Consider the following 144,179-nt stretch of genomic DNA (forward strand, 5'->3'; position numbering starts at 1 on the left):
AAATACAGAATGAAAAGGAACCAGGTATCACACATGCAGGACAGCATAGCATTTTAACCAGAAGCATAAATGGCTTAAGCTTCCTTAGTCGGAAACCACTGCTCATCCCAAGGTCAGTAGTATTTTGTAGAAAACAGAAGAAAACACACAAAGAAAAATCAGTAACTATATTGGTATTTCAGTGTAAATACAGAAAGCCTATGATTAAATTTATTTGTAAGAACAGTGGTACAGATTAGCTCTGTAATTCCCAGGTGGTGGGCCCATTACTAGACCACACACAGTTGGAGGTGGTGGTGCTTATTCCAGCAGAACCAGGAAGTGAGTTCAGAAGATGGCAAAAGATGTTCTGCATGGTGCATAGCCTGGTAACGTACAGGCTACATTGGTAGGTATTTGGTCATCATTTCCCTGCACACTTCCCTAACAACAGAGGGATAATCTTTTCCCCACAGTGAACTGTTTGTTCTTCCTTGTACTTGCTTTTATCTAGGTATCTAAAAATTGTTTCTAACCATGGGAAAAACAACAACAACTAACCCAGTTGTATGTCTTCTACTAGTGAATGTTGAAGTCAAAGCTTTAAGGAAAGATATATTCCATTTCTGGATCTGGGACAGGGGACAGAAGAGGCATTAATAAAATGTCACCAATTGGTCACATTAACAACGTAATGCAATAGCATCTTAATAAACTAAGAGAGCCCATCTATTCTGATTGGAACAGTTTGGCGGTTTGAAAAAAACTATGTCCATTGGTACTGCCACCAATGGAATTTCAATAATAGTAGAAAAATCACAGTTAACAACTATTGCTTACAATTCTATTTCCCTCAAGGAATAGATTCCACAACATATCCTGGGAGAGATTAATGAATTCCAGAGATAGCATCACCAGCAGAGCCATAGGACCAAAAAACCCCACAATTACGTAAAAATAAATACATTTACAGATGTGCCTTTAAAATGGTGTGTTTAGATTAGGAAGGAATTTTATACCGTGATATTTGTGGTTTTCCTCTTCTGCACTCCCAATCCTACAGCTGCTATGGGAGACATTATGCTGGACATGACAATCATATGCTTAAAGGCTATGGGTTAAAGTAGATTAGATATTGTGCCTAAAACTACTGTTGTTAATATAATAAATGCTATAACTTCTAGGGAAAAGGACCATGGTTTCCCAGCCCCCTGTACTTGTCTGTTCCTGCCCACTTTCAAATGAGGCAAATAACACTCTTTCTTGTGAGGAGGCTTGGATGGCAGGAAAACTCACCATGCTTAGGGTTTGGGAATATGCTCCTTTAAACCAGATGCAATTCTTTATATGGGGCCACTGCCTCCCCACTGTATGGCGCGCTCTTCACTTGAACAAGACAAGCTGTTTCATTCAATTTATTTCTTGCCCCAGAGGCATTTTGTCTGCTCAATTGTACCAGACTCTACTGAGTATGTGGATCATCTGCCTCCCCACTGTGCTCTTCTCCAGAGTTCAGAGTCTATGTGAAATCAGAATTGAGGATGCCCAGAGCAAGACCTTCTCTACAGTTGCACTACAGAATTTGCTCCCCAAGGAGGCCCACCAGGTACAACTCTTATATACATTCATAAGCTTGTCAACACCATTTTTAACGGCTGGGCTTTTGGTAAACTGCAAGGCCTGTACCTTTTTATTTTACTGCCAAGATATGGTTTGCATTCGGTTACTAAGTTTCAAACTTTGAAGTTATTGAAGTATTTTATTGCTTTTTAACAGTTATCTTTCTTGTTCATTTTGAACCACACTGGGCATAGTACAGTACTGTGAAATAGCAGCAAAGAGGCTTAAGAGGGTAATCTTTCAGTATTTAGACATGAGCAGATTCTATCATAATGCAAGAGGTTGGACCTTCAAAACCTTTTCAGCACTTAACGTTTTAGGGCTGATTTTAAAGCAGATTAAAGGCATCCATCTAGACGTGCAGACACTGAAATAAGCTGATGCTGACAGGCACATCAATTATCATTTAAAAATTCTGCAGTCTTAATACTAATAATTATCAGGAATTTTTGAAGAGATGCAGCTTCTGGAAATATATTTTTCATGCTGATTAGGATGTCAAAGATCTTGCCTGAATCGCTTCAGTATGAAGAGTCAAAGAGTAAAGCTTTTCTCTAATGCCATCTAATTAAACCTTGCAAAAAAAAAACCTAAATTAACAACCAGAGAATCAAGGAAATACCCCAATTTGATCCAGCTGGATGGAACACCTCATCAGGACATTGGCTCCAATATTACAAGGAAAGATAGTGTTTACAATGGGTAAAATTATTTTTAGTGCTTTTAGGCAGAGTTAAGTTGCTTTCAGAAGTAGAAAGTAAGAAATCCCAAACCACTTGTCTGATGTATAGTTGGAGAGATGGGCATCTGTTATGCACATGTGAATAGGCAACAATACAGGCAGAGAGAATGCTTCTATAAAGCAGAAATCTAGGCAACAAGAACAGGATATAATAGGTGTACTTTATATTCAAGTTGATGTGTAGACACATGTACAAAAACATAGGAAAGAGGAAGGTGTATTAAGGAACATGCAAGGTAACCAGCATGGTTTATGAGTGCTGAAAGCCTAGATAAAGAAAGCTGGAGGTGAATATGCCAATGTTGCAGTCAGGACTTGCAGAAGTTGTGCAGGCTGTTGGGAGATGCAACACAGAGCTCCAGAAGTGGGTGGAATGAAGAACTGAAAGCTCTGTGCATGGGAACAGAATTAAAGATAGGCAAGGCAAGGGCACCGAGGACAGACAGATCTGGAAGTAAGACACCATGTGGATAAATATATATATATATATATATATATATATAATGTGGGTGAACAGGAATGACAAGATTTCTTACCAGGTTCCCACGGAAGGATGCAGTGTATGATACTAACTGGGCATGCAATTACATTCTGGCAGCACACAAAGGGCAGGAAATTGGTTGACATACTGAGCAGGGGATGCAGGTTTGGGTGTTAAGAGGTAGGCAAGTCTCCCTGCAGGATCTAGAGAGCGCTACCTGCAGGCAGGGAGGGGGTGAAGCTGAACCAGTCAGGATGTGTGGGATTGGTCTGAGGGATGGTAGGGTTTTGGGGTTTTTTGCCAGGGCAGGTAGGTTTTGACACCTTAAGCGAGGGGCAGAAGGGCCCATCTGGAGGAATAAGGCAGAAGGAAAGGGTGCTGGAAAAGGATCCTCAAGGATGGTAGAGAGCTCCCTGCAGAGCAGTTAAGAGGAGGAGGAGGAGAACTGCTGGGCAACAGGCAAAGAGGGCTAGGTGGGAGCAAGGCAGAGGAAACAGGGAAACGCAGAGGAGGCAGGAAAACGGGGATTTGGGTGAGGTTTTTTGGGGGGGGAGAAGCGAGGGGTCTCTCCTAGCCAAGGCGGGGTCTCCCCCACCCCCCCACCGCCCCCATCCTCACCTCTTGACGCGGATGATCTGGTCTCGCATGGGGCGGATGTCCTGGAAGCTCTGCTGGTTGACGAGGCTGTAGACCAGGATGAAGCCCTGCCCGTTCTTGATGTACAGGTCCCGCATGGAGGCGAACTGCTCGGTGCCGGCCGTGTCCAGGATCTCCAGCACGGAGGGCGAGGCGTCCACCTCGATCTCCTTGCGGTAGAAGTCCTCGATGGTGGGGTCGTACTTCTCGATGAAGGTGCCGGTGACGAACTGCACGGTCAGCGCCGACTTCCCCACCCCGCCCGAGCCCAGAACCACCACCTTGTACTCGCGCATCCTCTTCCCGGGCCGAACCGCCTCGCCCACCGGACGCCTCAGACGCCGCCGCCTCTTCCTCGGGCGCTCACCCGCCCGCCGCCGCCACCGCCGCCGCCACCTCCGGCGCCGCCATGGCTGTGAGGGAGCGCGAAGGGAGGAGGCGGGTGGGCCGCTCCCGCAGCCGCCCCTGAGCGGCGCTACCGGTCGCCGCGGCCGCCGCCTTCACGGGCCGCTGCTAATGCGGCGGCGGCGCTCCCGTTGCTGCTGTCGGCTGCCAGCCGCGGCGGACGCCCCGCCCCCTCATTCCTCGTAACCAGGGGAACCACCAACCGGGCAGCGCCGGGGCGCCGCGTCACGTGCACGGCAGCCGCCCGTCTCCGCCAATCGCCGCTTGCAGGGGAAGTTGAATGACACACACGCAGAGAGAGAGACACCGACACTCTCTCACACACCCTCCCCACCTCGTCCTCCGCCCTCTCCCCACGTGACCAGCTCTCTTCGCCTTCCCGCTGTAGCCTAGGAAACAGGAGGCCCGCCTTGCCCTCGTCGGGTTTGGGAGGGCACGTGGCTCCGGACCAACCGGAGCGCGAGCCCCCAAAGTCGCGCGCGCGCCGCGGCGGCTGCCCAATCAGCAGCCGGGGTTTTGTCGCTGCTGGGAGACGCGGTGGGAAAGAGGACTCTGAGTGGCTGGCTGGCGGGCTCCTTCCCCTCCCCCGCCCAACGGTCACTTTTCCCTCAGGCGGCCTCTGGGCCTGGCAGGATCTCGTCGGCCGGCGGAAGGAGAGGGGTTTTCCCTCACGGGGGCTCTCAACCCTTCCCTACTGCCCTGTTTTCAAAAGCCCAGTCCTCTGTGCTGCGCCGGCAAAAAAGAGAGGCTTTTTTGTTCGTTTATTTATTACGTAGTTCCTTATAACTTTAGTTGGTTAGCCCTGGTAACACCCGAGGTTCAATCCCCGTGCATACGCCTGCTTTCACGGGGTTAGGCTGGATGACCCCTGTGGGTCCCTTCAAACATGATTCTGGGCCAGCTTATTTTAGCATAGGTCTCCAGGAAGGCAGCTCACGATATGAGAATAATAAAGCGCAGTGAGGTAAAATAAACAGAATTAGCAATGGCGGCAGCTGCCCCTTCAGCTGCGCCCTTAACCTGGACAGGGATAACCCAGCTACTGTCTATGATCTGGTAACCTCAAGGTTTTCTATTCGATAGATTTATTGCGGCCATTGGCCCATATCGAAAACAATACATCAAAATTTATCCATAAACAATACAATTTAAACAGTTCCAAGTTAAAACACCCATATAAAACCAATTTTACTTCAGTTAAGTAAACACTATACACAAGAAGCTCCCTCTATGTAAACCGCAATTCAAATCCATCAGATTTTGGGGGGTATGCGTCTTAGTTCTGGCACTTATTGATGGTTCTTAAGTTTAGCTAAGCTGTCAGAATCATACGGTGATCCATTTAACCTCAAGGTTAGATTACTACGCATAGTGCTGCCTCTGAAGATGGTTCAGAATTCAGTGGCCGGGCTGCTCACCAGAGCAAGACAGTTTGAGCATATTACACTGATCCTGGACCGACTGCACAGGCTACAAATTAATTCCTTGGCCCAATTCAAAGTGCTGATTTTAACCTATTAAGCCTTAAATGGCACAGGACCGCAATACCTCAAGGACCGCCACGTTCCATATGAACGTACCCAGACCCTGAGATCATCCTCTGAGACCCTTATTTGTGTTCCTCCTTGAGAGGTCCGGAGGGTGGCAACACGAGAACGGGGCCTTCTCTGCAGAGGCTCCCCGTCTGTGGAATGCTCTCCCCAGGGAAGTTCACCTGGCACCTTCATTGATTGACACCCAATGGCGTTTTAAAATGTGTTGGGGAGGGAGGGGAATTATTTTTTATTTTATTTTAGTGTATTTTGTGTTTTTATATATTGGTTTAACTTGGAACTGCCCTAAGACCTGCGAGTATAGGGCAGTATACAAATTTAATAAATAGTAATTATTATACAGGGTGATGTACAGACTGACACGTGTGTGTGTGTGTGTTTGTATGCAACAGGCTAAGCAACCTGTTTTACTTTTGGAGCTAGAATATAGCACATAAGAAGTATTTGCTGCATTATTTTTTTGCTTTTCTGCAGGTTTGGTACCTGCTAGAAGACAGAGAATGGAGCACAGGATCTAGAGATATCTCCAAGTTTTGGAATTGACCTCTGTTCAACTCCTTAAGCACTGACATAATACAGTATTGCTCTCATTATTGAGAACCGTTTCAGTCTGGCTTCAGGCCTAGTTTGGGCAGTGAAATGACACTCTGAATGATGTCTTTTATTGGGAAAGGGACAGTGGAAGTGTGACCTTGTTAATTTTCCTGGGATCTTTCAGCAACATTTGATACAGCTGACCATGGTATCCTCCTGAATTGGCTCTGTGGTGTGGGAGCGAAAGGTAGAGTGTTTAGGTGGTTCTGCTTCTGCTTATAAGAGTACTTTCAGAGAGTAGTAGTGGAGGACTTCCTGGCCTCATGGTAAGTATGCTGTGGAGGCCCTCAGGGTTTATTCTGCCCCTATACTCTTTATCATGCATATGAAGCTGCTGGAAGCAGTTTGCAGAGATTAGAAGAATGAGGTGCCATCAGTATGTTGATGACATTCAGCTGCATTTCTCCATATAATTTGAGTCAGGTGAAGCTCTGCAGGTTCTTGTTCAGTTCCTGGGGGTAATACTGGTAGGATGAAAGCCAAAAAGCTGAAGCTGAATCCCAACAAGATAGAGATTCTGTGGATTGGTGGATCCTAGGTCCAGAAAATAGGAATATGGCCTTTTCTGAAGATACTCCCCCTGAAGGTTAAGGTATGTAGTCTGGGAATACTTCTCAATTCCACTTTGTTGCTGGAGGCTCAAGTGACCTTGGCATGCAGTGTCCATTTCTAATTATGGTTATCTTGCCGGTTCCGGCATTCTTGCAGGAGGACAGCCTGACCAATGTAAGCCAGTAACATAGTAACCTTCCATTTAAACTATTGTAATGAATTCTGTGTGGGGCTGCCCTTGAAAATGCCGGTAGTTCATAGATTGCAGCTAGTGTGAATGCAGCTGCTACAGAGTCCTGATGGGTCTCATGTATTTGAAAGAACCATGTGATATACTTGTAAGTTCTGTACTGACTACTTGTTTTTCTGCCGGGCCCAATTCAAGACAATAGTTTTGAATTATAAAGCCTTGAGCAATTTAGGACTCTGTTACCTGAAGGAGTTCCTCTTCCTATTCTCTCCTGCCCAGTCTTTGAGATTGCCTGGATTACTAAGAACTCTTAGTAATACTATCAGGTGTGGAGGTCTATGGGTCAGGGACCCAATGGAGAGCTTTCTCAGCATTAGCACCCCGGTTATGAACCCCCCCCAAGCTTTGGCTGGCTTTGGCTACCCTATCTGTGTTTCAGTACCAGATAAAAATATTCTATTTCAGAACAGTACTGTAGGAGTGGCATATGTAGTGCAGCTTTTCCTGCAGTGGATTCTGTTTTATCTTTGATTGCTTTGTGTTTTGTATGTATTATAGTGTTGTAATCTGCTCTGGACTCTGATGAAAGGTGATATTTATTTATTATTTATTATAAGTTTATTTATATAATTATTATACTTGTTGTGACCGACTCAAATCATAGGGCACCTTTAAAACTAATTTATCATGGTATGAGCTTTTAAGTTAGGGACTGTCAGGGTTCCAAAGAGAGTGTGGTAGAGGCAAGGAACCAGAGATTTATGGTGTGTGATGCCACCCACAAGGCAGGAGCCAGGGGAGAAAGGGGAGTCAGGGTAGTCCGAGGCAGAGGAAAGTACAAAGGATGTGGTGAAAGAAGGGGCGGTTCACGTGAGGGACCCCACCTTCCCCCACCCTACTGTCTCATAGAACCAGGAATAGCTTGAAAAGGGAAGCCCAGTGAAGGCTCAGGTAAAGGCACGCAACCCGTCAGAGGACGGTCATGACATTTTATAGGCAAGAGCCTATTTGATGCATGAAGTGGACACAATTGGTATATACATGTTACATAGATTTCACGCTGTAATATGTTGCACATTATCTACTTATCAAAGATGGAGGCAAGCAAGTAGTCAAGCCAGTGACTTGGTAGAAGTTAGGCAGTGTTACTAGTGGTTTCTGGGCAGCTTTGACTACGCTAGCTTGATCTTTCTCAAAATGAGGAGCCTGGCCAGAGTTTGCACTTATGTAATAAAAGGCCAGATGGGATTCTACTGGTTCCTCACGTTACCAGTTCTAGGTTAGGCTATTTTGTGCCACAGAGCTATAGCTGGCAAACTAGCCAAGCCCTCTGTAGGCTTCCTAGTGGCATGGAGCTCTGTGACCGGTCCTCAGTTTGGCATTCCCACACAACTTCTCAAAGTATGAGAAAATTCCAGGGTACCAGTTATCAGGGACAGTTTCTGTTGTGGCAAGAGCACAGTGGGGAGAATTCCTTCTGTAATAAAGTGTGTATATACAAATGTACAGGTTGAGAAGATTGCAGGCATGTAGTACTAGCCCTTTAGTAAAAGGTAAAGGTACCCCTGCCCATATGGGCCAGTCTTGACATACTCTAGGGTTGTGCGCTCATCTCACTCTAGAGGCCAGGAGCCAGCGCTGTCCGCAGACACTTCTGGGTCACGTGGCCAGCGTGACGAAGCTGCTCCGGCGAACCGGCACCAGAACACAGAGCAGCACACGGAACGCCGTTTACCTTCACGCTAGAAAGCGGTACCTATTTATCTACTTGCACTTAATTGTGCTTTCGAACTGCTAGGTGGGCAGGAGCTGGGACCGAACGACGGGAGCTCACCCCGCTGCGGGGATTCGAACCGCCGACCATGCGATCGGCAAGTCCTAGGCGCTGAGGTTTTACCCACAGCGCTACCCGCGTCCCAGCCCTATAGTATCTGTCCCTAAAACCATACCACACCATTGCAGTTCCCTAAGTATTGAAAAATGTGAATAAAATAAAATAAAATAAAATTCCTGGTTGCCTACAAAGTGCTGTTGCCCCTCGAACAGATATTCTCAGGCAGTTGCTTACCTAGATAGTATATATGCTGTCCTTTATTTATTTAACAGAATTTATATACTGTTTAATCACCAAAATATTAAAGAGGCTTACATCCATATTCATAGAATCATAGAGTTGGAAGGGACCCAAGGGTCATCTAGTCCAACCCCCTGCAGTGCAGGAATATGACAATATGTCATTTTTGATACAGTCATACCTCGCGTTGCGTTTGCTTCATGATACAGTTTTTCAGGTTGCGTCCCACGGCAACCCAGAAGTACCGGAAAGGGTTACTTCCGGGTTGCGCCACATGCACAAACACAAAATGACATAATGCACATGCGCAGACGTTCTGCTCATGTTGCGAACGGGGCTCCGGAACGGATCCCATTTGCAACCAGAGGTACCACTGTATATGGTTTCTAGGCCTTTTAAGCAAGGCACATTTTACTTTGGTCAACCAGCCTCACTTTTTCTACAACTTTGAACAATTAACTGTATGTATCATTCTCTTTTGTCACATCTCTTTTATACAGTAACACAGGCCCTCTGAGCAATGATCATGTCATGCTTGTGTTTTGTGCAGTGCTAATTGCTGGTTGTAAATCAGCCGTAGATGGTAGTAAAGGGAGGAATCCAAACCCAATAACTGAAATAGGCAAATATCTGGCTGCTGAAGTCTCAGCTCATCCAGAGATACAGTGCCATAAGTTCTCCATTCTGGCTCAGCTGCGGCTCAACCGAAGCCAGAGAGTTTCCTGAAAAAGGGATGAGGCAAGGGGAGACTTACCTCTATTCAAACTCGATTTAGCTGGTTTGCATGACCTAGCAACCCAGTGGAAGCTACACTGGCAGAAAGGATAGTGGAAGTTGAAGTTTATTTTAGAGGCTTGTTTTCCCGCTGCCAAGCCCGAGCTGGTCCAGCCAGCAGTAGCCCTGCTTCTGAATGGAGTTTGGAATAGGGGTAAATTACAGAGCATAGTTTATCCTAGCCGCTTAAAATGGGCATCTTTGAGACTTCCCTCTAGTTTGAATGCATACATAATACAAGTAAAGCAGTAGGAAAGTTTGCAGTGCCAGTGGGGAATTTTAGTTGTTTCAGACAACCTGTCAGAACAAGTTCTTTTTTAAAATAGGGTTGGAAGCCTCTGCTATCTTCAGATAATTTGCTAATAGCTTTCTGCTCCCTTAAGCAAAATGACACATGTATAGAGAAACTTTGAGTCAGTTTGACTCTACTCATGGTAGTCAGTGAGTCGTCTCATTTATATCGTAATTAAGGAACTGGTTCGTGTCTATCTGAGCATACTTTATATTGCACAACTATTCTGAAATTACTTTGGTGGAGATTTGTATTTATTAGAATTCCATCTGAAAATATATGTGGTTTTAATTAGCTGAGGCTGAAGCCACACCCAAAGCATCTGTTTCTTGGCATCTCCTCCAACACCACCCTTATCTGGTCCCTTTGGTATGTGAAGAATTAGATGGCTTGCCCAAATTATGTAACAAATGACAATACCAGAGCTAGAAAAATACTCAGAAGGAAAAAGGTTTCCCGTGCAAAATGTTAAAGGCAGTAAGAAGATATATTGTATAGCAGATGGGATGAAATAAGATGGCATGTTACCATACTCAGTTGAAACAACTACATACATGCACATTTGATTTCTCTAAAATAACATTTCAAAATAGTTTATGGGAAAGTATGGATCCAATATATTCCCTTTATCAGATTATTCTCACCTAAGTATCATACTAAACTTTAGCTGAGAGTGGAAAGAGGAAAAGCTAAATTCCACTGAAAACAAATTTGTTTATAACTGAAAGTGTCTAATTTCAAAAGTTTATTACAATACTAGGGGCTGCACCCTTGCTTGCTTTTATTAGCCCAATGCCTCTAGCCACCCTCCAGAACCTCCCCGCCACACTAACCTCTTAGACCAGGTAACCTTTTTGGCCACCCTGCAGGTCAACTTTGACGGTTGGGTGGGACAACCCACCTGTCAGTCATATGATTTACTTATAATTACATTGATATCCCATATTTTCTCCAAAGAGCTCAAGGTGGCCTGCATGGTTCTTCCTCTCCCCATTTTATCTTCACAACAGCCCTGTGAGGTAGCTTAGACCAAGACACAGTAACTGCCCAAGGTCCCCTAGTCAGCATCATGGGGGAGGGGGGATTTGAACCCTGGTCTCCCAGCTCAAAGGCCAACATCCTAACTCAGTGGTCGCCAACCAATTGGACCTGTGGGCACCACAACCCATTATGTTGACGCTGATGGAATGCCTGTTTCAAGCCTAATTTCAGCAGGGAACCCTGTGAGCACCGGAGAAGGTCTGCGTGGGCACATGTGCACCTGAAGCTGCCATATTGGTGATCCATGTTTTAACTACTGCAGTGAAAGTGCCAGGCCTCTGCATCAAAAGCAGGGGGAGGAAGGTGGTGGCGGCACCTTTTCTCTAGGCTTCATCTTTATGCTTTTAATTTGTTCTCTGGTCCCTTCAATGGCAACTTAATAGATGAGTCGAGAGGCCTTCGCCATGAGACAAGGGGGAAAAAAGAAGTAAAGAGAAATGATTATTCCTTAACAGTATGCCATTGCTCACCCCAGAGGTCTTCTTGAACCAGAACATGCCACCTCCTTACTTAAATAGCTAAATTCTCTCTGGCCTCACAACCATTCCCGATCATTTCCTCACCTCATCAGAGCCAATCTTATCCATATCCAGGGCATTGGGCCAGTAAAAAAAAAAGGATGCTCATTCTTCCAGTCCAGGGTATCCTCTTTACCCTTTCAACAGCACCGCCAAAAATTAAAATGGGTTGAAGGGTCTTCATCACTGCACTAAACGTGGGGCACCTGGGTCCTCCAGGTTTGACAAAAATCTGCCATGAGCAACTTGCGGAGAGTGCAGGAAGGAATTAGACCCACTGAGAATGTGGCTGTGAAAGGTGTTCGTGCTTGACTCAGAAAGAACAGGAGGCAAATAAAAGATTTTGAGGAGTATCACTGAATTGTATGGCTTATGAGAGAAGCAGTGTTAGAAAGTCAGATATATCAGCTAGGTGCCAAATGGCTCCTTAAACCAGGCTTACAGTCGCCAAAACGGCATGCCTAGTTGCCATTTTGGGGCCAGAAGGCTCAGAAGTCATATTTTTCAATACAACTCTTTGGTTCCTGAAATTCATTCTGATTGTACAGATAAAATTTAACAGAAAGTATTGTACAGGATGTGCTGCTAGTTTGTGAAAACAGTCGAGATCCAAGGATCCTCAGGCATGCAACACCAGAAGATGGAGATACCAGGCACCATCTAGGTACCAGGGCATCCTCACTTGGTTGATTTGATTGACATCCTTTGCCCCTTTAAAATGTTTTGGGAGGGTATTGGGTTTTTTTAATTTATTTTGGCTTTGTACTTTGTGGTTTTATATTCTGATTTTATCCTGAGACTTGCAGGTTTAGGGTAGTATATAAATTCAGTTAATAATAAGAATAATTCACTTGGTCGCAAGTCATCCAGCGGGATTGTGTCACAATGGGGCACATGCCACTGTTACTTAGCAACCTTGCAGAACAATGTGCATTGTTCCTCTTAATATTAGGGTTTTGTTTTTTACAAAATAGCTTTCAGTGAATTAAGCTTTTCTTTATTCATATTTATTTGTTAGAATTCTGAACCACCCTTTACCCAGTGGATCCCATTGTAGTGTTCAATCATTTTCTTTTTTAAAAAAGTGCAATGTAATAATATCCTTAAAACAAAAATAAGACTGAGAGGCAACAAAAATATAAAACTATTGAAGCAGAAGAGACTACACAAAATCCCTGGGCAAAAAAGCATTTTGTACTCTTATACACAGGTTGTTTATCCACCAGAACTGTTAGGTATTTGTAATGGTTATAGGGGTTGCTCATGCGTAAGTTGCCGCCGCTCCTGGCTAGGTTACCTGGTTAAACCCTTTCTGTCTGGACAGCCCTTCACTTCGTGGCTGTCTCAGTCGCTGGCAGAATCCGTCAGTGGGCGTTTCTTGAACCTCTTCCAGCAAAGAAGTTCTTTGACACCAAGTCTCCGCCTACTCTCCCTGCGCGGAAGTCTTCTGTGCAGGGTGGGTGTGGGCAGCGGAGGACCCGTGCTCTCCCCACTGGTCTCCGGCGAGGAGTCCTGGAGCCCCCTCGCCGATTCCCCCATCTGCCCCCCCTTTACCCCTGGTGTTATGCTGATTTCCTTCCCCAGCCGATGAGCTGCCTCTCTCCCTGCTGGGCCCCTCTCCAGCATCGCTTTGGAGCCTTGCCTCCGCCTCTAGCTCCGATGGCAGTTCCCTGACAGTATTCCATATTTGTTTTACTAAATACATGTGTTTCTCCTCCCTGAAGAATTCTGGGAGTTATATTTGTCAGAGTGCTGAGGACACAGCTGCATGTTTCCGTTTTCCCTTCACAGAATTGTATTTCCTAGGATGCTCTGATTTGAGGAAATCACTCTTAAATCAGTTAAAATCTGCAGTGATGAGCCCAGGGATCGAAATCTCTGCTCAGATGTCCTAATAAAAAAGGTGAGAGTACCCCAAATAATTACTTCTTCCCATTCAACATACACATTGTCATTTGGCGCTCCAACTTTCCATGTTTATTTTATTTTTTCAAAAGTAGGTTGGCTTTTTACTTTACCAAAAGTAAGGTGTCGTGGCTAATATTAGTCATACTCTGAGTGGACTCATTGAAATCAGTGTGGGTCTACTCTGAATACGACTACCACTAGGTATCATCTTGTTTTCATTTGCTTAGGGCAAAGCTCCCAGTTTGGTGCTTCTCCTGAGGTATTGCACACTGTTGTAAAAAGGAAGTCTATCACCTTGCCTCATTTACTGATTAATGTGAAATATAAAGCAAGCAAGCAACTATTTTTCCTGTATAAGCTAACTCTCCATTTCCACTGCCCTTTCCTAAAATTCCTTTTACTGTGAGAAATGACCGCTAGCTTCGTGTGTTTTTAGTACAGACAATTTTCTGTTACAGACATTACAAACTAGCAATGCAACCATGTGGGTGACGCATATTTTGATCCTACCCTCACTGCTCTCCTGCTGCTGAATGGAATTCTATGTTTTGTCAGTGACAGAATCTATATAAATTCTATAGGCATTCAGATCAGCATGAGGCAGACTTTTAAGTGGATTTTTCAGGGTCAGAATCAAAGTCTCAGTGCTGCTATCACAGCAGCAGAATATGCTCAAATTGACCACATGATGTTCTTTCTTCTTAAGTACTGTAGATTTAAGCATTGCTGCTTACTGTATACTTTCAGTATATTGAGTGTTTAGTAGTAGCTCCTTAGGATGTCGTGAGTCAACTCCCCTGCTCTTCTTTGGAAACACACATAGAGATTTTGCTGCTTGACAACAGCATAATTTAAAACATTTGGACTGAGAGAAAATCTACTTTTTTAAAAAAAAGCTCTTTAGAAGCATTGCATAACCATTTTTTGAAAACATTTTAGCTTATAAGAGCTTCTAGCTCAGTTGTTGCTTTTTAAAATAGTTTAATGCAAAGACATCGCTTCGTAACAGACCCTCAACCATAACTACATCTGGTGGGGAATCCATTTTCAATCTTCCACACAAAGACAATGCTGTGCATTTTTTTTAAAACATGCACTGTCACTCATTTCCCATTATCCATCAGTAGATTGACTGTAACTGAAAAGCTCTGCTTTTTCAGTGTCTCTATGAAAATGGGTTTAGTTCATTTGGGAGTTGGGGAATCAATTGATTATGGCCTCAGTTGTTTTTTTGTCTTGTATTGGAATGTCTGGCAGTGGCACACCGAAATGGATCAAATTACAGTGGTGCCTCGCAAGACGAAATTAATCCGTTCCGTGAGGCTGTTCATATAGCGGTTCTTTCATCTTGCGAAGCAAGCCCATTGACAGCTTAGCGGATTAGCGCTATTAGCGGTTTAGCGGCTTTTAGCGATCAGCTGTTAAGCGGCTAATCAGCGGATCAGCTGATAAGCGGCTTAGCGGCTTAGGAAAGGTGGGGGGAAGGAAAAAAAACCCGCAGGAACTCGCAAGACATTTACGTCTTGCGAAGCAAGCCCATAAAGAAATTCGTTTTGTGAAGCGCCTCCAAAACGGAAAACCCTTTCGTCTAGCGGGTTTTCCGTCTTGCGAGGCGTTCATCTTGCGGGGCACCACTGTATATAGAAATCTTTGGAATCTTTTTACTGCTGCTATTATGAATGTATTGGACTAAGGCCACCACTGTTTCCTTTGCTTACCAACTCTGCTTACCCTCCCCTTGCGAACGACTACAGTCTCTTTACACCTCACCAGCCCCTTCCCTTTACACCCCATCATCACCCCCTTCAAGGAGAATGGTTGCAGTTTCAGACCCTCCAAGCGTCCTTATTTTCCAAGGACTTTCCTGATTTAGAGAAGCCATCCCAGTTTCTGATTTGATCCTGGAATGTCCCACTTTTCCTTAGGATATCCCTATTTTCAATGGAGAAATGTTGGAGGGTATGGAGTTATCTGACCCCAAGCCATCTGAAGGCAGTCATGTATAGGGAAGGTTGTTTTAATGTTAAATGTTTTATTATCTTTTTATATACCGTATTTTTCGCCCCATAGGACGCACCGGCCCATAGGACGCACCACTTTTTTGGGGGGGAAATAAAGAAGAAAATTTTTATTCCCCCCCAGGCGCTTGCGGGGCTGGCAGCGGGGAGAAGCGCTCTTCTCCCCGCCGCCCGCCTGCAGACCAGGTCCGGGGACAGCGGGAAGACGCGCTGCGCCTCCCTGCTGTCCCCGGAGCTTGCGGGGCTGGCGGCGGGGAGAAGCACGCGTCTCCCCGCCGTCAGCCTCCAAACCACATCGGGAGACAGTGGGATGGCGGCGTTCCGCCTCCCGCTGTCCCCGACCTTGTGGGGCTGGTGCTGTGGCTCTCCTGAAGCCTGGAGAGTGAGAGGGGTCGGTGCGCATCGACCCCTCTTGCTCTCCAAGCTTCAGCGAAAGCCTGCATTCGCCCCATAGGACGCACATACATTTCCCCTTCATTTTTGGAGGGGAAAAAGTGTGTCCTACAGGGCGAAAAATACGGTACATTGGAAGCTGCCTGGAGTGGCTGGAGCAATCCAGTAAGATGTGTGGGGTATAAATAGTAAAATTATTATTATGGAGTAGGATGCCCCTATTTTCATCAGAGAAAAGTTGGAAGGTATGCAGTTTGAGGGATCTGTAAGGGGGGCATGGGCTTCTAAGAGGGTTTGGCAAGGTTAACGGAAGTCTGGGTTTAGCAGCAGGCTCACCTGGGCCATCCACTATCCGCGCTACTCGGCTGTGCTGCCTGCTCACCAGTCCATCTTGACTGCTTGCCTGGACTGCCTGCATGCCTGCCTGTTTACCTGGGCAACCTGCTTGCCCCTTTCTACATCCCCCCACTCCTCACCATCCAGTGTTGCTTTTCTGTTATGCTGTAGTTTGTAGCACCATCTGTTGGCAGCCCCGCAAACTGCAGCCTGACAACATCCCTACAGTTTCATTAAATATTGCTTTCTATTTGATATGGATTAGACTGGTTTTTTAGACTGGAAGCGAAAGGAAAGTCCAATGCTGTAAAGAAAAATATTGCATAGGAACCTGGAATGTAAGAACCATGAACCTGGGTAAGTTGGAGGTGGTCAAAAATGAGATGGCAAGAATAAATATTGACATCCTGGGCATCAGTGAACTAAAATGGACGGGAATGGGTGAATTCAGTTCGGATGACCATCATATCTACTACTGTGGGCAAGAAACCCGTAAAAGAAATGGAGTGGCCCTCATAGTCAACAAAAGAGTGGCGAAAGCTGTACTGGGATGCAATCTCAAAAATGATAGAATGATCTCGATACGAATCCAAGGCAGACCTTTTAACATCACAGTAATCCAAGTTTATGCACCAACTACTTGTGCTGAAGAAACTGAAATTGACCAATTCTATGAAGACTTACAAGACCTTATAGAAGTGACACCAAAGAAGGATGTTCTTCTCATTATAGGGGATTGGAATGCTAAAGTAGGGAGTCAAGAGATAAAAGGAACAACTGGCAAGTTTGGCCTTGGAGATCAAAACGAAGCAGGGCAAAGGCTAATAGAGTTCTGTCAAGAAAACAAGCTGGTCATCACAAACACGCTTTTCCAACAACACAAGAGACGACTCTACACATGGACATCACCAGATGGGCAGCATCAAAATCAGATTGATTATATTCTCTGCAGCCAAAGATGGAGAAGCTCTATACAGTCAGCAAAAACAAGACCTGGAGCTGACTGTGGCTCAGATCATCAGCTTCTTATAGCAAAATTCAAGCTTAAACTGAAGAAAGTAGGAAAAACCACTGGGCCGGTAAGATACAATCTAAGTCAAATCCCTTATGAATACACAGTGGAAGTGAGGAACAGGTTTAAGGATTTAGATTTGGTGGACAGAATGCCTGAAGAACTATGGATGGAGGCTCGTAACATTATACAGGAGGCAGCAACGAAAACCATCCCAATGAAAAGGAAATGCAAGAAAGCAAAGTGGCTGTCCAATGAGGCCTTACAAATAGCGGGGGAGAGAAGGCAAGCAAAATGCGAGGGAGATGGTGAAAGATACAGGAAATTGAATGCAGATTTCCAAAGAATAGCAAGGAGAGACAAGAAGACCTTCTTAAACGAGCAATGCAAAGAAATAGAGGAAAGCAATAGAATGGGAAGAACCAGAGATCTGTTCAAGAAAATTGGAGATACGAAAGGAACTTTTCGTACAAAGATTTCCATAATAAAGGACAAAAGTGGAAAGGACCTAACAGAAGCAGAAGACATCAAGAAGAGGTGGCAAGAATACACAGAGGAATTATACCAGAAAGAAATGGATGTCTCGTATACCCCAGGTCGTGTGGTTGCTGACCTTGAGCCAGACATCCTGGAAAGTGAAGTCAAATGGGCCTTAGAAAGCACTGCAAATAACAAGGCCAGTGGAAGTGATGGTATTCCAGCTGAACTATTTAAAATTTTAAAAGATGATGCTGTTAAGGTGCTACACTCAATATGCCAGCAAGTTTGGAAAACTCAGCAGTGGCCAGAAGATTGGAGAAGATCAGTCTACATCCCAATCCCAAAGAAGGGCAGTGCCAAGGAATGCTCCAACTACCGCACAATTGCACTCATTTCACACGCTAGCAAGGTTATGCTTAAAATTCTACAAGGAAGGCTCAAGCAGTATGTGGACCGAGAACTCCCAGAAGTGCAAGCTGGATTTAGAAGAGGCAGAGGAACCAGAGACCAAATTGCAAACATGCGCTGGATTATGGAGAAAGCTAGAGAGTTCCAGAAAGACATCTACTTCTGCTTCATTGACTATGCAAAAGCCTTTGACTGTGTCGACCACGGCAAACTATGGCAAGTTCTTAAAGAAATGGGAGTGCCTGATCACCTCATCTGTCTCCTGAGAAATCTCTATGTGGGACAAGAAGCTACAGTTAGAACTGGATATGGAACAACTGATTGGTTCAAAATTGGGAAAGGAGTACGACAAGGCTGTATTTTGTCTCCCTGCTTATTTAACTTATATGCAGAATTCATCATGCGAAAGGCTGGGCTGGATGAATCCCTAGCTGGAATTAAGATTGCCGGAAGAAATATCAACAACCTCAGATATGCAGATGACACAACCTTGATGGCAGAAAGTGAGGAGGAATTAAAGAACCTTTTAATGAGGGTGAAAGAGGAGAGCGCAAAATATGGTCTGAAGCTCAACATCAAAAAAACGAAGATCATGGCCACTGGTCCCATCACCTCCTGGCAAATAGAAGGGGAAGAAATGGAGGTAGTGAGAGATTTTACTTTCTTGGGCTCAATGATCACTGCAGATGGTGACAGCAGCCACGAAATTAAAAGACGCCTGCTTCTTGGGAGAAGGGCAATGACAGGCCTAGACAGCATCTTGAGAAGTAGAGACATCACCTTGCCAACAAAGGTTCGTATAGTTAAAGCTATGGTTTTCCCAGTAGTAATGTATGGAAGTGAGAGCTGGACCATAAAGAAGGCTGATCGCCGAAGAATTGATGCTTTTGAATTATGGTGCTGGAGGAGACTCTTGAGAGTCCCATGGACTGCAAGAAGATCAAACCTCTCCATACTGAAGGAAATCAACCCTGAGTGCTCACTGGAAGGGCAGATTGTGAAGCTGAGGCTCCAGTACTTTGGCCACCTCATGAGAAGAGAAGACTCCCTGGAGAAGACCCTGATGTTGGGAAAGATGGAGGGCACAAGGAGAAGGGGACGGCAGAGGACAAGATGGTTGGATAGTGTTCTCGAAGCTACCAGCATGAGTTTGACCAAACTGCGGGAGGCAGTGGAGGACAGAGGTGCCTGGCGTTCTCTGGTCCATGGGGTCACGAAGAGTCGGACACGACTAAACGACTAAACAACAACAACAGACTGGTTTTGAATGCTGTAAGACACTGTGGGAAGATAATTGTGCTGCGAATAGTTGTTCATACATTTATTAAATAAATAAATAAATAAAACCATCCATTGTAGCTTTCATTTGATGCATTAAAAGTGGGTGGGGTTTTATTAAAATTTACAGCCTGCCTTCTCACAAGCTCTCAGTAATAAGTTTGTTTTACTTGAAAGGGTTGAGGGAGCAAAATATGTTAAATGAGAATTCTTGGAAGCATAGATCATTGGTCCATCTAGATTAGTATTTTCGACACTGACTGCCATCAGCTCTCCAGGGTTTCAGGCATGGGTCCTTTTCACAGTTTGAACCAGGGACTGTTTGCATGTAAAACATGTACTGAACTCAAGCATAGAGCTGCTAAAAACAGCAGCAGGGAAGTGCTGTTGAGATATTAAGCTTGAATAGGAAATATCCAGCTGTGTAAGAGGCATGGTGCTTCCTGCACTGATGCTATCCCCAACACCCCCTTTTGTTTCAGCCCTACATTCTCTGTTCTTAGAATCATAGAATTGTAGAGTTGGAAGGGACCCCAAAAGTCATCCAGTCCAAGCCCCTGCAATACAGGAAATTCAGCTAAAGCATCCATGATAGATGGCCATCCAACCTCTGCTGAGAAATCTACAAGGAAGGAGAGTCCACAACCTCCCAAGGGAGATTGTTCCACTGTTGAGCAGCTCTTACTTTCAGAAAGTTCTTCCTCATGTTGAGTCGGAATATCCTTTCTTGGAGCTTGAAGCCATTGGTTCGAGCCCTAACTAGCAGAGCAGGAGAAAACAAGCTTGCTCCATCTTTCATGTGACAGCCCTTGAGATAGTTGAAGATGGCTATCCTATCTCTTCTCAGTCTCTTCGAGGCTAAACATACCCAGCTCCTTCAACCGTTCCTCATAAGGCCTTCTTGACCTTCCCATGTTGAACAGGACCCACTGTGCAATTGGAAACCCTGATAAAGTAGCATCTCTAGTTGTGCAGAGGTGTTCAAATGAAAATGGACAGAACCCCCCCCCCCCTTCAGACCTCCTTTGATCAGCAAGGCTAAAGACATGTGTGGGGAGGTATTAGTAGATCTCTGTCCACACACATTCTAATACTGGTCTTGCCCCATATTGACTGCAAACAATGCCTTCTGCAATATCTAAGTGAAATTTCAATGGCTTGGCTAAAGGATGAGGGAGTACAGATTGGCTTCTCATCTTAGAAGCTTTGCAATGTATGTCTCCATCTGTTTTGATAAAAAAAAGGTAGTAAAATAAGTTCCATCTTGATGCTTTCAGATCTCTCAATTGTGCATAAAGTAATTGATTTTAGAACTTTGGCTCCCTTATGTTTGGTACAAAAAATGAGGCCAATTTTCTAAGACGTCTAGGAGGTGTATGGTATTTAGAAGTAACAGATGAATAGCTCTGCCAGGCTCCTTTATTTAAAGAGCTATAATTATATAGGAGCAGAAATTTTGATTTGAAAGCAGCTCAAAATGATGATTAACCTCAAAAAACATAGCACAGTTGCTACCTTGGCCAAACCCTGGAGGCTGGTCAAAATGTTATTACTGTTTTCTTCTGTTATTTGGTCTTCTTCCCAGAACTACGTAGGACAGTTTTTATGTTGGCACGTTCTGTTTCCGTGTTGTTCCATCATACTTTCCCCCCTATATTTTCTGTGAATTAGTAACTAAATACTATTGATGGTGGGTTGTTTGGAGGTTGGTTTTTTTTGCTCCTGGTGAGTTTGCAAATTATTTTGTGTTCCTTAATCAGTTTTAATCTCCAGTTAATCAGTAATGGAGAGTATTGATCATGCTAGCATACCTCAGGAAATCTAACCCATTTTGAAACATAAAGTTAACCACGTCAGCTTTACCATTGGCATCAGAGTGCCGCAGGAAAGAGCTGGGAACCTGGGCTGCATTGCCAACTGCCAGGGATCAAAAGAGACTGGCGCAAATACCAACATAGCCCTCATTTTATGTTGTACATTTGTGTGTAGATTAATTGTAAGCTGCATATTGGAAGCCAACGTCAGCTGAAGTGTGGGGGTGGCATAAATATAAGCCACAACATTTTGAGGGGAACAGGATACAGGGAGGCAGGAAAAACAGGCAAGCTGAAGGCAACCTTGTCCATGCTGATTAACCCATCTGATGGGAAAAGGGGTGCAATCAGGGTGGCTCTCTGTGGAGCTCCTCTGCTCATGCTGGGTGCCTTCTGGATCAAGATGAGGAGCTGTGGCGATGGCTGCTCCCAATCTGCTCCATGGTTTGGCAATGCCACTGCAAGCTCCTCTTCTCAAGCTGCATGCTTCCCAGCTAAAAAAAGGGATAGCCGAGGCAATGATAGTTTCCTCGTAGCCACCTCTAAAGAATCTCTTATGGGCCCCTCCAGACTCTGTTCTGCAACGTGACATTGTTCCAATAATAGTTCCTTAGTGGTGGATTTACATTGCTTTATTCTATTTTATTATTATTACAGTATTGCATCCTTTTATCCAAGGAGCTCATTTAATTCCCTCTTCCTCATTTAATTCCCACAAAAGCCCTGTGGGGTAGTTTCGGATGAAAGGCAGTGGGTGGCCCAAAGTCACCCAGTTGCTTTGCAGTGCTTACTCAATGTCACCACGTTATTAGCATGGGATATATCTTAACTCTAACTAACGCATGAAGAAGGGGTTAAGACCATAGAGTATGCTGTCCTGCCTGGCTTAGCTAGATCATACCCCCTGAACCTTGGGTGGAAGAGCTAGCAAACCCTTTGTTCTCCCACTTTCCACTATTCTTTTTTACCATGTGACACCCACCAGTAAGGATAACGAAGCTGGATGCTCTAAGCCACCTTTCTGTTTCTATACATATAATTTAGAAGCATTTACCATTTTGAAACTAAGTTGTACTGCCTGTCTTTTCTTTCTGCTGTATGGAAAAGCACATGAATCTACTCTTTGCAGAGTTTGTAAGTAAAACATTTTTAACTTGTCAAATGTGGTCTCTTTCTATGCTAAGGGAAGTGGGGAGCTTTGGAGGCAACATAGAAGGGAATATTTTAAAGGTCTAACAGCCTATGTTTCTACGCTTTATTTTGCTATTTTAAATATCTGCTGGGGCTCTCTAACCAAAAAAAAATAGCGAATTTTTCGCTCTATAGGACGCACTTTTCCCCCTCCCAAAATGAAGGGGAAATGTATGTGCGTCCTATGGAGCGAATGCAGGCTTTCGCTGAAGCCTGGAGAGCGAGAGGGGTCGATGCGCACCAACCCCTCTCGCTCTCAGGCTTCAGGAAGCTATCCGCAAGCCTTTGGAGCGCAGCGGGAGTGCCCACGGGCTCCCAAGGCTTGCAGACAGCAGCCTGCAGCCCGAAACCCAGGGAGTGCAGGGGAGCGCACCCCGGGCTTTGGGCAGATGTCTGCAAGCCTTCGGAGCGCAGCGGGAGTTCCCGCCGGGCTCCCAAGGCTTGCAGATGGCAGCCTGCGGCTTTTCAGGGAGGTGGGGGAATTTCCCCACCACCTAGAAAAGCCAATAGAAGCCGCGCAGCCCCTTTAAAGAGCGCACGGTTTTTGCGGGCTTTTCAGGGAGGTGGAGGAATTCCCCCATCTCCTAGAAAAGCCAGTAGAAGCCGTGCAGCCCCTTTAAAGAGCGTGCGGCTTCTGCGGGAGGTGGAGAATACTCCCAGAGCTTGTCGGGGCTGGTGGGGGAAGCCCGGGCTTCCGCCGCCAGCCTCGATAAAGCTCCTGAGCAGTTCTGGGGTAGCCCGTGAAGCCTCCGCAGGGCAGCAGCGAGCCTTCATTCCGCTGCCCTGCGGAGGCGCTCTTGGGGGCTTTTACCCTAGGAGGGAGAAGGGCAGCTCATCACTGACTGGCTGCCCTTCTCCCTCTTCGGAGGAAAAGCCCCCAAGAGCCACACACACGCTCCACTCATCTCATGAGAGGGAGAGCTGAGCAGAGCCTGGGATGCATACAGGCTCTGCTCAGCGCTCCCTTTAAATAATATTTTTTTCTTGAATTCCCCCCCCCTAAAAATTAGGTGCACCCTATAGTCCAGTGCGCCCTATGGAGTGAAAAATACGGTACTTGCCTCAAATTTGGATCTAGGCACCCAGGACATTCTCCTTTTATTGTATCAAATTTTTCCTTTTAACCAAAATATTAAAAACCAAAAATTGCCATCTGGAGGGGGGGCACTCTTGTGCTATAGTGCAACAAGCGTGAGACAAAAACAAACTCTTAACACTTGCAAAATACGGGATTTCAGCAGGAAGTTACAGGACACAAAACTCATTGGAAACGAAGCAGTATATCCACCATGAAACTTGCAGGAGCAAAGAGTGTTGAAAGTGGGATTACGTATAACTGCATATAACTGCCCCAATACCATCATGAGCACAAATCATCATGAATACACAATAAACAGAATGTCTGGAGGGGCCCAGAGTGTTGATAGGAGCAAAGAGAAAGGGTAAACAAAGGGGGGTCCTCTTTAGTTTGACTTCTTTCTGTGCCACCACAATCCTCCCCCCGTAAGACCTCAGTACTATTCAAAACGTAAGCACATTTCTTCAGGAAAGAACAGCTGCTGTGATCAGGATACTGCAAACTTCTGCACTGTTCTGAGACCTTGTGAAAACATTTTAGAAGTGTTTCTCTCCTGCCAGCGGCAAAACACGTTTACTGCCTTACATAACCCTTTGACAAAATAGTTTTTTTTTACTTGTGTGAACCGGACCATCAAATTTGTGATGATGAAGTTCAGAAAGCTAATGAGAAACGAGGCTTAATTGCGATGTGGTGGGTTTGTCGTCATCTTATGGCTAAGGGAGTGGGGGTGGAATCTCTTAATTCCTCCTATCATGTTCTGCATATAGGCTGACTATTTTAGAGGGGAATACAGAAATTCCAGAGACCTGCAGCAAGAGTTGGCTGATTAGTTTAAATTAATGTATGAAAGCCAACCCACCTTCACTGCTGCTTCTCAATTCTTGACCTCTTAAGCGTTGCCAGGTAACAGAGCTGCAGTGACTGGAAGCCAGAGTTAGCAGGCAAGTACGGCAGCCATGCCAGGGTCTGGGCAAATTCTGTATCGAGCCATCCTGGTTTCATGGTTCATACTGCGCCCCTCCTGATGCTTCATTTATAGCACTATAGTACTGTATGTTCCAGGGTGGTCACACTTTTTCTGTCCACACCAGTGACAGGATGCATTCAGATTGCATTGTCTCCTTCCACCAACCAGTAAACGATCATGTTATGAGCATCATCATCATCAACCTTTTATGCGACCGTCAGTCAGAAAAAAGTACATTTGTCAATACACAGTTAAAAACATCCAGGAAGATTTTAAAACTTAGCCAGCACTAAAATGGGCTAAACAGATAGCCCCATATCAATACAGTCAATTATAGTCTTGCGACGCTTAAAAGCTAAAAAAAGAAATTTGGCCACCAAGGAAGGTATAGCTCTAGTGACATTATTCAGCAAGTATAAAACCCGGTTTTCTCCAGGTAGGAAGCTAAATTGACATAGGAGTGGGTCTATAAAATTTTGTCTAAGCTCTGCATAAGAAGGGCAAGTCAAGAGAATGTGTTCGGTGGACTCAACCACACCCATGGCACAATGACAGGTTCTCTGGGCGTATGGTACTCCCCTGTGCCTTCCCCACAATATCGCAGAGTCAAGGACATTTAATCTAGCCGCTGTAAGAAGTCTGCGGTATTCCACATAGTGGATTTCTGCAAGGTAGGGGGCTGGTATGGTCCGATAAATCTGGTCCCCTAGGAACATCCCTGGTTTTACCTGGGCTATGTCCTCTTGTCTGGCAATGTCAGTCAGTCTCCGGGAGATCACAGCTCTAGCTTGATTGTACGTCATAGACTCAAAGTAAAGGTGAGACAATCCGCGGGATTGAACCTTGTTAATGACCTCCCTTTCCCACGATGATTGGAAATCGTCCCTCGATATCAAGGGGGCAATACCCACTGGTTTAAAACAAAGCTTGAGCCATAGCCAGAGCTTCGCCTTCAAGGCCACATACCATAGAGCTTGCCAGCCGACCTCTAATCTCATAACCGCACCCGCTACTAAGGGGGGAATCCTAAGGATGGCTCTAAGGAATCGCGTTTGAATAGAATCCAGTTTCAAAAAATCCCTACGGGAGCCTAAAGAGATGCCCACCAAAAGAAGGGGGAGGACTTTCATTTGAAAGAGTCTCAAAGCTATCTTCACTGATTGAGCCTGATTCTTAGCATACAGAGCATGCACACAGATCACCAATTACCCTTGTGTGTGTTTGGTATATAACTCCTGGTATTCCAAAATTAGGTGGCAGGAACTACTTGAGTTCACTGTGTCGGTGAGCCGTCCTCACATTTTAGAGACTGCAGTGACAGGCTTCTGTCAAGAGATGCATAGAAATGCCATGAAACCGAAGTCACTTAACATTCCCTGCCCCCACCACACACAAAAAGTGGGAAAGTGTGCAAAACTTTGCACACCATGAAAATATTGCGGAACCGTATTTCAGAAATGTTGGGATTTGTGTGATAGAAGAAAAAGTGATTTGAAGGCATTATTGCAGAATAGCAATGGAATGATAATAGCTTGTATTGCTGGAAGATGCAGATGATTGACAGTGGATTCTCCTACAATAGTACTGGTATACAGTATATCATCTGAGGCATCTAGATATTACAGGTAATACAGGGCCAGACAGGTCACTTGCCTCATACAGAACAATAGTGCAATGTTCTTAAAACTAAATAGAAGACAAAGAGATTTAGCAACACAACCCATTTCACAGTGTTTTTCTGACACTGCAGTAATTTTTAAATAAGTAGCCCTCACCGTAATTAAAACGCCTCTTGCTTCATTTTAATGGATTTTTCTACATGAGCTGTTAGTTCTGGAGGGCGAAATATTTATTCATTGAGCACCATCCACAGGCAGAGATACACACACACACACACACACACACACACACAGAAGACAGGGAAGTGTGCAGTATTTTCCATTGCGTATACTTAACCTTACACCATCCTATAATCAAAAGTTAATTCCTATGGAGTTAAATGGGGCTTACTATTTAGTAAGTGGCAGCCTTAGACTAGGGCATTGGGGCTGGGATTGTGCTAGCAGAATATGGGGAAATATATTTTGAGGAGCTATCTGAAATGAGAGAGGCAACTTTACTTAGAGGTATTCTGCAAGACAGCAGCGGTATATGATATTAGGAGAGAAAGGATGGAATTAGAATCATAGAGTTGGAAGAGACCACAAGGGCCATCGAGTCCAACCCCCTGCCAAGCAGGAAACACCATCAGAGCACTCCTGACATGGTTGTCAAGCCTCTGCTTAAAGACCTCCAAAGAAGGAGACTCCACCACACTCCTTGGCAGCAAATTCCACTGTCAGGAAGTTCTTCCTAGTGTTTAGGTGGAATCTTCTTTCTTGTAGACTTCTGCACCCTCAATTGTTTGAGGGTGCAGAAGTCTTTGGATGGCTGAGTGGAACTGGAAGGTCACAGGCAAGCATATGCTGGGATAGAAGATCAGGGCCCATCTGGTCCAGTATAACCTGCTGTCAGTGCCCAATCAGATTCTTACTGGAAGCACACAAGCAGACATGAGCACTATAGTGCTGCTTCTGTTAATGGAGGAAATATTACTGGTGCACTTCCCTGTATTTGTTAAGGAACTCCCATAGAACATTTGGTTGTTCTCCACTTTGGCCACATTTAAGCACAAAAGGTAGAAACCTTCCTATCTGCCCAGGCCTTTGGGATGCAAGCAACATTTTTTTTTTTTACGAGTCTATAATTTTTACTCTCCACTACTGTTGCCTTGTTCTGTTTTCATATTCAGATACATTTTACTGTGCAGTGCTGCTTACCTGCCATATTGTATTATTATTATTAATAATAATAATTAAAAAAAATATTTATACCCCACTCTCCCTGACCAGAGCTGGGCTCAGGGTGGCCTACACCAGTAAAATTACAGTAAAAAAACATAATAGGGGAAAAAAGCCCAATTTAAAATACAGGTTAAAGTGCAGCCTCATTTTAATAGTGGCCCATAGAGCAAAACCATGGGGGGGGGGGAACGACATAAGGGTCAGACTGAGTCCAAATCAAAGGCCAGGCAGAACAGCTCTGTCTTGCAGGCCCTGCGGAAAGATGTCAAGTCCCGCAGGGCCCTAGTCTCTTGTGATAGAGTGTTCCACCAAGTCGGGGCCAGTCCTGAAAAGGCCCTGGCCCTAGTTGAGACCAATCTAAGCGACCTTGCGACTTGGGACCTCCAAAATGTTGTCATTTGTGGACCTTAATGTCCTTCGCGGGGCATACCAGGAGAGGCGGTCCTGTAGGTAGCAGCTCCACACCCATTCTGAGGAAGAATGGGGTAAAACTGCAAGGAAAGAAATACTTCCTAGAAGACCACACGGGTTTACCACCTTTAGTCTGAAGTTGTTAGGAATGGCTTTAGATCTGCAGCCTAGTAAAACAGCACAGAGACCTTGTATGTGTTTGTTTTTAAGGTGTGAGAGAGGGTCTCAAGGTGGTCTAATATCAAATTAAAAATTAAATATAGGATCCCAGCTGTGCTGAAAATATATAATTCCATGAATCATAGAATTGTAGAGTATTACAGAACTGTAGAAGGAGCAATCGCTGTGCAGGGATCGGCGTCTCTGCTTTCTGTTTCAAGCCTAGTTCTCAGCTAGGCTGTTCTCATGGCACAGCAAGTAGATGCTGTAGGTACGTTTGCTGGGTTCTAGAACTCAGCTTTACCAACTGACTACAACAGCAGTCATTTTTTGTCTGATCATCATTGAGAGGCCTCGGCACTTCCATGAAGTCAATCTAAGGGGAACTCTGGCTTCCCTTATTTCAGGCTCCCTGGTACAGAGAAAATCACCTGTAGTGTGTTCTGAGAGAGCTCTTTGTGTCAAACGGAAAAGGGAAGGAAGTTCTGGATTTGTGAAAGAATGATTGTGCCAGCAGTGCAGATCTACCAGTCTGCTCTGACTAAAAAGCATTGCATGTGGAATGAGAATGCCAGGGGTGCCTGGCATTAACTCCTGTCTGATACAAGCACCCTAAATTCCAGCATTTCTTCATATATTTATTGCCTATAGCTTTTCTAAACGCAAGGCTCATTGATCCACTTTGCTGGAATCGTTTTCTCAGTATGTCACAACAATGAAATAACACTGAGGTACCAGAATCATTTTAAAATGCTTCTTTTTATTTCCATGGTTGCACATTGGGTAATTAAATAATATTTCAACCAACTCATAAATGAGTATTTAAATCAGGCTCCTAAGTAATTACAGTACATGGAATAAGAGAAGGGGTTTATTTAACTGTTAGCAAAGGATGCAGTGTAAATGTCACCATTGATCATTTTGTATGGGCAAATTAAGGTATTTTGGTGAAGTGCTCTTATAGAAAATACAGAGATGTCCCAAGACACTTGAAATTATGTCTTGGCTTCAGTACTTGCTGACTATATTGGCCCATTTCATGGTTGCTTCAAATGAGTATTAAAAACAACAACAAACCAATGTAAGGTCGATTTACCATCGTTAGACATTCTTTTCCAAAATATAAATGAAGTTTTGGCAAATAATATTTATACAGAAAAATAGGTTTAGATCTTTCCAGATTCAATGTATTCTACAAAACTACTCTAAAATAAATAAAAAATTATGTTCTTATATACGGTACTTTTTTTTTTAAAACGCTAGTTCTTTCTTTACTATGAGTACAGATTAAAAGCAGGAGGCACCGAGACTAAACAAAGTGCAGTTGAGAATGGGCAGAAGGAAACCAGGCTTGGGTATCATGTCACATTACATCTCAGCTTAAAACAAGCTGTGGTTTAATGTGCGATAGTGGGCGCTCCTCTTCCACTCCTACCACATTGTGGATCAAACAATGAGTCGGCCTTGTTGTGTTGTCTGAACCTGGGCTCATTGTCATTGCTCTCCAAACCAGCCAAGATCTGTTTTTAGCTTAACACTAGTGGTGTGTTGGGGGAGAAATGAACCACAAACCTGGGTTTGAATGACAAGACAAGGCAGATTCTGGCCTATTTTGTCCACAGGGTGGCAGCAGTGGAAAAGCAGCACTGAAAACCTTCTTAGCAGCATGTGCTTGCAAACACACCATAATTTGCTTTAAACTATGGTTTAATGCATGGGTAGGCAAACTAAGGCCTGGGGGCCAGATCCGGCCCAATCGCCTTCTAAATCCAGCTCGTAGATGGTTCAGGAATCGGCGTGTTTTTACATGAGTAGAATGTGTTCTTTTATTTAAAATGCATCTCTGGGTTATTTGTGGGCATAGGAATTCATTCACATACACACCCCAATATAGTCTGGCCCCCCACAAGGTCTGAGGGACAGTGGACCAGCCTCCTGCTGAAAAAGTTTGCTGACTCCTGGTTTAATGTGATGTACTGACTGGACCAGTGATTTTGCTGTCCTAGAGACAGGTATATCTGAATGAATTTGCGTGACTTCTGCTCTCCTAGGTAGCCCTTGCTGAAAAGGACAGGGTTAGACCTCATTTGCAGGTGAAAATGAGAAGTTCTTGTTGCTAGTTCTGCTGATGGGACGCATTCTGGTAGAAATGGGAAACAGGATTAGGCTTGTGTTGAGGGCTGAAGGTGGAAGCCAAAACAGTAAAATGAGGCAAGTAACAAACAGTGGGACAAAGTCCTTTGCTTAGATGCCAAATGGCTGAAAGCAAGCATTAAAATGCATATCGCTTTAAGGGTTAGAACATCAGGATGAGGCTGGAATGAACACTATATGAAGACCAGCTGGGTGGCTGGAGCAGAGATAAAGGAGGAATCGGTTCTGGAGTGCAGGGCCGGCCCAAGACTTTTTGGCAGCTGAGGCCAGCCACAAAACGGCGCCCTGCCCGCCCATCAGGGAAGAAGGGCTGTGTGAAGTTCTACATTGGGAGCAAGGAGAGGAATAGCTCGGGAGAGCATGAGACTCTTAATCACGGTTGTGTGTTTGAGCCCCACGATGGGCAAAAGATTCCTGAATTGCTCGGGGTTGGACTAGATGACCCTTGTGGTCCTTCCAACTCTACAATTCTACATCGGGAGTAAGGGGTGAGGGAGTGAATATCTATATTGGGAATGGGGGGCGGGGAAGGGGCATGCGTGGAATCACATGGGGTTGGTTCAGAGCCCAAAACACCCCCTGCCATTTCATCCCTAGGGATGGGAGACTAGCAGAGCCTTCTACTCGATGAGATGACTTCTACAGTGGCACTGGAGGCGGGAGCTGCTCAGGAGGGGTAGATCCTGCCTCCAAAGCATATGTAGCAGCAGAGGCTGGCAACAAATTCCGTGGAGGCTGGATCTTGCCTCGCCTCGCCTCGGGGCTGGGACAGCCCTGGCTGGCACAATATGTAAGGAGCAGGATTTTTAAAAGTTGCAAGCGAGAACGTGCCAGGGGCGAATGGATTAATATATGTTGTTAATAATAAAATTGTAAATTACTTCAGAGCCAGAGGCTGTTGAAGCAGTGTAGACCAAAGCAAAATGGGGTGATGCAACAGACTCGGGGAAACAATGCAGGTTGGGAGCTTAGTCAGGGCTCCTGGAGGGCATTGGGAGAATGGTTTGTGTGGGTCTCCTCCTAGCTGCCGCTGGTTTCTCTGCCTGTGCAACCTCTGTGACTCATGCTCTTAAAACTGTGATTCTCAAACCACTTAGTCCAGCCTAGCCCCATTGAGACAACACAGCTATTTTGGAGCCAGTGGATTGTGGTTTGACATAAATATTTTTCGAAATGTAGAAACAGAACAAACTTATATGTCAATACAGTGGAACTCTCTTTTTAAAAAAATAGGATCTCTCTTTTTCTCTTGGTTCAGGAGGAAATAAAGATAATGACGTTTGATCATTAATGAATAGAACATAACATTGCAGTGATTCTAAGAAAATAATTGTTTAAACATAATGTCCGATAAAACATTCTTTCTACAGTTTAAATATTTAAACAACATACATAAATTGCCATTTAGTATTGTCCAATAAACTATCAAATGTTTAAATGCAACTTTTTTAAAAAAAAGAACCCAAACTACAGATGTAGGTAAACGGCCATATTCTCAACCTAGGTTAAACATCTGAGAAAATTTACAAGTAAAGATAAAAGAAATACATATTCCTCACAAATTAAAACTAATGCAAGATTACAAACACTATGTTTACCATCAGATTTTGGGTTCTTTGTCTCCCCCCCCCCCTTCTTTTAGGTGATCGAAGCTATTGTTTGAATATAAACAGATATTAGACATTTGAAAAGCAAGATTAACACTGAAAAATAATTTCATTAACAAAAAAATCAATTAGTGCTTCTGGTCTTTCTGAGTAGGCAGTGCCGCCAGAGCTAAGTAGCTTGGAATCAATCTGAAAAGTCTAAGTTAAAATACTGCAATCATTTATAATGTTCACATGGAAAAAAACAGATGTTTCAAACAATTATATATATTTCCATAGAACAGCTCCTTTTTTGTTTTATAAACAATAATTTAAAAACTATGTACTTGTCTGATATATGTGCAACATATAAAATGTGAAATGTGACATATTTGGTACAACAGTGTAGGAAACAAATCTTAAAAACAAACCTCCTACATTAATCAAATGTATATAATTACCTTGTAAATCAACACAGTTTTTAAAAAAGTAAACATTAAAATCTGTTTTGTCCATATATATGTATGTGTATATATAATATGTATATAGCTGTATTAAAGATATCTTCATAGTTCTGTGACATAAAATAAGCTTTTAAAGAAAAAAAGGTTAAAAGAACTAGTTTCTTTCTCTGTGCTGTAATCCGGTTACAACTTCTTAAACCTGATTTTAAAAATACGGCAACAGTAACAATGGATTAAACTGAAGCACTCTCTACATTTTGTTCAGTATTCTCCTAGTCATCTAGATTAAAGTCACTTATTAGTTTTTTCAATGACTCAGTTTCAATTATTCTGTTTTGAGTTAAATTAGAATATCTTGCTATCTTTTCACCTATAGACCCATTTCTTTAATTGGGAAGAAGTTATTTCATAACAAGTTCTTATTTTTGGTAACCTGATTGCAAATCTGAAAGCTTAATCACTTGGTGTAAATTCAATTATAGACATCAGTGTCACATAGTTTCAAGTCTGATGTGGCAAAATTTAGGCACTTTTGCAAAGGCTTTATTTTAAAAAATATCCTCTCTCTTTGTAAAATAACATAGTCAAGACTTTGTTTGGGGTATGGAAACCATACTGTGCAAAGGTTTAATTTAGTTCTAGAATGCCACGATTCCAGTACAGCTTCTCCGCACCTGCCCAAAATCAGCTCGTGTGCATCTCCGCAATTTGTGCTTTGCCTTGGAGCTTTTAACGGGTGATGTTCAGGGATGCAGGGTTCTGCTTTTAACATCACCTCCTTTGCCTTGGCATCAACTGCCCTAGTAGAGAAGTGAGCTTTTTAAGAGAGTACAAAGTGGTCAAAGGGTTAAAAGTTAAGTCTGCAGTTGGTGAAGATTGGCCAAGATCCAAAGGGTGACTGGGGTGGGCACCCGAGGGCTTGCACGTGCTTTGATCCCCACCGCTTCCTTTGAGCAGGAGAACTCCCTTTGCCGTCTCACCTACCTACAGCTTTGGGAACTCTCCACAATTTCCGAAGCAGTTTGCCCTGCGAAGTGACCGGGGCCCACGTGGAGCTAGTTAGGTGGTTCTCTGGACCTTGGGCTTAGTGGCCAATGTAAATCATTTATTGCTAACATTGAAAGATTCATAAAGTTGTGAACCCTACAATAATATATGAATAGGACTACTTACATTAGCTATAATCATGGCGGTAAGACGATATTTCTAAGAAGTAAACGGTGCTGTATAAAACCTTGAAAAGTAAAATGTTACCCTTTTTTTTTTAAGTCTTGAACCATCACAGCTGGCATCAGATAGTTAACTAGATTAGTTTGGAATATACTAAGCATACCATATTTAATATTCATTTTATGATATAGCAGCACTAGCTCTTTAGTGTTTTTTTGTGATTTGTCCAGACGAACAACTCTTTACTCAGCATGCAGTTTGTGGCAATTCTATTGAAGAGACAGGGTAGTATGTACAGTAACAATGCTTTGCTGTCCTCATCGAGGCCTCTTGACATTCCATCCCATTCCTGTTGGCTATTTCAGGATTATCTGTTAGAAGAAAAGAAAAAACAGCAACAACATTGTTGGGTGTGCTATTCAAATCTGATGAAGCGACTATTCTCCCCCCACTTTTGCTTTTATGTTGAATGAAAGCACACAGACGATGCGCCTAATGTTCTTATGGACTAAACTTGCATAGTATGCGAGCCTTTTAAGAATAACGGTGCTCATTTGTTACAATGGTGTGTGCTCCCAATTATTTCCTGGACATGAAATACAGTTGTACCTTGGATCCCGAATGCCTTGCGAGTCAAATGTTTTGGCTCCCGAACACTGCTAATCCGGAAATGAGTGTTCCGGTTTGTGAACGTTCTTTGGAACCTGAACATCTGACGCAACTTCCGGTTGGCTGCAGGAGCTTCCTGAAGCGAATCGGAAGCCGTGCTTTGGTTTCCGAACGTTTTGGAAGTCGAACGGACTTCCAGAATGGATTCCGTTTGACTTCCGAGGTACCACTGTATTAGGAAACTCACCACTGTGCCCCCAGCTGTGCCCTGTGCCTTTGCCCTCTGTCTTGACAGATGTTGCTGAGAGCTGGGAACACTCCGGCTGCCATCTCTGAATGGCGCCACCCCAGCACCACGCTCAGCTGGGGGTCTCCTGTGCCACACCATTATTTCTTCCACAGGCACCTTCCCCTATGCTGTTGCCTTTAGAACCAGAGACTAACCAGGAAAGGGAGATGTATCCAGGAATATTTGCCCAAGATGTCACCTAGGACGCAGCTATACAGCTGCAAATAAAACGTTGTAAGAGTGTTTTAAGTGCAATATACAATGTGACACTAGATGGTGATGGTGAGCCTTATGGAAAATTCAATGTACAGTGGAACCTCGGTTGTCGAATGCAATCTGTTCCAGAAGACCGTTCGGCTTCCGAAATGTTTGACAACTGAGGCGCAATGGGTGATTATCAAAGTGAATGGAGAAAGTTGAGAAATGCACCTTGGAAGCCGTTCGACTTCCAAGGCGCGTTCAAAAACGGAAGCATTTGCTTCTGGGTTGACGGCGTTCGGGTTCTGAAACATTCAGCTTCCGAGATGCTCAAAAACCAGGGTTCCACTGTATTTTTTTTTAAAAGCTAACCCCCCCCCCAACCATTTTCAGAACTTTTTTTAAATGTGTGTGTGGATTCTACCCTAGCCTGCTTAGTAGTAGTAAGAAACGAGAAAACCACAAATACTGAAAAGTAGTCTCTAATTAGGGAATGTACTTCATGCTTGTGAACAGACGCTCTCAGGCTGAATAAAAGGGAAAACGCCTCCAGGTAATTGGGCAAGGAAGAATTGGTGGCTTTTTTCTTTCAGGGTCACAAATTATTAATTTAAGCACCGTAAGGCTAATGAAATGGGCTAGTAATTTTTGTGGACTTATTTACAAGGCTGATTTATTATTAAAACTCAACTGCTTGAAGCCGGAGCTGCTTGCCTGGTGGGGTGGAGCTGCAGCAATAGCCTTCAGGCAACAGTGTTGCTACCATTCAGCAATCCCTAATGGGCATCTCAGCAGGAACGCTGCATTGGCTCTGCCAGTGCACCCACGCAGCTGCCCTTCTTGGAAATTAGAAAAGATGCCGCTGCCAGGAGACTCTTGCCGCAGCTCTGACCTACCAAGTGAGCTACTTGAAAATAAATTTCTCTTGGTAGATCCTTGAGGCCTCAACTCCCAAATTCTAGCACAGCCTCCCACTGGTGCAGAAGTTACATTCGGGGCCTCCGCATGTGTCAGTGAAATGCACGTTGAGTGGGGAACACCCTGAAGAGTCCTAGCGGCTTGCAAGGAGACACTACCTGGAACCTGAAGAGGATATCCTCTTTGAGCTCCGGGGAGGGCCTCCTTGCAGGCCCGAGGGGGAGCGGGGCTTTGTTGAGGCTGCTCAGCCACCCTGCCTAGCAGCTGACATGTGGGGTAGCGCAGCAGCCGCTTCCCCGCACATCAGATGAGCACAGTGGCGTAGCGTGGGTTGTCAGCACCCGGGGCAAGGCAAGTAATTTGCGCCCCCTAACCCATGGATTTGCGCCCCCTAACCCTAACCCCCAGATGTTGTGCCCGGTGCGGCCGGCCCCCCCTGCACCCCCCATGCTATGCCACTGGATGAGCATCTCAACAAAGTCCCACTGACCCTCCAGCTCACGAGCAGACCCTCCCAGGGGACCAAAGAGGACGTCTTCTCTCTGGGGAGGGTTTTCATGTGAACCAAGAGGATTCTCCAGGGTGCTCCCCACGTCCCGGCACCAGATGTGTGCATGGTCATGTGCAAGTGGGGAGTTGGCCGTACAGAGTTTTCCAGTTAAAGTAGAAGATGTAAAATTTATATGCATGTGCACACCATAATTTAGCATGAGATGAACAAGTTGCAGTGAGCTTCGCTTCTGCTTCCGCTTTTGATTAACCACAGCTTGCCGTGTAGTTTGGACCTAAAATTATAGTAAGCATTAACTATGGTTTGTTTGAACAAGCCAGCGTCAGTTGACTATGGTTTGAAGGTAAATATTATCATAGTTAATATTAAACCACTTTGTCAGTCAGAATGACACAATTAGGATTAAGGAAAAGTGACAACTGCCAAATTACTTCTCCCTGATTCAACAGCATCTGGGGACCCAATGTTGAAGAAAACTGCTATGGGAAATTAAACCACTATGAAGATCTAACTGGGGACACTTTAGGATGTTCCTGGTTGATTTTTAAAGTTCAATGTACAGTCGTAGCTTGGAAGTCGAACGGAATCCGTTCCGGATGTCCATTCGACTGCCAAAACGTCCGAAAACCAAAGTGTGGCTTCTGATTGGCTGCAGGAAGCTCCTGCAGCCAATCGGAAGCCCCATCGGACGTTCAGCTTCCAAAAGAACGTTCGAAAACCGGAACACTTGCTTCCAGGGTTTGATCGTTCAGGAGCCAAAACGTTTAGAGTACTAGGCTGTTAAAAAACCAAGGTATGACTGTATAAGGTTTGAATCCTATATCATCACCTGAGGACCATGAACACCAGCATGGAGCCTACAGTTCCAAAATATGCAGCTGCTACATTTTTCTACATAACTTTCAGAACATATTTCTGATAAAAGGTGGCATATTTATCAGAATAGTGGGTGTACTTCATGTTCTCAGGGCAAATGGATATATTCTGTATGATATACATGAACTATTAACTACAGTGAAATATTACCTCTGCCCTACAGTCTAAAACTAAAATGCTAAAATACATTACTAAAAACTAGTACAAAAAGCTAAAATACTTTAGCCATTAGGAGGCTTATTTCAGCCACATAAAGAATCAACTCCTTTATCAATAAATAGTTGCTGGAGCCAGATATGAGAATATAAAAGACTAGTGAGAGACCAAGCTTAAACCACAGGATGGACGATTCATAAAATAAGCTAATAATAATTTCAAGTTATTTTATCCAGCTTCCTGCAGATAGCTCTACAGAGTTTCATTTATTTATGGGAAACATATTTTTCAATCACAACACTATTCTAATAATATTAGAGTGAGAGTACAAGAATCTGAGGCCTTACACTAATCCACAGATGTTCCCTGCCATAGTTTCCTCCTTGCTGTAGCTGCTTCTATCATTTATTTATTCAAATATTATTTATTTTTAATTCTGTTTTTAAGACCAAGAAACCGGCTTCCAGAGCAGCTCACAAATCACTAAAAATTGACAGTCCCTGTCAGCAGCCTTACAATCTAAACAGACATGACGCAAAGGGGAAATGGATTGGGGGGAGGAAAAAATGAACTTGAGTTCAAGTTCATGGTTAAAAGTTGCTCTAATGACTAGCTGGGAATGGAGCAGGGCAGGAAATGGGGCAACCCCCCCCCACAACTCTTCCTTTCCTCTGCTGCAACTAGGGGGGCAATTTAATCACAGGAAAAGCTGCTATGAAGCCAGATCCAAACCCCATTCAGCAGTGGGGCTGCTGCTGGAAGAGGGAAAACAGGCCTTAAAAATAATCTTCTCTGCTGAGTTGCCCAGTCCTGTGGCCAAGAGGAACAGGCCAAGTGCCATGCCCCTGGAACACCCATTTTGGGGAATTTGTAGCAGCCTTGGCTCAGCCCTGAAAGAGCCAGGATGACCACATTACACTGGCTGAGCTGGGCTTGGGGACTTAGCTCTGACTGCGTGGGGCGTCAACCAGCCAAGCCAGAGATCCACTGCATCCTAAGCTGCTCACCCCAGCAGATCTTGCCATGGGATTGCATCCTTCCACTGCTGTTATGTTATTTATGCCCCATACCTTTATTTATAACAAATACCTTTGGGGTTTGGCCGTGGTACAAGAAGGGTGAGGTGCCGCTGTACTCTTCTGAATACTGCAGCACAAGCAGCTCACAACTGAATGCAAGAAAAATGACGACCTGCTAATCTCATTTAAATCAATATTGTGAGATAATGTGGCATTAGTGACAAAGCTGAAAGGAATGTGCAAAGATGTTTTATGAGTAACAAGTAAAGAAACACAGTTAAATTAATCAAATGATGGGGGATTAGAAGATAAGCGGACAGCAGTGGGAATGGTTAATTTAAAAGAAATTAAGAAATATTAAAAGTAGTCAAAATGGAGGAAGAATTTGCTGAAACTAAACTGGAAATTTGAATACAGAAAAGGGAGATGTGAGGAAGTCAGGAAAGTAAGCTATGTGAAATTAAGAGTTGAACTTATATATTTTTGTTTGGTTTTTGTGTTTTTTATCGTTTATTGTTTGTTGTTGTGTTGTTTTGTCTTGTTTGTTATTATAAAATCTGTTGAAACCTTAATATTTTTTTTTAAATAAATAAATAAATCAAAGGGCCAAAATAAAAAAAAATTGGTGCATTCGGGGTCATTCCAGGACAGAGATACTCTTTCCAAAGCTGTATCTGCCCCAGTGAGATCTATTTTGGGACTGCACACCATATTCTCTAATTCTTGGTCTACTTGAACGAACGAGACTCTCCAAATACATATATTTGCGTATTTTTTAAATATGATCAATGAAAAACTGGCATGTCCTTTGGGAATGACAATCTAGGCACCTCTTTCACAATCAACAGTTCACCTCGACCTGAGGTTACCTGCCCAAGGATCAAAGTGCATTACCTTAAGGGTTCATTTGCAAGAGATTTTGAAATTTCAAACAGTGTCACAACCTACTTTTCAGTGCCAGAGAATTTTTGCCTCTGGGAGAAGTACCTGAATGCTATACCACAGTACAGGCATGCAAAACCCTTTTGGCTGCACAGGCCAGATCCTTAACAGGCCAAATTTGAAAGGGTTGAAATCCTGCTCGGGAAGGGGTTTGCATCGGAACCGCAGCTAAAAGGAAGGGGAAAACCCAAATTTATAGCAAGGGGTTTCGTCCGGCTTAGCACTGGGTTTGGCCTCCCAGCCTGCAAGCACAGGCAGGCATCGAAACAAGTCGGTCAGATCACTCAGGCTGTGCTTCTATTTTACTAGAACCTCAAGTCCCGCCAGTCAGAATTAGGTGCAACACAGCGACTTGTCCCTGTGCATGTGAAACACACAGGGTGGCAGTCAATGCTAGTCCCACTCACAGCTGACTCACTGAATTTAAGGGGCATGGCTAGCATAGCTTTATTAATTGCAGTGGGTTTACTCTCAGTTGGACTTTGTTGAATACAACCCATACACGTTCCCTTGAGGCAAAGGGTGTCCCTGAACATGTGTTTAGCCAAGAAATTTGTTTTCAGGACTGGAACTGGGCTCATAGTCATAGTTCTCGTGGTTCCCCCTACATTTTATTCATTTCAGCAGCGTACCTAAGGAAAGAAATAAAGTGCACGTCTGTTGCTATAGTTAAACAAGCAGAACACTTTCTTGATCTACTGCAAATCTTGCAAAGATCTACCACTAGAGATCCTGATCTATAAAGAATGTGTCTGTTCCCCCTGCTGCTACAGTGTGTGGGTTTCCATGATTAAAAAAACACACAACTGAAATATGGTGGCTGGCCGCGACTGGCGCAGTGGTCGCCTCAATCAGCTGAATACAATGAACAAGGCAGCTGGCTCTACTAATTTAAATCGACCGGAGGAACAAGATGGTATAACTTAAATCAACTTAAGAAAAGGTATAGTTTGAAATGGTAGCAAATTCTGGTTTGGAAGCATATGCTGATTTATTCATCTGGCTATTATTTTTGATTGAATAAATAGAAAATAGAAGTGACATCTCCCCATTATCATACCGCATAGCCAACTTCAATTTCTGTTTGCAAATGTCGATCTCACGATAAGGAAGCTGGCAGGTCCATTGCTCTGGCTCTCCCAATGCGCTTTAGATTCCACCTCTCGTCCAACTGTTTCCATCCCAAAAAGTTCTTATAAGAACTCTGAGACTTTAAGAGTAGGTTCCTGAGTATGCTTGGGTCCCCTTTCCCCCTCAGTTTCTTCTTCCATTGGTGCCATGCCTCTTAGATTAAGGCACAGACTGTCCTCCTTTTATTATTAACCTGTAAGCTGCTCTGGGAACATTTTTGGCAGAATAGCAGGGCAAAATAGGTAAAGTTAAAGGGACACCTGACCATTAGGTCCAGTTGTGACTGACTCTGGGGTTGCAGCGCTCATCTTGCTTTGTTGGCCGAGGGAGCCGGCGTACAGCTTCCAGGTCATGTGGCCAGCATGACTAAGCTGCTTCTGGCGAACCAGAGCAGCACACGGAAACACTGTTTACCTTCCTGCCGGAGCAGTACCTATTTATCTACTTGCACTATGATGTGCTTTTGAACTGCTAGGTTAGCAGGAGCAGGGACTGAGCAACGGAGCTCACCCCATCGCGGGGATTCGAACTGCCGGCCTTCTGATCGGCAAGTCCTAAGCTCTGTGCTTTAACCCACAGCGCCACCTGCCATCCCTAGAAGGGCAAAATACATTGCATTAAAAAGTAATAAATATGTATTTATGTATTTACTGGAGTTCTCAAGCCTGGCAACCCAATTTCCTTCTCACTTTCATAATTAGCACAAAAGGAGTGGGAATAGAGAACATAACTCATAACAGTACTCTCATTCCTTATCCCAAGCAACTGATATTCAGAGCCAATACTGAAGGTAGGGCGTAGTCATAATGACTAGAAGCCATTGATAGCCTTATCTTCTATGAATCTGTCCAATTCCCTTTTAAGGTGGACAAAGTTGGTGTCCCTCACTGCCTCTTGTTAGAACAAATCCCATAGTTCCAGCTATGCGCTGTATGCCTTTTATCTGTCCCGAATCCTCCGACATTCAGCTTCAGCGACTGACCCCAGTTCAAGTCCTATGAAAGAGAAAGTCCATCCACTTTCTCCACCCCACGAATAATTTCATATGCCTCTATGACGTTTCCACTCACATGCCTTTCCCCTAAACCGAAAAGCCCCAAATGCTATAAGCTTTCCTTATAGGGCAGCTGCTCCAGCCCATTGACCCCATTGCTTGCCCCTTTCTGAACTTTCCCCAGCTGAACAGAGTCTTCGAAGTACAAAATATATCTGTATATTGGCAGTTTTACATGCCGAAGGTCCCAGGTTCCATCCTTAGCAGAGTCTTTGCCCATGGAGGATGCTGTGCTGGCAAAGGAGAGCTGCTGGTGGTCACAACGGACAGGCCTGAGCTAAATGAGCCAGTGGGCTGAATAAGGCAGGATCATCTGCTGCTATTTCTCCCTCCACCAATGTAAGTGTTTTTAAGAAGTCTTGTGATGACAGTCCTGGTCCAGCTCAGAAATCCCTCTATAAATCAGTTTCATTTCCACCATCAGTTTCATTTTCAACATTAACCAGGAGAAAACGTCCAGGTTTTTAAAGCAACACATTGCTCCTCAAACATTTTCTGGAATGTAAAATATGATTTTTATTAAAGGTACTAAAACAGCTCGATCTGTTGAATTGAGAGGATACTGCATTCCAAAAAGTTAACGGTTTGAGGAAAGAATTATTTTGACTTCCTGATATACCCATCCGTCCCCATGTCCAACCAGAGTAATTCCTTCCCACCCTACATTTTGGAGCCATCAACATTCGGCTTCCTTCTGGTATAGTGCAATAAGTGAGCAAGTATCACCTGCGCAGAAGTGGTGTGAATGGAAGGAACAAAGTAGCACAAGGTACAGTGGTTGGCAAGAAGCTGCTCAGCTCATTGTTGCTACAGGTGGAATTGCCAAGTAGCTGACATGCTCAGATTTCAGGACTTGAAGACAGCATAGGATACGAAGAGCACGACTGTGTGTGTGGTTAGCTCTTCTACCTTCCACTTCAGATGATTCATGGCACTGACTACCAGCCTTACATTGCATCAAGACTATTGGTCCATCGGGTCAGTAGGGTCATTGGCAGCAGCTCTCCACTTGAGGGTTTTGGGCAGGAGTCTTCCAGCAGAAGCTGGGGATGCCAGGGACTGAACTTGGGACCTTCTGCTAAACATGTGCTACATTGTGGAGTTATTTCTGTTTCCCTAATATTTAACATTTGGCATAGCAACCAAAGAGTTCAGAGCCTTCACCTGCATTAACGCACTGTGATCCTTACGACAACCCTGTAAGGTAGGTCAGCAGTATTATCCCCCAAACTGCTGATAGGGGATTGATGGTCCTGATGAAAGTGCATGGTATTTATTGAGAGGTACCAATTGTTGCATGATCTTGCATCGACAAATAACAGAAATAAGAACGAATTTTGACCACGTGTGAAAGGTTTTTGATTAGTCCTGAGATTTACAACTCACTTTTTACTAATTTTCTAGACATTTATCATAATAGTGTGTGTGTGTGTGTGTGTGTGTGTGTGTTACTGTTATGGACTGCTAAAAGGACAGTCTTTGGGTAACAATGTGTTTTAAGGAGGATTTTTAGTCTCTAGTTTTAATGTACAGCAATTCACATACTTGCCCAGAGTGGCATACACTGTGAGCCTATACAGACAACAATTTTGCCACACATACTAGCACATTGGCTGCTGATGCAGTGGCGTAGCGTGGGGGGTGCAGGGGGGGCCGGCCGCACCGGGCACATCTGGGGGTTAGGGTTAGGGGGCGCAAATCCACAGGTTAGGGGCGCAAATTACTTGCCTTGCCCCGGGTGCTGACAACCCATGCTACGCCACTGTGCTGATGTGTGGCAGTGTTGATACAGATTGAAAGATACCATGGGCTACTCTACATAGACCCAGTGATGTTTAGATGCACGCATCCTGCTTTGCAGAGGGTGGCACTAGATTACCCTCAGGGTCCCTTCCAACTCTACAATTCTATATATAATTGTGATCTATTAAGTCTCGAGTTTTGGGATTTATTTATTTTTAATTACTTTTTTCTTAAGAGACTATATGAAGATGTCTTTTCAGAGTTCATATATTAAATGCTGAATAGGTCGCAGTCTACAAGTTGCAGAAAACCAAAATGGAAATTACGTTTAGTGGCTGAAAGGGCTGTGAATAGGATGCTAAACACTGATATTTGCAGGCAACAGAGCTTCCTTTTAATGAAATGGCTTTTTAAAGCAATCCTTTGCACGTGAGTGGCATAGCAGGTCAAATATGATTATAAAGTACATTCTAGAATCTAGATATCTTACAGAAACTCACAAGATTGCACTTACTGGAAACAATTTTTTCCTACAAGTTACATAAAAAATTTGAACTGAACAATTCTTATGTGTATGTGGTGCATTCTGGACAGTTTGCTCATCAAAGCCATCACTGTGTTCTTCAGAAGGCATTTGCATGCTCTAAGTTATAACGTTAACCCTTAACTCTCCACTACTGCTTGCTGAATTTATTTTTACATTTGGAAACTAAAAAAACTATCCAAAGCAAGTTCAGGGAGTGAGACACTCCATCCCAAATTAGTGGAATTAAAAATCAGCCATACTAGCACTCCCTTATTAGGATAGTTACACAAATTTTCCTATAACTTAAAACATGACCTGTACCTGAGAAAACTTTAATCAAAATACTGCTTCACTAACTTATTCCCAAACCTGAAACTGAAGAATACAAATGAAGTCTCTGGCATTTCACGAAAGTTCACTTTCAGATAGGCAGTGGTATTTCACACTTCCTAAAGTAGTGCTATCACATATTGGAAGGCAAATGTTAACTTTGAATTTGTGGCTGTAGCTGATGCAAAGCACCTTTACCGAAAAACAACCTGCTTTGCAAAGTTCTGTTTTGAGACAAGTTTTAAGTGCTGGAAAGCAATGTGACATGTGGAAAATTAAGAATAAAAAGGGCATGTGAAACACGTATTAATGAGTTTACTGACTATGTGCTGCAAAACCATTGGACAGCCATGTAAAATGGTATCTTTAACAAGAAGGAAATAAAGAAGTCCTAAATCGTTCTAGTAATGATGTATGGAAGTGAGAGCTGGACCATAAAGAAGGCTGATCGCCGAAGAATTGATGCTTTTGAATTATGGTGCTGGAGGAGACTCTTGAGAGTCCCATGGACTGCAAGAAGATCAAACCAATCCATTCTGAAGGAAATCAGCCCTGAGTGCTCACAGGAAGGACAGATCCTGAAGCTGAGGCTCCAATACTTTGGCCACCTCATGAGAAGAGAAGACTCCCTGGAAAAGACCCTGATGCTGGGAAAGATGGAGGGCACAAGGATAGTGTTCTCGAAGCTACCAGCATGAGTTTGACTAAACTGTGGGAGGCAGTGGAAGACAGAAGTGCCTGGCGTGCTCTGGTCCATGGGATCACGAAGAGTCGGACACAACTAAATGACTAAACAGCAACAACAACAATCGTTCTAGGCAGCCTAGTAGGTGGATGCTTTTTCTATTGCTGACAAAATCAACTTCCTCCAGAGAACAAAGCTTTTTACCTTTGGCAGTAGGCTATGTATTGTGGAAGATCTGTAGGGTGGGTTCTTCAAACACGGGTTTATGTTGCATCTGATCAGGAGGTGGGGGCACAGAGCTAGGACATGGTGTCTGGTTTAGTCTGGCCTGCCTGTTGTGCTGCCTGCTTTCTGGCTCTGAATGCTAGAGTCCTCACCTCTGCCTCCAAAAACACTTCACAGCAGAGCACATTAGAGTGGCACAGTCTTCTGTAGCTTGGACTTGATTTGCGGCGCACTGACCACAGTGCATGGCTACTGTTGCTCTGTACGAGATTGTTTTGATTTTAATAATGGTCTGCCAGCTTTTGCGACATGCACCGGTCGGCTGCCGTAGTGCTAAGTGCTTTCCCGTTAAGACATTTGTGGCTATGAATGTACTATTTATTTTAAACTGTGTTTTAAAACCATTTTAAATGGTTGAATCCTGGCCTGAGACCTTATGGTGAAGGGCTGGTAATAATAATAATATTGGTAGCACGTTTCCAAGCAGTGTGCTCATAATGTGTCATACTATAACCTCCATGCCATTACGTTCCCAAGTATAGCCTAGGTCATCAAGGCTTGTGGCAGATATATGAACCAACCCCAGGCCCCAGGTATGCAGAAGCAGGCATAAGCTTGCTCAAGATAGGAAAGTGTGTCAGAGGCAGCTTAGATTTCAGGGCCAGGGCTTAAAGAAAGAGATAAATAGCTGTGACTTTGAGATTGGTGCTAGTGGACTGGAGTAGCCTCTGAGTAAAAGGGCTAGTAAATAATACTGTGTGTATGTGTATTATCTATCAGCATTTTAGATTGCTTTTACTCGTTTTTATATTTGGTTTACTGTTCGTTTTGTAAGTCACTTCGAGTCACTTTTTTTAAAAACAAAGCAACTAATGCAATCCAAATCAGGGTGTTCACTGCAGAAAGGTGCCTTAAAAAACAAAGAGCTCCAGGTGATATGAACAAATAAATTAAGCTCCAAGGAAAAGATGAGAGAGATCCCTTTGAAAGTACCACTATCTGACCTAGGGGGTGTATTTCTTAATTCTCTCAAATATGGTGATCAATCAGATTCTGAGTGTAAGCAAAAAAGGCTGATTCATAATCCATATCCATGCATTCATGCATGTGTGAAACGGCTATCACAAATCAAACACTGCAATATAACTTTCCTGTCAACGCACACGGATTTCATGGGGAGAAATATGCTTTTAAAAGAGAAGCACTGTTCATAGTTGGTCAAGTCAGCTGTGCATGTCTTTGCTTTGCTAAACAAACAAACAAACAAACAAACAAACAAACAAACAAACAAACCATGATTGCTTGTTTAGCTATAGAGGGTGGTGAAGTCTACTTTTTCCACTAAATGAAGTGTACAGGCCCATTTTTACCCCTCCACACTCCAAACACAAAAGAGAGAGAAGCACTAAATACAAAAGAGCAAAAAAGAGAGGCCAGCTCTGGATAGTACAGAAAAATAGTGGGACGTTTAATAAAAGAGTAAGTTGCCCAAGATAGATTGGGAGACTCTTGTGTGCCTAAGGAATTTTTGTTCCTGTTTTGAAAACATTTAGGGAAGGCAGTCAGTCTTAAACTGTTGCTTTCATCTATTCTCCTACTGCTTCCGCTTTCCCCCTCTGCTCTATACACTAGGCAGATTTGAAGGACTGTGTACGAAGATAGCAATAATATGGGGCACACAGTACACAGCTTTCCAAACTCTGTCGTGACACAGAGGTGTGTCGCTCCTTCTGGGGGCTGGAAAACTGGTTTGCTAGTAAAACTGAATTACTGTATCGCAAAAGGATGCGTGTCTAAAAGGTGTGCCAACAACATGAGAAGTTTGGAAAGCTCTGGCATAGTGCCTGAAGGCTTGAGCAGACTTGCTCATTTAAGATCTTGGTTGAAATCTGGCCATTTTACCAAAAGCAAAAAAATAAAAATATTATGAGGCTTCCTAACATCTGCCACATCTGTTTTGGCTTAGACAAATTGTGCTTAGACAGTTCTGAAGTTCACTATTAGCACCTAACTGATGCACACATTTTGCCCGTGAATGTGAATATACAAGCATGCATACGGATAAATTAGAGAAGCACGATTAGAACAGTAGAATGGTACCTCGGTTTAAGAACAGCCCTGTTTACGAACGATTCGGTTTACGAACTCTGCAAAACTGGAAGTAGTGTCCCAGTTTGCGAACTTTACCTCAGTCTAAGAACGGAATCTGAACAGTGGAAGGGCACCGGCGGTGGGAGGCCTCATTAGGGAAAGAACACCTCGGTTTAAGAACGGTTTCAGTTTAAGAACGGACTTCTGGAATGGATTAAGTTCATAAACCGAGGTACCACTGTAGATGTAAAATTCCTGGGGGGAAAGCGAGGCAGCACTCCCTGAGTAAGGTGGCAAGCCAGCTGCAGGTGTGCATGCAGGAAGCAGATTATATTGTCCTATTTTGGTCAGCCTTCACGCCTGGTCTTAGCACTGAAACAACCTTAGTTGCCCTGACCGATGAGAGAGACTGCAGTGTGACCCTGTTGGCTCTCTTTGCGGCATTCGACACCACTAACCATGCTGTCCTTCTGGAATGACTCAAGAGTGGAAGTGGAGAGCACTGCCCTTCTGCTTGCAAAACTGCAACCAGAAAGCAGCACTATGTGACTGTGGCTTCTGAGCTGGGGGGGGGTCTATTCTGTCTCCTTTGCTATCTGACATGCAGCTGTTGAAAGCTGTCATCAGGATTCGGAGCACAGTGTCACCAATATCATGATGATACAAAGCACTCCCTCTCCCCATTCCATTCAAATCAGAAAGTTCTATGTTGAACCAGTGCCCAGAAGCAGTGATGTGCTGGATTAAGGGCCAATAACCTGAGGCAGAAACCTGATAAGATGGAAGTGCAGTGCGTGGCTAGGTGTTGCTCTAGAAGGAGCTGCTCGACCCTTGAAGGAGCAGGTTCTTAGCCTGGGGGTACTCCTGGATTCCTGTCAATGGAGCCCCCAGTTGCTAGGAGAGCTTATGCCCAGTTTAGGCTTGTTTGGCAGCTGTGGCTGTTCTTGGACTTGGGATAGCCTGGCCCCAGCAGCCATCTCCAGCTTGGACCACTGCAAAGTACTTTACGGCAGGTTGCCCTTGAAGGAGGCGTGGGAGCTTCAACTAGTGCAGAAAGTGGCTTTCAGGTTGGTGGAAGTACTGCACCGACTCTCTGTGAATTACTGGGGCCAATTCAAGGTGATGTACTGATGCACACAGCTCTAAATGGCTTGGGATCCAAGGGTCTACATGATATCCCCCACAACACACACAAATCAACCATCTTGGGCTTTATGGTGGACAAGGGAGGCCCTGTTACTGGTGCTGCTACTGTTGTCCGGCTGCTGCTGACTTGACACAGGGCCTTCTTGGTAGTTGTTCTCTGATGATAGAATACCATTTCAGACATATGTCCCCTCCCTTAACATTTAGGCAGAACTTAAAAACATTTCTCTATACCCAGCAATTGATGGATACTTGATTCTATTTTTAAAAAATGAATTCCTTTTTCTGTTTTGTTGTTTGGTACCCAGGTGACTTTAGGAGGAAGGGCAGGAAAATAAATATAGATAGACGATAGATAAATCCTCCAGCTGTTATTGCAGCTGACTTTGTCCTTTTGGAGTTTGTTTCAGCCTTAAGAAAAAGACTAGTTATTTATACTTGCTGTGTGGAGAAAAGGTAGTTAGCATTTGAAAAATGATTTAACACATTACCCCCCCCCCGCCCCACAATTCCAAAAGTTAATTGGATCATTCCAGTAGATCACTGCTAAAATGAATGTATATGAGTTGGGTTAATTACACAGTGTTAGAAACAAAAAACAAACAGTGCAACATTAGACATAGCTATACCATTATTTGCAATAAATGTTAACTCTAAATAAGTGCAACCTGTCCACAAATACTTGCTAAAGGACTACTTCAAAATAAAGTTTGATGGGTAAAAACATGAAGAAAAAAATTCTCCAGGAGAATTTTTTTTTTAATAAGTACCAGCACTCATTTAGAGTTTGGGATTTGTGAAAGAAAGCTTTAAAAGGAGCAAACCTGATTGGCTGTGGCTGTTGCGGCGAAGGGGACACTTGTTGCAGGAGTTGTTGCTGCAGAGACAGTGGCGGACGTAGCGCTGTGCATCATGGGTACTTTCAGGAGGGGAGCCATGGAAGCAATGAACAGGAGTGTGTAGCATTATGGCAATGGCAGTGGAATTTTGGCATGGTGAATATCAGAGCAGCAGCAGCAAGCCATCATGGGTTAAACCAGCAGATGGCATGCAATCACAATGCAAAGCAAGAGAGCGTGGCAGAGAAATAAAACAAAAGGGAAAATAGCTTATTACAGGTACAATTTAAAGGAAGAATGTCACAGTTATCAACGATTCCCAGAAAAGAATTATTAATTCGTTGTTTTGGTATTTTTTTTAATTTAATAATGCTTTCATGAAAATGGCCAGTTCGTTTATGGAAAAGCTGGAGTGGTTTTCCCCTAAAATAACAAAGGTATCCTAGTAGGGGTTCTCTGTCAAAGTTTAAAAGCCAAGGATGATATCCAGTGACGTCAGCTCCCAGACGTCCCCCTCCTACCCTCTTCTCTTCAGTGCCTGCCCCCCCAGTGCTCCCCAAATCTGCTCTGGAAGGTTATGAACCCTCATGAGCAGATAGAGGGTACAGGGGGGTGGCAGGGAGTGGGGTCCCATCACACTCATTAGGCATCACCCCAAATATGACAGAACTACTGGTATTTGGAATTCATTTATTTTTTAAAAAAACAAACAAACCTAGTTTTCTAAAAATCCCAATTGTCTGGCTCTGAAGGTGCTCCTGAGCAGGCAGCAGACACCTCTATCTGCAGAATGAAGGTTATTCCCCGGTTCCTGCCTAAGGCTGTGCCAGAAGAGTCCCTAACCCTCCAGTGGGACTTTTCTGGAGGAGTTCAGGAGGGATGCATTAAGAACGAAGGTGCGGAAAAGCTCCATTTCCTCAAATTTCTCAAACCCTCTGCCTAGCAAACTTTCCTGTCACTGTCCTAGAAATTACAATCCTAGAAACTTAATTTTGGGCCGATCTGCTCTCACCTTCTGCCTGCCTGCACGCATGTGACAATGTTCTGACACCTGCTTCTTGTCATCTTTACCAAAACCTGCTCTTATATTTGAGCAGCTGGTACTAAAATCCTTAGGCAAGCCTGTGATCATATGACTCTTAAACTACTAGATTCACCTTCGTGTCCATTTCTGTCACCTCTTCCCACTTCCCATACACACTTGAGAGGAAGCCCCAAAGAATATAGTGGAACATATTGCTCCTAACTGCATATAGGATGGTGGTCCCTGAAGTAACCCTCCGTCATTTTCTGTTGCCACCTCTGTCCCCCAATATCTGGTTCAGGAGCAATACTGGTCATGTGGGTCTTGCTCAACTTCTGTTCGCATCAGTTTTGTCCTGCAGCCTTTTCTGCTTTATTGGCCAAGGGAGCTGGCGTACAGCTTCCGGGTCATGTGGCCAGCATGACTAAGCCACTTCTGGCGAACCAGAGCAGCACACGGAAACACCGTTTACCTTCCTGCCGGAGCGGTATCTATTTATCTACTTGCACTTTGATGTACTTTTGAACTGCTAGGTTGGCAGGAGCAGGGACCGAGCAATGCGAGCTCACCCCGTCACGGGGATTCAAACCGCCGACCTTCTGATCGGCAAGTCCTAGGCTCAGTGGTTTAACCCACAGTGCCACCCGTGTCCCAATATTTCTTTAGGGTACTGCAAAAATGCACACACAATGTGCAAAGTCTTACTTTCCGGGGCTTCCTAACACACTTCCTCGCCTATTTCTACTTCAGGTCCTGGCAGGGTCCTCTAGCTGTCAACGTTTCCCTTTTTCGAAGGGAAATTCCCTTATTCTGAATAGGATTCCTCGCAAGAAAAGGGGAAAGTTGACAGCTATGCCTCTAGCTGCCTTATTCTCTCATTCCTCAAACATTCTTCACCTCCCCTCTTTTAAGTCCCTCAAAACACCTTCCTTGCACTTAACTACATCCTTCCATCCATCTATATAAAGTCAGGGTTTGGATGATTTAATCTTATTATAGAGACACGCAATTTAGCTACATGAAAGATGCAGCCCTGCAACCCACTAGCAGCATATGCATGGACAGCTGCTTATGCAGAAAACTGGCAATCACTGGCCATAGATTGAGACTAATATAAAACTTGAGGTTTAGCAAACGGAATGAGTTTATACTATCACGCCGAAATAGGAGAGCAACGTGCTTTATTTCCTTCTGAAATGGGAAAGGTTCAATTATGAAAATGAAATAAACTTAATTCTGGTTTCTTATGTTCTTATATCAAGCTTACATGTTTTGTCTTTTGAAAAGACAAGTGATACTCATTCACTCCTTTAGATGTATCCTATTGCTTTTTATGACTCTCGGACGAAATCTGATTTATTTCACTGTCTGTAACCATTTTCTGAGGGAGCTATCCTACATGAGAAGCTGGCATAAAGGACGTTGGTGCGAGTTAAGCTGTTCAGCAGCTAAGCCAACCTTAACAGGGCAAAGGGGAAACAGGCCTTTAAAATGGGGTTTCAGATACACCACCTTTTTTGTTAGCTTAATTTATGCTGGGTTGTCCAGTCCCACGACTGAGCTGGACAGGGCTTAGGATTTAGTCTAACTGCCCCCTCCCTGGTCCTGCCTCCAGAACTCCTCTTGTTCAAAGCTTTCACCAGCTTCAGATCCAGCTGAGACCTGGCTGAGTCAAGGATGAGGGAATTAGGCTGGCACAGTTCAGCTGGAGATCCACTGGATCCCAACCCGCTCATCCTGGCAGATCTTGCTATAAGATTTAGCTAGTATATTATTTGATCCTGAGGAGGAAAGCAGTTATTCTGGTAATTTATTTTGGTTTAGTTTTATAGATAAATTGATCTCTTATCATAGCATATAGCAGAAGTTTGATTTCAAATGAGTGGTTCAAAGGCAAGGGTCGTAATGAATATTCAGTATTAACTTGGGGAAAGTCTGCTGGGCAAACTCTAATTTTATTTTTTTAAACCAGAAAGTGAAAACTTTTCAAATGTTTCAACTCTTGTCAGATATATTTTCAAAAACGGAAAATATTCTTTAGGTCTAAATATTTTTCTCTACTTTTTACTGCAAGTATTAAAATTTGGATTTCTGGGAAACACTGATAAAACTTTCTCACAACACAGCAAAAAGAAGAAACAGGCACACCACTATGAAACTTTAGAACACTAATGAAATTAGACTGCTGTTTCAATATCTTATGGTTTAATAATGCTAGCAATATTAAATATAGAAAAAGTTTTTTTCTTTCTTTTGAAAACAGAAAAGCAGCTTGAAATTCATGGTGTTTGTGCTTTTTGCAGTGGGATTGTTATAGCAAGTGATGTTGCATCTAAGCAGCAGGGTTTTTTGTTTCATTTTTAAAAAACAATTAAGTTGAAAAATTTAACTGTTCAAGCAGAAGTCCAAATGGATCATCAGATTGAGTCAATTGTCTAAGTTATGTTTCAGTTCCTCAAAACAAAGGAAACTACAGAATACGATTAAAAAAAAGAGATCAATAAAGAAGTTTGAAACCTACCAATACTGGTAGCGGGTGTCATGCACAAAACTGACCCTGGGTGTCATGCAATGATAGGTGGAAAAAGTGAATAAAGGGAAGAAACAGGTTAGCTGTTTAGAGTTAACATTCAAAGTGAGATCCAAGCATCCCCAAGATAAGCCAAAGTTAGTTAAATACAATTTCAAAGAGATCATTCATAGCTTCTTTGCTGTTTTAAAACAGTTCTTCTTATAGTCACTCAACACATTGTGCACATTAATCAAAATCCATATGGCAAAGCCTTTCTTTAGCATTTCCTTTCAGCAACGGGAACTAGCTCTTTAAAAAGCAATCACTTTGAATAGTCTAGGTTATCCCGCAATGGTCTGTATCACAATCTACAACTCGCAGCTGTTTTAAGCCCCCAAAATGTGCTACTACCAAGATAAACAAGATTACTTCAGAGCCAATATAGTTAATACTGCAGCCATGACAGACAGGAAATCTGTGCAGACAACACTTGGGAGTAAGTCCCATTGGACTCAGTGGGACTTCCTTCCAAATTTGTACAGCACTGAGCTGCCCTCCATCATTTAAACAATTTGCTTTATGCACAGGTAAGATAAATCAGGGTGTTTTTTTTCTGCGTTTCACATTCAAAGATAGTTTTTAGCTTGCAATGCCATGCCAACCATGCCTACTCAGAAGGAAGCCCTATTAAATTTAATGGGACTTACTCCCAGGTAAGTGGGGTTAGGACTGCAGCCTAACAGTGCAATTGTATAAATGTCTTCTCAAAACAAGATTGCACTGAGTTCAGCGGGACCTACTCCCAGCTATAGGATTGCAACCTTAAAGTATTAATACTCTACATTAACAAGGCTATTAAGTCTGCTTCACATTATACTCCTAAATACACTTACTAGAGAGTAAGTCCCACTGAACACAACGGAATACACTTCCGAGTAAACATGCACAGGACTGTACTGTTAGTATGGGTGGGTTTCATTTCTGACCTGATGCAGTGCCTGGCGTACCATTATATATTTTGTATATTCTTTTGCATCTTTGCAATAACTCAGTGTTCCCTGGGGCCCTCATAGTTAGGAGAAAACAGGCAGATTGGGGGGGAGGAGGATCTGTATATGTAAAATGTTTTGAAATCCCAGCACGTCCTGCAGTTCTATATACATTACCTACAGCTAGCTAGCTAGCTATGAATGACCTTGCCTTGAAGGAACAACCTCCAGTGAATAATTCAATATTTCTATTATCATGCTCAATTAAAACCCCCCAAAGAAACTAGTATTTGAGGAAAAATCCTGCTGTTCCTTTGCAGATCATAAAGCAAACCAGGCACCGAATTACCAGATGACTATGCTAAAGGCATAATAACTTTACCTATAGCCCACAATCTATTTACTTTAATTCTTCTTACTGTGGAAGAATCAATGAGATGACTCTAGCATTTGTGGGCAGTGAATGGCAGCAGTAGTGGATCGTGCTATATGCAATATTGAAAAATGGAGACTGGAGCTACTCCGTATTTTTCACATGGCTTGGTTTAAAAAACAACAACCACAACCTCATATGTATTTTCCCACATTCCCCCCCCCCAAAAAAAGAGGTTTTAGGAGTAAAAATTCCCGTTTTCACATGGGACTGATATACAAATGTTAACTGGTGTTGTGTTTCTCTAGGTGTCCCTAGAGGCAAGCTCCTTCACATTATTTAGATCAGGGCAGCCCATTGTGCAGCCTAAGGGCTTGAGGCCTTTTTTGGTGGCCCTCAGCAATATTTCATGCCGTCCTGCTGTCTTCCCAAAGTGGGGCGCTGGGCTCCAGGAAGGAGGCATGAGGGCTCTGGTGGGACCCTGGAGTCCTCCTGTCTCCTTCCCAAATCCTAGTTAGTGTTTTCCCAGCTTTGGGAAGGAGCTGGAAGGCTTCAGGGCCTGACCAGAGCCTCACACCTCCTTGCCAAAGCCTGATGCCTTGCTCAGCCAGCCTTGAGAAAGCTGGGGATGGTCAAATTTGGGCCTCACCTCCCCTGCAACAAGGCAGGTTCATTGTTGAAGTACCCCACTTGGTATGAAATGTTGGACCACCCTGATTTGGATCACTGTAAAGGAGGCATTCTGCTCAATAAATGAGAGGTATGGAAAGGTAAGCCATAGCATTTAAGGAAACCCCTGTCAGATTCAACAGAAAAGTGGCTATTGGAAGAGTATTGTTGAGGTGTGTGAGCCCCAATCACAGCTCGATGGGCGTGTAGTAGGTCAAGCTGAAGCTGTTCACTGCCTCTTCAGAGAAGAAAACCTCAGGCATTGCTCCTCTCCCCTCTTGGCATCAGTGCTCACCTGCTGCCTACAACCCGCTCCTTGCAGGAGCAGCCATGTTCTACTGATTGCAGTCTTCCCCAGGGATGAACAACACATGCACAGATAATGCCAGGATTGCATAAAGCTAAAATCCACTTAGTGGGAAGATGTGAATGAGCACCGAAGAAAGCTGACCATGGTTTCTGTGTCTTCTTAAATTTGAAGAAGTGTGCATGCACACGAAAGCTCATACCAAGAACTGACTTAGTTGGTCTTTAAGGTGCTACTGGAAGGAATTTTTTTTGTTCTTAAATTTTGTTTGCAAATGCAGAAAGCGACTTCTCTGTACTCCCCTCACTGAAAGGCTGCTGAAATGAGTCTGTGCAAGGGATGCATCTCTTTTAATACACTCCTGTTTTCCTTGTGTTAGCAGCAGCAGACTTGCAGCCTTCTTACACCATGTGAGTATCAACTCTCTCATGGCATCTAACCCCTAATGGAAGCTTTGGGAGAGGAGAAATGCCTGTACTGCCCCTTTTCCCTCTCTTTGGCACATCACAAGACTGGCTCCAGGTTGTACCAGACACAAGCACTTCTCTCAATTGACACTTACACTGACAGGCAATGACTGGTGATTCCCCTTAGCTGGGAACGAAGTACAGGCCACATCTACATCTGAATTTCCAAGTCACTACATACTGGAATGCCAAAAGGGGTAAGTTCTGCAGAGACATATTAAAAGATCTTCCAGTCCAATTGTCTTTATGGACATCTACACTAGTGTTTCAGGTTGATAGTTTTTTGTTAGGTGTCACTACATTTTCCTACCTCTTTTCATAACGGAAACAAATGGCAAAATAATTTGTTATTGATCTTTTGTGGAAAGCTGCAGAAAATGGGTGTTTTCAAAGTTCATATAGTTTACTGGGCAAGATACCTCTGCACTGCAAACAAACTCAAATACAAAAATGTGCTGTAATGAAGGATGCTATTCATGCAACTACTCTTTAGATCTGCGCCATTTTGTAAATGCAGCTGCTGGAAACACCAGGCAAAGGAGAACATCTTTAGCTCCTTCACAGGTGTAATTCTTATTCCTGACTGCCCTCTAAGTAAAATAACATAAGGCAACAAAATATTTTCAAAATGTAGAAAGCAACCTTTTCCAACAAAGAAGAATGAATAATCCTGAAAATGTTTTAGCAATAAATTGGTACTGTAGCTGCCTGGGCACTATGAAATTTTCTTTTTCAGGTGTAATACTGAACCACAGTTTAGTGCTAGATTCACCAGCAGCAGCAGCAGCAAGCCTCGGGCTCTACACTCTCCCCTTCTCTAGTGAACCGTGAGGAGAAGACTGGAAGCTTTGCCTTCTCTTTGCAGTCAAAACTGGGAGGGAACGCTGATTGGTTTAACCTGTAGTTTGTTCCAACAAGCCAGGATCAAACTGTGGTTCGTGCTCCTATCTTGCTTGAACAAACCATAGTTTGATCTAACCAAAGTCCCCAAAGTCCGGATGCAATCAAAAGCTCTGGTTTAAAACAGAAAGCAAAAGCTTCTAATCTACTCCCCTCTTTGTGCTTGCAGGAAGAACAAAGGGAAGGCAGGACTCCTCTAACCCAAGCTGTTCACCCACACAGTCATACTGTTTGGGACTCTGACGGGCCACAGGTTCCTCATGCCTAGTTTAGCATTATGTCTGAACTAGGCCAAAGTTGGAGATCCCATAAGCATTGTTTTCTTTATAACAGCTTCTTCTAAAGTTAAAAAGTATGTTTCGGAGGCATGCACATGCAAATCATAGCAGTAACAAAATTCATGATATTCAAAAGACTGATAAGCATACCCACCTGTAATTCAGGCACAGGTATGTTAAGCTGCAGCTGGGATGCTCAGCCTAATTTACAGTTTTTGTTATGAGAGTGAAATGCAACAATAATGTAGCTTTAAGCACCATAAAAATTAACAGAGCTTGTATGTGCACGACAGCATCACACCCAAGCTGACATAAGATTTTTCACTCTTTGTTTTTAATTATAGTTTGTAAAGTATTGGCCCATTTCAGACTTAACACCAAACACTAAACCATAGTTTAGCGTGATGTGAGCCTCACACTCACAAGCTCCTCCTCCCTTCTTTTGTGAGGAAATGATTGGAAGTTTGTGAGTCCCATTGTAAACTAACTGGAGTTTATCATTACATCTAAACTGGGGTTGTCCAAATTCTATATCGTTAATAAGGCAGGACCATAAACCTTACTTTTCTATAGTCAAAGCTTGCATTTCTTTTGAACTCTTTAATGTATGTGCATTTATTTAACTGCACAGTGAAAACCTTCCAAAATTATACTAGGGGTTACATGTGGGTGGTCATTTTAAATTACTTCAAAACAATCACTCATCCATGTCTATCAATTAAATAGTGATACTGATGTTTGCCCAGGCACTGTAAACACTACAAACTTCAGAATCAAGCGTTGATTCTGTCCCTGAGAAACTATCATATCTAGTTGTGCAGTGATCCTTCTTTCCGAGAAAGAAAATATATCCCTGCACTATTATCTGAAATTATAGATGGTGCTTGCCAGGGCTAATGCAACATGCTGAAAGATCTTCCATTTCATTTTCCGTGACTAAGTTATCTATAGCTAAGCACACTGAAGATCTCAGCAGCTACTTTGGTGACTAGGGGTTTTTCGAGTCGCGGAGGTAGCCGCTGCAATCTTTTACACATCTCTGCATCCGGTGTCATACTGCTCATGCGAGTAGACCACTCATGTGAGCAGTTAATTACAGTAATCTACCAGCTGCAATAACATGTGCATTGGCTTCAGCGTTCAAAGTGGCAAGGAAACTCTTATCTTACTAGGATTCCATTACCGATTAGAATAGCCCTCTTCAAGATTTCACACCGCACCACTAACTCTTGTTTAAGGGGGCAGAGCAGAGCCACACTCATGGGTCCTGCCTTGCCACGAGCCCCCGTTGTCCATGTACTGAGGAGGGAACACCTTGGGAAGGCAGCCTGATTGCAGAGGGAGCCCAGGAACATACAGCAGGTTGCCCTCTCCAGCAGATGTCCACCAAAGCATGGACAGCAGGGAAAGTAGAAAATTCTCAGGAAGCCCTGTTCTCTGCCACTGCCTGATCCCACCTGTTGCCTTTGGGTAACTGTACACAGAACACATGCTCTCCTTGCCCATGCGAATTAGCTGCAGAAAGGTATCGTCACTTTGGTTTTTTATAGCAGTAGCGGAAGGAGTCTGAATATTAGCAAGCAGGTTGATGTTAAGTAGGAATTTCATTCTGCTTGAGAAATGTACAGGTAAGCCATGCAAGATATACTTGAAGGACAGAGGAAGTTAATTGCAAGTACTTAACAGACTCCTAGTGAAACTGAATGCCTACTTTGTCCCTCAAGGCTCTTCTCATCAGTTCCCAAAACACCCTGTGCAAAGAGGTGTATTGCAGAACGTGCTTCAAGCTGACAGAAAACAATGGAGATGAGAACAGACTGTGTTCCATCCCAATGGGTTGTTGTGACACATATGAAGAAAGACCAAAAATAAGCAGTCCTGTAGATTGTTCATATTCAGTGTATTGGGTCCAGGCCTAGTCACCCTTAGATCAGACCCACTAAAATCTCCATGGGGCTCGTGGATTTCAATGGGTCTGTTCTAAGAATGAGGGGTCTGGATCCAACCCAAAGCCTTTTGACCACACTGACATGTTTCTGAAATCCTAATGCTCTTCAGAAGTAAAATATAACCCCACGTAATATTTTTTGGGTCACAAAAGAGGTTAGAAAGTGATGGATTTGTCCAAGGGAAAGCACAATGAATGTGATCACAAAGAAAGTGATCTCTGCTGCGGAGATTTAAAGAAACAAAACTAAACTCTCAAAATGACCTACCTGTTGGAATAAACGCTGCATGTTGCTGCAACTGTGCACTAGCAAGAGCCTGTTGGTAGTGCAAGAAACTGGGATTAAAAACAGCACTGGCCCCATTGCTTTTCTCAAGGGCTTGCCTCTTTGGTAAAGTGTGAAGAACACCAGGAGGAAAGGCCTGCAAATGGAATAATAAGAGTAGCAGTAGTAAGGTTGACAGAAGCTGTAATAGGTTGTTCTGCTCTTAAAATATTACATTTGGTTGAAGATGCCTTGCCATGCACATTAGTTCAAAACAGGAACAATGTCAAATGGATGGCATTTTTTTTGTTATTGATAGTAAATGCATGGCACAATTAAACTAAAATTATAGCACCACAACAATTAAACTGAAACAAAAACAGAAAAAAAGCTTCTCAAGACTGAAGGGGTTTTTAAAGAAATCCAAAGATCTTTCTTTAAATATGGCTAAAAATAGAAGAAGGAAAACAGCACTTGTCTTTCATAACATTTTTAAAAAGTTAAATATCTTTGCACCGTTAACTATATTAATTAGCATAGAAGAAGCATCTTCAATTACAAAAGCAGGATTTAAAAAAAGCTTTTAAGGGAATATAGTTGAAGATGAAACTGTGTTAGGAAAGGCGGAAAGTTGCTTTGCAATCACTACATGTGGAAATGAAATGGCTAAAATACTGAAATTATTTTTGTAAAATTAATAATACAAGAAAATTCAGTTAACATTAAAAATTATTTTGCATCTCGGAAAAGCTACATGCAAAGCAAAAGGTGAAAGGTCAAAGTACCAGGTCTACAGTTGCTTCGAGAGGTCGCTTCATTGCTTTGGCAGTCGACTGAGTCTTTTAATAACAGGCAGCGAGCACATGATGGCAGTGGGCCAATGGGATTCAAGCGAATTAACATACAGGTAAACAGCAAGCAGAGGTGCATCATGGGAACGGCATTGCATTGTGGATAGGTGAGAAGGAAAAAAATATTCTGAATGCAATATACAACATACAAAACACTAGGCATGCACAACAACAAAAATGTTTTGTTTTCTAAAGAAATGAATATTACATCTCGAATTAGTACTGAAGCAAAAAATGCATCTACTGTACCTTAGTTAAAAGCATATAAGAGAGTAAAATATAGATGTTTGAAATTTAGGAAAGTTGATTAAAACAGCAGCTTGCAGACACCCTTAAGCATTTATAAGCACCAGTAAGCTTGAATGCTACATAGGAAAGCATTATTTTAGGGGGGGAGGTGTTCCTAAAAGAATTTTTGATAAGTTAGTTATGCCATGTTAAAAAGCACAAGTTAATCTCCAAATGCTAACATTCAAATCTAAACAACTGAAAATGTTTTTTTAAAACGATTTAATGGAATGAGCACATAAGAGGTTTACCATGTTATTAGGAACAGATCTTCTATTAGCGAAGTGTAAAATTTTAAATCTGTTTTAATTTTAAAATCTATTTCCTTTTTTTTGGTGTATTTAGTAAATGTTATTTAGGATAATTAACTTATCAGCAAATTCAGCACGGGCCTTGTTCTTTTTCTATGCTGGGAACAACAGCTTAAAGTTTTTTTCCAGTGAACTTACCGCACAAAGCAGAGAAAAACTGCACATTATTTTGAATTAGTACTTTCTATGTTGTTGTTTTCCACCTTTAGTCAAATAATCTATATACCAATACCAAGTTTTATTAAAACATAGTAATGGAAAACACTGCTCATTGCGAGTCAGAAGTTTTATTTTATGATCAAAGCAGAAATGGCAACGCTGCATTGTATAATATTTTAAAGACATTACGTCCTGTGTAAGAACAAAAAGCATATGAAACTGCCTTCCACAAAGCTGTATCATTTATCCATCTACTTGTGTAGCAGTGGCTTTCCAGAGTCTCCTTTACCAGCCTTACTAATGCTGAACTGGAGGTTCTTGGGACCTCTTACGTACAAGTTTGGACCATCAATATTTCTAAGTAACAAATAGGGGTGGGCTTGACTACACTTCCAATAAATGTCTGTGAAGTTTTTCTTCTAAGCTAAAATTCTGAACTCTCATTTACACTCTCAGCACAATAGGTTTCTCCTCTGGAGACAACGGTATTTGGGGGTCATATTTTCTTGTTGTGGCGCCACACTTGGAACATGAAGAAAGCCTGATCTTTGCAGCATTGCCAGCACATAACCCTCCAAAGAGAATGGAGTCACTCAAAGATCATACTTATATACAAACAAAAAAAGGAAGAGGCTCTGTAGGTACCACGTTTGAGTCTCTGGGTGCTTGGAAAGGGTTGTTGATGCATTTGTACGACTGTATGTGTTTATTATTCTTAGTACTTAAGAACGTTTTGAATGACATTTTAAGCGGCAATCAAAAAAAGTTGTGTGTGAATGTTTAGGAAACCCTCCAACCTTGCTTCTTAAGACAGCTGTCCCAGCAAGGGAGATCTATGAACAGAAACAGGCTAAGATGTAATTAGTCAATGGACATGTTGATGCACATCCGAATTTGTATTCTTGTGCTCATCTGAGTCCACTGAAATGAATGTGTCTCTTCACAGAGGTGGAAATGCATAGCCATACCACTAGCTGTTGCGTACGATTGGTTGCACATGACAAGGTGTTGATCAAGGGCAATGATGGCCACAGAAGCTAAGAAACAAGTAAGGTAGCTTCTGGGCTCCTAACCAAAGATCTAATTATGTTCTTGACCCTAAGAAGTAAAGGATATAACTGCTAGGCCAATGATTCTGCATTCCTATAAGTCATCAATGGAACACACCATCCTTTTCAAATGTTCAGTTTGAACACTGGCTTATGTAAATTTAAAAGGAGGTGCAGTCAGAGGCATTTTCGCTTCAGAGGCATTTTCGCTCTGAGCTTTTTAAGTTAAACAAACTGCTTTTTAAGTTAAACAAACATTAGAATAACTCTGATGCTTTAAGATTATTCTGATGTGCTGCGAACATACACTGAAGTGGGAGACATCCTCCTTTCTCCCTCTAAAACATGCCTATTGCATATCAAGTCTTTGCAGAAGGTTGGCTTTCATTAAGTAAATTCTGTAGTGTGCTGTATTTCTCATACTGCATACAGTAGAAGTCTTAAATATTTGCCCAGTGCCAGGAATGAAGACAATGCCTCTTTGACCTGTGTGTGGAGTCAGCTTATCTTCCAGATAGGAAAATTCTGCTTCGACTGATACTAATTTGCTACCAATATAAAAGGTTTCAGGATGGTAGGTGCCCACATTCCAGAAGTAGTGAGAAAAATGTGAGGGCAAAACCAGCTCTTTTAGCACTTCTTTTGAACTAAAAGAAGCCACTTCTGGAAAGATACTTTCTCTAGCCATCAGCATGACATTCCTGGCAGTCTTAAAAACAGCAGCAGAGTGTGTCATGTGGTTAGCTCTGTATGCACCTGAGCACTTTCAGTGTACAGCGGGCACTTTCAGCATTCCTTTTTTTAAACTCAGCACAGTGCAATGAGCTTTATCAGAAGCCTGAGTGTACCTGCACAAACCCTTCTATGCACTTAAATGTTGTTCTTGGAACTGTGCAAAAATGCTGTGGCAAGTATTAAGCTATCCATCAACATTCTGAGATAACAGCGTGTTCTTTTAAATTTTTACTTTAAAGAAAAATGAGGCGTCAGTTCAAACAATCATGGTGGTAAGTGATGGCATGCCGAGGACATTGAAGTCTGCCACGTCCCAGTGCAATCCCCATTTGGAAATTTTCTGTAGGAGATCTCAACCCGTAGCAATTCACAAGATGCCACACTGGTTTGTGCATGTTCACCATGTTACCTCCGGGAAGCAGCGTGTTTTTACATGAATAGAATGTGTCCTTTTATTTAAAATGCATCTCTGGGTTATTTGTGGGGCCTGCCTGGTGTTTTTACATGAGTAGAATGTGTGCTTTTATTTAAATTGCATTTCTGGGTTATTTGTGGGGCATAGGAATTCATTCATATATTTTTTTCAAAATATAGTCTGGCCCACCACATGGTCTGAGGGACAGTGGACCGGCCCACGGCTGAAAAAGGTTGCTGACCCCTGCCCTAGATGCACATAGATTTAGGATTCTATTCTCTCCAGTCCTCAATACCCGCATATATAAAGCATTTATACTGCTTAATCAAAAAGCAACGCTTCCAGTCACTAAGAAAACAGCAAACAACTTATCAGAGACTCCTATACAGCTACATCAAGACTATGGGTCCCAGAAACCACTATGCAAATGTTAACTGCATGTTGCTGTTAGATGAGCCTATCCAAATTTCTGAACATCCAAATAGACTCCTCACCCAGCCATTCCTAAAAAACCCCGTCCTAAATGATGGCAAATAGGGCATGAAGTACGCTGTTCTCCAAAAAGATGCCTATTGTGCTAAAGGTACAAAGTGAAAAAGGACCTTGGATCACTGGATTATTTCATTAGATCAGCATTCATAAATTAATAGAAGACCATATTCTGGTAAAGGCTTTAAGCTAAATTAGACTCTTAAAAGCAATGCTGGCTTCACAAAAGCGGTAATTACGGATCCTGCATTCTTGCACTTACCATCACTGTAGCAGCTGCAGCGGCTGCCTGAGCTGCCACTGCAGCCTGGTTGGCTTGGTGCTGAGCAGCTTTGATTTTGGCCTGCAAGTGAGCAGGAGGGTGAAAATATTTGCATTTCTCCCTCATGCAGCGCCCCTTTATGTAATCCATACAAACAGTTACGGTGTTGTCATTTGTATCAATCATTGTGCTGTCTGCAGGATGTGCAAAGCGGCAGTCAGTTTCGCCCCGTGCACAGTTTCCTCGCTGGAACTCCCTGCAAACCTGGTGCGCAAAACAATACTCATTATGCATACTAGATCAGGAGGGGCGGGGTGGGGTAGTTGCATATACGGAACAAGAGAAGACATTCAAAAATGGAACTCCCAAAGGCTCGAGACCAAACGGCCTCCGGTGCTTTTCAAACCAAACTTCCAACTTCAACCTACAACCGCTCTGCAACTTATGTATCTTCAGGCACACAGGTCTGGATCATAAGATAACTTAAGGCAATGAAGTTCATTGAAGGAATGCTTCCTGTCTCCTCCTTCCCCCTTCAGCCACCTGCTTCCCCTGAAAAGCCTTCCTTCTCTAGAAGCCAGTTTAAATAATGTGGCCTGGTGGCCCCTGGGGAAGAGGGGAATTGGCTAAAACGGGACTTGAATGCTAGGGTAAGTTATCAGAAGGAAGTTCACAGAAGGAAAATGTCTCATTCCTTCTTTTCACCCAGCCCGCAGCCGCTATCTTACATTGTTCAGGAGGACCTTTCAGAGTAGAAGCCCAGGGGGCTGCAAGAGAGACAGGTGACTTTCCTTCCCTGAACATTTTAAGTTAACTTATCTCAGGATCCACGCCATGCCCTCTCGCTTCAGATTAGCCCTTTCCCCATTTCCATCTCTGTTACATTGCCCTTTCCTCTTTCGCTGCAGGATACTTTTCCTGCCATTGGCTCACCCCAACTTAGCGAAACTCACAACCCGCAAGATGAAGACCAGCAGCCTACATTTTCCTTGTACCTGCCTGCAATCACCTTTGAGGCATTAGGAGAATAAGGTATTTTAACCCTTAAAGCTTTCTCACAAATCTATAAAGTCGCCTAAGTGTGGTTAGAGATGTACGTGCACCTTCAAAAACACAAGCAAATCTTGCTCTTCTGCCCCTTGTTTATAGTGTCAGCAGAGCTGGTTAGTGGTAGGGGTCATACAGCAGCCGTATTGTCTGCCATCAGGAAGAGAGCAAAATGATGGAACCCTCATTTCCAACTTAGCATAGAGCACTCCTGCTATCCCTCTGGGCCATTTTGTGCTAGTTTTCATATGTTACAAGGTTGGGATAGTAGCTCAGCTTTCCCAAAACACATTGTTTTCTTTTCATTCAAACTGGTAGGTAACTTAGGACAAGCAAACAATTGTGCATGTTTAGTTGGTAACAGACCTATAAATAGCTGGTGCGCAGAGTCTCTCCCTGGGTTTATGTTCTGGATTTATTAGGTCCTTTCCGTGTAAAACTGCTAACAGCCTCAAACCCACGCCATATAAAAACACAGTAGCGGTAATATAATGATGTAATTACTCCTGTTACTCTGAGCTGATCTCTCCTGTAGTATCTGTAATGCCTCTGCTCAGCGGTAACTAAGGTTAGGGAACTGCTTCACTGCGCTGACACCCCCCCCATTTTCCCAGAATCCTAACATACGAAGTACACATCAGCATAATGGTGCTCACCATACCTCTAGCTTATCGGTCCTGAGGAGTTTCTGGGTCGTGGTTGAACCAGGGACTGAGACAGGGGGGCTTCCAGGAACAATGACAGGCTGCGTGGGGACAATTTCAGTAGGAACTAATCCAACCCCAGGAGTGACGGGTGTTAAATATGGTGCAAAGCTAAGTGCTGTGTTGGATCCTATTGTTGGCCCTACAGGAAATGAGTGCTGAGGAAAGGGAGGGAGGGAGAGAGAGAGAGAGAGAGAGAGAGAGAGAGAGAGAGAGAGAGAGAGAGAGAGAGAGAAAACAAACATGTAAATCCTATGGTCAAACATGGTTCAATAAAGGTCAAAATGGCAATTTCCAGCCAGATGCGCCACTTTTTAGGAGAACCACAACTACACTGACTGCCCAGCCTCCAGAATGCTGCTCCGGACGTTGCCGGGAACTTTGAAAAAAAGAATTTCTCTTGTTAAGATATAAACCGAGTCGACGTTCATGTGTCCAGAGCCTACAGTGATGGATAACTCACATTCCAGACAAACGCTGCCGCAATAAACAGGTTCATATCAGGGAAGCAGCTTGCCTGCAGAGAATTATGACAAAGGTCAATATGATTCTACCCTGCATGGATTGTTTGCGGTCTCCTCAGCATCCGAGTCTGGAGTTAGGCAATTTGCCAGGGGTGTGTGAGTGCAGGTGGGTGGATTTTAATTATTTCATTAAAAAGAAATAGTAAAATACAACCAAGCAGGTCCTAAAAGTCAGTGTTCACTACAGAGTCAAACGACTGCCAGGGTGGAAAGACTGTGCTGTTGAATTTGGTCAAAAACAGGATGGGAGAACAGGGAAGCTTCCAGACATCTGAGCAGTTTCTTGAAGCGGGGGAATGATTTAACCATGTGAGACTGAAATATGTGGTTGTAGTTTGAAATTATGGACCTGAGGCTACTCAAAGAAAACACGGGATAGTATGTGTAATGTATGAGGGCTCACAATGCAAATAGATGGGTGTTTCCAAACACATATCATTTCATTGTTTTTAAGTGACTCACCAGTCTGAAAAGCATTTGTGATTGTGTCTAGAATATATTATGTGCTGCTGAGGTAGCTTTCGCTACAGGCCTCAGCCTCAAAGGAAGAACATGGCTTAGCCTCCATAAATTAGACCAAAAGGAATAACCAAAACAGACATTAAGAAGCAGAAACATTGAAGTTCACATTTTATAACTGGCTCAATATGAGGAGTTCTTAAGTCATTTTTGTGTGGGAGGATATATGAGTACTGCACATAAACGCATAAGATAAAGATGGAAAAAGGCAGAACAATCAACCAGTAAATGGCTGGGTGATTTTACATCAGTAAAATTAACTAAACTATAAACCTGCAAATGCAGTTGAAGGCATATATATTGGGCATGATCCTTCTGGAAAATAGTGAGGGGTACACAATACTGTTTCAGGAAAAGGAAAAGGAAAGCTTGTCCAGATAATGTTAAACTCAAAATCCAAAAAATTTCAGCCAGCATGACTTGCTCCCAAATGTGACTGCAGAGTAAAACCATCTGCATAACCCTTCTGAAGTCCAAAAAACAAATATGAACCACAGTTTGTTATACATTATGGTATGGCCTACTTCTAGTCGGACTAAAGAAGGGTAAGTAGAAACTGTCAGTTACAGATTAGGAAATTCATAGATACAGTGGTGCCCCGCAAGACGAATGCCTCGCAAGACGAAAAACCCGCAAGACGAAAGGGTTTTTCGGTTTTTGCGACGCTTCGCTAGACGATTTTCCCTATGGGCTTGCATCGCAAGACGAAAGCCCATAGGGAAATCTCGGGGACCTCTTTTAAATGCTGGCGGTGGGGAGCAAAGCCTTTTCCCCCCCTTCGGACTTCAGAAGAGGTCCAGGAAGGCCGGCGGGGGCGAAAGGCTTTGCTCCCCACCGCCAGCATTTTAAAAGCGGTCCGGGATAGCAGGGAAGCGCTTCCCGCTATCCCGGACGGCTTTTGAAGGCAGGCGGGGGGGGGGAGCAAAGACTTTTGCCCCCCGCCAGCCTTCAGAAGAGGTCCAGGACCTCTTCTGAAGGCTGGCGGGGGGCAAAAGTCTTTGCTCCCCCCTGCCTGCCTTTCCGGGAAAGCGGAAAAGGCAGCGCTGCCTTCCCGCTCTCCCGGAAAGGCAGGCAGGGGGGAGCAAAGACTTTTGTCCCCCGCCCGCCTTCGGAAGAAGTCCAGGACCTCTTCCGAAGGCTGGCGGGGGGCAAAAGTCTTTGCCCCCCTGCCTGCCTAACCGGGGGCTTTTAAATCGCCCCGGGACTGTCCGGGGCGATTTAAAAGCGCCCGGACGGCTTTGGGGGGGAGCAACGACTTTTGCCCCCCGCCAGCCTTCAGAAGAGGTCCAGGACCTCTTTCGAAGGCGGGGGGGGGGGCAAAAGTCTTTGTCCCCCTGCCTGCCTTCCCGGGGGCTTTTAAATCGCCCCGGGACAGCGGAGAATTCCTCCGCTGTCCCTGGGCGATTTTAAAATGCTGGCGGGCGGCAGCAAAGGCTTCGCTGCCGCCCGCCAGCATTTTAAGATCGCCCCGGGACAGCAGAAAAGTCTCCGCTGTCCCGGGAAGGCAGGCGGGGGGGGGGGAGCAAAGACTTTCGCCCCCCGCCAGCCTTCAGAAGAGGTTGGAGGACAGACTGTCCCCAGACCTGGTCTGAAGGCGGTTTCCATAGGAACGCATTAATTGATTTTTAATCCATTCCTATGGGAAACCGTGCTTCGCAAGACGAAAAACTCGCAAGACGAAAAGACTTGCGGAACGAATTAATTTCGTCTTGCGAGGCACCACTGTATTATCTGAACCTATAAAGGAATAGCATGCACCTGAAACTGTGATGACAAAAATGCTAAAGGACAATCAACAAAAAGCTGCAAGTTCATAATATGATTTCCACATTATAGATTAAGCTTTCAGAATAAAGCCATTCTAGAATAAGAACACCCCCAATAGCCCTGCCTTTAATGAAGAATGCATACAAATTATGGTATATAAAAATAATTTTATAAACTATCCAAATATAGCTCTACAGCTCAGACTTTCACTTATTGGCCTAATAATCAATAAGCTGCCTAGTCCTGAAACTGAAACGTTTCAAAACAGCTGCACAAATCTATTTATGTGTGTATCGATATAGATATATATGAATTTAATTTACAAAACCGATCTAGGCATTTTATTTCAGAACTTCACAACAGCAATATTGTAACAACTACATAAGTTAAGGTGGGAATGTTAAAGTGCTTGAAATGCATTTGTCAGTTTATCTGGAAATGACTTGTAAAGGTAATACAGACAACTCTTTTGTTAAAGGTACTTACCATTGGCTGAAGAGGCGTTCCTGGAAACATAAATTGCATCTGCTGTGCAAGCATTGCTGCTGCAGTTTTCTGTTGGATCAGGTTGTTCCTTCCATTAATTTCTAGCTGCGTTTTCAAATGTGTTGGTGGGTGAAGATATTTGCAGTTCTCCCTTGTGCAACGGCTCTGAAAAATGTGAAAATATTACTCAGTTCTGGAAATTTAACTGTAGTCTGGTGTTATCACAAAAGCATCTGCAATGGTTGGCCTTTCTCCAAGGCATGACACCCCTATCCTAATAATATTGAGCATTCCATTGAAATCAACGGGAAGTATTTGTATGTAGCATATTTAGTATTGTGGTCCGATTATTAACAGCCTTGCAAAATAATACTTTGGCAGTTAGGTGGAGCCTTGGTGCTGCCCTCTATGGATGGAATGAAGGGAGAAGTTGAAGGTTTAGGAGATCGTATCCAACGCAAAAAGGCACAGAGGCATGCCCTGCTCTATTTCCAAACACACCCCATGACATACGCCACGAGACTGGACGTAGTGCTCACAGAACTGCATTTCTCAGCCACACTGCAAGAGCTTCAATGGGGGAGACTCTAGAGCAGCAGTTCTCAACCTGTGGGTCCCCAGATGTTGTTGGACTACAACTCCCATCATCCCTGAGCTCTGGCCTTGCTAGCTAGGGGTGATGGGAGTTGTAGTCCAACAACATCTGGGGATGCACAGGTTGAGAAAGGCTGCTCTAGAGTCTAGCTCCAGGCTCAATCCCACCCCAGGACACATCTCAGGCTGGGCTAATTACATTGCCAAGAGAGAGAGAAAAGGCCAATATAGAAAATAGGGACCACTTTTTATATGAGGCAGTAACTTGGCCATACAGAAGTGAGAAGGATGGGTTGTTAAGGCCTCTTAAAGAACCTCGAGTGCCCTGCAATGGAGAAGGGTCAAGAGGCATTCTCCCAGAACCAACCTTTCTTGACACCATGCTCCTCCTTCCAGCAGATGTGATGAGAACTACCATGATTACAGTCTTCCATTCACCCACCCGTTTGGATATTCAATAAAGCTACCGCCTACTTCATGAGATAAACCATAAATGTCCATACTATCTTAATTGACAGATATTCACAGTTCAAAAAGTAACAACGTACACATGACATAATAGTTTGGATCCAAAGGTCGAAAGCAGAACTCTCCACTCTTCCAGAAACCATTGTGATGTTGTGGTTAGAGAAACAGAGGTTCAAATTCTCACTCAACCCAGAAGCTCCTTAGGTGATCTCAGACAAGTCATTCTCTCTGTCTGTCTATATTATTTTATAGGGTTGTTGTGAGGACTAAATGGAGGGGGGGTGAGGAGAACCAGATCTACTGCCCTGAGCTTACTGGAAGAAAGGTAGGATAGCAATGTAGTAAATAAATGAGTAGTAAAAATCTGCAGAGACTGCTGCTAAATTACAGCCCCCTCTGAAAACTTTAGAGCTGCTTCAGTTTACAGAAAGGCCACCTGGGATGTAACTCATTATGCCACATTTGAAATGTTTGATCTCAAAAGGAGAATGTTTTTGACAGCCCTTTGTTTTGATTTGTTCAACAGTAAGAAACAGGCTTCATTTTAATGGCTGTGTGTAGAGAATCCTATCTCAGCTTAATAAGCTTTATATAAATGAGATATAAATGAGCTTTTTGTCTTTGCATGCAGACCCTTCACAGCTTGGGGAATCAAACCAGGAAGTCTTTAATGAACCATGTTTTCTGTTTTGTGCAAACAGGGAAGCTATGGTTACCAGACCTGGGCCAAGACAGGATATTAAGCCAAATTCAAACAGTGGATTAACATCCTGGCTGGTTCTGAAGTCAGGTTTCCCAGTTTGGGCAAAATGAGAAACAATGGTTAATTAGAGACTTAATGGTTTGAATGTCTGCACTGCAAAGAGAAGAGTGAAGGGGCTGTGTGCACAACTAAAAAGGCCAAGATACAGTTGTTTGAACTGAGCCATTCTATTTGATCAGAGAGTAAGGGATTCAATTTTTTGTATGTAGACTTCCATTTGTTTTGTTACATTAGTCTCAGATTTCAATTTAACACTGTTATTTTACATTTGATCAAGTTAAAAAATAAAAAAACAGCATCCCTTCTTACATCCAGACAGAAAACCTGTTTGTTTTGAAAATAGGGAGATTTTCTACTACTGACAAACGGGGTGACATTTCCCCTAGAGATCACATACAGAGTGTCTTGAGTATCCTTCCTTTGATTCCGCCCCCCCCTTGTCTCTAGAACTACCCAGTGCAGTTCTAACCTTACAAAATATCTGCTATTTTTTCTTAAATCCGTATATAATCATTACCTCCTACAAGCCTAAGCATAACACATTATTGACACTAAATAAATGTTTAGAAGCTGGACCCCAATGTACTTTGCAAACTGCGAAGAAATCCTGTTTGTTTCAACTGTCTTTTAATAGGTACAGTCAAACCTCGGTTGTTGAATGTAATCCATTCCGGAAGCCCGTTCAGCTTCCAAAACGTTCGACAACTGAGGCGCAGCTTACGATTGGTTGCAAGAACTTCTTGCACTCAAGTGGACGATGCGTCGGACATTCAGATTCTGAAAAATGTTCAAATACTGGAACACTTCCGGATTTGGGGCGTTCGGGAGCTGAAACGTACAGTAACGGAGGCATTCGGGAACCGAGGTTTCACTGTTTTGTGTAACTTAACGTGTTTTTCTGTGCTGTAATGCCTGCTGCATGATTATTTTTTTTAAAAAAATAAATATTAAAGATTTTCTTGGTTTACAAAAGCACATGCATTGTCTCTTTTTCAGGTTGTTTTTTTACAGATCAGTTACATTTGTTGTGAGACTTTAGTGTATGTGTCTCTTCTCCCCTCCTTTCTTCCCAAGTTATTCAACACTAAAGTAGAAGAATATAAGCTTTACCACCCCACCCAACCCTTGTATAATGTTTGTGATGGAAGAAGTCTTCTATCTGGTCAGGTGAAAGTCAGTTTATAACAGACACTGGGGAATCCTGACAGCTGGGGAGGGGCTGGAGAAGGAACTCTCAGTATGCAAAAGGAGAGAAGGTATGCAAATTCTGGTTGGTGGGTAGCAGATTTAGAATTCTTAGTAGGACAGTGTGATTGGCTGGAGCTGGATGTGGGGTGGAGTTGGAAGAAATGCATATATGGCTAGGTGCTAGTCAGGATAAATCAATGTAGGTTGGTCCTTGGTCCTTGTGGTGGATAGCCAGAAGAAGATGAAAAACAGATCCTATGCTTGAAAACGTGACCAAACAAGGGCTTTTGCCAAAGTCCTCAGTTACACTGTTAGTAAGGCTTAACTGGAGTGGAGTCAAATACCAAGGCAACTGAGCAGAAGATTTTTAATACTGTAACAGATTACATCCTCCAAGTTGTCTTGGTTAGTATTTCAAGTTCCAGTAACAAGTTAGAAAAGCGTATAAGAATTTAAGGAGATAGAACTATATTAAAGTAATCACATAAGCCTGTGTACTACATAATCTTGTAAGAAATAAACATTAATATCATAGTTAAGTATAGCAACTATACCAGATTGGCTTTCAAGCACGTCTATATCCCACTGGGCTATTAAGGACAGAGGTGGAATTAAATGGTGGCAGAAGTATGGGTTTAAGAAAACCATTGGAATAGAAGTTGGGTTTTGTTAATAAAGTAAGGAAACCCCCGCCCTTTCCTCCACACAACACTATAATAAAGCCATCTGCATACTATAGTGAACATAAATTATAATTAATAAATTATCTGTTTCTGTTACATATGTTAATCCCATGCTTTTGCACTAATTACATAAATGGAAACTCAATTACTAAAGGGGCAAGTACAGCAGAGGAAATTAAAAGGACCTAAATTCTATTATTCTGACCATCTAACCATCCATAAAACCTGCCTACTTGAGACCATGGCCTCTCCTTTGCTGGAGAACAGGTCGAATTCTTCAGATCTGGGAACTAACTAGACGACACTGCTAATTGGAGAAATGGAAATACAGTAGGAGGTTATTAAGCAACTGGCCTGCAGAACAAGATGTGTTAAGAATGTATCAAGAAGGTCACCCAGGGCAGGATCCAGCCAAAGTTAAGTATTATTTTAAGCACTGATGATTTCAATAGGAATTAAATATGCTAAACTCTGGCTGGAGAGTCAATACCAATGGCTTATTCTCTCTGAGGCAAGGTCTACACTTTTACTAAATATGCCCCAAGTGCCTGGCACAATGCGAGTCTGATATCACCAACTGTCTCTAAGCTTTACTGTGTTATGAACAATATACAGAGGCTTTATTTTATTAGTAGGCTTCATCCTTCATTGTCCAACCAGAAAAGTGGTTTTCCTAGAAAAGGGCAAAAAGCAACAATCTTGCAAAGCAGTCAAGTAGAGGGATGAAAATTCCACCACTATACAAAGGCACATTCTCTTATCTCTGTGTGAGGCTGGGCTGGCTGGGTTTCATTGCTTAATGATACTGTGCCATTAACAATGCATGTGTTTAGGGGGGGGGCAGGATTTCCCAACGAGAGGGCAGCATGATAAAACATTTCCAGTTGCTTGGGAAGGTGACAAAAAATTATGGGGAGCAGATTAAAAATAAACGAAGAACTTCATTTGCCAAGTCATTCATTAATCTTGATAAAGCAGAGCTTGAGGGGATTAAAGAAAATAAAAGACAGCCCAGGTTCCATTCACATTTATAGCTGAAATGAAAACCTCACACGCCAAGGCCGAGTTTGCACGCATCCTGTATTATTCCTGCAAAAAATGCATTAAAGCAGGGTCTGCCGGTGTAAACATGGCTTATTGGGAATGACCTTAGAGGCTGTGGGGAGGGGAAATTTGTCTTCTTCTACCAGGGTTCTCCTTCTCCTCCTTGGAGACTGCAAGTAACTCGCCCTGCCATGGGGTAAACAAGCACAATACTTTCATTATCCACCTCTCTCACCTTTACAAGATCTAACCTGCAGTCTAGCATAACAGATCCGTCTGTTGGGTGGACCGGGTGTTGCTGCTCCTCCCAGCCTCAGTCAACCTTCCTTCCAACCTCTCCGGGTGATGGTGCTGCCTGTCACCCTCATCCTTCTCAGTCTCATTGCTGCTGTTATACAAATCATTGCTGAGAAGGGTGGGGTGGGGGGAACTGGAATGAGCTGGCTCTGACTCTCATCAAGTACAATGGTACCTCTGGATGCGAACGGGATCCGTTCCAGAGCCCCGTTCACATCCTGAGCAGAACACAACCCGTGCCTGCGCGTGCCGCGATTCGACGCTTCTGCGCATGCGTGGGACGTCATTTTGAGCATCTGCGCATGCGGCAAAACCTGGAAGTAACCCGTTCCGTTACTTCCGGGTCGCCGCAGAGCGCAACCTGAAAACGCTCAACCTGAAGCGACTTTAACCCGAGGTATGACTGTAATCTTCTTGGTTACTTGAGTTCTACAACTTTTGTGGATCCTCCCTTTAGGAGAGCCTGCAGAACTATAGCCTCATCATAAGGTGAGTCACCCAGAGTGGATGGGGAAACCCTGCCAGATGAGCGGGGTATTAATTATTATTATTATTATTAGGTGCTATGCAGAAAAAACACACCAAGAGTGGTAAGGGAATCAGGAAAGCTAGTCAAAATATGATTAACAAAATTAATCTGTCTCTGGCAATATCTGCAAAGCCGCCTAGCAGAAAAGTCAGAGTACGATGAAGGACATAGGTGGCAATTATTCTGAATAGACAACCCAAAGCAAATACTAGCTTAGTTCAGAAATCTGATTTCACTTGATCGAATTCTGGCATTCAAGAGGGATATTTTTACATTCAGGATGACCACAGCATTGTAATACACAGCAAATGCATATTTCTAATTATCTCCATGCCACAGTCCCAACCACTTCTAACAAAGATGACTGAGTTACTTGTTTCAAGCTTTTTTTTCTGACATGTACCTCATGCCATGATTAAAATCACCATGGCACTTCAGATCTGAGTTGATCTGAAAGATATTTAGGTTAAAAATATAACAGAGCTTAAACTGTGCTCTATCATTAGTCCTTTTCAAGTTTAAGATTTTTCCGTAATGCTTTTCAAATGACATGTATTCTAAAAATAACTGATTTACTTGAGTGAAGTCTTTTTTCTTTTTATGTCTTATATCAGTGTGTGACAGTAAAATTATGACGGATAAGTAGCATTTTGTCTGAAGAAAATTCACACAGCCAGATCACTAGGCAACATCTGAGCTGGAGGGCAGAAACAACCCTACTTTGGTTAGGATTTCAAGTTTACTTTATTAAAAGAAATTAATAATTGTATGCGGCTGTTTGTTGAGGAAAGGAGATGAACAGCTCTCATCAACATGTCACTGCAAATGATTGCTACAGATTATTCCTATCAACAGAGATGTCTGAAATTAATTTTATACATACAGAGATCTACAAATTAGAACTGGACTTGCAAATCTGGTAGCTAGCTGTGATGTCAAATCCTGTCAGAATTTTAGTGATCCTCACTTCTAAGCCAGGATGTTAAGGATCATATCTTAAATAGCAGCTAGTTTATTTAGGACTTTATTAAGTAATTGCTGCTTTCAAAATTTAGGTTGCAATCATACCTCCCTATGTTGACAACAAGAAGGTAGTAACAATGCAGCGGTCATCTCTCCACCTGCAGAGGTGAGAACTGATACAAAGGTCTCTCCTGCCAACAGTAGTCAGTGGAAGCCACAAAACGGGATGTTTGGGCGCAAGGTCATGGAGACTTTAGACCAGCGACAGCAATAAAAAGGAGGGAAAACCTCTCATCACTTCCCAGGGCTTCAGTTGGGGTGGTATATCCATCATTCTGCACCGCCCCACCCCTTCAGTATTGATTTGCCCTGGTGCAATCCTATACATGAGGGGCTGCCATCCCAGAACCCATGAAAGCTTTCAGGGTGCTCCTAAAAAGACGCCCCAGTTTCATGTATTAAAAAAGTATTTTTCAAAGTGTGTGTGTGTGTATACTGCACCTCAGAAGCTAATTCCAGACCCAGCTCTAGCCCTCTTGCCCCTAGAAAGTGACTCTCACCATGTGAGACTAGTAACAACATCCCACTGGAAATCTCAAGAGATGAGGTATAACAATATATGGATTATATAGTTCTCAGAACATCTGACTTACCACCATTAAGTTATTCAAGGGGGGACTGACCTTCATTTGTTTGATAAAGAATGGTATCCCTTTTTAAGTGTCTTAATGAAGGGGGGAGGTTTAGACAGCCTTCAGCAATTCTTGACAGGAGAATTTGAAAATTCAGCAACATTGCTTGGGCTCTTAGGTGTACAGTGGTACCTTGGGTTAAGTACTTAATTTGTTCCGGAGGTCCGTACTTAACCTGAAACTGTTCTTAACCTGAAGCACCACTTTAGCTAATGGGCTAACGCCGCTGGAGCCCAATTTCTGTTCTTATCCTGAAGCAAAGTTCTTAACCTGAAGCAATATTTCTGGGTTAGTGGAGTCTGTAACCTGAAGCATATGTAACCCAAGGTACCACTGTATTTGTACAAGAGACTTTACATCTTATGTAATTGTGTTGTATTCCATTGCACCAAAGTTGTTCTTGATTTTTTTGTTTTGTTACTGATAAACAGATTCATAATAAAGGTAAAGGTAAAGGTACCCCTGCCCATACGGGCCAGTCGTGTCCGACTCTAGGGTTGCACGCCCATCTCACTTAAGAGGCCGGGGGCCAGCGCTGTCCGAAGACACTTCCGGGTCACGTGGCCAGTGTGACAAGCTGCATCTGGCGAGCCAGCGCAGCACACGGAAATGCCGTTTACCTTCCTGCTAGTAAGCGGTCCCTATTTATCTACTTGCACCCGGGGGTGCTTTCGAACTGCTAGGTTGGCAGGCGCTGGGACCGAGCAACGGGAGCGCACCCCGCCACGGGGATTCGAACCGACCTGACAATCGGCAAGTCCTAGGCACTGAGGTTTTACCCACAGCGCCACCCGCGTCCCAGCGAGTCCCATATCTAAAATAATAATAATAAAGTTTTTAGCCCACTAGGAAAGCAAGCTATAGGGCAAAATGTGCACATACCTTCTGATTTCTGCAAAACGAGAGCAGTGTGGCTACCTCGTATATTTTTCCTGGTACTGATGAATGCTCTCTGTTGTTAATAGACAGCACCAGCATTAATGTTTGTATGTGTGATCTCCATTATCAGGACCAGCAGGACACAGCAGACTTCCCACAAGAAGCATAAAGAAGGGGACGGTTGCCCCTCTCTAATTTTGTATTATGCCCCCCCACCACGACACAACAGCCATTTTGTGACTGGCACCCCATCACTTGCTCAAAATTTGAAATTTCCACAACTCCTACTATAAAGGTTTATTCAAAATCAGTGGCGTAGCGTGGGGGGTGCAGGGGGGGCCGGCCGCACCGGGCGCAACATCTGGGGGTTAGGGGGCGCAAATCCACGGGTTAGGGGGCGCAAATTACTTGCCTTGCCCCGGATGCTGACAACCCACGCTACGCCACTGCTCAAAATACACACTTTCAATGGAGTTTACTGTAAAGGAGGATTCATGGGGTGGTTTTTAAATATGTCACTGCAATGATATGCACTGTCAGTCAAAAACCTTATAATTTTACTCCTGGGTGTCTTCCCTTTGTAATCATAAATAGATCAGTACAGTGGTACCTCTGGATACAAATGGGATCCGTTCCGGAGACCCGTTCGCATCCTGAAGTAAACACAGCTTGCATCTGCACGTTCACAGGTCGCAATTCGCCACTTCCACGCGTAATGTCATTTTGACCGTCTGCGCATGCGCAAGCGGCAAAACCCGGAAGTAATGTGTTCTGTACTTCTGGGTTGCCGTGGAGCACAACCTGAAAGCCCTCAACCTGAAGCAACTTCAACCCGAGGTATGACTGTAGTTCTAAATTAGAAATTCCTGGCTCATAATATTTCTAGCATTCCCAGACAAATCAACAAGTCTCATATCTAATTGTTTGTATTATAATAATAATAAAAAATAATAAAAATAAATTTTATTTATACCCCGTCCTTCCCAGCCAAGATTGGGCTCAGGGCGGCTAACAACCAATAAAAAACAAGTTGATTGAAATGCAACTTAAAAAACAAGATTAAAATACAACATTAAAACATTAAAATGCAGCCTCATCACAGGAGGAGAAAGGAAAAAGAAAGAGGGGGAGGGAATCAAATTGACTCCAAGCCAAAGGCCAGGCAGAACAACTCTGTCTTACAGGCCCTGTGGAAAGAAATCAGATCCTCCAGGGCCCTGGTCTCATGAGACAGAGCGTTCCACCAGGCTGGAGCCAGTGTTGAAAAGGCCCTGGCTCTGGTTGAGGCTAATCTAACTTCCTTAGGGCCCGGGACCAGAGCCAGGGCCTTTTCAACACTGGCTCCAGCCTGGTGGAATGCTCTGTCTCATGAGACCAGGACACGGAGGGTGTTGCTATTTATAGATATTAAGGTCCTCCGTGGGGCATACCAGGAGAGGACATCACAATTTTTTTCCTGGCATTTTTATTCCCCATGTCTACTCTCTCTGTTTCCCACTAGTTCAAAGTGAGTGGCACTAAATCTTAATTCTTCAAAGCTATAATCCTTAACACACTTACTAGAGGGGAAAATCCCCAATAAACATAGTGGTGCTTACTTCCAAGTAAGCATGAGCAGGATTGTACTGTAAATCAATTACTGTCTAATAATTAGGAAACTGCGCTGAATGGATTATATAATTTCTCTTAATGAACATTCAGCTTTTAAAAATGTACAATCCCAAAGTTAAAAAGGAGAAGCAAACAAACATATTGTATTTTGTGGTTCTCTCTAAACAACCAAATATATTACAAGTTGTACACTTAATTGCTCATTTCAATGTAAGATGACAGACTCTTCTGTTAGCGGAAGGCTACAATTTGAAACAAATCTATAATTACTAAGACAAGCTATTACAAGCCTGTGAATGTGTCTTTATATCTTGATGTTTCTACTTCAAGGAGATGCTACAGCTGCAAAAACAAAAAAACCCCGAAAACCTGAAAAACAAAACCCAGTCCTACTAAATATGTTGGTAAATATCATTGGTTGACCTATTCTTCCAATTATAAGGATGAGTGTGGGTTTTTTGGGGGGGAGGGGGAGGCGGATTTAAAAGGAGGTCTGAACACAATACAAACATGCTACATTCAAACATCTTAAAGCAAAGTCATTTACAACTGACTCCATGACCCTCATTCAAACATAATGAGAAGATCTCTCTATCTATATACAGAAGTAGTGCATTATTATGGTAACTAGAGAAGGAACAGGGACTAGAAAATCATCAAAAGTATTGTGATCCAGCCACTAGGTCCAAGAAGCCAATCTCTATTCATTCAGAATAACCCATGAACAGAATCCAGTTTTATACCCTGCAGCTACCTCAGCAGTCAGATGAGCTCTTAAAAAATTATTTTAAAAAATACATTATTCTCTGAAAAGAATGTGAACTCTTCTTCTGGGATTGGCATGTGTCTAAAGAACAACAAGCAGAAGCCCTTACTTTCAAATCAAATCACAGTGCAATCCTATAGAGGCATACTCAAAAGTAGTGTCATTAAGTTCAGTGAGGCTTGCTCTCAGAGCATGTAAGTATAGAGAACTCTGTAAGTTTGTGGAGGCAGTTAGAGGATGGATGGTGGCTAACAGCTGTCCATGGAGGCACAGGTCAAATCTGTGTCCAGAGCCGCTGTTTACCAGCTCCATCTGGTACGTAGGCTGAGACCCTATCTGCCTGTGGACTGTCTCACCAGAGTGGTGCATGCTCTGGTTATCTCCCGCTTGGACTACTGCAATGCGCTCTACGTGGGGCTACCTTTGAAGGTGACTCGGAAACGACAACTAATCCAGAATGTGACAGCTAGACTGGTGACTGGGAGCGGCCGCCGAGACCATATAACACCGGTCTTGAAAGACCTACATTGGCTCCCAATATGTTTCCGAGCACAATTCAAAGTGTTGGTGCTGACCTTTAAAGCCCTAAACAGCCTTGGTCCAGTATATCTGACCCCCATCGTTCTACCCGGACACTGAGGTCCAGCACCGAGGGCCTTCTGGCGGTTCCCTCACTGCGAGAAGCCAAGTTGCAGGGAACCAGGCAGAGGGCTTTCTCGGTAGTGGCGCCCACCTTGTGGAATGCCCTCCCACCAGATGTCAAAGAGAACAACAACTAGCAGACTTTTAGAAGACATCTGAAGGCGGCCCTGTTTAGGGAGGCTTTTAATGTTTGATGTAGTACAGTATTTTAATATTTTTTTGGAAGCTGCCCACAGTGGCTGGGGAAGCCCAGCCAGATGGGCGGGGTATAAATAATAAATAATAATAATAATAATAATTACAGATTTATTGAGACTGAATCTCGACAAGACAGAAGTACCGGGGACAGCAAGTGGGCAGGTGTGGAGGACTCCGTGGAACTATGCCCCTAGGACCAGGTACGCAGCCTGGGATCATTTTGGACTCACAGCTGTCCATGGAGGGGCAGGCCAATTATGTGTCCAGGGCGGTTGTCTAGCAGCTCCATCCGGTTCGCCAGCTGAGACCCTACTTGTCTGCGTCCTGTCTCAACAGAGTGGTATATGCTTTAGTTATCTCCTGCTTGGAGTACTGCAATGCACTCTAAGTAGAGCTATCTTTGAAGGTGACCTGGAAACTACAATTAATCCAGAATGCAGCAGCTAGACGGGTGACTGGGGGCGGCCACTGAGACCATTATAACACTGGTCCTCAAAGACCTGCATTGGCTCCCAGTACGTTTCCGAGCACAATTCAAAGTGTTGGTGCTGACCTTGAAAGCCCTAAACGGCATCGGTCCTGTATACCTGAAGGAGCATGTCTATCGCCCCCCATTGTTCAACCCAGCTGGAAAGAGAGGTCCAGTTTTCAGAGCCTTCTGGTGGTTTCTTCATTGTAAGAAGTGAAATTACAGGGAACCAGGCAGAGGGCCTTCTTTGTAGTGGCGCCTGCTCTCTGGAATGCCCTCCCTTCAGATGTCAAAGAGAGACACAATTATGCAACTTTCCATAGTCATCAGGATTTTTTTAATGCCTGATGTTTCATTATGTTCTATTAGATTTTGTTGGAAACTGCCTAGAGTGGCTTGGGCAACTCAGACAGATGCGTGTGGTACAACTAATAAATAATAATAATAATAATAATAATAATAATAATAATAATAATAATAATGTTGTTTTGTTGTTGTACTGATGTACAACCAACTTTAGAAAATATCTGACTAGTAAAAATGAAGTTTGATTTAAATCATTTTAAAGCAGGATTTTTCTTATTTATTTAGTATGAAAGCCTTAAAAACAGGGGGTTATTAGATTATAAGAATCTAAGGGAAGCTGCACTTACTCAAATCATTTTTACGTGATTATTAAATTCAAAAAATTCTAACAGCATATATACATTAATGGGGTCTGAACTGGTGATGACTGGCCAGGAAAGAGATACTGGGGTTGTGGTCACTGTGTGTCAGCTCCATCTTAGGGAGTATTAGGAAAGGAGTTGGAAAAAAAATGCTAATATGGTAATGCCATTATACAAATATATGGTGCAATTGCAGTTGGAGTGCTGGTTCAAATCTCACCCCTGCCATGAATCTACTATGTGTCCTTAGGCATGACATTCTCTTTCAGCAACAGTCCATTCATCTGAAATATGGGAATAATAATGCTTGCACACCTTGCAGAGTCAGAAGGATTACAACCACAGAAAGCACGTGAAGCACTGGGAACAAGTGAAAACGCTTTACAACAATTAAGTATTGTCATACTACAGCCTGATTTAAATGGTAACTTTTAAAATTACAACCAAGGTTTTTGCCATCTCCCTTAGTAAAAATGAATACTGGGGAGGAGGGTTGTTTGATGCTACTGTTCATCATTTACTTAAAGGTATTTGGATAGCCAGGGGGACGCGGGTGGCGCTGTGGGTAAAAGCCTCAGTGCCTAGGGCTTGCCGATCGAAAGGTCGGCGGTTCGAATCCCCGCGGCGGGGTGAGCTCCCGTCTTTCGGTCCCAGGTCCTGCCCACCTAGCAGTTCGAAAGCATCCTTAAGTGCAAGTAGATAAATAGGTACCGCTTTATAGCAGGAAGGTAAACGGCGTTTCCGTGTGCTGCGCTGGTGCCGGCTCACCAGATGCAGCTTTGTCATGCTGGCCACGTGACCCGGAAGTGTCTCCGGAAAGCTGGCCCCCGGCCCCTACCTTTACCTTTACCTTATTTGGATAGCCTGCACTGAATCTGTTTCAGCAGCAAAGAGATAATATCAGATCCAGAGGCCATGCACATCAGATATGCTCTGTTATAGGGCTGGCAACATGGTGGTGTTCCCTATTGGAACTGAGATATAAATCTGCTAAGTTTAGTATTAGTACCTTGCTCTCAGGCAGAGAACACTCCGGCACAGGGTTAGCTATTGTGCTTCTAGGCATCAATTCTTAAGGAACATAATGCATTGAAGTTCCAAACAATTTAAGTCTCAAACATTTTGGGCCAAGTTTATGTGTATGGAATGGAAAAATTAGCATGCATGTTTTCTTCAAATATTTATCTCATTATAATCCATGTGATCACTTCAGTATTGATCTGGATTAAATGGCTGAAGAGTGGAGGGCCACAATTTTAGATCTGGGATTAGTTACTGCTGAACTCCTGCCACCCCTAGGTAAGATATAAACATTATGTATGTATTCATATTCTGGTACAGAAAACAGATGTCTTTAAAACAGACAAGGTGCCTATTTCAGGGATCGGATGCATTCAGATCCTCACAGTTCCCATGCCCCAGGAGCATCAGTCTATAAAATAGGTTGATGGCATCCAGCTCTAGTTCTCCTTTTTGCATCTCAGACAAGTGAGGTGGTCAGACTGTTGAATCACTGTCTGGGATAGACAATGGGATGAATGAAGGCTATTAAACAGAAACTCAATCCTGACAAGACGGAAGTTCTATTATTTTATTTAAGGCATTCATGCCCCACTTTTCACCATATGTCCAAAAGTGGCTATGGGCAAGGGGTACATCTGGTCAGGCAGGTGGTGTTCAGCCTGCTCTGAATTGATTTGCACTCCCCCTAAAATGATCAGGTTCCTAGGTATGGCCCAAGTGACCTCTGTTCATGAAGCACCTTTTCATCAGCTTCAGCTCATACCAGGCACTGTTATCCAATGAAGCTGTCTTTCAAAACTGCACAGAAACTTGGTTCAAAATACAGCCTCTAGGCTTATAAAGGTCAGTTATTGGGCAGAAATATTTCAAAATATTGCATTTTTTAAAATTATTATGCAACTGCTCCTACAAACATGATTGATTATAATGTTAAAGGAAAACAAAAACACCTGGTATCTTGCCAGTCAATACAGCTAACAAATATTAATGTGAAATATGGGTAGTAATGTTAAGCTGTCTTTTGCTTTGGCCCTGGTTATCCAATAATTTGGATCACCTCATGGTGATTTTTCCATTCCTATTCTCCCTTTGTGGAGCTTTCTTGTTGATGGGTCTTCATGCGTTCAGACTTTTAATGAACTGTACCCAAACAAACACTAGCCCTTAGACAGTGGCTAAATCCAAAAAAATATTGATGCATATTTGCAATAATGCTTCCCCCCTGGAAAATCACAGAGATGATGATATACTATGTCTTTGGCTTCACTGCAAGCCTTCCTTTTAAGAAGACTTTTGGATTAGTGTTTAATTCTGCTGAAAACTGTCTGAGGCTATTGCCCGTGTGTATGTGTTAATTCTCTTCTGAAAGTTTGCAAATATAGTATTATATCAGAAATGTTAACTTGGTATACCTGGAATATATAGGAGAAAGGCGTAAAGGTGGAGGAAGGTGGCAGAAAAGTTGGCATGATGAAAAACACCACTGGCTCCGCTGGTGCATCTACACTGTGCCAACTTCCTGGAAGTAATAGTGACCCACCTAACAGGACGTCAGTGTAGCATCTCTGCTACACCAAGCAGGTCATTTCTGCTAGTAACCACTGAGAATCTGAAGCAAATTTGGCCAAGTGATTAGTATCACAGTTAAGGGTTTCATGAACATGGAATAAAAGTTGTAAAAATATATGGCCAACAAAATGCTTTCAATTATGAATTTCTTTTTCTCTAGAACCCTGATACTTTCATACACATGCTCTGCTGCAACCCCTCTGGGGTTATGTCTCTTGTAAAGATGAACTAGAAGTAGAGCAGATTCTGGGCAGCAGGCAAGAAGTTTTCATCCCCTAATCATTTTACAGTTCTCCACCTTGTTCATTCATTCAGCTTGGAGGGAGGTGCCTAATCTTTTATTGAGACTGAGAACAGAGACTGAGATATTGTGACTTGCCCCAAATCACCAAGTGAGTTAATGACAGAGTGGTTTGGGGCAGCTGTGCTTGCTGTTCCCATATCTGTCCAATCAGACAAAAAGCAACGGATAGGTGGGTCAAATTTTTAAGAAAAAAAGAAGGGTGCTGGCGGGAGATGAACTTTCCACACCATCATTGTGAGAAGTGACAGGTGTCCCCCCTCTTTCTTTCTTTCTTTCTTTCTTTCTAAACCTTCAATGCTCACACTACCTGTGAATAAGGGCAGATCCATGAAGAAACAAATGTCTTTGCTTCCATCATGCTGAGTTTGTCCCTGTGCTGTGACTTGCGAACAAGCCTCCCAGCCCCCGGGGTCATCATGCAAACTTGCTTACATAAAAATTTAAGCAAAGATAACTCTGCTTGTATGAAAAAGAATGGCAATGGTGACCCTCACACATGTTCAATCACTTGGACTCCTGTTCCTGCTGCTAAATATTTAATTGCACATAGCACCATGTCTTCCTTGGTATTATACAAATTCACAAAAGTGGCAAACAGTTGACAACGGACACGCAATACAGCGATGGAGGAGAGGTCAGGAACTGACAGTGAATAATGGGGATGAGCAAGTCTGATGTTAGGAGTTAACCCAGGAGTGGGTTACGGTAGCGAGGCAAGTTGCGTTGGACATAAAATGGTTTATATGCAGCTCATATAGACTAAGAGAGCAAAGGATGTGCATGTAGCAATAAAACATGCATGCTTCCACTGTCCTAAATGAGCTAGAACATCTCTTAAGAAGCTATTAAAACACAATATGATAATCCATGGATTAAGGTCATTAATAGTGCACAAAGACAATTGTTTGTGTGAAGGACTTTCATGATATAAAGCCAACAGATTTTCCTGAAGGAGCCTTTCTTTTTTCTACTGTTACTTCTCTCTCTCTCCGCCCTCCTTTAACATACATCTCTCTCCAGACCAGACACACACCAGAAATATCTTAAAGGAAGGTTATCGTGTGAACCTGTTTACCGCCAAGATGTACATTTGCAGACTAACCTGCATCTTGGTGGTGATGCAAACACTTCCCCTTCTTAAAGGGTATGCATACATCCAAATGTCGTAGGTTTAAGACGTGCAAAGTTGAAAAACATTTTATGGAAGGGGGCTCTAAGCCAAAGAGAGAATGGGCAGGACAGACATTGAAATGAACTGAAGGGGTTCTAGCAACAAGGGAAAAAATAAGATTGGATTGATAATAGATAAATTAATTGGATATGAATTTGCTGAATTAATTTTTAAAAGGGATACAAAAAAGGGAGGCGTGAGGAAGTCAGGAAAATAAGTGAATCAAAGATGAAAAATTAAAAAGAGGGATTTTTGTTTTTTGTGTGTGTGTTTTTTGTTTTTGTTTTTTTCTTATGATAAATGTTTGTATTTTTTGTATTTTGTAATTTTTGTATTTTTGTGTCTTTATATTTTTCTTGTGTTTTTTCTTTTTTCTGTTTGTTGTTATTCTTAAAATTTAATAAATATTATTAAAAAAAAAGAGAGAGAGAATGGGCATGACAGACAAGTACTTACCATTCTGAGAAAGAGAGCATAAAAGTCTACACACTGGCCAAGCACCACCACTAAGCCAAAAATAGCCTTAATCATTTAACCACATCAACGTTTTAAAATCAAACAGGTCTTTTGATTGTCAGAACTAAGCATTTGACTCTTAATAAGCCTGTATAAACAACCAAACCAATTACAATAAAAAATGCACGATAAAACTTTTGTTGCTCTTATGCTTTATACAAACAAAAAGTTTCAAGAAGCCGGAGAGACTTTCTCAGGCTGATCCCACAACTTGACTGTGAGGAGAGGGCGGAAAAGCCAATGGGCTCCCAGAAACCCCGCTGCCCTTAGCTTAGGAAGGTGGTGGCTGAAGAAAGAAGATATGTGCTCTCTGTAGCATGAACTGACTATCAAACAGCTTTGGTGAAGCTCTACAGCTTCTGGGGTGCTGGGTATGCTAAATGGAAATGTTGGGGTTTATAGGAGAGTGGGTTTAGGGATGCAGGCAAGAGATACTGGGCTCTGACTCTCATACACCAGGCCAGTTGACTTGGGTAGGATAGAATAAGCAAGGGAAGATGAAGTACATCATCTAAAGGTGTCATTTACAGGAATCTGTGGCTAAAGGAGCTTGGGATGCTTTCAGAATACGACAATATTAAACACTTTTGAATCTCTTGATTTTTCTAAATCGCAGCATCAGTTTTAATTCTAGAGGGGACTGAGTAAAGTTGAGTGTGCATCCAGCCCATCTAGTTTGTACATTCACGTTAGAAGTTTTCAAAACATAGCCATTTAAGATTCATTTGAGAAAGTGGCCTTATAGACAAGTTGTTCACAATGTATTAGCCTGTGTGTAAGAATTACCTCCACATTGTGGAGGCTGACAGGAGGGGAGGTAAGGCCAGAGCAATTAAAGCTGCAGGAACAGTGGGCAGTCTCCTCTTTTGATAGTACTTTGGGAACACAGGAGCTTATAATTATGTGAATCAATTTATTACTCATGGCATAGTAGGTGACACCACAGACTTTTGAGATTCACAGCTACAAGGAAAATATGCAGTCTCCCCCCCCCCCCCTTCTTCTTCAAATAAGATACAACACAGGCTGAATTCAGACAACACCTCAAATAAAAGGAATGACGATCTAGTTTGGATGTAATGGAAAACCCATGTTTGGCTTTCGTTAATAGTTTCAGGCTCATGTGTTCCCCTTCACCTGCCTCCATTCTCCTATTCCCTCCTTGACTTCCTAGTTCAGGCATAGGCAAACTCGGCCCTCCAGATGTCTTGCGACTACAACTTCCATCATCCCTGGCTAACAGGACCAGTGGTCAGGGATGATGGGATGGGAAAACGTCTGGAGGGTCGAGTTTGCCTATGCCTGTCCTAGTCTGTGGAACACCATAGTCTGCTGTTCTATCCAGACCAGACTTTTGAAACACAGACAGCAGTGACTTTAATTAAGCTGGGTATAGAGAGAGGTTGGGAAACAAAAAGAGGCAAGTTCTAATCCATGGTTTGCCTGCTGTACGTTTGGAAGCTCACATCGTAGTCTGGATTCTAAGCTGCTGTTAATACAAACCATACTTTGTATTTAATTTACACTGCAACTATTAACAGCAGCAGTATCTTTAAAATTCTTAATAAACCATTACTTCTTGCCATAAACAAGACACATAATGTTTAGTTCTTACCTTTAGGGAATCGAAGCAGGCAATAACTCTTCCATTTTCAACCTGGCAGCTTTTGGGTGGATGTGCAAATTTACATTCCTCATCAGAGCGTGAACAAGTTCCTCTCTGAAACTGCCTGCACACTTCTAATGTCAGCCATTTTGTATCTCTTACAGGAGCAACATTCAAAGCCATGATGTACAATTGATTTAGATTTTGAGAGTTGCTGTTAATGAAATCACCTCGAGTTATGAATTCCAACAACTCAGGGAAACCCTTTCAATGTAAATAGCTCCTTGCAGCAATGATGTAATAAATGCTTCAGAGAGTCCAATGCGCACGAAGCTGAATGAGACAACTATTTATCAGCAAGCATGTCAATCATCAATCAATATGTGCCACTTGTAGACTTTTGGCTGCACAATATTCATGCTCGGTAGCATTTCTGGCTGTAGAAAATGTGAGTCCCTCGATGGTTTTGTTGACACCGTTTTGTTAAGCAAGTTTTATTTTCATGCAATGGCATTCCTCAACAACATTTTAGCCCACTGTGTCCTCTTTGTTGGCATTGATTACACGGAAAGAGCTACACATTCAGCAGTTTTCATGCCCAAACTAATATTTTCCTCAGGCTCTGTAAATGCAGGAGTCAGTTTTGCATCAAGAGGCTGGCAAACTGCTGCAGATGACACATAAGGTAAGAGCTGGCAGAGAAATTGTTCTGGAAAAAAGCAGACGAATTGTTTCTTGTACGAGTGACTTCAGAAAGGCACTTAACAATGCATGGACCTGTGAAAATAAAGCAGAAATCTTATTCAAACAACTTTCAAATTACCTGTGGTTTTTCGCCCTATCTAAGTAGCTTTATGGCATTAGTTGCTTCTTACAATGTGCCACAGATTTTTTAAGCCAAGGATATGTAAAGGAAATATAGCACAAACTGCACAATCAGCTAATCTCTTCATCCTTAAATGACAAACACAAGTTTTGCAGGAAACACTTGTTCTTTTTTATTATTATTATTAACTAGTCACTTTCACTATAGGTATCAGTTGTAAGGTTTTTTTCCACCTCAGACCTGCTAACACAAATGAGCATTTTCCACTGTTACTTGTTATTTATCTGTCTGGACTGACTTTGGGAGGGAAGGATTAAGCTGGGAGAAGACAAAGTTCTTAATGTTTTAACGCATTTGACACTCAGTCTTGGGGCTAGCTACATATTTTAAAATTAAAAATATAAAACAAATTACTGATCATTCTAGTCCTAGCATAATGCAGATGAACATGCTTACTATTCAGAAGGCTCTATAACAGTTTCCAGTTCATCGTTTTACTCCTCACAAGGCAATCCTATGCATGCTCAGTGTTTAGGGCTGCAGTCCTAGTTTGCATTATTTAGCAGCTATCTCCAAGCAGTCTGTCCTCATTTCCTCAGGAGGTAAAGGCCTTCTCTGAATGTGCCTTCTTCCAGGAAAAAAATAGCGTTCCTCATCTCTTAGCAGAGACAAAGTCTGTAACCCTAAATAGATTTCATTGCAAAACATTGTGACTGGCACCACAGAATGTAGCAAAAAGTGTACTAGGAATCAAATGGATGGAATTATTTTGCAAGGCTGATCAAGCTTTGTTTATTTGTTTTCTTATTTATAATGTTCACCTACAAGTAACAATTTCATTAAAATGAACCACAGCTTCCTTGCCAGGATTACTTAACCTGATCCACTGATCCACTAGCCACTATAAGGTAGGTTGGGTTTTTTTTAATGTGCCTCATGCTATTTACAGGATAGCAATGAGCTTATTAAGAAAATCTATTGGGTTTACTTCAAAGCTGGCTTTATATTATAATAGCACAGGTGGCGTTTAGGCCATGTGGGAAAGCAGGAGGAAAAATCTACCATCAGCTGCAAAGGAAGCAGGGCCCATGTTGCTACAACGGCAAAAACTCTCTAGAAAAGAATTCCTTTATGCAAGGCTGGATAATTGTGTATTGGGTCAGCTTAGTTAATGCATTTTGAAATCTGTTGTGACAAGAGAAGGCACCCCTTGTGCCCCGAGAATGGCAGTGAGGATTCATCACAGGTTGTTGTTCTGCCAACATCATCTCCCTTCCCATCATGGTTAAATCCTTGAACTGGTCCTTAAGCAACAGGACAGGGCAGCTGTACCTCTCCCTACAGCGCTGGAGCCTTCCTGGGTGTGGTGGGTTATCGTGCTCCTCTGTATGGTGCTGCAGACCAGGGTCTGAAGGATTCAGGACTCCGCGGACCCTCACATCAGCTGCAATGTTCTACCAGGTGAGCTGAGAAGAGCAAGTCTAAGGGTCTTTGGACTTTGGGGAGTGGCCATGGCTTAGCAACAGAGCACATCCAAAGGGCCCCAGGTAGGGCTGGAAAAGAGCATGATCTGAAAACCTAGAAAGTTACTTCCAGGCAGAAAAAACAATACTGAACTAGATGGACCATTAGTCTGACCAGCTTCCTAAAGTCACTTCCGTGGCAGCTCTACCCTCTCCGGCAGGCAGTACAGCACCAAAGTGGTTCTTCTCCCTACTTGGGACAGTCATTTGCAAAACGGTTGTGCTGGGGGATGGTTGCTCTCCTCTGCAGCAATTAGGCCATGGGGATCCTAAAGGCTCCATTTTATCCCCCATGCTTTTCAATATCCACACAAAACTGCTTGCAGTTCCCTGTGGGAGTCCAGCAGCACCTTTTTCTTCTTACACAATTCTTAGATCATTACTCTCTTTTTGTTATGATTTTCTCTGCTTCATTCAGAAATGAGCTAAAACTGGTCAACCCCATCAAATGCACATAAAATAAACTTCTGTACGCAGCACTTGTTGGGGATAGACTAGCACTACACCAGTGTCTTGACTAACACACATTAAGTATGAAGGGCATATGCACACCAACAGCTGTCTGCACATACTAACAGCTCTAGCTGGCTGAAGGTCCCCTTCTGGTGTGCATTCAGCATTGCAAGTCCACAAATTACACCTGCTTGAGAAACTGAGCAGCAAACGCAGGTATTGCATGACGTGTGAGGCTGTTCTAAACAACTCATCAGAAACAAATCTCAAAGAATCTGCAGTGTATCTAATGTTAAGAACAGAAGACACGATCATAGAATGAAAGAGTTGGGAGGGACCGTGAGGGTCATGTAGTCTAACCCTCTGCAATGAAGGAATCTTTTGCCCAATGTAGGGCTTGACCCACAACCCTGAGATGAATGGTCTCATGCTCTACCAACTGAGGTATCCCTAGCTGAGATTCCTGTATTGGACGAGATGACCTTTGCAGTCCCCTTCAATTCTATGATTCTTCCCCTCCAATTCTATGATTCTAAGATAACTCGCCTAGGAATAGGCCGAAATAAGAATACACACATATTAAGGTAAAAGTTAAAGAACTTCAAAGTCACTACAAAGTGTATAGGGGCTTGCTTGTACACTGAATTCACTGCAGAGAGACACCCATTCGTTGTCGGGATGAGCTTTGAAAAGCCAACAGGCCAATTACGTTTAGCTTACCATACCGGTTCACATGTCATGCTCACCTAATCAACAAATGATTGGGAATGTTCCACAAGTTTGAGCAGTCCTTGTTCTGCCCCATCCCCCTCACGCGCAGCAGCTTCACCCCTCCCTTCTGTGGTTTGCAAGAACCAAAGCTTGCCAATGCCAGGCAACTTAAGGCCAGCCCTAACCAGGACCGCTTCCAAACCTACGTCAAACTAGGATTTCAATTTCAAACAAGGATTTGGAAGCAGTTTGTGAAATCTTTAATAAAATCTGCTGCCTTAGGTCTACTCTGCCTGTGGGTTTGTCGGTCAAGCCCAGGCAAGATGTAATGGATAACAACTCTTGCAAGTGGAAAGTGATCAGGCCAGTCAGGTTAGTTTCAAAGCCATTAGTAACTCGCTGCAAAAAGGCACATTGCTTAAATGAGGGTGTCTTTTCTGATGCCACAAAAGCAAGTTAAAAGTGTAAGTAGGCGTATGCTATGTTAGCAAATGCAAACTTGCAACAGCTCTGAAAGTGGAAGATTCTATAGGACACCTTTACGCTGAGGTCTGATTTAAAGGTTACCTTTGCTGGGCGGGAGCTGCCTCTCTGGCTGTGTACACACCACATGTTTAATGCACATTGAAAGCACATGACTTTCCCCGAAGTAGTCTAGGAACTAAATGCTGGAAATTGTAGCTCTGCAATGGTTAAACTACCAGTTCCAGGATTCTTTGAGGTAAGTCATGTGCTTTAAATATACAGTGTGTGTGTGCTGTCTCCAGATCTCAACTCCCTTGAGCCGTTTCTTCATCCCAATCACGTGGGAGAGTTCAAACTGCTTAGCTACTATCTATTAAGTCCCCACAGAATCTGGTTTCTGCTGTTAATATCAGCAGTACTTCATAATTCTCATAGGATTTGGACATACGGAGGTTTTTTGGTGGTGTGAAATCCCATTGTGATGAACTGGCTCAACCATCAAGAAGGTAATATTTCAACTAAGCTGGGAGATAAATAAAAAACAAAGACTTCAGTATAAACACACTTCCTAGGAAGTAAGACCTGCCAAAATTATTGGAAATTATTTTCCGTGTAATCACAGTTAGGATTAGGATCAGAGTGTAAAGTATCCACAAATTCTCCAAGCCAATAAACCCAATTGAAATAAATGGGATTTGATATATTGGGGTTTTAATATGCGTGGTTATTAAATTACAAAATGTATATAATGGTCTGCATCCCTTGTCAACTACTGAAACATGTTTTGAATTAACATATGTAATGTTAATTTGTGCTTCACTCCAGGTAGTAGGAAGGAGTGAAGGGAACACAGGAAAGAATTTACTATCAGAAGCTAAAATTAAATTAGCAAAAGAATGGCAATTAAGATCAATACACTCAAGGGAGCAACAGCAGAGCACAGTATATCAAAGAGATGATATGCGGATATTAATTAATTCATGCAGGAACTCAAATTGTAGATATGCTGTTATTTACCAATTACCAGATGGATGTTTGCGGAATTCGAGGACATAAGGCAAATTTCAAATCTTATTTTTGCACGAGACTGTCCTCTCTGCTTAATAGTAGTTTTATTATATCAATGTCATTCTTAAGTATCCATATATTGTATTCTAAATTCAAATACCACATCAGCAAATATCACCTAACAACAACAACCACTACAACAACAACTCCAACTAGTATCTTTATATTAAATGTATTTTTGTGTTTTTATACTGTAAACCGCCCAATGATCCTTGGGCTGAAGGGCTGTTAATTAATTAATTAACTGATTAGATTGATTGATTGATTGAATGTAGGTGCACATAAGCCCCATTAAATTCAATAGGGAATATACACAAGTTATGTTTATCAAGCATTACCTCTTCTTTGTTTTCTAAAAAGCTAATGCACTAATGAGATATAAATCAAAAGGCCAAAGTCTTGCCAGACCAAAGATTTTAAGCATCTATTGATTTCAGTGCAAGTTATTTAAACACATGGTTAATATTCCCATTAAAATCAGTGGAACCGGATCATGCCCCAAGATAACATGCAATAGCAACCATACCAATTTCCACCATCACTCCCTCTAATATCAGTGCATAAATGAAACCTTCATGGTTGCTAACGAATTCTTCTTATACCTGCAGGTGAATACGGCACCTGGCATTTGGAGTACCCTTCCTCCCTATTCTAAACATAATGTATTCTGCTAGCAGCCTCAGGCAACATCCATCACGAGGAAAAGCAAAGAGTGCTAAATACTTCTGGAACAGTTTTTTCAGGCTAGCATGCCTTACCTCAGTGTCCACATAAGTATTTAGAGATGTATATACTTCACATTTCCTCACACTACTTGAAGTTAAAAATATACTGCCAAGTTCTCTTGAGCTGTGCTTTCTACAATGAGAGCATTCAGTGCCCACCCAATGAAGGGCACACACCTTGGTAATCACAGAATTTTTGCCACAAGGCTTCTAGCACAATTTCCTGCCTAACAGCAGGAATATCCATTCACAAGTCTTGGCAGTCCAGAGCACAATGTGCCACAAGCAGAGAGAGCTGACGCACTGCACAAAACAACTTAGACAGCAAATAGTTGTTGATGTCTCAAGCAAAAGGACGGAGGCGCATGCGACGCCTGCTCAGTGGTGTCCAGCCTATATGTACAGACAATTCTTTTCCAAACTAGTCAGATCCCCAGAGGATCGTGCAAAAAGGAAATTATGCATGACGCAACTCCATCGCATCCCAAGTACTGTGGCATAGGGCCAATTCACAGAGCACCATCATCCTAATAAAGGTTGTCTCGGCCCAAAACTGTCACTAGAAGAATGAAAAAAGCTTGGGTTTTAGGTAGCTAGTAGAGCAAACGTATGATTCAGGTGCACTATATCTTGCCTTGCCCAGTGTCCTTCAAAAGGGGAGTGCCCCAGCTACTATTGTTACAGCGCATTCCCACACTTCATGCTCAATTTTCTTCCCATTTGCTATCACAGTGACTGCTTTCCATTATTACTGTTGTTGTTGTTTTTGCTGCTGCTGACGCTGCTATTGGCATCCGTCTCAAGAGACAATGGAGTGCACCTCCACGGGTGAACATTAGCAGCACCAGTGACCTACCTGGGATGCAAACCTGCGCATTGTGTATGGAGGTCCTGGGCTGCCCAGACAACAAGATCTCTCTGATGTGGGCCAAAGGAAAGCAGAGCAACATGTTTGACAACAGCTTGGCTGCAGAATTTTCCAGAAGGAGGCATGTAAGTACCCATCCAACTGTCTTAGGGACACCACTCTGAATTTGTGTAGGGTTTACTCCTTGGCCTTTTCTTCTCCCGAAGATATCATGTAAGGCTGTGGAGGTTTAGGACCAGAATTCTCCTTCTCTTGTATGGCTTGCCTTCTCAGGTTGATGAGCCCAATCTGCCCCTCACTTCCCTCTATGGCATGTGCCAAAACTGCCTTCTTGACCATTGGACCCGCTATTGCTTTTCCCCACTCCATCTGCTGGAGCCTATCTTTGCATGTAGGGGAAATCCCGAACTCACTGAGGGTTTGAGACCCATCAGCTACCCACATCTGGTTTAGCCAGCCAGTTGAAGCCTTTCCTGGTGTGTGGCTGCTGTCACATACTGACAGCTTCTAGGAGCCACAGGTGAGAGCTGAGTGCATAGTGGGGATCAGAGGTGCTACTCCTCCCCTAACACCCCATAAAGGTAAAGGTAAAGGGACCCCTGACCATTAGGTCCAGTCGTGTCCGACTCTGGGGTTGTAGCGCTCATCTCGCTTTACTGGCCGAGGAAGCCGGCGTACAGCTTCCGGGTCATGTGGCCAGCATGACAAAGACGTTTCTGGCGAACCAGAACAGCACACAGAAACACTGTTTACCTTCCCGCTGGAGTGGTACCTATTTATCTACTTGCACTTTAATGTGCTTTTGAATTGCTAGGTTGGCAGGAGCAGGTACCGAGCAATGGGAGCTCACCCTGTTGCAGGATTTGAACTGCCGACCTTCTGATAGGCAAGTCCGAGACTCTGTGGTTTAACCCACAGTGCCACCCATGTCCCTTAACACCCCATACGTCATTATTAATTATCATTATTATTGTCGTCGTCATCATCCTCCTATCCTTCCCCCAAGGTCCCTGAGCAGGTTACAACATTTTAAAAAACAGTATTAAAAACATTTTAAAACAACTTACAACACCCAAAACAAGGTGGGTCCTAAAAATATACACCCCGAGTGTCAAAAGCCAGTTAATGCAGTACGTCTTCAGAATTTTCCGCAAGCTGTATAATGAGCATTCCAGACCTAACTCTGTAAGTAGGGAGTTCCACAACACAGTGACTGTCACAGAGAATGCCCTCTCTTCCAGTCACTACTACACCAAACCTCTGCAGGCAGAGGAACTACCCTCTGTTGATCTTAGTCCCCAAGAGGGTCTGTAGAGAAGGAAGTGTTCTTTCATATATTTGGGGCCTAAGTTGTTTCTGGTTTAAAACACTAACATGAGAACCATGAATTGGGCCTGAAAACGAGCTGGCAGTCTAGCCCCAAAGTACTAGTGCTATGTGCTTGCTCTTATATCTGCTGAAAGCGGTATTTGCCATGATGCTGTGTAAGATGCTGAAACACTCCAAACTAGCCTTCCACAACCTTTAGACATTTTGAACTGCAGTTTCCATCATCCGTGATTACTGGCCACACTGGCAGAGGTTGGTGGAGGCTGTAGAATCCAAAACATCTCGAGGTCACCAGATTTTGGCTAAGGAAAGTTATTTAAATTATATATTAGATATATGTGACAGATATCTTACTTTTAGATAATACTAACAGAATTCAAATAAAAACTTAGGTCTTGTTTATTGTTAGGGTGGCACCTTATCTTCATCTTGGACTCGTAGATTTGGTGTTTCAATTTATCTATCAGAGCTTACATATAACATCAGCTAGCGAGTTACATAGTAGTGTCCTCCCGTTACATACTTTACAAGCAATCTGAAGTTGGGAGAATTAAAAAACAATGCCATACAAGGAGCTACAATTACAGGGGAAATGATAAAATGATCCACTGGGATGAGTGGGTTAGGATCCAGCAGATCTCTGGCTGAGCAGGGAGATTCTTGGCACAGCTGGGCTACGCTGTCTTAACTCCCTCAATCTCGGCTCAGCCAGAGATATGCCAGCGTATCTCCTCCATCCCAGCTTACCTGAGATCCAGTGAATCTTAAACTGGAGAAAGCCCTGAAAATAGGGTGTTCTGGGGTGTGGTGGGACTTTGTCTGGATTCTAAGCCCTTTCAGCTGAGTCATATGAACTGGCAACCCGGAATAAATCAAGCCAGGAAAAAGGGAAATGTAACTAAAACACTAATTAAAGGCTTGTTTTTGCTCTACCAGGCTTAGGCCTGGTAGCAACAACCCCACTCCTTAACAGAGTTTGGATCTGGTATAACTTTAAAACTGGCTTACTTTATGGCAAGCTTGCTTTATACTGGTGTAGAATTACTCCTTAAGTATTCCTAAAGGCAATTCTTTCCCCCCGGTTTTTTTAGTAATTTCAAAAAGGCACTGTTCTAAAATAGAAAAGCAGCCTATATCAATATCAACCTTCCAGAAGGCTCTCTGAACAAATGAAGGCAATCACAGAACAATCCTACACATATCTACCCAAAAGTCTCATTGGGTTCAATAAAGTTTAATCCCAGAAAACTGGATATATAATTGCAGCTATATTGCACCAGCTATATTCTGATCAACACTCTGCTATATCAGGAAGTAAATGATAGGACAAATGAGAAGTTAAGCGACTCCTCACTTAACAGATACTGTACAAGAAAAATCCCTTGCGCATTTGGATTAACTAAAAATTATGTGCAACTTTGTAAAGATAGGCGCAACATTTTTCAGTGAAACAAAATTGGAACATTTCTTAAAATTACAGAGATGTTGCACTGCATAGAAGCAACTAGATAAATCTTTAAGTACATGCCCTAAAAACCAGACAGTTACTATTATGCTTTTGCAATACCAGTTTGTTTGGTAGCAGCTCAATACGATATTATAGTTCAACTCTGAAAGCATGCTCAGTCTGAACTCTTTTAATTGAGAAATGTTTTGAAAAATGAACTGTATGCTTAAATATCCATGACAGATCATGAATTAGTATTTTTCATGCTTCAGTTTTAAAAAACCTTCATCATAAAATCATGTGTGTGTAAAAAACAATAGTCAAGAATGAAAAAAATGAGAGAAATGAATAACTAACAACCTATTTCTGCAAATTAATTTCTTCTTGAACACAGTGGGTATAGAAGACAGTGAAATTGACAGTAAACTCTGCCTTTCCAAACCCAACTTTCTATTCAGAAGAATCAGAGTCTTCCATCCCAACTGCAGCTTTCCCCAATCTCGTAAGTGAGAGTATTCAGCATAAATCTTCTCTGTTGCTGCTTGTAGCTAGTTCTTATCAAGTAAACTGACATGTCTCAGCTTTAAAAGCCAGACCTCCTCATTAAATTATTCTGCTGGCTGTGTGTTCTCATTAAAAATGTATATAGATAAGATATCTGCAGTAACTATTACTAGCCTGGCCTGGCCATTTCTGTTTTATATAAGGGTTCTACAGTACTGACAACTTTGGAAATAACATGACAAGTTTGAATATAACACTCCAAATCAATCACTGCTATCAAATCACGGAGACGTACATTGCAATGGGCGACGATTTCCACTGTTTTTTTTGGTGAAGAAACAGATTCCTTTTAGAAATCATGGCCATTGCCAAATTTTGGCGGGTAGATTAACTAAAACAATCACAGGCTTACCTGGGAGTAAGCCCCATTGAACACAGCGGGGCTTATTTCTGACGAAACTGGCACAGGGTTGTGCTGTTAGTTTAAGCTGACATCCACCCCCTCCAAGACAGAATGTTTTATTCCACGAACTCCTTTCGAATCTGTCTGTTGCAAAGTTCATTAATCCCCTTCCCAGATACACAGTTCTTGGGATTCATTTAGACAAGCAGTACTTTTTAGAAACATTGACTGCTTGTTTCCCCACAAAAAATGTGTTATTTTTCAATAGATCTGTCCCATCACCCTATAGAGAGACAGGATCACTTGAATTGCTTTACACTGAATTCTCTTAATAAAACACAAACATCCTACAGAGACTCTTTGTACATGGGGGGGGTGTCTCTTTTTCTGCCCCTCTAAGCAACACATATGGTATGCAGCATACTGCAGCAAACTCTTTAAACATTCAGTAAAAGAAAACCAGCCTCCTACGTACCTTGTGTTGCTCTGTCTATCTGACACTTAAATCACGCAAACAAAATACTCTAATGCAACAGCGGTCCTATCTTTTCGATTGCATCATGACGATGAATAAGTCTCCGGTGAAATAATTACCGCTGCTTATTTTCTCCCGCCTCTCTGGAAGCCATACGCTTTATGTGGGGATTTTCCTTTCGATGATGAAGCAAAGGCAGCCTGAACTCTGTTGGTGAACAACTGCAGCCCTTCCTTCCAGCAAAATCCCTCCCAGTCCACTGTAGCCAATCACACAGAAGTTCAGCAGCTCTGTTGGTCTTAAACTGGTTGGAATGCATTGACTGACAAGGCAGCGCAGCTTGCCTAATGTGCAAAAACAATGCGTCCACGCCAATGAAAAAGGAATCTCCCTGGAAAATGGTGTTTCTTGAGAAGGTAAAATGACACCTCTACAAGAAAACAGAAATGCAAGAAGCGGCTAGGGGAGAAACACCACCAGATGCTCCTGTACCGATTCAATTGCAGGCTGATTTGAGAATGCTTTGAAAGAAAACACATGAGAACATGCACACAAATACTGAAGGAAATAATTTACATTTTAAAATCAGACGAAAGAGTCAACACCAGCAGCATTTTTTCTCAGAAGCAGTTTAGTGCTGGCGTGTACAAGGTTATGGGTAACAGGCTGCCATCTGTTGGAACTGAGATTTGTTCGTGCATATTAATCCAAGTAATGTAACCTTCACTTTAAAAAAAAAAGGTTGCCAAAATAAAAGCTGATGAATTTAGACAAGCGGTTTATAATCTCCACATTCAATGTGGAAATTGCATTTTTTCTTAGAAAGAGGTTTGCCACAAACAACGTACTATAGCATTACCTCATTTATTCAGCTTCTAAATTTGAAAAAGAGTCCGATGTTATGTTTTTTAAGTTACGTTCGGCACACATGAGGTAGGAAAAGACCTGAGAGACTGTATCCATCCCTACAGAATTATTATTTTGGGGGCGGAGAGGGGGGTGTTAAGATCAGCAGAGGGTTCCCTCTTTGGTGGTTCTCCCACCTTCAGAAGTTCAGGATGTGGCAGCCCAGCCACAGAGAGGGCACACCTGTGGAACTAGATCCCCACAGAAGCACAGCTGGCATTTTTGTTGCATAGTTTCCTTTGCAATTCTGAGGACGCATCACCTGATGTTTGATAGTTGAGATTCAGAGCCGTAGCCAACTAAATTTTACTCAGAGTAGGCCCACTGAAATTAATGGATCTAAGTTAGTCATGCTCATTAATTTCTATTGATGCACTCTGAATTAAAACTAACATTGGATACAACCCGTATAATTTAGGACTCGCTCAGTTTTTCTGTTGTAAATTGTTTTAACCTATTTTATATTGTTGCAGCTTGCCCTGAGACCTACTGTCAAAGTATAAATGGGTTACTTATAAAACATATCTTCCAATAATTTGGATGCTAAGGTACAGATTGAGATATAATTCCTGTGGCACAATAGAGATGTGTTTTTTTAATTAGCCCCCACGATTTCTTGGCATGGCTTGGTTGGTTGTAAGTCACTTCAGATGACCTTGGACAAGATAAAGAGACTAACAAATTTAATAAATAATATTATTATTTCCTGAGTGTTTCGCATCATGGAAAAACTAACACTTGAAGAATAAACAGTTCCTTTAGGTTCCTTCCTACACTACAATGCTCTATAATGGCTAATGCATACATTCAACAAGATAATGGTCTGTTTCCCAACCTTGTGCCTCCAGCTGTTTTTGAACTACAACTCCCATCATCCCTGACTAGCAAGACCAGTGGCAAGGGATGATGGGAATTGTAGTCCAAAAACAGCTGGAGGCACAAGGTTGGGAAACACTGGGAGAAGTGGTTCCCAAACATTCCCCACCCCCATGGACCACTTGAAAAATGCTGAGTGTCTTAGAAGACAACTTGTCTGCCTGTTGCAGCAATTGTAACACACTGTGCTAGAAGCTGTACAATTTTACTTCTCATACGCTGTATTTTACTGCATGCCGTAGATTTTGAATTGCGATACAATAAATCATAAGAAATAAAAGAAACAAGAAAATGCAATTAAAAATCACAAGGAATACTTATTCCAATGGATGTGCCATCACTCATCTTCATCCACAAATCTACAGACATCACCATTATTACTATTAATTAAATTTGTATACCGCCTTACAACAGGAGGTCTCAGGGAGGTTCACAGGATACACTGCTGACCACCTGAATGATGCCTGTGGACACTTTTGTTCCATAGACCAGCTTGTTAACACATGGTCTAGACTAGAGCATCCCTACATTCAGTCACCAAAGTGTAAGCATTGGGCATTTAATAGCACTCTGAAGAACAAATGTGATTTATTCTAACGGGAACAAAAGGGAAGCCTAACTGAACACACGCAAAGGAGCCATAACTGATGAGGCAAGCTCATCTCTTCACTGGGTTCTGTCAAGTGGGACTCCACAGGAGTTGATACTATTACACATTGCTCAACACACACACACTCAAAGCCATGGGGCAAGATAGTCTGGAGCTGTGCAGTTGGGTATCATCATCATGTTGATGAAACCCAGTTCTATACTTCATTAACTAAACAGCTAGGTGCTAAAGCAAGTGTTTGGAATTGATGATGAAGTGGATGAGGTTGATTAGGCTGAGACTGAATGCAGACATCGTCTGTCTGATGCTGATGCTCAAGGGACATTTTGCTCTATCCCATCAAAGTAGACTTACAGGCCAATGTTGCTCCTGGACCCAATACTGCACCTTACAGGAATGCCTTCTGTCACTTACACCCACAGCATAGGTTACACACCGTCTTGCAAAAAAGGTTTGCTGTCCTCAGACAAGATTCTGCCAACCTACTGAGAACTTAGAGGGTAGCCCTGCTCCACATCCTGTTCAGCTGGTGAATACATGGAAGACGGCCTTCATGGATGAAGTATCCAAACTCAAACTCTCTCCTTCAAGAAGCATATCTAGTGCATTCTCTCTTAACATTTAGAAAAATTGTGAAAAGCATCCCATTTCTACGTGTTTTTAGTACTACCAGATGATGCATTTCCCCAAAGCTAAGTATGATTTGTTCTGATTTTGACTTGTGTGTTTTGTTTCTAAATTTCAAGTGCAACGCTTTGAGGGTGTTTTGACAAAAAAAGAGCAGCTTATATATTTAAAAAATAAATAAAAAGAGGCGCAGAACCCAATCCATCCTTGTAATTTATGGTGGCTGGGAGAGTATGAAAGCCGCTCAGTCCAAAAAAGGCTTTTAAAGGTTAAAACCAGCACTTTGAATTCAGTCCGGAAGCGAACCAACAGCAAGTGAAACGGTTGCAGAATGGACTGGATATGCTCCCAGCCCCAGTGTTTTGCTCTAGGTTGGGGGTTCCCAAACTGTGGCCTGAAAACTTCATTCATTTGGTCCGTGGCATATCTGTGGATGCATGGTGGAAAATTGAAGGCAACAATCCATCAGTTTAAATATAGTGGTACCTCGGGTTAAGAACTTAATTCGTTCCAGAGGTCTGTTCTTAACCTGAAACTGTTCTTAACCTGAAGCACCACTTTAGCTAATGGGGCCTCCCACTGCCGCCGCACAATTTCTGTTCTCATCCTGAAGCAAAAATCTTAACCCGAGGTACAATTTCTGGGTTAGCATAGTCTGTAACCTGAAGCGTCTGTAACCTGAAGTGTCTGTAACCCGAGGTACCACTGTATTAATATTGCATTTTTATTCATTTGGTCCATGGCAATATCTGTGGATGCATGGTGGAAGATGGAAGGCAACAATCCATCAGTTTAAATATTAATATTGCATTTTATTGCTTTCCTTTCTTATATTTGATTGCATTACAATCTGAAACCTATAGAATACAATATATAAGTAACAAAATAATAAGTAAAAAGACAACATAATCATACAGCATCTAGCCCAACGCATTACAACTCCTGTGCTCCTGCCAGTGTGTTTGCACTGCGCCAACCTCACAGCTGGCTTACCACTGTCTTTCCCGTTATGCAGCAGCAACTCAGCCAGAGGCACCCCTGCCATGTTGTCTGCTACAGTCAATATGAATTCCCCAAACACTTATGACTTATAGGTCAAGGCCAGGACATAGAATTGGGGAGTCCATTCAGATTACGAAGCACAAACATGCAGGGTCATCATCAGGTTTAAATCAGTCTTTTCATGCTACTAATGGGCCCCATCTGGTTCTAACACCTGAGTGTTAGATACGGCACATCTCCTTTGTACACTCACTTTGGCCTCCTTATCTCCACAGACATGTCACCTGGCAGAAGGCAGTTATTGCTTAGTGTGTGATTGGAGCCAACAGGAGACAACCACCAGGTTACATTCCCCAAGAACATCAGGCATTGCCTATGCCACGATGGCCACCTGCTGCATAACAGAGCCATGTATCAGCTAAGCTCCCGTAATAAGTACTGCTTCTAGATAAGCATCACGAAAAGAAAGAGGCCACAAAGGCAAGGGAAGCGACTGAAGAATGTACCAGCAGTGGTGGCAGCAGTGTCATGCCACAGCTCTGGTGGTGGAAGGGATTCCAATGGCAGTGGAATTGGCAACAAGCCCATCTGAGCTCCCGGTGCTTAAGTAGGTGCCCAACAATGTTGACATTTGACCCACGTCATGTGCTGTGCCAGTGATGACCTAATCCAGCAAGCAGATTGACTCCTGCTGTACTCTGTGCCAGCTGAAGCCTCGAAACCAACTTCAAGAGCAATCTTGCATTGTGTGCTTTAGTGATACAGCCTTAAGAATTTGACACAAAAGCATTCCAGCCTATCCTGAAGTGCCAAGTACAAGAGTAGTTTCTGCAAGTCCTCAAGGTTTTAGACCTGAGTGACAAGAGGAGACTGATCCCTATCTGTTATGGGTGTCCCTATCATTCCCACTGAAGACACAATATCTGTCAATCTTCATTAATTCAATTTAATCTGGACACGGCTTTGGTAAGCAGATATACATGGAGTCCTTCACTGTGGTCAGCTACACAGTAAGCACTTCACACCACAAGATCTGAAGACTGTTTTACCCTTTACTGGTTTCAAGGTAAGCCGAAAATGTTTTCTGTGTACAGCCAATAACATCTGGGGGGCCACAGCTTCCCTCATCCCTGGCTGTAATTTTTTTCTATAATTTTACCTGGTAGATGCCTATGATGGAGAAGGTGGATGCAGCTCTTCTAAGGACAACTCCCAGGGCATAATGAGCAGCCATACAGCATCACCGTTTGGCAGGTACTGGCAAATGCCCAGGCCAGAACACTAGGAAGGAAAACTGTCCTCCCACCTACAAAAAAAGAGAGATCCCAAACAGATCCATTTTTTATATAACTCTTAAAAGAATGGGAGGATAAGGAGACAGCTGCCTCCTCTCACAAGATGCACTTTCTCACCATTTAATAGGCAAAATGCACAGAAACAGCAAACTCTATGAAAAGAATGTGGTAAACAGGTATATTTGTATGAGAATTAACTACTCTGGAGAGGGTTTTTCCCTGAGGCTAGGCTGATAAGAGAACATCAAGAGGATTCCTTTCAGGCATGCTTAACTATAAATTGCTTTTATTTTACTGCTATTTTACTTTTGCTTTTTCTTCATTGCCCCATCATCTGCTTTGCGCAATCGTTGCCTGATAAAGAGAAAGTCTGCCACTATTTTGTGACATTTTGGTTGGTCCTAATTAGAGGGGTTTTGTCATTATTAGCCACAGAAATTCCATGGCTTATAATGATTGCACCTTGACATGGGGTTTGGGGGCCACAAGGGAGTCTAAATTTGGGCTCTTCCAAAAATAAGATGATCCACTTATTTTTAAGTACCCTAACTTATTTCTTACTCAACCCAATGTGAGCTGGGGTGGGGTGGGCAGTCAACAATATCTAAGTGGCCATTTGATAAAATTTGATACCTTGCCATTGATAAAATTTCAAAAATGGACAAGCATTTTCCATCAGAGACTGTACTCAACCCACACCCCAAAAATAAAAGTGACCTCTCTCCTTAATGCAGTACTATTTTTGTAGAAGAGCTAGCCTCCGTTCATTTACACTCATGCATGTAGAGCTAGACCATGGTTCTGCAATATGTACAAGTGCAGCCATTGTAAACAGGCAGTAGCCCATTTTCTTTGAACATCTGGCATTCCATGCGATTCACTGATAGCCTATTGAGATACCAGCTTTAAGGATCAGGTTTAGACATGTGGAAAGAAGTAAGAGATGCTGCCTGGCAATGGTTGCATCTTCCTTTGGGGAGGGTGTGTTTGCAGAGTGAAACATTAAATGAGAAAACTATGAGTGTGCAACAAGTTGCAGCTTGGATGAGAATAGGAGAACAAAAGAAAGGAGTTGATGACACATCAGTTCTTCTACAACTTGAAGAATCGCTCTCTTATTTTTCCACATGCCTCTATTAAGATATTTAATTAAACACTGTATTCATTATATCTGAGTTGGGCCCTTTCCCCCATGACATACAGCAGCTACAACCCCACTACTTTTATGACATATTAAATTAGGAGGCAACCAGGCAGTATAATTATCAGATGCTACAGTGATACTAAATTAACTTATTTCATCTGGAGCAAAGTTAAATTACAATCCACATACAGTATTGTTTTCTCTCCCAATGAATTCAATGGGACTTAACCCAAGAATATGCAAAGCAAGTCATTTTGGTATGACTGTTCAGTATTCTCACTAGTCAGGGAAAAAACAACAACCCCACATTTCTATAAGAAATGAACAAATGTGCAACAGAATCCTTTTCCATGTTTACTTTGAAGTAAGTTCTATTGTGTCTACTTCCTAGTTACTAACTCCCTATGCAGGGGCAATATAGCCTTAGGTTTATAGATTTAAGAACCACTGCAATTCAGAGTTCATTTACTGGATGTATGATCTACCCAAGTTGATGGAACAGTTAGGTGCCCACCAACATTTCACTACCATATGTTGGTTTCATACATCCTAAAAGTGGCTCCAAGGCACCCATCTAGTGCTAATTTTATCCTTTAATATAACATTGCATTTAACTGTTTATAAAATTATTATAATTAGTTCAGAACTACAAAGGCAAGCTGCAAGTCTAAATGCCACAGCTCAGCAGCTTGCAACACATAATATTTTTGATGGGAATCACAATTCAGTTCAGGTTTTTTAATATAAAGTTCCAAAGTTTTCATATATTTAAAATGTTCTCAAGCTGCCTGTTAAGACAAACGAAATACATTGAGACAACTGAATCAAATAAACAATGCTAAGGCAGCAACTTAAAAGCAACAAGACAGCGCTAGCCAGATACAAAACAAACAAATGTCAGCTATGCTGCCAACTTTTCCCACATGTTGACAATTGTGCAGAACCTCTAATGCCATTTTTAAAGCATGTTATGATCATTTTAATTTGCAAACTCTCTCTAGGCAACAATCTCCCCTCACTAAATGGGAAGTTTTAATATGAGTTCAGTAGGGGTCAGGCTACACCTTTTTGTTCCAACCCACCAAGAGAGATACACGCAGGAAGCAGAGTCCACCATCACCAACGGTGGACTGGGAGACTGGATATGGGTGTGCATATTAATAAATGTATATGGCCCCCTTCTACCATGCATGGTTTGAATGGAGTGTGCCACCTTCCCATACATCTTATAATACACATGAGAATGGCATCCACTGTTTCACACCAGTGGTATGAAGCCTTTGGTGCACAATTGTGTCAGGAGTGGGAGCTGTTCCACTGAAACCAAGGTGGCTCTCTTCACCGAGTCCAGTGGAGGAGAAGGAGAGTGCACTCACAGCACAAATTTAAGCACGTATATTCAGAAGTAAATCTCAAGTGATTTCAGTGGGATGTAGTCTGAAATTCCATGCAAGCTTCACTGGGAGGAAGACTGAAATCCTAAACATAGTTGCTTAGGGAGCAAGCACCACTAGTGAACTTACTTCTGAGTAAAAACACACAAGATTGCGCTTTAAGTATCAGTGAGCACATGGGACTTCCTTCTGAGTAGGCATAGGGTTGCAGCATTTTCACAAATGTAATGTTTTCTTGCATTCAAACAATATCATACTGCATAAAATGGGATTTTATGAATTGCAAGCCTGCAGATAAAAGATACCATCCCAATGAAGCCTCAGTGTCTGAAGCCTTGTTTTTATGTAAAATTCCTCTGTCTCTAGTGTTGCATTTTCTTTCATCTTTCCCTCTTACAGAGTAATCCTGGCCACAGATCCTTAACAGCCCAGAGAACAGCGTATTTTACTGTCTCTGAACTCTGTTTCTGGCACCAGATCACTTCTGTAAATGCAATGTCCCTACGAATGTTACTTCTTGCACCAATCTCACTAACAGCTGCAACTACAGAACCAGGAAGCAAAACATTTAGAAAACACCACCATACAAAGCACCTTGCAGTCAGGCTCTCTTCCTTGCTTGAAACAACTCAGCCAAACGTAAACATGAGCTGCTCGCTGCTGCTGCTACCACCAAAAGCACCAGGGGTTGCCAAACGCTGAGTTAACAAAACTGTGAATCTGCACTGAACCAAAAGTAATGGGGAGTGCGTGGCTTTCTTTCCACACGTTCTCAGCAGCCTGACAGTGTTGTACCCTGGACAGACAGGCACGTAACTTTATTCTTCTTTCCGCAAGGGCAGACGCAGATGCGTCAGATCTTTTAAAAAACTGTTGAAAACCAACGCATTTGTGCCTCATTCAAGCGGATCCCAAGTTACATATGCTACTCATTACTCGGGGAGAGGAGGGGAGGGGAAAGATTTGAAAAAGGCCTGAGTCAGCTGCAGGAGACCTTGGCGTTGGTGTCATTATGATTATTACTACTACTGTTGCTATTATTAGGGGGGAGGGGATTGAAGGAGTAGTAGACCAAGTTGGCATACCTAAGGGAAAGGGATCTGGCTCCCATCACGGCTTTTAATCTGATCTAAGTCAGAACTACTCCTCCCTCCTCCCTGAGCAAAGGGAGGGAGAGGCGTTCTGCTCCTTCACACGCGCGTCCCTTGCAAAGAACGCCTCTCCCGACGCTCCGCCAGCCACGGTGCCTCCTCGGCGCGGGCAAGGGAAGCCGAATAGCCGGGGGTTAAACCCGGCGGCAGCACCTCAGGCGCCAACTGCTCGTGTGAATGCGCGAGCGTCGGGAAGAGCACGCCAAAGGCGTAAACCCGGGTCTGGAGGGTAAACAGGGCGCCTGGCGACGCCGCGGCTCTTCTTGCGCAGCCAACCTGCGCTCATCTCCATTGCGCGCGGGCGGGCGGAGAGGTGACGCCGCCGCCCCACCGCCTCGCCGCCACCCACCGCCCAGCCCGCGTTCCCTACGTGCGTCCCCGCCGCCCCCGGGAGAGAGGCCGGCGTCCTCCCCTCAGCCCGCCGCCCGCACCTGCCCACCCGCCGCGCCTCGCCAAGGTCCCCTCGCCCTCGCCTCTCCCCTTACCTGCCGCGGAGAGACGGAGCCGCGTCCGCTGGGCTGGGCGCGAAAGGCAGGAACTTGCCAGCTCTGCCGGCGCGGCGGGGGCGGCCGCTGGGGACGGGCTGGCCCGGGCCCACCCCGAAGGGCCGGGCCAAAGCCGCCGCGGCGCCGCCTCTTCTCCTCCTCCTCCTCCTCACAGAGCCGCCGCAGCCCCCGCCGGCAGGCAGCGCGCCAGGAGACGCCGGGCGGCGGCGGGAGACGCGGGCGGCTTCCCTGAGCCCGCTGCTCCCCCGGAGCCTCTGCGGCCCATGCCCGGGGGTCGCCGCGCGTCCCTCGGAGGCGCACCCGCCTCGGAGCTTTAGGCACCGGCGTGGGGCGGCCTCGCCTTTCAGCTCGCCGGCCCTCTCCTCCGTGCAGCCAGGCGCGGGCGAAGCGTGACGTGACGGAAATCGGCAGTCCCTCTCGCGGCGCTTCAGGCCTCGCCGCCGCCGCCGCCTCAGTCCTGCGGCTCCGCCAAGGTGAACGCGGAGGGGCCGGGCTGGCTGACGGGGAAGCCGAGGCCCCTCTTCGCCTTGCCTTGGGGGGGCCTCGGCCCTCACGAGTTGTGAAAAACTGACAAATCATAACCATCATATTTCTTAGTTGTTGTTTTTTTTCCTTCCCCACCCTATTGATAAAGCAAGATAAACGGGCATTATTTGCCCTTGAAATGGGCTTGCTTTCAAAACATGCACACCATGATAGGAACCAGGCGTCATAGAACATGAGAATCAACAGCCGTATAAGCCTGGCTTTTTCCAACTTGCACCATTTGAGTGAAAGGCACAAAACAAATCTCTGAATTGAGCGCTTAGCTCGGCTGTCACTAGTCTTGCTTCTCTCCCCAGTCCATTAGGTGGGATATCATTTGAGGGGTTGGAATTAAGTCCTCTGGCAGAGCCTGCCTTTCCAGATGATTATGGGTGTCGTGAAAGGACAGTGAATTGTTGGTCATTTGATATTATTATTATTATTATTATTATTATTATTATTATTATTATTATTATTGTATTTTTATTACCAGAGAGGAGGAAAGGCACCTGTGGGTTTTTCCGCCTCTGGTGCCAAATAACTTTAAAGGCCTTGGCTAGGATGCATTTTTAACTGAGTGGTAGAGGCACCATTTGCTGTTCCACTTCAGGCAGTAGAGTATCTTGGGCTGGCATTTGCAGGTTGCATATTTCTCCATTACATATATCACTTTATACTGTACACAGGTTTCAAAGGAGAAAACTGTTCCTGAAATGTGGGGGTGGTGAGCTGAGGAGCATCTTGGCAATATGAGCACCAGTCCCTCAGCATCACCCAGAGCTAGTTTCTTCTGCAAACAGGGCCCCATCTGCACTTTTGATTTAAACTTATAAAGCAATGTAATACTACTGTAAGCACCCATGTCTCTCCCCAAAGAATCCTGGGAACTGTAGTTTGTTAAGTGTGCTCCCCTCACAGAGTGACATTTTCTCAAATGCATTAACTGTGGTTCTTCCTAGGGAACTCTGCTAGGAGAAATCTGAAAACTCTCAGCACCCTTAACAAACTACATTTCCCAAGATTCTTGGTGTGGTGTGGGGAGAGCTGTGATTGTTCAAAGTGGTATGATACTGCTTTCAGTGTATTATGCAGATGGGAAATGCATGATAGCCTTAAGTTATCATACCTGGTTTGGTGTCTCGTGCACCATCGCCACGAGAAGCTCCACGTCCCCCTACTCTTTGCAAACAGAGGGGCAGGATTGTGACAAACCTGTTAAGAATTGGAAATAGAAACAAGCAAAATGGGAGCAGAGGCGGGGAGAAGAGGCAAACAATTCTTCTTAGTAACCTCTTAAATCTGGATTCCACTTTCTCACTAACCAAAAGTGAAAAACCGACTAGCATAATTAGACCCAAGACAATATTCCCTATTATTTTGTAATCATTACTTGCACAGCAGAAATCTTTATTGATAACCACTGCTTTGATCAATGCTGTGTATCTCTCTGAAGATATTCTTTGCTTTATATACATGTAGTTACAATGCAGTATATTGTTCCAGCTTGTCAATGATGAATTAATGGGTATATTTCATTAATGAAATACTATCATTGTACAAAGTGTGTGTGTTCTGCCTTTTGTTATCATAGAGTGAAGATCATAGCTCAGTCACAGAGTGCATGTTTTGCATAACAAATGCCTCCCTGTCTCCAGGTAAAGGTAAAGGGACCCCTGACCATTAGGTCCAGACACGGATGACTCTGGGGTTGCGGCGCTCATCTCGCTTTACTGGCCGAGGGAGCCGGCGTACAGCTTCCGGGTCATGTGGCCAGCATGACTAAGCCGCTTCTGGCGAACCAGAGCAGCACACGGAAACGCCGTTTACATTCCCGCTGGAGCGGTACCTATTTATCTACTTGCAATTCATGCTTTCAAACTGCTAGGTTGGCAGGAGCAGGGACCAAACAATGGGAGCTCACCCTCTCACAGGGATTCGAACCACGACCTTCTGATTGGCAAGCCCTTGGCTCTGTGGTTTAACCCACAGCGCCACCCGCGTCCCTTATCTCCAGGTAGGACTAGGGAACTTCCCTGCCTGAAACCATGGAGACTTGATGCCAGTTCATGATGGATCAAAGGTCTGACCTGGTATAAAGTAGATTCTTGTGTATCTGAGGTGATTGCTCCCTGGCTGCTCGTAAGGCCTGGGACCCGGCGTCCATCCACTATGACTCCTTTCTTTTCCTTCTTGGTAATATTGCTGCCTGTCAAGCGGGGCTCTCCATGCAGAATTTAAGGAGATATTGCTAAGTTGCTCCTGATCACCAGCTGATAATCAAACAAATGGCCGGAAAGATGTTCCTTTCACAATCCTCTGTTTGCCTGCTCTTAGTCCCAAGAAATATTTGTTGGAAATGGCCATTTGTCAAGTGGGCGGGAACTGAAGGAGCATCCCCTGGAGCATGGGAAAATGTGTGCCTTAGGCATCCCGGGAGGTGGAAGATGAGTTCTGCAAGCGGTGGAAATAAAATGCCACATCAATCTTCTAATGCGAATTCCCACCATGTGCCAAATGATCACACTGTGGGAAAATGATTGCTTGTACATGAGAGCATGAGCAAAGTTCTTATTGTTATAGGGTGATTTCATAGCTAGAAGCATCCTTGGAACATGAACAGCGCGTGGACAGCTCGTGATGTCCTATATGATTGGCTAACGTGGCATGGCCTGATGCTCGCATGGTCTAGTGCGAAGGTTCTTATCTGCTTGCTAGAACAAATTGCTTGGCTTGTATTTTGTATCTTTCTGATTTCACACAATAAAAAGCTGTGCTGCATTAGCCCTAGGAGCAGCCATATTTCGGAACCTACTATGGTGTGAGACTGATTTTTCTTTGGATGCCGAGCTGCAACTCGACAATTGGTGCCCCGTGTGACTGCCTTCGGACTTCACGTTGTTTTTCATTATTCAGCACTCACCAACACGTCGTTCATCCACGTAGTGGATCCCTGGTGAGTGCTCCCGTGTGATTTCTTTCGGACTTCATGCTGTTTTACAACGTTCAGCCTCACCTCGCCCGGCAGGGCTGCAGACGCGTCGTTCATCCACGTAGTGGATCCCCGGTGAGAGCTCCCGTGTGAATGTGATTCTGGACTACGTTACGAACTTATCAGCACTTATCTCCGCCCGGACAGGGCAAAAGGCGCCTCCCTCATCCTCCTAAGGATCCCTCCGGTAAGTGCTCCCTGCTCTTCTTGCAACTCTTGCAATCATGGGAAAATCTCTCTCTGCACCACAGAAAAAATTTTTTAAAGACCTTAAATTCCTTTTGGCCAGTAACAACCTTGCTGTTCGGAAAGCTGACCTTAAGTCCCTTATAAAAGCCCTGGACACCCACTGCCCGTGGTTTCCCCAGGATGGAAATTGGGGGTTAGACGATTGGAAAAAAATTGGACACTTCTTTCAAAATCATCCGCAGATTGATGTAAAGGTTTTACATGCCTGGGGTAACGTCTACAAAGCTATGTCGTGCTTAACTCCTTCAAACATTCTTCTGGCTGCTGCACCAGCTTCCTCAGACGCCCCCCCGGTTCCCGCTTTGCCTGCCTCAAACCTTCCTCCTAAACCTCCGGACATTCTCTCTTCGCCTCATCCTGTCACTCCCCTGCATTCTTCAAATTCTGCAGCACCCCCCGCTCTTCCACCTCCTCTGCCCAAGGCATCTGGCACCGTTTCCACCCCACTTCAAGAATCTCTTCGCGCCGCTGCTCCGTTGCTAGCTTTTGATTCTACAACTCCTAATCTTTTTCCTGTGATTGCTCCTGCCGCGCCAGGGGGAGGCCCAGCCCGGCACGAACAGTTTGATTTGAGATTCATAAAAGAACTGTATTCCTCTGTCCAGAACAATGGCTTGCAATCTCCTTACACCCTGGGTTTGTTAGGCACTATTTTTCAACAAAATTTGATACCAGAGGATGTTAAGCTGTTGGCCCGCACTGTAATGCAGCCTCATCAAATGATTTTGTTTATACAAGCTTGGCACTGGGCCTGCCAACGTCGTGTTGATGGGATTCGGAATAATCTTAATAATGTTGCATTGGCTAATCATCAGGCTGCTTTGGCTGCTGCCGCTGCTGGTGCCGCCCCACCCCCAGCCCCCGTCATGTTAACCCAAGCTGATGTCCTCGATGGGTTAACGGGAGGAGGCAACTTTCTTACTGTTGCCCAACAGCTAACTCTCGATCCTCAATATTGGGAGGCCACTACGGCTGCTGCTCAGGAGGCCTTGGCTTCTGTCCCTGATGACAAAACTGAGCGCGATGGCCGATGGGGGAGCGTTAGACAAGGTCCTACAGAGCCCTATGGACAATTTGTCGATCGCTTGTATAACACCCTTAAACGGCAAGTTCAGGACGTAGCAGCCCAAGAAGTGATTGTCCGCCAGCTTGCGTTTGATAATGCGAATGAGGACTGTAAGCAAGCACTACGCCCTTTGATGGCAACTCCCAATGTAGCCATTGCAGATATGCTTAAAGCCTGCCAATCGGTGGGGACTGAGATACATAAAGCTCGCTTGCTAGCCGCAGCTCTATCCTCCACTGTGTCCAAAAATCCTGCAAAGGATAAAACCTGCTATGGATGTGGCAAAGTGGGCCATTTTCGTGCACAGTGCAGATCTAATACAGAGCAATGTCGTCCTAGCAAAAAATGCCCCATTTGCAAAAAAGGTTTCCACTGGGCCAATCAGTGTCGCTCCGCCACGCCTCAGCAGAACCAGCAAAATCAGCCGACGGGAAACCGGCAGTCGGGCCCACCCCGGGCCCAGGCTCAACAATAGGGGATCCAGTGCATTCTCCAGCCATCCCACCTCCGGCTTTACCTCGCCTCCTTTTAATTCAGGACTTATACCTGCCAGTCCCCTTTGTACCACACCAAGCCAGGGTGTCGATAGGGGCTGGTTTTTCTTCTTCAGCACAATGCCTTGTTTTTCCACTGTCAGAGGTTTTGCAGCAAGGGATCCACCTTGTTCCAGATGTTTTACATGGATTACATCAAAATGACCCCTATGTGACTGTATTTTCTGATCGCGAGGCGCGTTTGCAATCAGGTTCTCCTATAGCAAAACTTATATGCGTCCCGAAGCCAACCCAGGACCATGACCCCCTCATTGCTGCTACCTTCCCAGTCACAGAGAAGCGTCCAAAGATCCACATGACCCTTGGGGGTCGCACGATTGAAGGGGTCTTGGACACGGGGGCAGACTGTTCTGTGATCGCTATCAAGGATTGGCCCTCTGCCTGGCCACTTGAGCCAGCTTCTTCTGTCATTGGCGTTGGTGGCGCTGCAGCTGCCCAGCGCAGCAGGAACCCTATTTTGATTCAAGGCTCACAAGGCTTTGAAATGACTATCTTACCACTGGTTCTAGACATTCCCGTCTCCCTTTGGGGACGAGACCTGCTTGCTGCAGCGGAAACTACTATTTCTACAAATTTATGCTAAGGGCTGCCCCTGCCATGCCCCGGACTGCGCTTTCTCTCTGCTGGACCACAGACACCCCCGTATGGGTGGATCAGTGGCCTTTGCCTAGACAGAAGCTTGCAGTGGCAGCCCAGTTAATTGCGGAACAACTTGAACTGGGGCATATTGAACCTTCTACCAGCCCATGGAATACGCCTATTTTTGTCATCAGAAAAAAGACATCTGGAAAATACCGTCTGTTGCACGATCTACGAAGGGTTAACAACCAATTGCACCCTATGGGGACCTTGCAACCTGGCATTCTAAATCCCAACATGTTGCCACAAGACCATCAGCTTGCAGTCATCGATCTCAAGGACTGTTTTTTCTCTATCCCTTTGGCACCACAAGACAGACAGCGTTTTGCATTCACTTTGCCAGTCCTGAACAACTCCAAGCCAACCCAGCGCTTTCAATGGTCGGTTCTCCCACAAGGTATGAAAAATTCTCCGACCTTATGCCAGTATTATGTGGATAAGGCGCTTCAACCATTCCGTGAGCGCCACCTAGCGGTCATCTGTTGTCATTACATGGATGATATTTTAATTTCATCATCACACATCCCTGACACTCTTCTCGAGGACCTAATCCATACTCTGATGCAAGCAGGATTGACAGTGGCTAAAGAAAAAATCCAGCGGACTTTACCTATTACGTACCTGGGACACAAACTGACAGCATCTGCAGCCATTCCAGTTATGCCTCAACTACAGTTTCCTGGTCATCTTAGACTGGTGGATTTACAACAAATCCTTGGACAGCTGAATTGGATAAAGAGTTATTTGGACCTGCCCACCTCTACTTTGTCTCCACTATTTTCTGCCCTTAAAGGACATAAGGATCCAGCAGACAAGATCACAGTCACCTCTGCAATGAAAGAGGCTCTAACCACTGTGAACAACCATCTCCGCAGGTGTATGGTGGACAGGATTCCTTCTCTTTCCATGGCACAATTATCACTTGCAGTATTTGCCACCCCGCTCCTTCCAACAGCTATATTGTACACCACAGGCCAAAAGCCTGGGACTGTGTCTATTGTGGAGTGGCTTCATTTGCCTCATACTCCTCCACGGAACGTGTATGCTACACCCAACAGCGTCATGGACCTTGTTGCTAAGGGCCGACATCGAGCCCTTGCCCTCTCTGGAATGGACTTACAGTCAGTGTACCTGCCCTTTTCACAGGAAGAATTTCAGCATCTGATGATGACAGCCGTTTCTACCCAAATAGCTTTTGCTGATTTCTTGGGAAATATCTTTCATACTCCTCCTAAAGACCCTCGTTTGTCTTTCCTTACAGGGCTACGTTATGTCTTGCAAACTGCTTTGTCCCCCTTACCCTTACCCTCCGCCCTTACTGTGTTCACTGATGGTAACAAATCCAGAGGGGTGGTGGTGTGGGAAGAGGAGGGGGGATGGAAAAGTTTGTATACTACTGAGCAGACCTCAGCACAACGTGCTGAATTGGCAGCTGTAATTTTGGCATTTCAACAGTTTGCTAATATCCCTTTCAATCTCATTGTGGATTCTCAGTATGTATATAATCTTTTGAATGTCTTACCATTGTCTTATATCACTCCTGCTATTGACAAAAATTTGTTTACATTGTTTTCCACTTTGCAGAACTTGGTACAAGCTAGAACTTGTCAGTTTTATGTTGCCCATCTCAGATCTCACACTGGCCACCCTGGGTATTTGGCAGAAGGTAATGCCCGGGCAGACCATGCTTTGAAAACTGGTATTTTTTCATTGTTTTCCGACCCATTTGAAAGTCATTCTGTATTTCATCAAAATGCTAAAGTTCTGGCAAAATCTTTTTCCTTGCCCATTTCTCAAGCTCGAGACATTGTGTCACAGTGCGCAGTATGCGCTAAATCTCCCACAGTCATTCCTTTTGATGCAGTTAACCCTAGAGGCCTGCATCCTCTGGCAATTTGGCAAATGGATGTCACCCACACGCCTTCTTTGGCTCCATTTTCTAGGGTACATCTCACTGTGGACACTGCCTCTGCTTTTATCTGGGCCACTCCTCTCAAAGGAGAGACCACTCGTCATGTTATTCAACATTTAATGCGCTGTTTTGCTGTTATGGGAAAACCCCATACCTTAAAAACTGACAATGGCCCTGCGTACACTTCTCAGGCCTTTTCTGATTTTTGTTCTTTGTGGGATATAAGGTTGACTCATGGCATTCCTTTCAATTCTACAGGGCAGGCGATAGTCGAGCGTTCTCATTTGACCTTTAAGACCCTTCTCAACAAGCAATTGGGAGGTCGATCGCCTGCTGTATCTGAAATACCTAATGCTGTACATCAAGTATTGTTTACTCTAAATCATCTCTTGTATCCCCACAATAAGGATTTTACGCCTGCTGAACTCCATTTCCGGAAGGAGGAAGTATTGCAACGCCCTTTAGTGTCTTACAGGTTGCTTCCAGATCCACAGTGGAAGGGTCCAACTTCCTTGATTTCCTGGGGTCGCGGGTTTGCGGCAATTGACGTAGACGGAGTTCCCCGATGGGTTCCAGCCCGCTGCGTTCGACCTTGGCGCTCTTCTGTTGCCTCGTCTTCGCCCAAGGAGACACCAGCACCTTGAAACCGTATTTTACGCTGTTTGCCGGTGATGACCTCTCACCTGACCTCAACCCACACTGCAATTGGAGACATCGCCATATTGATGTGCCCTGGATTACGTCGCCTTCCACAGCGGTTCCAGTGTTCTTCAACCCTATCGCGTTGGCCCCCCTTCCCCCTGGGAAGCCACCGTTTCTACCACTTATCGTTACAGTTTTGCCGCCTCTTGTCTGGGAAATGAACCTGGCTTTGAAGGACGCCCTCGTCAGACCGGCATCGCTTGGATTTTACCCCCCAGATATTTTTGTTTCTCCTCCCTCAGGAGTCCTGCCCTATGATGTGTTCCCCTGAGCATGTACAGAGGGCTGTCTTGAAACTATTGTGGACTCTTGGCAAGGGAGGGGGTGAGGGGGTTTTCAGTGTGTTCCAGTTGTTTCATTCTTGTGCTTTGGCATGGTTCCCGGACAGAAAGCAAGTTGCAACATGGTTTTTTTTAAACAAGGCCTGCGAAGACAATGGCCCCTGTTCTCGACCTTGTTGCAATCTTTTTAGTTACAGCAAGCGGAATATGCTTGGCTAGTGCCTTTTAGCTGCTGAGAAAAATGATTTTAAAAAGCTTCTCGAAGCTTTGAGCCTTTTTTGGTGGTGGTATTCTAGCATTCCAATAAATGCTTCATATAAGATTAGCAATAATATGAAGGACAATCGCATAAGTTTACCTCCTGTATCTCTATCGCTTGTAGAATTAGCTCCTTATTGTTTTCATTTTAATCACAATAGCAAAAAATTTTTAGGTCATTATCCATATTGTAATTGGACACATGAATACATTAATGGATCTTCTTGTTTTCTTAATGTTACAACCATGAGTGGCAGACCAAAGGTTTTAATTAATAATGTCACAACTTACATGACCTATGAACAACAAGCTGCGTGTAGAGACTTTTATGTTTGGTTCGACTGGATGAGAAAAAGCAGCAGAACTGCATGTTTACTTCAATCTGATTTATGGTTACTTTGTGGCACACATGCCTACAAAGAAATCCCCTCTGCCTTTTCTGGTACCTGCACGTTAGGTATAGTAGTACCCTTGGTATATAAAATAGATAAGCTCCCAGCGGTCCGTTTGCGTAACAGAAGGGAAGTACTATCACCTATTTCTCAATATACAGGGACGGCCATCTCTAGGTCCCTTCTGCCTTCTTTAGGTGCAGCCATGAATTACCGTGATTTGCATAAATTGGCAAACTGGACAGAAAATTTGTTTAATTCCACCATTTTGGCTTTAAAAATGATTAACAAAGAAATATCAGAAATAAGAAATGTAGTTCTTCAACATCATTATGCTTTAGATGTGATCCTTGCTTCTAAAGGTGGAATTTGTGCCTTAATTTATTCTCATTGCTGCATGTATATAACTGATCAATCGACCAATATCTCTGCTACTATTGATCATATGGAACAAATGATAGCCCATAATCCTTTAAATCCACCTGAAGGTTTTGATCCATGGGAGTGGTTGTCTTCTTGGTTACCCAATGGAGTGTGGTTAAGAAAAGTATTATTGATTGTAATTGCATGTATTGTTGGTTTTATTATGGTGTGTTGTTGCATTCAATGCATACCCTCTTTGATTTCCCAATGCACTGCATGGTGGTACCGACCACGGCCCACCACAGGGGTTACAAGAGGAATTTATGTTGCAAGGTGTAGACGCTTCGGCAAGGAAGTGTACGATTTGGACTAATGGTCCCTCTTTTCCTCTAATAATATAAACAAGAAAAGGGGATATGTGGGAAAATGATTGCTTGTACATGAGAGCATGAGCAAAGTTCTTATTGTTATAGGGTGATTTCATAGCTAGAAGCATCCTTGGAACATGAACAGCGCGTGGACAGCTCGTGATGTCCTATATGATTGGCTAACGTGGCATGGCCTGATGCTCGCATGGTCTAGTGCGAAGGTTCTTATCTGCTTGCTAGAACAAATTGCTTGGCTTGTATTTTGTATCTTTCTGATTTCACACAATAAAAAGCTGTGCTGCATTAGCCCTAGGAGCAGCCATATTTCGGAACCTACTATGGTGTGAGACTGATTTTTCTTTGGATGCCGAGCTGCAACTCGACATCACACACCTAGTGGGTGGGTATTGCAAGAGCAATCTCGGGAATGTTACAAACTGCACCTCATTTATTGCCCTTTGCGCTGTTACATCAGCTCGCTTCTTTCTTTGAAAGAGATGCATATTTAAAGTTGTTCATTTGTTTCAGGTGGCCAAAGAGGCCAGTACTGTTAAAAATGGATAACTCCCATGAAGCAGCAGTCTTCCTTTCATACCTGCATTACACTTGGGGTTGCCTTTGAAGAGTGTTCAGAAACTGCAGCTGGTAGAGAATTTGGCAGCCAGGTTGGGGCAAGTCGCTGGGGCAAGATGGTCTGAGCACATAACGCCAATCCTGGACCGACTGCACTGGCTACCAGTCATTTGCTGGGCCCAATTCAAAGTGATATTTTTGACCAATACAGTATTATTTGGCTCAGGACCCCAATACATCAAGGACTGTTTCTCCCCATATGAACTAACCGAGACACTGCAGTCGTCATCTGAGACCCTTCATCATATTCCCCTTCTATGATGGGAGGTCTACATGTCTTTAAGTGCCAGGCAAAAACATTTCTTTTTCATCAAGACTTTGGCTTTTAATTAATTGTGGCCTTTTCTGTGGGTAGGATGTTTTAATCCAGTTTTCTAAAAAATATAATTTTCTTTTAGATTTATTTAAACACTGGTTTTAATACATTTTTTTGCACATGCACACACATAGTTTGTGCTTGTAAAGGAGCATATATATTCTTTTGGTCCCTCAGATTTGCACAAAACCAGAAAATGCAAAGTATGTGCTCAGAATTTACAATTGTGTGATTGTGTGCTTTTTCACACTTCCTGGATGGGGAAATTTAAAAAAACAACAAGAAGGTGTACACACAGCTATCTGCACATGTGCCCTGTTGGTAGTTAATCTGTCTAGTTGGTCAACCTGGGTAACAGAATTTTAAAAAATTAAAGGTGGGTATAAATACAAAAGGGACAAATGTAAAATGGGAAAAACCAAAGGTGCTTCTCATGCAAATTCAATATGTGTGGGTGTGGACTACTTTGGTTTAATCCGTATGTGGTGGGGAGTGGTTTAACAGCTAAATAATGCTCAAATGTGGACAAAACCAGAACATCCTTCTGTGACTCTGAAGGCTCAGGAAAGTTATTATGATTCTTGTAGCTTTTTTGAGATACAATGTTTATAGCCTTACTTTCTGCCCCTTGTCTCACTTTAGCAGGGCAAAAAATTCAGAAATATTCTCTTGCGGGGGGAGAGTCATTTATGCAGTGTTTGGAATAAATGCACAGAACAATGCAAATAAGAACAACAACAGTACCAATGAAAATTGAAGTCACTGAAGACTTATTAAGCAACTCTACAGCTACTCTAAACAAATAATAGCACATATTAAGCAAATTGGGGTAAGAAGCAGGACCAAGGATGATATATAGGTTTGTTTACGTATCAGAAATATTATTTATATTAAAATATACCGGGCTAGAGTTTCCCAAGTGACATGTGAGTGCATATGATCACAAGGAGGATGAAATTGCCTGGAAAATTGCATGCCTTCCTCTTAAGGCCTGTTGAGGAATCCCTGCATTGCGTTGTCAGGAGTTCTCAGATGTTATTAAACCATTGATTTTTCAACTGTAGTTGTGAAGTTTTCTCATTTGACCCTCACTTCATCTAGCTCAAATGTACCTGTATTGAGCCTCTGATGCTACTATCGTAGGCCCATGGCTCTCTGCATAGCTGCAGAGAACCTCCTTCCCTGCACAGTATAGTAGTTGCAAATATTAGAATGACTCCACTCATCCAGACATGCCTCAACAGGACAGGCTGTTCAAAATCAGAATTTGCCTGGGTAATGCCAGTCATCCAAGCCTGTTGGTTTATTCCGACATTTCAGCTTGCTGCCTGGCTTTGACCTGATGGCTTAACAGCTATTGCTCTGCTCTGAAAGCTGCCTGAAGCTCCACTTTGACAATACATCTTAACCCTGGTGTTTGCTGCTCAAAAAATTAGGGGAGTTAGAAATGAATAACTTTGTGAGGGGCAGGCAAGCGTTGCAAAGCTGCAGTTGCACTGGATTTTCTCCTGTACGTTCCTTGCGTTCTCTGCTCCCAGCTAAGTCACCGCCTCCAAGACTTCAGATAGCAATGCAGTTCTGGAGTAGGAACCTTCAGCCTCACAGGCTGAATGTGTCCCTCCAGGCTTCTCCGTCTGACCCACATAATTCTCACAAGGCCACACAACTCACTCACCCTGCTTCTCACCTGAGTTCCCTTGCACCCTGGATGGAAGATAAAAGAGACTGTGCATGTCTATCCGTTGCTCCACCAACTCTTGTTTCGGCTCTATTCTCCCCCGACATGGGGTCCTTGGATGGTTGCCCAGAAGGAAATGCACCTCTTGGCACTGAGAAAGTTTCTCCACCTTTGACGTAAGATGAACAGGTATGGATTCGGTCCGAGGGGAAGATGGATGAATGATGGCTGGTCTCTGCTACTCTGTAAGATGTTGAAATAGGCCAGCTAGAGAGTAACTTTACAACGTCTTGTTTTCCCCTTATTCCTTGTAAACACTCAGCAGCATTTTTTATTGTGACCGCACACCCCAGTCATTTCAGGCGCAGACTCGGTTTCTCCTGGTTGAACCCCCACCCCACCCCATTAAATAATTAATAAACCTCTTATCTGCTTGTTTGTTCCCCCCTATGCATGTGTTTTAAGTGCATTTAAGTGCTCAAACAATGGCCATGTGGATAGGTTGTCAAGAATAGAATGTTCCCGTTCTCAATTCCATCTCTTTCATTCAGCAAAGGAAAGAGGCAGAAGGCGGCAAAGAAAAGGCCGGGCTTGGGGGGGGGGGGAGGTGTTTGCGTGTTTCACTTGGTGGAAAAACATCAACATGTCTGCCACATCCAGCGATCTTGGTTTAAAACAAAACACAAAAAAGCCAGCGCTCTGGCGGTTTTCAAATGTTTCATTTGTGCTTCTGTTTCGGCAATAACATAATTTGCATCTGCGTGCCTCATGCTACATTCTAAATAACCCATTGGAGGCAGAAAAACCACCCTGCCCTCGTTTCACCGTGAAAGCTGCCTTCAACAGTCTCTTAGCAAGGGAGGGGAAATACATTGCCTGTGACTAAAATGAATTCTGTTGGATCTTCCTGCCCTAGAATATTTAGAAAACAAGCTAATGAATTGGTAATTTATTTGCTTGCACATAACTAATATGCACATAACTTTGGCTGGGTCATGCTCTGTGCTTCCACCTTGCTAGTCTATTACTATTACAGAGGGTTTTTTGGGTTAACAGGCATGGCCAAACTTGGCCCTCCAGCTGTTTTGGGTCTACAACTCCCATCATCCCTAGCTAACGACCAGTGGTCAGGCCATGCTTCGGTTACTGGTATAATATACAGTGGTGTAGCAACCCCCCCAGCACCTGGGGCGGAGCTTTTTTTGCCCCTCCCACCCTTGCCTTCCTACGCTACTGATAATACACCCATATTGTGAAATAAACAACATACATGATCAAAAGCAAAATTCCTATTCATTCGTTCAAGGTTTGTTCTCTCTCTCTGTTCTATTATTTCCAAAGGGTAGCCACGTTAGTCTGTTGCAGAAAAAAGAACTAAAATCTTCTGTCTCCTTAAAGACTCACAAAGTGGATTCTAGTCTATGCGAGCTAGACCCATGGCAAACATTTGTTAATCTTTAAGGTACCACAAGCCTCGTTGCTGTTCTATTTTATTCTATTTGCCTTTCTGTTCAGCAGAACTGTGCTTGGGGGCGGAGGATTGATTATGAGTAGCAAATTTCATGAAACATTCCTGAGACAAAACAGAAATTCTGTACCTTCTAACATCTACATATACCGTAGTTACCATATATAAATGACTGTTTAATACTCCTGCATGATGGATGTAATATCCCTGTATTATGGAGAAAAGCTTGATACTATAATGCTGACTCCAGTTTACCTGCCAAAATGACCCAGCTTCTCCATTTCAGAGTAGCTGTTTGGTCAAGTTTCAAGCATCTTCTCCAGGTAGAAAGGCTGGAATTTCATTCCTGTTCCTTCCCCTCCCATTCCACCCCCCCTCCTCATAATAGTGTTCATCTGGTGTATGTAGGAGATTTCTCCCCCTCCACACCTTTCCTTTCCCTGGGTTGGAGAAGCATTCATGGCCCACCTCCTGAAATGTTCCTTGCTTATATCCTTCCTTCCTTGACTACTGTAATTCGCTCTACACGGGGCTGCCCTTGAAGCTGTCCCAGAAACTCCAACGGGTGCAGAATGCTGCAGCAAGGCTCCTCACGGGGTCTCTGCCATGGGAGCATATTCACCCAGTGCTTTTCAAGCTGCACTGGCTCCCGGTGGAGTACAGGGTCAGATTTAAGATGCTGATTTTCACCTTTAAAGCCCTTCATGGCCTAGGGCAACACCCTAGAGGCGGCCCTGAGGAAGTTAGATTAGCCTCAACCAGAGCCAGAGCCTTTTCATCTCTGGCTCCAGCCTGGTGGAACACTCTTTCTCATGAGACCAGGGCCCTGCGGGATCTGATTTCTTTCCGCAGGGCCTGTAAGACAGAGTTGTTCCACCTGGCCTTTGGCTTAGAATCAGTTTGATTCCCTCCCCCTCTTTCTTTTTCCTTTCTCCTCCTGTGAAGAGGCCGCATCCTAATGTTTTAATGTTGTGTTTTAATCTTTTTAAATTGTATTTTAATCAACTTGTTTTTATTATTGGTTGTTAGCTGCCCTGAGCCCGGTCTTGGCTGGGGAGGGCGGGGTATAAATAAAAAATTATTATTATTATTATTATTATTATTATTATTATTATTATTATTATTATTTGCATGCATCAAACCAACCTTATTGCCCCAAGCAATCAGACTCCATGATAAACAGCCAGGCTGTAGGTGATGTTTCCTCTCTAGCCTGGGCACAAACTGCAAGGGACCTGCTCCTTTTTCCTCTGTTATGCAACAAACCAAAGACAGAGGAGACTTGCCAGAATGACTGATCTGCAGTTCCAGAGACCGGTGTCTGCCCTTCAGGAAGCACCCCAATAAAACACGGTTATCTTGCCATTGGGATAGAGTGTTAGACCTGCACCAGATTTCCAGTGGGAAAGGGTTGTTGATTTTTCAAATCAGCAGAACTATGGCTAATGTCAGCTGCGGTTCTTCAACTCATTTTTACCAGACTTTCCCCCCTCTAGACTATTCTATTTTCAAATAGTTCTTAGGAACAGTTTCTGAATTTTGATAAAGGCCTTTAATAATGGGGAATCTGTGGGAACAAGAGGTGTGTCAAGAAAGATAAAACTCATTTTATCGGTGCATTCTGCTGTAGCTCTTTATGTTGTTTCAGCTGCACATATCTATAGGGATCAAGGTGATAAGCTCCTTTGAGGGGGGAAGGGAGAACATTCAGGTTTATATTTAGAAACTGGAACAGGATGTCTACATTTCATCTTCACTTTCCCCCCCTTTGGCCATGAACTTTGATTGCACAATGTGAGGAGCACAATCCCGTTTACTTAAATCTGCCCCACTGAACTTGAGGTGTAAAATATTTAATTTTATCCAGACCGAGTCCATGGCTTGGTAACTCCCTCTTCTGCCTGACTGTATCCTAGTGCTGCCTCTTGGTATATGGAAGGACAGGGAAATGAAAATAAAAAATCCATGACTGAGAAGAGTAAATGTATGAGGGGGAAAGTCTTATTTTGCATTATCACAGCTCTTGACTCACTAAAAATCTTTTTAAATGCATGAGCTATTTCCTAATGGGTGGAGCAGATGTTGCTGATAACATTTTAATGGCTATTTTTTATGTCAAGTCACTCAAACTGCACTTCTACTCCCCTTAGCAGAGCAACTAAGGAGGCCTTTTACCAAAAGGCAAAACGGCAGCATTGCCAGGCCAGCCTATAATTCTGAAACTTTCATAGGTTCAGTCTCTGGCATCTCCAAGTAGGGATGAGAATGTCCTCCATCAAAAACCCTGATGAGCTGCTGCCATAAGTGTAGACAATACTGAGCTAGGTGACCCAATGATCTGACTCAGTATCAGGCACCTTCCTGTGTTCAAATAATGTAACCCTAAAGGGAGTTTCAGCACATTATACAAATCCGCATTCTACTGAGGCCAATGGAAAACCTTCCCCATTTACCGTATTTTTCGCTCCATAAGACACACTTTTTTCTTCCTAAAAAGTAAGGGGAAATGTCTGTGTGTCTTATGGAGCAAATGCGTGGTCCCTGGAGCTGAATTGCCCAGGGGCGAAAAGCAGATCATGCCTTTTTTTTGAAAGAGGGAAGTGGGTGTTGAAACAAAGCCGCTGATCGCAAGTGATCGGAAGCGAGATAAGAGACGCTAGCGATAAAGGAGGCTATCTGGGAGGGGGGAGGTAAAGACAGCAAACTTGCAAGGAGAGGAGACAGGAAGACTAAATCAATGAGGAGAGAAATTAGAAGAAAAGGAGGAGCAAAAAACTGCTCCAGCTAAGGAAAAGATACTAAGACAAACAAGAGGGAAGGGAGTGTTGAAAGGAAGCAGCTGTTTTGTGGGGTCTGGAGAGAGATAAGGGACGCTAGCGATAAAGGAGGCTGCCTGGGAGGGGGGAGGTAAAAACCCATGGATCCTCAGGATTTTTGCATTGGGTCACCCCAAATTCACCATCAGATCACATAGCATGTCCATGGCTACAGCCTGCACCCAAAAAATCATGCACCCACTGTTGCCTGGGACCGCACTGGTGCAAAAACATGGTTACAAAGCACAGATCCACATGGATTCTCAGGATTTTTCCATTGGGCTACCCCAAACTCACCGTCAAATCACATGTCTGTGGCCACAGCATGAACCACAAAAATCATACATCCACTGTTTTCGTTCAGAATATATATATTTTTTGTTTTCCTCCTCTAAAAAACTAGGTGCGTGTTATGCCAGGTGCATCTTATGGAGCGAACAATACGGTATTTTAATGAATCTGGATTACATACCATCCAACATTTCTCCAATGAAAATAAGGACATCTTATTCAATCATCATCATACCCCACCCATCTGACTAGGTTGCCCCAGCCACTCTGGTTGGTTTCCTATATAAAAACATAGTAAAACATTTAACATTTTTTATAAAAAAACTTACCTATTCAGGGCTGCCTTCAAATGTCTTATAAAGGTTGCATTGTTACTTATCTCCTTGGCTTTGGGGTGTGTGTGTTGCAGAACTCTATGTGCTCCAACAATTCTCCAATGAAAATAGGGACATCCTAAGGAAAACCGGGACATTCCAGGACCAAATCAGAAACCAGGACTGTCCCTGGAAAATAGGGGCACTTGGAGGGTCTGGGATTACACTGGGATGGGGCCTAAAATTCCTCCTCAGAGGACAAAAGACGGCCATCCTTGGTACCCAGTCCCAACTATGGGAGCTATGGGCTCCAGACTTAGTAAGCTGCCCTACAATTTTATGCTTCCACAACCCAGGTGTTTGTTTTTGGTCCCTAGGCCTCACATACCCTGCAACATTTCTCCAGTGAAAATGTCCCGTTCCATAAAGATTATTTTACTAATTATACCCCACACATCTTACTGGGTTGCCCCAGCCACTCTGGGCAGCTTCCAACATATATAAAAACATTAAACATTCAAAAAAACTTATCTATAGAGGATTGCCTTCAGACGGCTTGGGGGTCGGATAACTCCATACCCTCCAACATTTCTCCGATTAAAATAGGGACATTCTAAGGAAAAGTGGGACATTCCGGGATCAAATCAGAAACCGAGATGGCTTTTCTAAATCAGGGAAGTCCCTGGAAAATAGGGACACTTGGAGGGTCTGGACCTCAGTGAAGCACGGTGCCTAAATCAGTGTTTCCCATTCTCTGGATAACTTTCTTTCTGCCTAAAAATCGTAGGCCCACTTGGTTCATTGCTGCAGGTGCGAGAGGAAGAACTGCTCCCGGCAGAGGTGTTTCTGTGCACAAGTTTTTGGAAGGAGGGCAAGGGCTCACACAGAGATGCAACAGGCAGCCTCCTTCTGAGGGCAAGTAATCTTGCTGCGTCTCTGCCTACCAGAAGTGATTGAATCTCCCAGTCACATCTGATGCACAAATCACAGCAGCGTCGCTCCCTCTCCACCACAGAGGCCGCAAAGAAAGGAACAAGGCCAGAGCGCTAGGCCTCCTTTGTGAACAGCCTTCGTTGTGGGTGGGCACTGGGGCTCACAAAACCCTGTAGCTATTAATGAGTTTCTCGCAGCACATTAGCAGTTCTCCTGCGGCACAGCAGCGTGCCTGAGCACAAGGCTTGGGAATTGCCTGCATGATGCGGAAACCCCCTCAGCACTGCAAGAGCCACTGCCAACTCCCAGCGAATCCTGGTCCTACTGTTGTTGCTCCTCCTGCTTGCAGTCACTGCCTGATCAGCAGCCCTCTCTGAGCACGCAGGCAGAGACCCTCCAACAGTCCCTATTTTCCAGGGACAGTCCCGGATTTACAGAAGCCGGTTTTCTGATTTGATCCCGGAATTTCCCACTTTCCCTTATTTTCATCGGAGAAATATTGGAGGGCATGGAGTTAGCTGACTCCCGAGCCATCTGAAGGCAGCCCTGTATAGGGAAGGGTTTTTTTTTAATGTTTAATGCAATGCTTTTTTTAAAAAAAGCAAAAAAGGTGCTGGTGCTGCTACCCTTAAATACCCTCAGCAAAAAGCACTGGTTTAATGTTTTATTATGTTTTTATATATATTGGAAGCCGTCCAGAGTAGCTGGGGCAACCCGGTCAGATGGGCAAGGTATAAATAGTAAAATCATCATCCTATTGGAATAGGATGTCTCTATTCTCATCAGATAAATGTTGGAGGGTATGCAAGCAGTGACCACTGTGAGGAGCCAGAGCAGCATCCTGCACTTGGAAAGAGGGGAACTGAATGGGCAGCAGTGCGAGAAACAAGGAAGGTGGGGGCACACAAGGCATCTTGGCCAAGGACACCTCCCAATATACCGGTATATCCCCAAACCTGGAATCAGCACTGCTTGGTCCAGTCACTTCCTGTTTTCTAGGTCTCTGTGCTGCTTGCATCTTATCTAGTTACTCCTCACTTGCCTTTCATCATGATGTCCTAGGGTGGGTGACATAACCATATAATCGTGCAATTAAAATCAAGTAAAACAAGTATACATTATAAAAACAAGCAAAGCCTTTCCCAGACAGAAGGAGCGGAGGTTAAACGAAGCAGGAAAGGTGCGTCCCACAATGATATCTGTCAAAGGTAAAGAGGCGCACCTTTGGCAGAAGGAAGAAGCTAAATAATAATAATAATAATAATAATAATAATAATAATAATAATTTTATTTATATCCCGCCCTCCCCAGCCGAAGCCGGGCTCAGGGTGGCTAACAACAATCAAATAATCAAACAGTCAAATAATCACACATTCTAAAAATATTTCATTATAAAAATTAATTAAAATCAAATTGATGGCAACCGATTAAGCAAAATTCTGTGCAGGTTGCCAGAGGAGGGAGTCAGGCTGCGCCCTGACCAAAGGCCTGGTGGAACAACTCTGTCTTGCAGGCCCTGCGGGAAGATGTCAGGTCCCGCAGGGCCCTAGTCTCTTGTGACAGAGCGTTCCACCAGATTGGAGCCACAGCCGAGAAGGCCCTGGCTCTAGTTGAGGCCAGCCTAACCTCTCTGAGGCCTGGGACCTTGAGGATGTTATTATTTGCAGACCGTAGGTTTCTCTGTGGGGCATACCAGGAGAGGCGGTCCCGTAGGTACAAGGGTCCTAGGCCATATAGGGCTTTAATGGTTAAAACCAGCACCTTAAACCTGATCCTGTACTCCACTGGGAGCCAGTGCAGCTGGTATAGTACTGGATGAATGTGATCTCGCAGCGAAGACCCCATAAGGAGTCTCGCTGCAGCATTCTGCACCCGCTGGAGTTTCTGGGTCAGTCTCAAGGGCAGCCCCACGTAGAGCGAGTTACAATAATCCAGTCTGGAGGTGACCGTCACATGGATCACGGTGGCTAGGTCAGGGCGAGAGAGATAAGGGGCCAACTGCTTAGCTTGGCGGAGATGAAAAAATGTTTTATTGTGTTTTTAATATTCTGTTGGGAGCCGCCCAGGAAACCCAGCTAGATGAGCAGGGTATAAATAAATCATCATCATCATCATCATCATCATCATCATCATCATTCAGTTGGTTAGAGCATGGTGCTGATAACACCAAGGTTGCAGGTTCGATCCCCATATGAGACAGCTGCATATTCCCTGGATGATCCGCAGGGTCCCTTTCAACTCTATGATTCTATGAAGACACCAGGCATAGGAGATGCCCCACAATTTATGGGTTGCCTCAGAGGAAGTCCCCACCACCACCACATTTCCCTGCACTTCTGAGATGCTGGAACTAAAAGCGTGAGAACAGCCCATCAGATCTAGTTCCAGCATCCTGGTCTCACAGTAGCCATGTGGATGCCCAGGGAAGCCCACAAAAAGGACCTGAATGCAACAGCATTTTTGCCGCCTGCAATTCTCAGCAGCTGGTAATTAGAAGCATACGGCTCTAAGGGCAGAGGCAGAACACGGCCATCATAGCTGGTAGTCCTGCATAGCCTGATCATCCACGAATTTCACTCATCCTCTTTTAAAACTGTCTAAGTTTGTAGCCATCACTGCTTACTAGCAAATGGGCCTCTCTCTGCCAATTTTAACACCTGAAAGGGTTGGAAGTGGTCTTTTAGATATTTGCTACCTACGTCGCTTAGGGCTTTAAACACCAGCGTGAGCCAGTTTTGTCACCCTTTGTCTTGGCAAGAACAACAACAAAGCAAGCAGGAATAAAGATATAAAGATGATTGCCTATAATTTTCCACGGCACAAATTCATGTCGGTGATGACGAAGCTTTTGGAAATGAGTCATTCTCCTAGAAAGTTTGCCCTCTTCTTCAGCTTAATCGTGTCTCTCTGACATAAAGATTTAAATGAGCCCAGCAAGAAGTGTTCTGGGGGGAAAATAATGTTCTCCCCAATGTTATAAAGAGCAAACTGTATTGTGGCGCACGGTGCTCTTAACAAAAACGTTTGTCAAGCTGCTGCCTTTGTGGGAAGGAGGACAGAGCAATCACACCTTTCCAACTCATGTGGTAAACATGTGTGTCTCTTTCTGTCTCTGTTTGTATGGCACACAGCTAGAGAATGAATCAAACGCAGGATCTGAGCTCTGAATAAACACACTCCGCCCTGGATTATAGTGAGCTGCTAGAACTTGGATCTGTGGTACTTCACAATCAAACATTTGTGTGTTCCAAATACAACTGCAGCTCAGTCCTTAAATTGCTCTGCCCACATCTACTTCTTATTAAATGTCTCCGGAGAAAGTCTGGCGGGCTTCCTCTCCTTTAAGCTCCCACTCTTGACTTTCAACTCTGCCCCTTTCTTTTCTAATCAGCTTACTGGCTATCTCCTGTCAACTTCCCCTACATTCAGTTTCTTCCTTAAGCTCCTCTCCCCAGTCTTCCTCTTTGTCCCTTCTCAGGAGATTATCCAAAAAGAAAAAGAAAACTAACATCATCTCCTAAACAGCTATCTTTTCCTTCATCTGTACAAGAAAACTGTCTTGTGGGCTTCCTTTCTCATGCAGCAGCTCAGTCCCGTTTGAATTGTTCATTTGGAAGAAAGTCCTACTGAGTCCAGTGGAGTTTACCCCAAAGGAAGTGCCTACAGGCCTGCCGACTTAGGATGTGTACACACTGCCTGATAACACACCTTCAGTTTCTGGATGCAGGAATCTTTATTCGGGGGGGGGGAGAGCACTGTACACATGACATCATCCATGTGTACAGTGGGTGGGAGCGGGTGGTGCTGTGGTCTAAACGACTGAGCCCCTTGGGCTTGCCAATCTGAAATCCAGCGGTTCAAATCCACGCAACGGGGTGAGCTCCCATTGCTCTGTCCCAGCTCCTGCCAACCTAGCAGTTCGATAGCACACCAGTGCAAGTAGATAAATAGGTACCACTGCAGCGGGAAGGTAAACGCCATTTCTTTGTGCTCTGGCACTTGTCACAGTGTTCCGTTGCACCAGAAGCGGTTCAGTTGTGCTGGCCTGGAAAGCTGTCTGCGGACAAACGCCAGCTCACCTTGACCAGAAACGAGATGACTATCAAGGGCTCCTTTACCTTTTAGCATCCCCATGCCCTCCCTGCCCTACACTATTTGCCAATCTAAAGTGCATTCTGCTGGAACAATTATAATCCACTTTGTGCCGGGAATGCATTTCTCAAGCACAGTCCTGGGATTTCCGGATGAAGCAGGGGTATATAAATTTAATTAAGAATACTAATAATAAATAACAAAGCAGAGACGGCAACCACCACGGAGACATGTGAACAGTAGCATGAAATGCCAAATAAGACCAAGTGTGAGCCACCAAGGCTTACACATGTGTTCTGAAGGAAGATCTAGGCATGCAACACAATCAAACAGCCGGACTGTGATGGGGAATCTGCAACGAAATGCAGTGAAACTGCAGAAATGTCACCCCTTCGTTACAGACCTTGCAGGAGACCTTAGCTGGGATTCCTGCATTGCAGGGTGATGGAATAGATTGCCTTCTGGGTCCTTTCCAACTCTACGCTTCCGTGATTCTAACATTATAAAGAATCCGTAGGACAGAGAGCTCTTTTAATGTTCATCTTCTCCTGTGGCCTTTTCAAAATGAGGGATATGCTGTAACTTTTAAAGTAGCAGATTTAAGCATAGAGCATTGTAGCACCACTGGGAAATGTCCCTGGGGAGGAAGCAGGGACCATTTGTCCTTGGGAGTCTGCCACGTTAATAGTGGGATGCCTCCTCCTATGCCAATTCTATAGCCTGGCACGTATAGATTAAAGCCTAACACAAAGATCAGATGCTCATTTTTGGCAACATTTGTGATTGAATTGCAAAACGTCAGATTTTTGCTGAATTTGTGACCACGCGGCTTAGGGATTTTTTCAAAAAAAAGTTGTTCAGACGTCGATGGCGAATTCTGTTTCCGATGATAAAAACCCTTCTGTTTCCACCAAAAAAGCTTTCAGGGGATGGTTTGCAACAGTTTGGCACCATTTTTGAGTGACTTGCAAAACGTCAGATTTTTGCTGAATTTGTGACCGCGCGGCTTAGGGATTTTTTCAAAAAAAGTTGTTCAGACCTCGAGGGCTAATTCTGTTTCCGATGATAAAAACCCTTCTGTTTCCACCAAAAAAGCTTTCAGAAGATCGTTTGCAACAGTTTGGCAACATTTGTGAGTGAATGGCAAAACGCCAGATTTTTGCTGAAATTGTGACCGCGCGGCTTAGGGATTTTTTCAAAAAAAAGTTGTTCAGACGTCGAGGGCGAATTCTGTTTCCGATGATAAAAACCCTTCTGTTTTGACCAAAAACCCTTCTGTTTCCGATGATAAAAACCCTTCGGATTCCACCAAAACCCTTCTGTTTCCACCAAAAAAGCTTTCAGGGGATCGTTTGCAACAGTTTGGGACCGTTTTTGAGTGAATTGCAAAACGTCAGATTTTTGCTCAATTTGTGACCGCGCGGCTTAGGGATTTTTTCAAAAAAAAGTTGTTCAGACGTTGAGGGCTAATTCTGTTTCCGATGATAAAAACCCTTCTGTTTCCACCAAAAAAGCTTTCAGGGGATCGTTTGCAACAGTTTGGCAACATTTTTGAGTGAATTGCAAAACGTCAGATATTTGCTGAATTTGTGACCGCGCGGCGTAGGGATTTTTTCAAAAACAGTTGTTCAGACGTCAAGGGCTAATTCTGTTTCCGATGATAAAAACCCTTCTGTTTCCACCAAAAAAGCTTTCAGGGGATCTTTTGCAACAGTTTGGCAACATTTGTGAGTGAATTGCAAAACGTCAGATTTTTGCTGAAATTGTGACCGCGCGGCTTAGGGATTTTTTCAAAAAAAAGTTGTTCAGACGTTGAGGGCTAATTCTGTTTCCGATGATAAAAACCCTTCTGTTTCCACCAAAAAAGCTTTCAGGGGATCGTTTGCAACAGTTTGGCAACATTTGTGAGTGAATGGCAAAACGTCAGATTTTTGCTGAAATTGTGACCGCGCGGCTTAGGGATTTTTTCAAAAAAAAGTTGTTCAGACGTCGAGGGCGAATTCTGTTTCCGATGATAAAAACCCTTCGGATTCCACCAAAACCCTTCTGTTTCCACCAAAAAAGCTTTCAGGGAATCGTTTACAACAGTTTGGGACCATTTTTGAGTGAATTGCAAAACGTCAGATTTTTGCTCAATTTGTGACCGCGCGGCTTAGGGATTTTTTCAAAAAAAAGTTGTTCAGACGTTGAGGGCTAATTCTGTTTCCGATGATAAAAACCCTTCTGTTTCCACCAAAAAAGCTTTCAGGGGATGGTTTGCAACAGTTTGGCACCATTTGTGATTGAATTGCAAAACGTCAGATTTTTACTGAAATTGTGACTGCGCAGCTTAGGTATTTTTTCAAAAAAAAGTTGTTCAGATGTAGAGGGCTAATTCTGTTTCCGATGATAAAAACCCATCCGTTTACACCAAAAAAGTTTTCAGAAGATCGTTTGCAGAAGTTTGGCAACATTTGTGAGTGAATTGCAAAACGTCAGATTTTTGCTGAAATTGTGACCGCGCGGCTTAGGGATTTTTTCAAAAAAAAGTTGTTCAGACGTCGAGGGCTAATTCTGTTTCCGATGATAAAAACCCTTCTGTTTCCACCAAAAAAGCTTTCAGGGGATCGTTTGCAACAGTTTGGCAACATTTTTGAGTGAATTGCAAAACGTCAGATATTTGCTGAATTTGTGACCGTGCGGCGTAGGGATTTTTTCAAAAACAGTTGTTCAGACGTCAAGGGCTAATTCTGTTTCCGATGAAAAAAACCCTTCTGTTTCCACCAAAAAAGCTTTCAGGGGATCGTTTGCAACAGTTTGGCAACATTTGTGAGTGAATTGCAAAACGTCAGATTTTTGCTGAAATTGTGACCGCGCGGCTTAGGGATTTTTTCAAAAAAAAGTTGTTCAGACGTTGAGGGCTAATTCTGTTTCCGATGATAAAAACCCTTCTGTTTCCACCAAAAATGCTTTCAGGGGATCGTTTGCAACAGTTTGGCAACATTTTTGAGTGAATTGCAAAACGTCAGATTTTTGCTGAATTTGTGACTGTGCGGCTTAGGGATTTTTTCAGAAAAAGTTGTTCAGACGTTGAGGGCTAATTCTGTTTCCGATGATGAAAACCCTTCTGTTTCGTCCAAAAACCCTTCTGTTTCCAATGATAAAAACCCTTCTGTTTCCACCAAAACCCTTCTGTTTCCACCAAAAAAGCTTTCAGGGGATCGTTTGCAACAGTTTGGCAACATTTTTGAGTGAATTGCAAAACGTCAGATTTTTGCTGAAATTGTGACCGCGCGGCTTAGGGATATTTTCAAAAACAGTTGTTCAGACGTCAAGGGCTAATTCTGTTTCCGATGATAAAAACCCTTCTGTTTCCACCAAAAAAGCTTTCAGGGGATGGTTTGCAACAGTTTGGCAACATTTGTGAGTGAATTGCAAAACGTCAGATTTTTGCTGAATTTGTGACCGCGCGGCTTAGGGATATTTTCAAAAACAGTTGTTCAGACCTCGAGGGCTAATTCTGTTTCCGATGATAAAAACCCTTCTGTTTCCACCAAAAAAGCTTTCAGAAGATCGTTTGCAACAGTTTGGCAACATTTGTGAGTGAATGGCAAAACGTCAGATTTTTGCTGAAATTGTGACCGCGCGGCTTAGGGATTTTTTCAAAAAAAAGTTGTTCAGACGTCGAGGGCGAATTCTGTTTCCGATGATAAAAACCCTTCTGTTTTGACCAAAAACCCTTCTGTTTCCGATGATAAAAACCCTTCGGATTCCACCAAAACCCTTCTGTTTCCACCAAAAAAGCTTTCAGGGGATCGTTTGCAACAGTTTGGGACCGTTTTTGAGTGAATTGCAAAACGTCAGATTTTTGCTCAATTTGTGACCGCGCGGCTTAGGGATTTTTTCAAAAAAAAGTTGTTCAGACGTTGAGGGCTAATTCTGTTTCCGATGATAAAAACCCTTCTGTTTCCACCAAAAAAGCTTTCAGGGGATCGTTTGCAACAGTTTGGCAACATTTTTGAGTGAATTGCAAAACGTCAGATATTTGCTGAATTTGTGACCGCGCGGCGTAGGGATTTTTTCAAAAACAGTTGTTCAGACGTCAAGGGCTAATTCTGTTTCCGATGATAAAAACCCTTCTGTTTCCACCAAAAAAGCTTTCAGGGGATCTTTTGCAACAGTTTGGCAACATTTGTGAGTGAATTGCAAAACGTCAGATTTTTGCTGAAATTGTGACCGCGCGGCTTAGGGATTTTTTCAAAAAAAAGTTGTTCAGACGTTGAGGGCTAATTCTGTTTCCGATGATAAAAACCCTTCTGTTTCCACCAAAAAAGCTTTCAGGGGATCGTTTGCAACAGTTTGGCAACATTTGTGAGTGAATGGCAAAACGTCAGATTTTTGCTGAAATTGTGACCGCGCGGCTTAGGGATTTTTTCAAAAAAAAGTTGTTCAGACGTCGAGGGCGAATTCTGTTTCCGATGATAAAAACCCTTCGGATTCCACCAAAACCCTTCTGTTTCCACCAAAAAAGCTTTCAGGGGATCGTTTACAACAGTTTGGGACCATTTTTGAGTGAATTGCAAAACGTCAGATTTTTGCTCAATTTGTGACCGCGCGGCTTAGGGATTTTTTCAAAAAAAGTTGTTCAGACCTCGAGGGCTAATTCTGTTTCCGATGATAAAAACCCTTCTGTTTCCACCAAAAAAGCTTTCAGGGGATGGTTTGCAACAGTTTGGCACCATTTGTGATTGAATTGCAAAACGTCAGATTTTTACTGAAATTGTGACCGCGCAGCTTAGGTATTTTTTCAAAAAAAAGTTGTTCAGATGTAGAGGGCTAATTCTGTTTCCGATGATAAAAACCCATCCGTTTACACCAAAAAAGTTTTCAGAAGATCGTTTGCAGAAGTTTGGCAACATTTGTGAGTGAATTGCAAAACGTCAGATTTTTGCTGAAATTGTGACCGCGCGGCTTAGGGATTTTTTCAAAAAAAAGTTGTTCAGACGTCGAGGGCTAATTCTGTTTCCGATGATAAAAACCCTTCTGTTTCCACCAAAAAAGCTTTCAGGGGATCGTTTGCAACAGTTTGGCAACATTTTTGAGTGAATTGCAAAACGTCAGATATTTGCTGAATTTGTGACCGTGCGGCGTAGGGATTTTTTCAAAAACAGTTGTTCAGACGTCAAGGGCTAATTCTGTTTCCGATGATAAAAACCCTTCTGTTTCCACCAAAAAAGCTTTCAGGGGATCGTTTGCAACAGTTTGGCAACATTTGTGAGTGAATTGCAAAACGTCAGATTTTTGCTGAAATTGTGACCGCGCGGCTTAGGGATTTTTTCAAAAAAAAGTTGTTCAGACGTTGAGGGCTAATTCTGTTTCCGATGATAAAAACCCTTCTGTTTCCACCAAAAATGCTTTCAGGGGATCGTTTGCAACAGTTTGGCAACATTTTTGAGTGAATTGCAAAACGTCAGATTTTTGCTGAATTTGTGACTGTGCGGCTTAGGGATTTTTTCAGAAAAAGTTGTTCAGACGTTGAGGGCTAATTCTGTTTCCGATGATGAAAACCCTTCTGTTTCGACCAAAAACCCTTCTGTTTCCAATGATAAAAACCCTTCTGTTTCCACCAAAACCCTTCTGTTTCCACCAAAAAAGCTTTCAGGGGATCGTTTGCAACAGTTTGGCAACATTTTTGAGTGAATTGCAAAACGTCAGATTTTTGCTGAAATTGTGACCGCGCGGCTTAGGGATATTTTCAAAAACAGTTGTTCAGACGTCAAGGGCTAATTCTGTTTCCGATGATAAAAACCCTTCTGTTTCCACCAAAAAAGCTTTCAGGGGATGGTTTGCAACTGTTTGGCAACATTTGTGAGTGAATTGCAAAACGTCAGATTTTTGCTGAATTTGTGACCGCGCGGCTTAGGGATATTTTCAAAAACAGTTGTTCAGACGTCAAGGGCTAATTCTGTTTCCGATGATAAAAACCCTTCTGTTTCCACCAAAAAAGCTTTCAGGGGATCGTTAGCAACAGTTTGGCAACATTTGTGAGTGAATTGCAAAACGTCAGATTTTTGCTGAAATTGTGACCGCGCGGCTTAGGGATTTTTTAAAAAAAATGTTGTTCAGACGTTGAGGGCTAATTCTGTTTCCGATGATAAAAACTCTTCTGTTTCCACCCAAAAAGCTTTCAGAAGATCGTTTGCAACAGTTTGGCAAGATTTGTGAGTGAATTGCAGAACGTCAGATTTTCACTGAAATTGTGACCGCGCGGCTTAGGTATTTTTTCAAAAAAAAGTTGTTCAGATGTCGAGGGCTAATTCTGTTTCCGATGATAAAAACCCATCTGTAAGAGCCACCCGAGGTCCCAGCTCACAAGAGACCCGAGTCTAATCCAGTTTATATACAAAAGTCTTTATTGAAGAACATTGCTGGTTTCACATTCCATCTCCGTGGCTCTACGTCTGTGACATCAGACCGCCGAAGTACCCTCTGAATCAGTACCGCCCCTGCACCAGTTTAAGAGTCTTGCGCTGGACCACCTCTTCCTCTCTTTCCTTTTCCGCAGGGTCTTTCTGCCCCCCTGGGCTCCCTCCCGTCGGGACTCCTCAGAGGCTGACTCCTCTGACGCCTGTTCCCCCCTCCTTCGTGCTTTGGGGCCAGGCTCCTCCCCCGGACTTTCCTCACTTCCGCGCGCCTCCACATTTGAACTTGGCGCGCGTACGTTGCTTCTGACCTTCCTCTCGACCGCTACACTGCTCCCGGTACTACTCTCCGCCCCTTCCGGCAGGACGTCTTGCCCCGATCTCCTTCCCCTGTCTGCTTCCTGTTCTGCTCCCTCTGACACACTGGCAACTCCACCCCCTTCACTCCGTTCCGGTGGAGAAGCCGACTCCGACCTCCAACTCCCCCTGGGGATTCCCCCTTCGCTCTCCTGCTCCTGACCGCCTCCCCCTGTGGCTCCCCTCGGTCTGATCAGGGGGGCTTCCTTCTGGGAGTCCTCTGACTCACTGGACAAACTCATGGACGACCTTGGGTCATTGTCATCCTCTTCCTCGTCGCTCTGGGATTCTTCCCCCTCGCTCTCTTGTTCAGACGTCGAGGGCTAATTCTGTTTCCGATGATGAAAACCCTTCTGTTTCAGATGATAAAAACCCTTCTCTTTCCACCGAAACCCTTCTGTTTCCACCAAAAAAAACTTTCAGGGGATCGATTGCAACAGTTTGGCACCATTTGTGATTGAATTGCAAAACGTGAGATTTTTGATGAATTTGTGACCGCGCGGCTTAGGGATTTTTTCAAAAACAGTTGTTCAGACGTCAAGGGCTAATTCTGTTTCCGATGATAAAAACCCATCCTTTTCCACCAAAAAAGCTTTCAGAAGATCGTTTGCAGCAGTTTGGCAAGATTTGTGAGTGAATTGCAGAACGTCAGATTTTTACTGAATTTGTGACTGTGCGGCTTAGGGATTTTTTCAAAAACAGTTGTTCAGACGTTGAGGGCTAATTCTGTTTCCGATGATAAAAACCCTTCTGTTTCGACCAAAAACCCTTCTGTTTCCACCAAAAAAGCTTTCAGGGGATCGTTTGCAACAGTTTGGCACCATTTGTGATTGAATTGCAAAACGTCAGATTTTTGCTGAATTTGTGACCGCGCGGTCAAAATTTCTTCAAAATTTCTGACGTTCTGCAATTCACTCAGGAATGGTACCAAACTATTGCAAACCATCCCCTGAAAGGTTTTTCGGTGGAAACAGATGCGTTTTTATCATCGTAAACAGAATTAGCCCTCGATGTCTGAACAACTTTTTTTTGAAAAAATCCCTAATTGGCGCGGTCACAATTTCTTCAAATTTCTGACGTTCTGCAATTCACTCAAAAATGGTGCCAAACTGTTGCAAACCATCCCCTGAAAGGTTTTTCGGTGGAAACAGATGCGTTTTTATCATCGGAAACAGAATTAGCCCTCGATGTCTGAACAACTTTTTTTTGAAAAAATCCCTAAGCCGCGCGGTCACAATTTCTTCAAAATTTCTGACGTTCTGCAATTCACTCAAGAATGGTGCCAAACTGTTGCAAACCATCCCCTGAAAGGTTTTTCGGTGGAAACAGAAGCGTTTTTATCATCGGAAACAGAATTAGCCCACGATGTCTGAACAATGTTTTTTTTAAAAAAATCTGTAAGCCGCGCGGTCACAATTTCTTCAAAATTTCTGACGTTCTGCAATTCAGTCAAAAATGGTGCCAAACTGTTGCAAACCATCCCCTGAAAGGTTTTTCGGTGGAAACAGGTGGGTTTTTATCATCAGAAACAGAACTAGCCCTCGATGTCTGAACAACTTTTGTTTGAAAAAATCCCTAAGCGGTCACAATTTCTTCAAAATTTCTGACGTTCTGCAATTCACTCAAAATTGGTGCCAACCTGTTGCAAACCATCCCCTGAAAGGTTTTTTGGTGGAAACAGAAGCGTTTTTATCATCGGAAACAGAATTAGCCCTCGATGTCTGAACAACTTTTTTTTTTAAAAAAACCCTAAGCCGCGCGGTCACAATTTCTTCAAAATTTCTGACGTTCTGCAGTTCACTCAAAAATCGTGCGAAACTGTTGCAAACCATCCCCTGAAAGGTTTTTCGGTGGAAACAGATGCGTTTTTATCATCGGAAACAGAATTAGCCCTCGACGTCTGAACAACTTTTGTTTGAAAAAATCCCTAAGCCGCGCGGTCACAATTTCTTCAAAATTTCTGACATTCTGCAATTCACTCAAAAATGGTGCCAAGCTGTTGCAAACCATCCCCTGAAAGGTTTTTCGATGGAAACAGATGCGATTTTATCATTCGAAACAGAATTAGCACTCGATGTCTGAACAATTTTTTTTGGCAAAAATCCCTAAGCCGCGCGGTCACAACTTCTTCAAAATTTCTGACGTTCTGCAATTCACTCAAAAATGATGCCAAACTATTTCAAACCATTCCCTGAAAGGTTTTTCGGTGGAAACAGATGCGTTTTTATCATCGGAAACAAAATTAGCCCTCGATGTCGGAACAACTTTTGTTTGAAAAAATCCCTAATCCGCGCGGTAACAATTTCTTCAAAATTTCTGACGTTCTGCAATTCACTCAAGAATGGTGCCAAACTGTTGCAAACCATCCCCTGAAAGGTTTTTCGGTGGAAACAGATGCCTTTTTATCATCGGAAACAGAATTAGCCGTCGATGTCTGAACAACTTTTGTTGGAAAAAATCCCTAAGCGGTCACAATTTCTTCAAAATTTCTGACGTTCTGTAATTCACTCAAAAATGGTGCCAAACTGTTGCAAACCATCCCCTGAAAGGTTTTTCGGTGGAAACAGTTGCGTTTTTATCATCGGAAACAGAATTAGCCCTCGATGTCTGAACCAGTGTTTCCCAACCTTTTTTGGGCAAAGGCACACTTGTTTCATGAAAAAAATCTCGAGGCACACCACCATTAGAAAATGTTTAAAAAATTAACTCTGTGCCTATATTGACTATATATAAAGTAACTCTCTTTAATAGGCATCAAATAAACACAAAGAAAGTACCGTATTTTTCGCCCCATAGGACGCACTTTTTCCCCTCCAAAAATAAAGGGGAAATGTGTGTGCGTCCTATGGGGCGAATGCAGGCTTTCGCTGAAGCCTGGAGAGCAAGAGGCATCGGTGCGCACCGACCCCTCTCGCTCTCCAGGCTTCAGGAAGCTGTCCGCAAGCCTCCGGAGGGCTCCGCAAGCTGTCCGCAAGCTGTCCGCAAGCCTCCGGAGGGCTCCCCGTGCTTCGGGCGAGTGTTTGCAAGCCTTGCGCGCCCGGCAGGAGCTCCCGCCAGGCGCGCAAGGCTTGGGGCGGCAACCTGTTGCCCGAAGCACAGGGAGCCCTCCGGAGGGTGCCCCGTGCTTCGGGCGAGTGTCTGCAAGCCTTGCACGCCTGGCAGGAGCTCCCGCCAGGCGCGCGAGGCTTGGGGCGGCAGCCTGTTGCCCAAAGCACAGGGAGCCCTCCGGAGGGCTCCCCGTGCTTTGGGCGAGTGTTTGGAAGCCTTGCGCGCCCGGCAGGAGCTCCTGCCAGGCACGCGAGGCTTGGGGCAGCAGCCTGTTGCCCGAAGCACGCGGAGCCCTCCGGAGGGTGCCCCGTGCTTCGGCGAGTGCCTGCAAGCCTTGCGCGCCCGGCAGGAGCTCCCGCCAGGCGCGCGAGGCTTGGGGCGGCAGCCTATTGCCCAAAGCACAGGGAGCCCTCCGGAGGGCTCCCCGTGCTTCGGGCGAGTGTTTGCAAGCCTTGCGCGCCCGGCAGGAGCTCCTGCCAGGCGTGCGAGGCTTGGGGCAGCAGCCTGTTGCCCGAAGCACGCGGAGCCCTCCGGAGGGTGCCCCGTGCTTCGGCGAGTGTCTGCAAGGCTTGCGCGCCCGGCAGGAGCTCCCGCCAGGCGCGCAAGGCTTGGGGCGGCAGCCTGTTGCCCGAAGCACACGGAGCCCTCCGGAGGGCTCCCCGTGCTTCGGGCGAGTGTCTGCAAGCCTTGCACGCCTGGCAGGAGCTCCCGCCAGGCACGCAAGGCTTGGGGCGGCAGCCTGTTGCCCGAAGCACAGGGAGCCCTCCGGAGGGTGCCCCGTGCTTCGGGCAAGTGTCTGCAACCCTGCGCGCCCGGCAGGAGCTCCTGCCAGGCGCGCAAGGCTTGGGGCGGCAGCCTGTTGCCCGAAGCACAGGGAGCCCTCCGGAGGGCTCCCCGTGCTTCGGGCGAGTGTCTGCAACCCTGCGCGCCCGGCAGGAGCTCCTGCCAGGCGCGCAAGGCTTGGGGCGGCAGCCTGTTGCCCGAAGCACAGGGAACCCTCCGGAGGGCTCCCCGTGCTTCGGGCGAGTGTCTGCAAGCCTTGCGCGCCTGGCAGGAGCTCCCGCCAGGCGCGCAAGGCTTGGGGCGGCAGCCTGTTGCCCGAAGCACAGGGAGCCCTCCGGAGGGCTCCCCGTGCTTCGGGCGAGTGTCTGCAAGCCTTGCACGCCTGGCAGGAGCTCCCGCCAGGCGCGCAAGGCTTGGGGCGGCAGCCTGTTGCCCGAAGTACAGGGAGCCCTCCGGAGGGCTCCCTGTGCTTCGGGTGAGTGTCTGCAACCCTGTGCGCCCGGCAGGAGCTCCTGCCAGGCGCGCAAGGCTTGGGGCGGCAGCCTGTTGCCCGAAGCACAGGGAGCCCTCTGGAGGGCGCCCGTGCTCCGCGCTGCCAGCTGCCGCCCGCAAGCCTTGTGCTCCCGGGGGGAGATCCCCCGGTGCGCAAGACTTGCCAACACCAGCGCGGAGCACGGGGCGGCCGGCCGAAGCGAGCGGTGATGGGATTTGGGAGGGAGCTCGCTCGCCGCCCCGCGTGTGCTCGCCGCCGCCGCCCCGCCTCTCGCCGCCGGACTCGCCCGCCTCCCTCCCACGGCACACCAGGCAACGTCTCGTGGCACACTAGTGTGCCACGGAACGCCGGTTGGGAAACACTGGTCTGAACAACGTTTTTTTTAAAAAAATCCCTAAGCCGCGCGGTCACAATTTCTTCAAAATTTCTGACGTTCTGCAATTCACTCAAAAATCGTGCCAAACTGTTGCAAATCATCCCCTGAAAGGTTTTTCGGTGGAAATAGATGCCTTTTTATCATCGGAAACAGAATTAGCCCTCGACGTCTGAACAACTTTTTTTTGAAAAAATCCCTAAGCCGCACGGTCACAATTTCTTCAAAATTTCTGACATTCTGCAATTCACTCAAGAATGGTGCCAAACTGTTGCAAACCATCCCCTGAAAGGTTTTTCGGTGGAAACAGATGCCTTTATATCATCGGAAACAGAATTAGCCCTCGATGTCTGAACAACTTTTTTTTGAAAAAATTCCTAAGCGGTCACAATTTCTTCAAAATTTCTGACGTTCTGCAATTCACTCAAAAATGGTGCCAAACTGTTGCAAACCATCCCCTGAAAGGTTTTTTGATGGAAACAGATGCAATTTTATCATTCGAAACAGAATTAGCACTCGATGTCTGAACAATTTTTTTTGGCAAAAATCCCTAAGCCGCGCGGTCACAATTTCTTCAAAATTTCTGACGTTCTGCAATTCACTCAAAAATGGTGCCAAACTGTTGAAAACCATCCCCTGAAAGGTTTTTCGGTGGAAACAGAAGCGTTTTTATCATAGGAAACAGAATTAGCCCTCGATGTCTGAACAACTTTTTTTTAAAAAAAATCCCTAAGCCGCGCGGTCACAATTTCTTCAAAATTTCTAACGTTCTGCAATTCACTCAAAAATCGTGCCAAACTGTTGCAAAACATCCCCTGAAAGGTTTTTCGGTGGAAACAGATGCCTTTTTATCATCGGAAACAGAATTAGCCCTCGATGTCTGAACAACTTTTGTTTGAAAAAATCCCTAAGCCGCGCGGTCACAATTTCTTCAAAATTTCTGACGTTCTGCAATTCAGTCAAAAATGGTGCCAAACTGTTGCAAACCATCCCCTGAAAGGTTTTTCGGTGGAAACAGATGCGATTTTATCATCGGAAACAGAATTAGCCCTCGACGTCTGAACAACTTTTTTTTGAAAAAATCCCTAAGCCGCGCGGTCACAATTTCTTCAAAATTTCTGACATTCTGCAATTCACTCAAAAATGGTGCCAAACTGTTGCAAACTATCCCCTGAAAGGTTTTTCGGTGGAAACAGATGCGATTTTATCATTCGAAACAGAATTAGCACTCGATGTCTGAACAATTTTTTTTGGCAAAAATCCCTAAGCCGCGCGGTCACAATTTCTTCAAAATTTCTGACGTTCTGCAATTCACTCAAAAATGGTGCCAAACTGTTTCAAAACATTCCCTGAAAGGTTTTTCGGTGGAAACAGATGCCTTTTTATCATCGGAAACAGAATTAGCCCTCGATGTCGGAACAACTTTTTTTTGAAAAAATTCCTAAGCCGCGCGGTAACAATTTCTTCAAAATTTCTGACGTTCTGCAATTCACTCAAGAATGGTGCCAAACTGTTGCAAACCATCCCCTGAAAGGTTTTTCGGTGGAAACAGATGCCTTTTTATCATCGGAAACAGAATTAGCCCTCGATGTCTGAACAACTTTTTTTTTGAAAAAATCCCTAAGCCGCGCGGTCACAATTTCTTCAAAATTTCTGACGTTCTGCAATTCAGTCAAAAATGGTGCCAAACTGTTGCAAACCATCCCCTGAAAGGTTTTTCGGTGGAAACAGGGGGGTTTTTATCATCAGAAACAGAACTAGCCCTCGATGTCTGAACAACTTTTGTTTGAAAAAATCCCTAAGCGGTCACAATTTCTTCAAAATTTCTGACGTTCTGCAATTCACTCAAAAATGGTGCCAAACTGTTGCAAAGTTCAGAGAGTTCAGAACTTAACTGGTTAAGTTGTTCTGAGTGTGCGTCACATTCCGACGTCAGTTTTTAGAAGCTGGGAGGAGACAGAAGCTAAGGAGGAGCTTGTTCCCTGTACTTTCACTTCTCTCTTTGTATCTGTGAGAGAGAGACATGGCTGAAAGAAGCCCTGGTCTTTGTTGGTAAAATGTTTTAATAAAGAGCTGTAAATAGACGAACCTGTGTGTGTATGCTTGCATGGAGAAAAGGACTGCTTTACACCGCTGTAAGCTGCTCTGCTAAGCCGTGGCTGAAGAGACAGAGTTTGTTGCGCAGCTACTAAGGAAGTGGCTGGACACCGGAACGCCACGGCTCATCGATAAAGCTTGGCAGATCGATATCGCACAGGTTATGGAAGGTCAGCCAACGCTCGTAAAGCAGTCGGTGTGAGCTCCAGGAATGTCTTTGAAGTCAGCGTTCTGAGGCTGAGGGGGCCGTCGGAGGCCAACGGGAGCTGACTGGATGCCGGAGAGCAGATGAGTATTTGCCTGCTTCAGAGGCAAGGAGCTGCTGATACAGAGAGCTGGCTGGAGCTAAAAGCAGCTGAGAGCTGGAAGCTGAGAAGCAGCTGGAAAAATCGTTTCTCCACGCAAGGAAGAGCCGGATGAGCTGGTACTGAGTACTGAGTAAGTACAGCTTGGGGCACCTTGGGAGAACGGGAGGAGAATGGCTGCTGCTCAGGCACAGGGCGGCCATGAGAGCTTCAATATCCCTTTCGAAAGGCTGAATGGCTCCAATTGGGAGGACTGGAATAAGCGCATGTACTATTGGCTGGAGGGAAAGCAGCTGTGGGAATGCACGCAGGCTGATCCAGTCGTGGCCGGACCCAATGCAGGAGCCGCAGACGTGGAAAGAGCCACTGCAGCGGCAAAGAAAGACAAGAAGGCCATGTCCCATGTAGTGATGGCGCTTGAAGCGTCGCAGCTCCCTCATATTGATGGCTTACGTACCTGTCATCAAATTTGGTCTGCTCTGACTAGAATACATCAGAGGACCACAGCTGGGGCTAAGATTCATGTGATACGTTCTCTGTTTGAGAAGAAGCTGTCACCAGGGGAACCGATAAGGGATCACATTGCCCAGGTGCTGACTATTTTCAGTAAGCTGCGTCAGCTCAATGTGCCCTTCCCAGATGAACTTAAGGCTTATACACTTTTAAGTTCTTTGGACAGGAGTTATGAGAACTTGGTTCTAACGATGGAAACGATGCCTCCGCAAGATCTTACGATTGATTATATTAGCGGACGCTTGATTGACGAAGAATCAAAGCGGCAG

At 43.8% G+C, this 144,179-nt stretch overlaps 2 protein-coding genes and 1 long non-coding RNA gene across 14 annotated transcripts in view; 1 reads left to right on the plus strand and 2 right to left on the minus strand.

The window, feature by feature from the left end:
- RAP2A (RAP2A, member of RAS oncogene family) overlaps window positions 1–3,818 on the minus strand; it is a 17,921-nt gene extending 14,103 nt beyond the window's left edge. The window contains exon 1 of the mRNA XM_081908706.1: window positions 3,441–3,818. Within this exon, the coding sequence (XP_081764832.1) occupies window positions 3,441–3,754 (314 nt within the window). The 5' untranslated portion in view covers window positions 3,755–3,818. The remainder of the gene's footprint in view (window positions 1–3,440) is intronic.
- Window positions 3,819–4,440: 622 nt separating this feature from the next.
- On the plus strand, window positions 4,441–6,068 carry LOC309367758. Its single transcript, XR_014167327.1, has 2 exons — window positions 4,441–4,827; window positions 5,891–6,068. It is a non-coding gene; the product is annotated as an uncharacterized lncRNA (long non-coding RNA).
- A 22,422-nt stretch (window positions 6,069–28,490) lies between these two features.
- MBNL2 (muscleblind like splicing regulator 2) lies at window positions 28,491–106,806 on the minus strand. Of its 12 annotated transcripts, XM_081907330.1 has the most exons (10): window positions 106,681–106,803; window positions 86,403–87,170; window positions 67,751–67,915; window positions 64,412–64,612; window positions 62,704–62,967; window positions 58,930–58,983; window positions 58,148–58,301; window positions 51,958–51,993; window positions 48,398–48,492; window positions 28,491–33,495 (listed from the first exon to the last, which is right to left on the minus strand). In XM_081907330.1, exons 2-10 carry the CDS (start codon window positions 86,574–86,576, stop codon window positions 33,481–33,483), a joined length of 1,158 nt encoding a protein of 385 aa, XP_081763456.1. In that variant the 5' UTR covers window positions 86,577–87,170; window positions 106,681–106,803; the 3' UTR covers window positions 28,491–33,480. The 12 variants fall into 12 exon arrangements, with proteins under 12 accessions (XP_081763456.1, XP_081763465.1, XP_081763461.1 ...); XM_081907339.1 differs by lacking the exon at window positions 58,930–58,983 and having other exon boundaries at window positions 58,148–58,196; XM_081907335.1 differs by lacking the exon at window positions 51,958–51,993.
- Between the last annotated feature and the right edge of the window lie 37,373 nt (window positions 106,807–144,179).

The sequence above is a fragment of the Podarcis melisellensis genome, assembly GCF_964234715.1.
Source record: "Podarcis melisellensis genome assembly, chromosome: 4".
Lineage (NCBI taxonomy): Eukaryota > Metazoa > Chordata > Lepidosauria > Squamata > Lacertidae > Podarcis > Podarcis melisellensis.

What these genes read in the sequence shown, in the direction of transcription:
- MBNL2 (XM_081907330.1), bottom strand. Translation starts at nt 86,576, where the DNA reads ATGGCTTTGAATGTTGCTCCTGTAAGAGATACAAAATGGCTGACATTA. An exon ending in TGCAGCGTTTATTCCAACAG is followed by an intron (nt 51,994 to 58,147) that starts GTAGGTCATTTT and finishes CATGACACCCAG; the next exon opens with GGTCAGTTTTGTGCATGACA. An exon ending in GACACCCGCTACCAGTATTG is followed by an intron (nt 48,493 to 51,957) that starts GTAGGTTTCAAA and finishes CCCTCCTGAAAG; the next exon opens with TACCCATGATGCACAGCGCT.